The 144,179-nt window shown below is 44.4% G+C and overlaps 5 protein-coding genes across 13 annotated transcripts; 3 read left to right on the top strand and 2 right to left on the bottom strand.

Annotated features, from left to right (window-relative positions):
* Positions 1 to 14,194: 14,194 nt before the first annotated feature.
* KCNE1 (potassium voltage-gated channel subfamily E regulatory subunit 1) lies at positions 14,195 to 21,037 on the top strand. Of its 3 annotated transcripts, none has more exons than XM_057697545.1 (2): positions 14,195 to 14,366; positions 20,422 to 21,037. In XM_057697545.1, exon 2 carries the CDS (start codon positions 20,473 to 20,475, stop codon positions 20,860 to 20,862), a length of 390 nt encoding a protein of 129 aa, XP_057553528.1. In that variant the 5' UTR covers positions 14,195 to 14,366; positions 20,422 to 20,472; the 3' UTR covers positions 20,863 to 21,037. The 3 variants fall into 3 exon arrangements, with proteins under 3 accessions (XP_057553528.1, XP_057553529.1, XP_057553530.1); XM_057697546.1 differs by having other exon boundaries at positions 20,404 to 21,037; XM_057697547.1 differs by lacking the exon at positions 14,195 to 14,366 and adding an exon at positions 15,195 to 15,256 and having other exon boundaries at positions 20,404 to 21,037.
* Positions 21,038 to 42,955: 21,918 nt separating this feature from the next.
* On the top strand, positions 42,956 to 46,768 carry SMIM34 (small integral membrane protein 34). Its single transcript, XM_057696154.1, has 2 exons — positions 42,956 to 43,087; positions 46,292 to 46,768. Exons 1-2 carry the CDS (start codon positions 43,081 to 43,083, stop codon positions 46,690 to 46,692), a joined length of 408 nt encoding a protein of 135 aa, XP_057552137.1. The 5' UTR covers positions 42,956 to 43,080; the 3' UTR covers positions 46,693 to 46,768.
* A 13,550-nt stretch (positions 46,769 to 60,318) lies between these two features.
* Positions 60,319 to 61,080, top strand: C10H21orf140 (chromosome 10 C21orf140 homolog). The gene has a single exon (XM_057696442.1). It carries the CDS (start codon positions 60,319 to 60,321, stop codon positions 61,078 to 61,080), a length of 762 nt encoding a protein of 253 aa, XP_057552425.1.
* A 7,211-nt stretch (positions 61,081 to 68,291) lies between these two features.
* On the bottom strand, positions 68,292 to 79,565 carry SMIM11 (small integral membrane protein 11). Of its 7 annotated transcripts, none has more exons than XM_057697795.1 (5): positions 79,502 to 79,554; positions 76,514 to 76,595; positions 75,854 to 75,948; positions 70,505 to 70,682; positions 68,292 to 68,445 (listed from the first exon to the last, which is right to left on the bottom strand). In XM_057697795.1, the coding sequence occupies exons 3-4, from the start codon at positions 75,863 to 75,865 to the stop codon at positions 70,518 to 70,520; spliced, it is 177 nt and encodes a 58-aa protein (XP_057553778.1). In that variant the 5' UTR covers positions 75,866 to 75,948; positions 76,514 to 76,595; positions 79,502 to 79,554; the 3' UTR covers positions 68,292 to 68,445; positions 70,505 to 70,517. The 7 variants fall into 7 exon arrangements, with proteins under 7 accessions (XP_057553778.1, XP_057553781.1, XP_057553780.1 ...); XM_057697798.1 differs by having other exon boundaries at positions 75,854 to 75,943; positions 79,502 to 79,549; XM_057697797.1 differs by lacking the exon at positions 79,502 to 79,554 and adding an exon at positions 79,257 to 79,494.
* A 5,093-nt stretch (positions 79,566 to 84,658) lies between these two features.
* Positions 84,659 to 85,327, bottom strand: KCNE2 (potassium voltage-gated channel subfamily E regulatory subunit 2). Its single transcript, XM_057697792.1, has one exon. It carries the CDS (start codon positions 85,319 to 85,321, stop codon positions 84,950 to 84,952), a length of 372 nt encoding a protein of 123 aa, XP_057553775.1. The 5' UTR covers positions 85,322 to 85,327; the 3' UTR covers positions 84,659 to 84,949.
* Positions 85,328 to 144,179: the final 58,852 nt, after the last annotated feature.

The following is a 144,179-nucleotide window of genomic DNA, read 5'->3' as shown; positions in this document are numbered from 1 at the left end:
TGACAGAGCAAAAAAACTGTGTTGTACTAATTGGTGTATTCCAGATAGTTCATATTTACAAAACATTACAAAGACCCTCTACACTGCCCCCCCACCCCGATTCTATTTCCCTTCTTCTCTCTGCACAGGCAACTGCTATCATGAGTTTGCTATTTATAATCTCACATGTGTTTTTACACTTAGACTAAATTTTATGTCTGTAAATAAGATATAGTTTGTTTTACTGATGGTATATTTTTTAAATTGGTATATTTTAGATATTATCTGGCAAATTACTTTTATAATTCAACATTGTTTTTTAGGTTTACCTCTGTGGAAGCATATTCTGAGTCATTCTTCATGTATCCTTGGTTTTTTCACCATCATTGAAGTTCATTGAATTGCACAGAAAAGTAGGCAAATAATGAGCATCAGCTCAATCACTTTTCATAAAGTGAACATATCTATGTGACCACAAACTGGACTAAGAAACAGAATGCTACGTATATATGGAATCTTCTAGAAAAATGGTATTGATGAACCCAGTGGCAGGACAGGAATAAAGACACAGATGTAAAGAATGGACCTGAGGACGGGGCGCGGGGGGGGGGGGGGGGGCATGGCCTGAGGCTGGGACGTAGTGAGAGAGTAGCACATTAACATATATATACCACCAAATGTAAAATAGATAGCTAGTGGGAAGCTGCTGCCTAGCACAGGGAGATCAGCTCCGTGCTTTGTGACAGCCTAGAGGGGTGGGACAGGGACAGTGGGAGGGAGGCTCAAGAGGGAGGGGATATGGGGATATATGTATACACACAGCCGATTCACTTTGTTGTACAGCAGAAACTAACACAACATTGTAAAGTAGTTATACTCCAATAAAGATGTATTAAAAAAATAGAAAAAAATAAAGTAAGTAAAAATTGTATGTATTCATTAAAAAATAAAATAAATTTAAAAAAGGAAATAGAACATTAATTACACCCCAAAAGTCCTCACACGGCATCGTCTGGCCATCATCTGCTCCACTTCCCCAGAGAAAACATTTTCCTAACTTCTCACGCGATAGTTGCCAGTTTAAGAACTCTGTATGGAAGGAATTAGAGTTTGCAGACTGGAGTCTGACTTTTTTTGGTCAACTTTATATTTGAGAGACTCATCTATGTTTTCTGCATCGCAGTAGTTTTGTTCATTTAAAATTTTCCCTTTAATAGTCTTTATTTTTAGAACCATTGTAGACTGTCAGCAAAATTGGGAAGATAGTACAGAGAGTTCCCATATACCTCATCCACTTTCCCCTATTACTACCTCTTACTTTAGCGTGGTACATTTAATGATCCAGCATCCATACTTTATTAACAAAAGTTCATAATTCATTTCGATTTTCTTAGTCTTTACGTAAAGTTTTTTTTTTTTTTTCTGTTCCTAGATCCCACATGACATTGAGTTGTCAGTTCTCTTTAGGCTCCTGGTGGTTATAGCAGCTTCTCAGACATTCCCTCTTTTGATACCCTTGAGAGTTTCTCTGAGGACTGGTCAGGTATTTTGTAGGGTGCCTCACTATTGGGATTTGCCTGGTGTTTTTCTCATGATAAGACAGGTTTAGGCGGGTGGGAAGCAGACCATAAAGGTTAAGTGCTATTTTCATGACACCATAGCAAGCGTATATACTGCCAACATGATTGATACCTGTTGATGGTAGCCTTAGTCACCTGCCTGAGGTAGTATCTGTCAGGTTTATCCCCTGTGAAGTGACTCCTTTTCTTTCCCTTTCTATGTTGTACAGTTTGGGAGGAGGTCATTCTGCACGGCCCTCACTTACAGAGTGAGGAGTCTTACTCCCTCTCCTTGGAGGCAGAGTATCTATTCAGTACATACATAAATGAGTATGTCCTTTGACGTACTCATCAATGTTTTGTTTTGTTTTGTTTTGTTTTGTTTGTTTTGAGCTCTTCCTCACTTTTAGGGACTACCAGGTTACCCAGGCTCATTTTGTATATTTCCCGCCCTAGTCTTAGAATCAACCATTTCTCCAAGGAGCCCTGGTTCATCTTATTGGAGAATGGTGTTAGAACCCAAAATCTGGGTACTAAGCCATGCTTGTTGATACTCGGGTGTCATTTCTTGGAAGACTTCTCAGATAACAGAGCAAAAAAAAATGTGTTGTACTAAGTGGTGTATATATACTGTAACTACAAACACCGTGTACGTAACCATCTGTATCTATATTAAGCAAAGCATGAGTTCATATTGATACCTTAAATCCATTACTCCATGGATGCCGCCCTTGTTTATCCATAAAAACTCCCATTCTAATAATGAGAAACCTGGCTCCAGCATCTGCCGTACATCAGTGTAATTGTTCCATTCAAGTATACCTACATGGCAGTATCAGAATTGTCAACTAATACCCCGAGGGAAACAACTTTATCAACTAGGCTACAGATCTCATATGCAGTTCCTTTTGCCTTTAGTCTTAGAGATCTCACTCATGTCCAAAGACATGTAGGTCAACATCTTCCCCCGCACCGCCTACCCATCCCCTTCAGTGAGGTTGTTTCATGTTTGGAATAGTTAACATGAGGAGTGAACTTCTCTTGTCACAGTCTGCATTCCTTCCTGAGATCCCCCAACTTCTTAAATGATTTTTTTAAAATTTGCAGTCATCAAATTTCACTCTTTGTTCTATAGATTTTGACAAATGCTTAGTATCTTGTACCCACTGTTACAGTACTTTTACTGCTCTAAAAACTTACAACAATATTATTGCCCTAAAAATCCCCTGTGTTATTCATCCCTCACCTCTTCCTCCTGAACCCTGGAAACCACTGATCACTTTACTGTGTCTACAGTTTTACATTTTCCAGAGTGTCCTATAACTGGAATCATACTATATGTACTCTTTTCATGCAGATTTCCTTTACTTAGCAGTATGCATTTAAGATTCCTTCATGTCTTTTTGTGGTTTGATACTCATTCTTTTTATTGCTGAATAATATTCCATTGTACGGAGATACCACATTGGTTTATCTGTTTGTTTAATCAGTTCCTGAAAGAAGTGTGTTAAAATTCCACCCTGTTCATAGATTTGTCTTTTTCTTCTCTCTTTTTTACGCTCTTTATTGGAATATAATTGCTTTACACTGTTGTGCCAGTTTTTGAGGTATACCAAAGTGAATCAGCTGTATTTATGCATATATCCCCATATCCCCTCCCTCCCCAGACTCCCTCTCACCCTCCCTATCCCAGCCCTCTAAGTTATCACCCATCATCAAGTTGATCTCCCTGTGTTATACAGCAGCTTCCCACTAGCTATCTATTTTACATTTGGTAGTGTATATCAGTACTACTCTCACTTCATCCCAACTTTGCCTTCACCCCTCATCCCGTGTTCTCAAGTCCGTTCTCTACACCTGCATCTTTGTTCTTGCCCTGTCACTGGGTTCATCGGTACCTTTTTTTAGATTCTATATATACAAGTTAGCATACGGTATTTGTTTTTCTCTTTCTGGCTTACTTTGCTCTGTATGACAGTCTCTAGGTCCATCCACCTCACCACAAATAACTCAATTTCATTACCTTTTATGGCTGAGTAATATTCCATTGTATATATGTGCCACATCTTCTTAATCCATTCATCTGTTGATGGGCATTTAGGTTGCTTCCATATCCTGGCTATTGTAAATAATGCTGCAATGAACATTGTGGTACATGTTTGTTTTTGGATTATGGTTTTCTCTGGGTATATGCCCAAGAGTGGGATTGCTGGGTCATATGGTAGTCCTATTTTTAGTTTTTTAAGGAATCTCCATACTGTTTTCCATAGTGGCTTTTTTCTTCTTTTTTTTTCTACAACTTTTGCTTTATAAACTGATGATATATTAGTACATATAAATATAGAATTTTTATATCTCTCTGATGAATTGAGTCTTAATATGAAATGCTCCTTCTTATCTCTAATGTGCTTCTTAGTCTATTTTGTCAGGCATTAGCATGCTTAGCCAACTTTATTTTGTTTAGTGTTTGCATGCCATATTGTTTTCTGTTCTTTTACTTTCAGCATTTCTGTACCCTTATATTTAAAAGGTGCCTCTTATAAAGCATATATAGCAGTCTTTATGTTTTTATCCTGCCTTATCCTGCCAATTAAAAGACAAGATAATCCTTGTCTTTTAATTGGAGTATTTTGTCTTTTACATATAACACAATTACTGATGTGTTTGGGTTTAAATCTACCATATAAATAATTATTTTCTGTTAGTTTCGCTTGTCTATGTTCCTTTTTTCTTTCCTTTTTTGTATTTATGAAGTTTTAAATTTCATATTTCCCCACTGTTAATCTATTATCTATGCATTCTTTCATTATTATTTTAGTGACAACACCAGAGATTACAACATGCTCTTTGAAGTATTAAAATCTTTATCTTGCCATCAATTTAAAAAGATATTTTCATTGGGCATAGAATTCTAGGTTGGCAATTATTTTCTTTCAGCACTTTTAAAATGTCATTCCTTTTTTTTTGGAGGGGGAGATTCTTGTATCTTTGTATGTATCTTTTTCTTCCCTCTGTCTCATTTTAAGATGTTCTCTTTGTTTTTTGTTTGCTACATTTGTATTATGATTTGCCAACATGTGACTTTCTTTGAAGTAATTCTGCCTGATGTTTTTAATATTTCTTTAAAGTGTGGCTTGATTTTTTGAAATAGGTTTTGGGAAGTTCTCAATCTCTATCTCTCTAAATAATTCTTCTGCTCCATTCACCTTCTTCCTTACTTCTGGGACTCCAACTGCACTTATGTTAGTCCTTTTTCCTGTATTTCTTATACTCCTTTTTTGTACTGTCCATTTTTTAAAAATTAATTTATTTATTGGCTGCATTAGGTCTTCATTGCTGCATGCAGCTTCCTCTAGCTGTGGAGAGCAGGGGCTACTCTTCGTTGCAGTGTGTGGCCTTCTCATTGCAGTGGCTTCTCTTGTTGCAGAGTGCAGGCTCTAGGCACTCGGGCTTCAGTAGTTGTAGTATGTGGGCTCAGTAGTTGTGGTGTACAAGCTTAGTTGCTCCTTGGCATGTGGGATCTTCCTGGACTAGGGGTTGAACCCGTGTCCCCTGCATTGGCAGGCAGATTCTTAACCACTGTGCCACCAGGAAATAATGAAGTCTCTCCATTATTTTTTCCCCTTGTGCTTCACTCTAGATATTTTTAACCTACCTCTTCTAATTCATGAACTCTTTCTTTAGCTGTGTCTAATCTGCTACTAAATCTATTTACTGAATTCATATCTTTTTTATAGATTCTGGCTTCCTGCTGAAATTGTATTTATTTATGAATTGACTTTGAAAATTTACTTTTTTCTGGAGAATTATTTCATCTAAATATTCAAATTATGTTTCTTGAGTGGCTTTTCATTTAGTTGATCCTTTCTATTTTTCTTTGTTCTCTTTTTTTGTTAATTTCCATTCTTGATTTAAGATTTAATTTATTCTGCTTTCTTTATTTATCTCATAGGTTTTTTGTTTATTTGTTTTTTGCCATGCCATGTAGCATGGATCTTAGTTCCCTGACCAGGGATCAAACCTGTGCCCCCAAGTACTGGGAGCATGAAGTCTTAACCACTGGACTGCCAGGGAAGTCCCTCTTCTTTTGCTTTTTGAGTTGTTTCATTTATTCATATTATTTTTCTTTTTAAAAATTTATTTAATGCTATAAATTTACCTCTAAGAACCACCTTATGAACCCAGAGGTTTTCATACATAGCAATCTCTATGTCATTTAATATCTTATTATTTCGACTATGTTTAGTTCTTCAACCAATGAGGTAAGTAGACATGTATTGTTTTTCTGGTTCTCAGATATAAGAAGGTTTGTTAACTATGTATTTATTATTGATGCATAACTTTAAAAAAAAAACAAAACAGGATTTATTTTTCTATCAAATCTCTAATCCATGTTCCAGCCAATATATGAAGGGTTAATCAAGCCCCATATAGATTCTTGGTAAAAACAATTGTAACTTTCTACAGGAAAAAACAATACAGCATTTTTTTCTTTTAAATAGTATTCTAAACCTGATCTAACCCAAAGCCCAAAGTGCTCTTTTTCATGTCTATTTTCAGATAACTTTACCCAATATTAATCTTTGCCCATGGCCATTTATGTACCATTCATTTAGACCCTTGACTGGACCCTAATGTACCTATATTTTACTCTACTTGGATTATTTTTGTACAATCTTTGTTAATCCAAAAGTATTTCAAGCTCTGTGAAAAGAGGGAATGTGTTACAATCTTAGAGTCTCCCACAGTCCCTGCACAGTGCTGTGTGTGTGTGTGTTATAAAAAGCTGGATGAGTAGAAAAAATAAAACTAAATCAAACTGAAAAAAAATAAAGAATATTCTAGATGTTTTTGTGCAGATGATAAAGTTCACATATTGCATGAGTCTATGCTCTCTTCTTTTATGTATTCAAATGTTCCCTTCCTGCTGTCACTTCTGCACAGATGAGGCACCAGTAATAGTTCTGCAGCTGCACTCACAGTCCTATCTGCATGTCACTCCATAGTGTGGTAGCCTGAAACCATGGTATGATTTCAATTTATGATGCCCCAAGAACAACTGAAAAGTTATGAATTAAATTTTTCAAACCTTTTTTGAGTGCTTACTCTTAGACACTGGGTAGTGATTCTGCTGGTTCTGAGAAACGTAAATGGTGCTGGGAGAGGAGTTTTCCTCTGAAGTGGCGGGAGGATGTTTTCTGGGAGTCAAGGGAACCAATTTCTCCTCTGCTTAGACTGCCTTTGGTAGGTGTGGGTCTAAGGCCCTGGGAATGGATGGTGTGCTCTCTTCTGATGGGAGCTGCCATAGAAGAACCAAGAGCAGAAGAACCGGGAAGAGTTGACATCCCAGTTTGAAGGCTATTGGGCAGTAAGTATTCTCACTTACTCTTACTTATGGGAGAGTCAGTCTTTTGTTCTATTAGGGTCTTCAACTGATTAGGTAAAACCCACCCCCCTTGGGGAAGAACAATCTGCTTTTTTCAGTCTAAAGATGTAAATATTAATCTCATCCCAAAACACCCTCAAAGAAACACCCAGGATAGTGTTTGAACAAATATCTGTGCACCATGTGGCCCAGGCGAGTTGACACATAAAATTAACCATTACATCATAATATTAATACTAACATGTCAATTATACCCACTGATTTTCTTTTATTTATTTATTTATTTATTCATTTATTTATTTATTTTATTGGCTGTGTTGGGTCTTCATTGCTGCACACGGGCTTTCTCTAGTTGCAGCAAGCGGGGGCTACTCTTTGTTGTGGTGCGCGGGCTTCTCCTTGCGGTGGCCTTTTTTGTTGCAGAGCACAGGCTCTAGGTGCATGGGCTTCAGTAGTTGTGGCACATGGGCTCAATAGTTGTGGCTCACAGGCTCTAGAGCACAGGCTCAATAGTTGTGGTGCACGGGCTTAGTTGCTCCGCAGCATGCGGGATCTTCCTGGAGCAGGGATCAAACCCATGTCCCCTGCATTGGCAGGCAGATTCTTACCCACTGTGCTACCTAGGAAGTCCTCCACTGATTTTCTTATATTATCCTGCATTAAACCAACCTGGCATTCCTGCATAAAACTACCTCTATTGTGATATAGTGCTTATTTTAGAACTGCTGGATTCAGTTTGCTAATGTACCTAGCATCTATTTTCAGAAGTGATATTGGCTTACTATTTTCCTTTTTTGTCAGATCCTCATGTGGTTTAGTATTAGAGTGTTCTAGCTCATAAAATGAACTGAGGATCTTTTTTAAATAAATTTATTTATTTATTGGCTGTGTTGGGTGTTCATTGCTGTGCACAGGCTTTCTCTAGTTGCAGCGAGCAGGGGCTACTCTTTGTTGCAGTGTGTGAGCTTTTCATTGTGGTGGCTTCTCTTGTTGCAGAGCATGGACTCTAGGTGCACAGGCTTCAGTTGTTGTGGCACATGGGCTCAGTAGTTGCGGCTCTCAGACTTTAGAGTGCAGGCTCAGTAGCTGTGGTGCATGGGCTTATTTGCTCCGTGGCATGTGGGATCTTCCTGGACCAGGGTTTGAACCTGTGTCCTCCTGCATTGGCAGACAGAGTCTTAAGCACTGCACCACCAGGGAAGTCTGAGTCGAGGATTTTTGATTGTTCTTCATATTATAGTCCTTCACATGTTTTTGAGTTTTCATTTTTAGACTCATTTTGAGTGGGTTTTTGTTTTTATTCATTTTTCTCTTCACCTACCTCCACCCCACCCAACAAGCCTTTCCCTGATGATCATTTTGTGATAGCTTTCACCTGGACTCTGGGATGTCATCCTGGACCAGATTTCATAAGGGCGTTTTGGGGTTTCTGTCCCATAGAGATTGTGGGGACACCCATGCCATTATGAGATGAGCATGTGACTCGGTTCAGTTTGCGGCTTGAGCTTGGGTCTCCAGCCTGACATTTCTGGACCATCATTCTTCTAAAATCTTGGGCTCCAGGCAATGGAAAACTATGATTTCTTTCTTTCAGGGCTCCTACCCCAGTTCCTGACTTAAGCAATGTACTTAGTTCTTGCCTGCCATCTTGGGTGTTTGTGTCTTGGGTTTGTCCCTTAGATGTCAAATTCCCTGCTGATTTTAGGCAAAGAGCCCCATGGGCCAGAGGCTTCCAGCAGTTTTCTTTTGCCTCTGTTGAGCCAGACATCTCTTTTTAGCTTTCTATTTTTATACCTTATCTGTCACAGCTTTGTGTTCAGAGCTAAAGGATGGATCAAAGCAAAAACTCATTGAGCTGCCTTGTTCAAAACACTCTTCTTTATCTTTCTTATTTTCAGTTTACTGCCTTGTCACACAAGGCAGTAAGGGATTTAAAGAAGGTATTTTACTTCGTGATGCTGATGCAATGAGTCAAACAGAGCAGGTATTCCTATCACCCTGAATGACAAATGAGCAAAACAAGAAACAGAGAGTTCAAGTGCTTTACTTCAAGTCTAGTGAATGCTGGTTACCTGCAAAGCCGGTTCCCCCGGAGCTTATCCCATTTTACTTTTGACTCACTCTTGCCGCCAAGAGAAATAGAACATGGAATGATGAGGGCACTCATTAAAGACAATTCCCTTGACCAATTTTTCAACGCTTTTGATACCTTGAGTAGTTTGTGATTTCAAGAATAGTATTGGAGGAGAAAATGTCTGATCTGCTGTCATGGCACTGGATTTTAATATAAATACCGTCATGACCACTTATTCCTCCCATTTACCTTTCTAGTCCAAAACTCCATGCTCCAAAATTCCATTCAATTCAATTCAATTCAGCAAATGTTCACTGAGGCTCTGATATGTTCAGACACCACTGGATGATATGGTCTGGTCTGTGACTGGTCCAGTAATGGGTGTCTCCCAAATCATAGATAGATAAGCAACCAGTTATCTACTCAGGAAATATCTAGGAATCCCTTTCCATGTGCCAAGTTCCTTGCTGGTCATAGTAGAGGACTAAAAGGCAAGTCCCTTGGGGCAGCCTGTCCTTTGGGAGCTTGCTGCTGGTGAAGAGCCAACATGGTCATTGATTACTGACATGGGAGGCAGAATATGAAAAGTGGTGAAGTGGACCAGGCAGGGACAGATGAAGAGGGTCAGACTGGGCCAGGAGATCAGCCCTGATGGTAAATCTCACAGAAAATCTTGTGAGTTTCCTGCTAAAATCCAACACAGGCTGGCCTTAGCTAGGGGCTTTGGAAATGAAAAGAGAAGAAGAGTCCTGAGAGCATAAGGGGGTGGAGGACTGTGGTCAGAGGTGACACCCTGGTGCTTTTGGAACCTGCACAGTTGTCCCCAGCAGGGAGAGATGATCACTTCTGCCAGAAAGTCTTTGTGTGTGTTGGTGGGGATGTGGGGGAGGTTAACAAGAGAAAGGATATTTTAGCTCTAATCTGCAAGGTGGGCAAATTTGAACATACAGTTGATTGGGTGCCTTACAAACTACCCATAGAAGAACTCAGTAAATACTGAATTGAACCGACTAGTCATCCACGGAAAAGATTTATTTACTGGGAAAAATTGTAAGGAAAGGGATCCCAGTTTAAACTAGGGCACTACTTAGAATAAGGATTCAGTTTGAAGATCAAGGTTGTGATCAACAAACAAGGACCTACTTTATAGCATTACAAAATACTCAATATTTTGTAATAACCTATAAGGGGAAAAGAATCTGAAAAAGAGTGTATAAATATAACTGAATCACTGTGCTGTACACCAGAAACTAACATGATATTATAAATCAACTATACTTCAATTAAATTTTTTTAAATAAAATAAAATAAACAAAAATTGAAACAAACAAACAAAGGTTGTTATCAAAATCTTTTCACTGTTTACAAATTTTGCACTTACAGGTATTTTGGAATTTGCTTTTCTAAAGATTTCCTTTGTATGTTTTTCCTCTCATTCTCCTTTGAGTCATGCCAGACACCACCCCCGATTTCTTCACTTATTCCTTCAACCCCTTCGGAGGACCTTCTGAAACCCACGTGAATCCGGACTTCCAGGCTGAGATCCTGGCTGAAATAACACAGAAACCATGACAATGACTATGGACAGTCCGTTTCTAAAAAAAGTGACCTTCACACACATTCCCAGAAAGGCTGCCTGCACTGGTTCTAAATTCAGGCTTGCCAATGCCCTTCCATTTCAGGCACTTTGGCCACAAGAGTGCTTCTGTGTTATCAGGAATTGGAGGTACACCGAAATAATCTCAGACATGCAAAGAACTGAAGAGATGCTAATCTCACTCCTGCACCTCCTTGTTCTTTGGCTGAGTAAAACTACCAGCATGTTGTTACCTTCGCAATTTTCAAATCCACAGCATTTAAAAGAATTAGACATATGTCTGTGTAAACTGGACAGATACAGTTTTCTTAAGAAAACATAAGGACAATGTTTGTATTCAAATGTCAAACACTATATGTGTAGATGTAGTGTTCTCTCTAACCATAAATAACATTCCAGGCTGTAATTAATTTACCCATGTTCCTATCAGCACAGCATTATTCTAGGACATAAAGGGGTGGAGAGAGGTGGGGGGGGGATTGTAAATCAACACTGTTATTTCTTTTGGAAAAGCTTTCTTAATTGGATTTGTGCTCTTTTCATAACAAGGTGAAGGTTGTGGTTATTTGTCAAATACCAGGGCAGCTGTGATGCCTGAATCAACGCGTCTGTAACCAGCTGTATCATCTTCTTTGGATGACTCCAGGGTGACAAAAATTGGTGCAGGTATCCCTGAGACCTGGGCATAGGCAGCTTAAATGGCTTTTTTTTTTTTTTTTTGACTGCATTGGGTCTTCATTGCTGCACATGGGCTTTCTCTAGTTGTGGCGAGCAGGGGCTACTCTTCGTTGTCATGCACTGGCTTCTCAGTGTGGTGGCTTCTCTTATTGCGGAGCATGGGCTCTAAGTGCATAGGCTACAGTAGTTGCGGCTCATGGGCTCAGTAGTTGTGGCTCTTGGGCTTATTTGCTCCACGGCATGTGGTATCTTCCCGGACCAGGGCTCTAACCCGTGTCCCCTGCATTGGCAGATGGATTATTAACCACTGCGCCACCAGGGAAGTCCCTAAATGACTATTTCAATGGACAATCTTGCCATCCACCTATCAGGCAACACTCAGTGGCACGATGCACAGTAGAGCCCCATAGAATTAATGCTATAGAGTTGAACTTGTTTTATGGGAAAGACAGTCCTTGCCCTAAATCAACATTTCCTAACACAGCAGACAAGAATCATCTAGCACATCAGCGGTCCAGAAGTCTGCAGAATTGTAGGTAAAATATTGCACACGTGTACATTTGGGGTTCACTTGGGGAGAGCCATAGCTTTTCTCAGATTCCCAAAAGAATCCTAAAAAAATCAAGAACCATTGCTCTAAAAGGACAAAGAGAACATACACATCTAAAACAACCAAAAAGCATGTGCAACACAGCATCTGAAAATGCCAAAGCAATTCAGTGAGAAAATGAATTCCAAGGGGTGCAAAATAAAGGAGCAGCCAGAGAAAGGGCTTTGCAGAACTTTGTCCTGGAAGGGAAGGGTCTAGAACAAAAGCAAAGAAGGAAGGGGGCATAAGGGCAGGGATTGTCCCCAGGCTAACGCAGGGGCATCTGAACTCCAGTAGAATGGCAGCCAGAGGAAACAGCAAAGAGCTGTCTGCATGATCCTGGGCTCTGTATGTGCATCCTGGGTGGGTTACAGTGAAGACAGTCCTCTCGGTGACAGGGCCTTTATTTCTCCGGCAGTGTGTGGAAAGGGTTAGGAGAGTGGAGATTTGAGATCTTCCTAAGAAAGAACGAGAAGCGGCTGGAGCTCTGGCTTTGGGTGTCACCTACATTGAGGTGGGAGCTCATGGAAGATGAGGACGACCCACCGAGAGCAGCAAGGCCCACATTTGCTGTTCCCTCTCCCAAGGGATGGTCCCCAGTGAGGGGACCAAGATGAATGAAGATGGTGGAGGAGCCAGAGAGAGACAAAAGGGAAATGACCCAAGGACTCTGTGGCTCTGTTGTTATGATTATTTAAGACCAGTCACATCTGTACAATGGCAAGAGGCGAGAATGCGAGAGTAAAAGGAGAAGGAAGAGGAAGAGAAAAGAAGAAGCCATTTCAGGTTCACCAAAGGCAACAAACTACATTCTTTCTTATGCATAATTGGTTTTATCATTATAAATAAGAAGTGACAACAATGGTATTATCATAATAAAATATTTCACCACAGGTGGGATGGAGAGAAGCAGAGAGAGAAATAAGAACATCATCCCTCATTAGGACTCTGCGCTTGTTTCCACTTCAGGGGGCACGGGTTCGATCCCTGGTCAGGGAACTAAGATCCTGCATGCCATGCAGTGTGGCCAAAAAAAAAAAAAAAAAAAAAAGAAGAACATCACCACTCACAGAATACTTTTCACCTTTTTGAAGACACTTTCAAGCGCACAGTCTGCACAGTAACTGGGTAACATGTGGGCAGACATCCATTGCCCCATCCCCGGGTGGTGGGGGGGTTGTCTCTGCAGCTGGTCTGGGGACTGGGACACTCCATCTGTGCATGTTTACCTAGCCCATGGGTTATTACTGAAAGGGTAGCACATAAATGTGACAGGACAAACATTTTTGCTTCAATGATCCCTTTTTGCCTTCCTGGTGGAGTCCTTTCATGGAAAGGTGAGCAAAAAGATACTAAATACATACAGCATGACCTGGAGGGGGTAGAATCCAGGGAATTTTCAGATAAAGTTTATGTATTTTCCCCTAAATATTAAAGACTATAATTATTGCAAAAAAAGGAAAGGAAAACATAGAATGGTATAAATAAGAAAATAAATCCCATGTAAGCCCATCACTCACAGACAATATTAACATCATGGTGTGTTTTATTGTAGTCTTTTGAAATAATGCGTAGCATCCTGTATGTGCAATTTAGGGTTTTGTATTTTTTTTTAATAAATTTATTTATTTATTTATTTATTTATTTATTTAATTGGCTGTGTTGGGTCTTTTTCTGCTGTGTGCGGGCTTTCTTTAGTTGCAGTCAGTGGGGGGCTACTCTTCATTGTGGTGCGCAGGCTCCTCATTGCCGTGGCTTCTCTTGTTGTGGAGCACAGGCTCTAGGCGCGTGGGCTTCAGTAGTTGCAGCACATGGGCTCAATAGCTGTGGCTCACGGGCTCTAAAGTGCAGGCTCAATAGCTGTGGCACACGGGCTTAGTTGCTCCACGGCATGTGGGATCTTCCTGGAGCAGGGATCGAACCCATGTCCCCTGCATTGGCAGGCGGATTCTTAAGCACTGAGCCACCTAGGAAGCCCCCAGGGTTTTGTATTTTTCACTTAACATTATAAACTATTTGTAAAGATTGTCCCCCATGTTATTACAAACTATTTTTAAACATTATCTTAATAACCACATTAAACATTCCAGTATGTAGAATAATATTCTATCATACGTATCATGATGTAATCACTTTTGTATTTTGAAACCTTTAGATTCTAGTTATTTTAAGTAAAACTACAAAGAACTTTTCTATGCATAAAGCTTTTCTATCGTTCAGATCCCCTCCATAGAATAGATTTCACATAGTATAAGTACACATCAGGGCTATGGACATTTCAGGACTTTCCAGAGTGGCTGGGTTTAGACTAGCACTCACAGTGCAGGGACGTGCCAGCTCCACTTGTGCTAACTGGGCTGCGTCCTAAAATGCCACCCCCAGTGGACCCCTTCCCAGAGCCTTCAGTGGCCCCCTCCCCAAGAGAACCTCCACGTGAAGGCTCAGAGGGAAGTGACTGGCCAAGGAAGACTACGGGGCCTAGAGAAAATGTCTTCCATCTCTAGGTGAGGAATCTAATTTCTCTGTTCCCTGCTCGCAGACCGCAAGCCTGAACCTTATTCTCAGCACTTTCACGGGACTGTCATTTGGGAAGTGCTCAGTGTTATGCTCGGCCCCCCGCCCGAAGCTGGTGGGCAGCTGCTGGGAAATTTGCCTGGAGGTTACTGGGGCCATGACTTAGTTTGTTCCCGGTGGCCCGAAAGGCTGTCCCCATCTCCCCAAGAACTTTGGAGCGAGGGTACCAAGGCGTGGATGGGTCCACTGACACCTTCGCGCTGGGACCCGAGTCTGTCTGGTCCACAGCTGCACTCCCAGCTCAGGACAGGACACCTAGTCAGTAAGTGCTCAATAAACGCTTGCCGAATAGATGCATGGCCACTAACAGGGGTTCAGGATGCAGCTAAAAGGAGTCCGCTGGGGTTTTGAGCATCTTTGAAGCTATTGTTTGGAGCTGTTTGAAGGCGTGTTTGGCGAGCGCTTGGCCGAGAGTGGGGTCTCCGGGAAGGGCTTCTGTTGGCCACTGTGACTTCTTGCCGGCCAACCCCAAACTCCCCCAGGAAGATGTATCTGTTACTCAGGCTGGCTGACTGGCTGGCAGTTCTAGTACAGACTTTGCCGGCTTTGCGCCTACCCCGCGTTCCCGAGCACTCGCTGGAGACGCAGGGTGCGGAGGATTGGGGGGGTGGCCCGGGGTCGGCCTGGGGTGGCGCGGGCGCCGCGGATTCCTCCCGGACGCGCCGGGACGGGGCGGGGCGCCCTCTGGCTCCGGAGGCCCCGCCCGCCCCGCCGCGCACTTGCCCCCGGAGCGCGCCGCCTGGGGCGCAGCTGTCGGTGCCCTGCGCTCGGCCGGCGCGGACCCCGCTACGCTCCCGGCTCTCTCCGCGCCCCAGACCCGGTAAGTCAAGAGCTCCTGCCTCCGGGCTTCTGGCCCGGTGGGCGATGCCCCAGTCTGGAGACCCTAAGGGGGCTCCAGGCACCTGGTCTCAGCCCCCCCTGGGCCGCAGCGGGCGCCCCCAGGCAGAACGGGCCACGACCCCCTTAGGGGGAGACAGAATAGATGGCTCGGCCCCAAGCCTCCTTTCCCTCTGCCCTCTTCAATTCTACAACATATGCCTAGAAAATCATCTCATCACCACATATGGACAGCATCTTACCATCTTTATTAAATTACAGTCGCTCCTGTAGAAAATTGGGAAAATACTTAAAAGCATCCAAAGAAGACTTAAAACGCTCGCAAACGCACCCGGTCTCAAAGGGAATCTTTTTTTGGGGGGGGGGGCTAGAAAGTTTCTTGGGCCTTGGCATCTCCCCAGGGAAAAGGCATGAGACACGGGGAACATTACTGGTATCTGATCTTGATTGTAGTAATTGGGGAAAATGTGGAACTTTCAGAAGAAAGTTGACCCAGTAGCAGTCACGTGTTATGTGCCGAGTATATCACATGTTAATTCACCCCACCCCACCCCACCGCCCACCCTCCACCCTCAATTTTTCAGACTGATATATGTGAACTGTTTGAGTCCACTTTTAGGTTAAAAAGAAGCTTCCAGTTCCTTTAAGGCAGGGCCTTGTCAATAACCACAGCTGTCACTTATTATGGTCACGATGGTGAGGAACTTCGCTGTGATCTCACTGTAGCTTTAATTTGTGTGATGAGTGAATTGCCAGAAGGTGATGTTGACTCTGATCTATGGGTTTCTAACCAGGGGGCAAAACCCATCCACTTGCCCTGCTCTGTTTCGCGGTGCCCATCACAGAATACTCCAGTATGTCTTATTTTTGACAGGTTATTAGAAAGTGGATTGTTTTGAAAATAAAGTACCCTGTGAAGATGTCAGAGGAATTCACTCCTGTCACATTAAGTCTCTGAAGGCAGAGCTGGTGAGACAGTGTCTGTGTGGTTCAGGCTTTCTGGTAGCTGAATGAGACATTAACTCACTCACGCATTCACGCATGCATGCCTGCATCTGTGAAGATTTACTGCCCTCCTACCACATGCCAGACACTGTTCTAGTCTTTGGGATACATGGGAACGACACAGGCAAAGATTCCTGCCGTCGAAAGTTTACATTTTGATAGGGAGGACAAACAATAACCATGAACAGAATAAATAAGAAAAACTATACTAGGTGCAGGTGATAAGTACTTTGGAAAAAAGGAGAGCGAGATAAGAGTTACAGGAAGTGGAGAGGAGGGATGAAAATTATGCTGTGTTATTGACAATTGCTGATGGCCTTAAACCTTTTTAGGAATAAGGTGGGTTGCAGATATATATAGTTATTAATATAGTTATGGATAGCTATATTAATAATATAAATTTTAACATACAAAATAAATAATGCTAGTAAAATAAATATGCATAAAGTAATTTAAATTTTATTATATAATAACAGACTACATTGAAAGAGGTTTTCATTTGGTTACCCACCAAGCTCTTTTCAGAGTGTGCTCTAATTTGTTGAGTATTTGTTCCCACATTCACACTGTAGTTGTATTGAATTTAATACTTTGCATCTCCATTTAATTCAGCAAAACCCATTGACTCATTCTGGGGACTGTTGTGAGGACAAAGTGAACAAGATTGTCTCTGACCTTCCCGAGCTCCTGGAAATGCACAGACACATCTACAAATGATTACAACACAACTAGAATCTGAGCGGTGCAGACAGGGCACTATGAGGGCTCACAGCAGGGGAGGGGACATCTGGAAGAGGCTTCATAGGTTGGCATAGGAGTGCACTTTTGGAGAACCACTAGAATTTTGACAGGCAAACGTGGTGGTCATGCCTCTCTTGCAGAGAGAGCAGCAAAAGCCAGAGATAGGAAAGTTGTGGGCTTGTTCCATGCTTCCCCAAACCCCTTGGTACAGTCAGGGGAGATCCTATTTCCCCGAATTCATTTAATTTGCTGAGGGTGAAATTGTTCCTTCTATGTGACTTCAGTTCCCCTCCCAGAGTCTGGGAATCCTGCTGCCATCCATTCTCCATGCCAAAATGCTCATCCTTTTTCCAATATTGAGTTTGATTAGGTCCCTCTCATCAGCTCCCTGGTTCACATTTCTACCCTTCACACCCCAAAGCTTCTCTCTATCACCCACAGAGAAGTCTGGAAAGCTCTTGATCCTGTGACTGGACTCAAGAGCCACAAGGCACATCCAGCAGGGAAGTGGCAGAAAGCCCTTTTCAGGACTTTGAGGACAGTCAGATGCGGTGCCTCTGAACAGGTTTCATCCTGATTTTTTGAGACCTTGGCCACCTTAGTGACTCCCCTCCTAGGAGAGAAGAAGGTGAGAAGCCCAAGACAAAGCCAGCTGACAGTCTGGAAGGGTCTGGGCCCCCCGTTGGCTTCTCTGCTGCTAGGAGGTAAATATAACTCCAGGATTTGGACATAGTGTTTCGATAAAGTTGAAAACGGTTGACAGTTATTTCCAAGGAAGATTGGCTCACAGAATTCTTGATCATATTCACCCAAATTAAGCTTATCCATAATTGTTTCTACCCTAATTCTGCTTTCTGAAACAAAGAATGATGACTTCAGAACTGGATGCTCTTTCGAGGAAAGGCTTAAGGAATGCTATAAAGAATGACAGGAATGTCACCCCCATCCCACCTAGATAAGTAAGCTACTGCCCAGGGAGCTGTGTGGTGTAGCTGAGCCAGGGCTGGAACTCGGGGATCCCTGACCTTCCTCCTTCCCTGACTTGCCCCCAGAATCTGTCTCTCTCAGCAGAGAGGTTGTAGTCAGCCACAAAAGCCTTGCCCTTTCAGTAAATGAGTAAGAAAGAATGAGAGGTGCAGTACTAGGAAATCTGTTCTAAAAGCCTGTTATCACTGCTGATATGCGACAGAGCCGGGACTCCTGGGAGAAATGCAGAAGGGGCGGTGTGTGCTGGGAATAGCATGACGTCACCTACTTTCCCCTCTCTGCTGGGTGCAGTGGGGGCGCTTGCAGGATCCCCGGATGCTGGAGGCTCACTTGCTCTCCATTTGCAACTGTTCAGCGCAGCCCAGCTGCCCACAGTAGCGAATCCTGAGTGATTCTCAGTAGATCAGTAGCTCTGGGACTAAAGCTTTGACGCTTTGACACACACACACACACACACACACACACACACACACACACGAAATCGCACTAACCTTGATTGGGGGCAGGGTTTATGCCTTAATAAGAGTCTCAAACCCAGGCAGAAGCAAAAACTTCTAGACCCCCTCCTCCCCCTGCCTCCTTCTTTCTGGGCCCAATAAGCCCAGTTTGAGAATGTTTAGCCCAGGCTGAGCATCAAAGTCGTTGTGTTTGGAATTGGACCTCCCCAGTTCCTGCTGCTTTTCCTCCTCCAGAGCCCTATTCCCCGTGCGAGCTACAAAAAGCTGTGGTTCTCCTCGGTCGGAGAAAGGGGTCCTATGACGACATATTTAGGTCAGAAGCGAGTTCCCAGTTAGGTAGACTCAGTTTTACCTGATACAATAGCCAGCTCCTTGGTTCCTTTGAGCTTAAATAGAGATCCACCTTCTCTCTGCAAGGTCCTGAGAATTCCCTTTTCTGTGCTAATAAAATGCAAGTCCATGGCTAAAAGATTAAAGTGTAGATGTATTTTTCATAGGAGACATGACCTTGGGCAAGTCAGCCCCCTCTATGGAGCCCAGTTTTCTATAAAGTTAAGACTGTTGGATCAGCTGGTCTCCAAATCCGTTTGAGTCCAGCAGTCTTAACTGTGGCCACTAGGCAGTGCTTCGACGTTATAATGGATGTGAACTTGGAGAACGGGACATAAACCCCCAGCTGTTGTGCAGATGGGGTTCTGTGTCGTTTACACCATGCTGGTTGTTAGAGGACCTTGCCAAACTCACTTTGTGACTCATTACACAAAAACACCATGTGACCCAGCATGCAGGGCTTGGGGGCACAGAAGGCATGTGGCAAAAGCAATACAATAAATTAAGTGTAAAGTCAGAAAGAGATTCTTCTTTAAAAATGCAGAATTGTTATTTGAGAGGCAGTTGATTAACTTAGCTTTTCTGGTCCAGCATAAAGTTCCAACAGGCTCATCGTAATTTGAGGTGCTGGCGTGAGTTAGGACGGGCAGAGCTGAGGTCATGGTGATGACTTGAGAATTTCTCTCTGCAACTCCTGTTCAGATTATATCAGGGACACACAAGACTGAAAAAGAAAATCTGAAAAACAAACAAGATTGGAAAATTATGCTGTGAAATTATCATTTCTCTTATAAAATTCTCCCGGGTACTCTGCAGCACAAAAAACTGATTGTTGGGGTGGGATGAATTGGGAGATTGGGATTGCCATATATACATTACTAATAAGAAAAAACATATCAAATTGTACACTTTAAATATATGCAGTTTATCATATGTCAATTGTACCGCAATAAAAATTCTTAAAGAAAAAAAAATCATACATGTAAACATGTCACACAATGTCTGGCACATAGTAGCTACTCAATAAATATTAGAGATTGTCAAAAAAAAAAAAAACAGACTGGTCAATTTCCTAAGGGCCCACATCATAGGCCAGTGGTTCTCAATCTTGGCTACCAAGTAGGATCATCTGGGAAACTTTGAAAAGTCCCAATGCCAGACAGGAACCCAGACCGGGGTCTCTCTTTCTCTTCTGATAAAGCCACTGTCCTATCAGATTATGACCTTACCTTTATGACCTCATCTAACCTTAATTACCTCCAAAAGACCCTACCTCCAGGTTCAACCACATTAGGGGTTAAGGTTTGAACTTTTGAACTGGGGACACACAATTTGGTCCATAGCACATAAACTAAAAGGCACACATACAACACAATGTGTGTATTAAAGGAACTTGTTCTGGTGATCACGTATGGAGGTAGGGGCTGGGAGTGGTGAATAGAAATAAAAATGAATCAGTTTATCATTTGATCAATCAAGAGAGGGCACCGTGTAGGTCTCAGGTGGCACGCACCATGATGGAGAAGTATGGTAGGACACCCCTATCACTGAGATTTTAAAAAACTGTGTGTGTGTGTGTTTTGTGCCAATACATATCTTTTGATTTCAGGTTGCACTTTTCTTTTAGAAGGTTTCCCTGGGACATTCACTCTCCAGCAGTGAAGCCTTGACACTCAGGATGAACCTGTCTAACGCCACAGTCGTGATGCCCTTGCTGACCAAGCTGTGGCAGGGGACGGTTCAACCCGGCAGCAATGCGTCCAGCTTGGCCCGCAGGTCCCTGGGCCATGATGACGGCAAGCTGGCGGCACTCTACATCCTCATGGTGCTCGGCTTCTTCGGCTTCTTCACCCTGGGCATCATGCTGAGTTACATCCGCTCCAAGAAACTGGAGCACTCCCATGACCCGTACAATGTGTACATCGAGTCTGACACTTGGCAGGATCAGGACAAGGCGTACTTCCAGGCCCGGATTCTGGAGAGCTGCAGGGCGTGTTATGTCATTGAAAACCAGCTGGCTGTAGAACGACCCAGTGCATACCTTCCCGAGATGAAGCTGTCATCCTGACCCCAAGACTGGTCACAATTGGACAAAGCCTCCCTGATGATCTGATTTTTCTAGTCACATGTTCCTTATATTCTTCATTGTATGAGTATAATTGGGTTTTTTTCTATCATTAGGGGTGAAAGGTGGATTAATAACACTATATTTCTAAAATCACATTCCTTCTGTAATAGACTGTCAGCCGTTCTCCAGTATCTGTGTCTGCCTTGTTAATTTCAGCAAAATCACTGAGGTCATGGCTTCTGAGAATAAGAGCTGTATTTCCCTGACTCCCTTGCAGCTAGCAAGGTCATGTGTACAAAATTCTGGTCAGTAGAAGTGGGAGTGATGAGTGCAATTTTCCAGTGAGCCTTGAAAAGGAAAGTGTCCTCCACTCCCCTTCCCCCCTTCCCCATGGCTGGGTCATGAATGAGGTGGTGACCCAGCTTTGACTCTGGAAAAGGACAATGTATTCACAGATGGCAGAGCAATAAGAGTCTGCGTCCCTGGGCAATGGCACGGGGCAGGGTCTGCTCAATCATCAGCTCAGACTTCAGAGGAAAGGAAAACTAACTCCGGTCTTCCTTAGGCCAATGTTATTTTGGTTTGATAAAGTAATAGAATCAATATCCTAACAAATACACCTTCCTCATGGGACTGAGACCAAAGGCACAATGTTTCCATATTTGTCATAAGCACGCGTCCCCACTTGTTACAGGACAAGGCTTACTCTGCCCTTTTCACTTGTAACCTCACTACAGTGGCTCTATCCTCCCCGTGCCCTCCTGCTTCTTATGCCCCTATGCCCACCCTTCACACATCCCCCCCAAACACACACAGACACACGCTTACACCCACAGGCACACACACGCACAAAGAAACACATACACATACACAAGGACACGCACACACACTTCCTGCTCACATAACCCAATCTCAGTCCTGCAGGATGAAAAAAAAAATCCTGCTTCAGAATGTGCACCAAGGGGAAGATTCTCAGTTTTCATGGGAGGAGGGAGGGTTGCACCCACCAGCTCAAGAGCCCAGGGGAAGTCACAGGTGTGGACAGGGGGCAACACATGGGACTGAGGTGGCAGGGCCTTTTGAGGTGATATGCCCATCATGATTGAACTGTGTCTCCCCAAGAGATACCTTCAAGTCCTAACCTGTGAACGTGACCTTATCTGGAAATAAGGTCTTTGCAGATGTGAACAAGGAAGGTCAGGTCATTGGGGTGGGCCCTAATCCAATGTGACTGACATCCTTATAAGAAGAGGGAAGTTTGGGCAGAGATGGGGTGATGCAGCTGCAAACCAAGGACCACCAAGGATCTAGGGCCACCACCGGAAGCTGGGAAATACAGGAGGGTTTCTGCCTGTCAGCTTTCAGAGGAAGCATGGCCCCAAGACACGGAGATTTCAGACTTCTGGCCTCCAGAACTGTAAGATGAGGCGTTTCTAGTGATTGAAGCCACTCAGGCTGATCTAGTTTGTTGCAGCGGCCATGTGAAGCTCACGCAGTGCCTCTCCCCCAACCACCCCTCCCCCCAACCACCCCCACCAGAGACAGCACTTTCCTCTTGGCCCTTCTTACAAGACAGAGATTCCCGTAGAACCTTCCTTCCCAACTGAGAGGTGGGAAAGGGATTCAGGGGTGGAGGCCGATGGTACCAGGGACTTGCTCACGGCAGTGGAAGGAGACTCATGAGCGTGGCTTGTCCTGAGGGACTTGGAGGACACGCACTTGTTGGTCTCAGCCTTCTTCCCTGGCTGCCCTCGGTCACCTGCGCCGTCCTGAACGCTCTCTTGCCTGGGCTTTCCTAAAGAGGGTGGAATACTTAAATAAAACATACTTGTTAGAAACCTGCACGTAATATAAATTAGAAGCAGCACGAAGCATTGCTGGCCATCCTCCAATAGACACATGGGGCCCAGTGCTTGCTTCCTGTCATAGACAGTGATTCCTTCGTGGGCTTGGAGGTGGGGCTCCTGATGGGACATGTCTGGGGCAGAAGCCTGGCAGGGTTCCTACAGTCCTCGAGAACAGGGGTTATTTGCGTCAGAGTCCTTGAAAATCCACTGAAAGCTATGACCCCCTCACTGCCCCCGCCCCGCCGAATCGCACCCAGACACATTTTACCCACCATCTCAGGGGCTCATGGGCCCCTGGAAGCCCACCTATGATGGCTGGCATCTCCTGGCCGCGTGTGACCTCCCTGCTGTGACAGACGCAGATGGCCGCTGGGGAAGGAAAGCAGGCTGGGCGCGTGGTTTGGAGAGGGACCCAGAGCGCACATGGTCCACAATGTGATTCACAGCGGCAGGCGGACTCGGGTATTCCAGGCACACAGACCAGTTCTTTATCACTGGTTCACTTTCCCCCACTGAGATTCCTGCCCCTTTTAAGGCAGAGGGAGATCCCATGAGCTCTAGTCCTGCCTGTCCTTGAAGGACCAAGCGTGTTCAAATGCTTGTTACCATATTTAAAATGTTGGTTTAGCGAGCATAGAGTGCCTGCTACGCGCCAGGCACTGTTCTTTAAAACCACAATTTCAGTGTCTTGTATGCAGTATTTTATGTGTTCATTGGATAGGACAACATGTCTTTTGAGGTATTAACAACATCTTTTAAAAAAATTAGTCTTTTATCATGATCCGTGGTGCATGTTCTGTTAATATCACTACGATACTCTCAGAAAGTGGATGTGGATTCTTGAGGGACTCTGATGAGGCAGCCCCCGGGGCTCCAGAATCAGGAAGTATGATTCCTTGTGGATGAACGGTCATTGGCGCCCCCTGATGCTACAGGGAGCAAGGGAGCAAAGCCCCAGGGGGAGCCCCCACCTCCTTCTAAGGGAGGGCTGAGGCTGCCGCTGAGTCCCAGGAGTCCCCAGCTGGGAATTTGGGCAGAGTCTTTTTTTTTAATGGAAGCATAGTTGATTTACAATGTTGTGTTAATTTGTATTGCAAATCAAAGTGATTCAGTTTGTATAGATATATATATATATACACATACATATATATACACATTCTTTTTCATATTCTTTTCATATTCTTTTGCATTATGGTTTATCACAAGATATTGAGTATATTTCCCTGTGCTCTAGAGTAGGACCTTGTTGTTTGTTCATTCTATATGTAATAGTTTGCATCTGCTAACCCCAAACTCCCAGTCCATCCCTCTCCCGACCCTCTTGGCAACCACAAGTCTGTTCTCTATGTCTGTGAGTCTGTTTCTGTTTGCAGATGAGTTCATTTGTTTTATATTTTAGTTTACATATATGTCATATCGCACGGTATTTGTCTTTCTGACTTTACTTACACTTAGTGTAATAATCTCTAGGTCCATCCATGTTGGTACAAATGGCGTTATTTCATTCTTTTTCGTGGCTGAGTAGTATTCCATTATATATATGTACCAAACCTTTATCCATTCATCTGATGATGGACATTTAGATTGTTTCCATGTCTTGGCTATTGTGAATAGTGCTACTGTGAACATAGAGGTGAATGAATCTTTCTGAATTACAGTTTTGTTGGGATATATGAATTTGGGTAGAGTCTTGGTGGACTTGTGGTTTTTAAAGAAGTTGGAAATCTGGATATTGGTTTGAAATCTGATTTTTAAATGTTGGCAACTAATTCAAAAATCTTTTTTAAATGTGTGGGCCAAACACATTACAACCTTGAAGTGAATTCTGCTCAAAGACCACTGATTTACAGCTTCTGCTTTAAGGAGAAAGAATAGCTCTGGGCCAGCCCCAGGCCACACTTGCTAGAAAGCTGAGTTAGGGAGAGGGCTGCCCGCCATGGTGGCAGAGGCAGGTGGAATCACTGGCAGCAACCCCCGTGGTGTGGTCCTGGCCCCCTGCTGGGACGCTGCATCAGGCTGCGGGTACCTGGCAGCTCCCATTCAGGTGCCAGGCGCCTCGTTCTTTGTCAATGTAGAAGAAGGCATTACAACTCCAATGTTGCTCCACAGACTCTTGGAACCAGCTGGGGAGTCCTCCCTGGAGAGGTGGACCCACTCTATGCGCAGACAAATCAGGCTTGTGAGCCTCCTGCAAGACTGAGGGCTGACCATGGACTGGGCTACACTAGCCAACACGGAGAATGACACTGCACCTCACCTCTCCTGGGGGTACCCAGCCTGGCTGGGCAAATGGCTCCAGATTAGTTATGCCACGTGCAATTCACTGGACAGTAGCCTTGGACAGCAAGTGCCCTGAGGGTCAGCTAGACCAGGGGTCCCCAACTCCTGGGATCTAATGCCTGAGGATCTAAGTTGGAGCTGATGTAATAATAATAGAAATAAAGTGCACAATAAGTGTAATACTTTTGAATCATTCCCAAACCACCCCACCCCTCAGTCCGTGGAAAAATTTTCTTCCATGAAACTGGTCCCTGGTGCCAAAAAGGTTGGGGACTGCTGAGCTAGACCATGGCTGTCACTTAACTGTTGAGGAAACGGAGGCTCAGCGAGGTTCAAGGACACACCCAAGGTTGCCTGAAGGAGGAAGCCAGGAGGAGGTGTGCTTCCCCAACTCTCGCCCTTGCTGACAAGTCAAGGGCTCCCGGGGGCCTGTGAGGTGGGGAAAGAAAGACAGGGCTCTGATTTTATTCTTTTGCACACACTAACTCAATTTGATCATTTTTTTTTTTTACAGGATATCATTTAGTAATATCAGACAATTTACTCTCAGAAAGGATCCTGTATACCTAGAGGTCTATTTAGAGAGACAGAAGGTAGTCCAGCATCTGAGCTGCTCCATTAAAAAAAAAAAAGGCAAACTAAGCCAAAAAGAAGCCAATTGCAAATTCTGAGAATACGGCTCGAAACATTGTCTTTGCCCTGGCTCTGAACTTCAGTGTCCCCTCAGGATACTATAGTAATTCGATGGTACCCATAACAAGAATTAGAAATAAGCTGACAGGCAGAGAAAGCAATTATGGATTCCACAATCTTTGCATCTCCAGGCAAGGCTGAGTGGAGGGCAGGTTAACACATGTGACTCTCTCCGCAGGATGCCCGGTCTTAAATCCACATCAGTAGATGGCTTCTCTGTGGGTAACGTAAATACTAAGAAAAAAAAGAGAGAGAGACATAAATACTAAATCAGATTAAGGGAGATAACCCACTGGCTATGAGGGCTTGAGGACAAAAGAAATGTATAGAAAGCTGAGGATGGGTTGAGAAGGGGTGATACATTCTCTGATTCACTGGATACAGAAACAAATCTAAATACAAACACATAAAGGAGTCAGGCACTTAGAGCACTTGGCCCCTCAGTTTCCTTGGTGTGTCTGCTTGAGGTCAGTAAAGCCAGGTATCGCAAGTATTTCCAGAAATACTGGGTTTTGCCTGCTAGTCTCATCTGTGGAGGAAGGTGCTCTGGGTGTGGCACCCCCTGGTGGTCATGTTGAGAATTTCTCCATTCACAGGGAGCCCTGAGCACCTGAAGGCAGGTGGCCTGCTTGGGGCTGGTGAGGTTTTCCGGGTGGGCTTCAGACACTCTTGGGAGGCGAAACTTCTACTCACTCATCACGTTCAGCAGGACAGAGCCCACCGTGGTCATTATTATGAAACAGGAGGGAGAGAGAGAAGCAGGGCTCTGGAAGGGCCTTGGGAGGTACCTCCACAGAGCAGGGGCCCTGGGGGCTCGGAATTTTCGGGAAGTTTCTAGGACGCTTCTCTTTTCCTTTGTGCTGGAACCTGCTAACCCCCCACCCTCTTTCTAGGAATCTCTTCATCATTCTTTCCAGACCTGGGGAAACCATCTCTCACCCAGACCTAAGCCCCTTTCTGTTCCAGGCCTGATGCTCTCACGGAAGAGGTTCAGTAAATATGGATAACAGTAGCCTAAGTGACCCCATTCAGATACTGTCACAGGGAGGAGGAAAGGGGAAAGTGGCTGCTTGTCTAGGGCCCCCCACTTCTTCTCACCCACCCCTCTCCCCCCACTGGGCATTGTCCCTCTCACACCAGACAGTCCCCAGAAGCAGGATCCTCTCAGAGTACAAAGATCCAGTGCAGTGGGAGGGAACGTGAGGAGGGGCGCTGGGGGCTGGACTCACCCCGGGGGCAGGAGGGCTTCCCCCAGGATGAAGAGGGGGCCCTGGGGTAACTTGGCAATGAAAGACCTTAAGGTAGCGTGAGGAATGGGGAATGTGGCTTCTTTGGGGAAAACCTGGGAGATGCACAGAAAAGAACCCAGATTTCTCAACTGCTTTTTTTAAAAAATGTATTTATTTTTATTTATTTTTATTTTTATTTTTTTTATAAATTTATTTATTTTATTTATTTATTGGCTGCATTGGGTCTTCATTGCTGCACACGGGCTTTCTCTAGTTGCTGAGAGCAGGGGCTACTCTTCATTGTGGTGCGCAGGCTCCTCATTGTAGTGGCTTCTCTTGCTGTGGAGCATGGGCCCTAGGTGTGTGGGCTTCAGTAGTTGTGGCACATGGGCTCAGTAGTTGTGGCTCACGGGCTCTAGAGCACAGGCTCAATAGTTGTAGCACTCGGGCTTAGTTGCTCTGTGGCATGTGGGATCTTCCCAGGGCAGGGCTCGAACCTGTGTCCCCTGCATTGGCAGGCAGATTCTTTACCACTGCGCCACCTAGGAAGTCCTATTTATTTTTAAATTTAAAAAATTTTTAATTTTTTGGCATGCGGGATCTTAGTTCCCCTACCAGGAATTAAACCTGAGCCCCCTGCAGTGGAAACACAGAGTTTTAACCACCAGACCACCAGGGATGTCCCTGTAACTGCCTTTTTTTTTTTTTTTTGCTTATAAATAATAGAAATTTATTTCTCACAGTTCCGGAGGCTGGGAACTCCAAAATGAAGTTGCTGGCAGATTTGGTGTCTCATGAGAGCTCACTTTCTGGTTCATACGTGGCCATCTTCTTGCTGTGTCCTCACGTGGTGGAAAGGGTGAGGGAGCTCTCTGTGGTCTCTTTTATAAGGACACTAATCTCATTCATGAGGGCTCTACCCTCATGACCTAATCACCTCCCAAGGGCCCCACCTCCTAATACCATCACATTGGGGCATAACTGCTTTTTTTTTTTTTTTTTGGGGGGGGTACACCAAGTTCAACCATCTGTTTTTATACACATATCCCCGTATTCCCACCCTCCCTCGAGTCCCCCCCACCCTCCCCGTCCCAGTCCTCTAAGGCATCTTCCATCCTTGAGTTGAACTCCCTTTGTTATACAACAACTTCCCACTGGCTATCTATTTTACAGTTGGTACTATATATATGTCTGTGCTACTTTTTAAACATAGCTTTTCTGTGAGAAATCAGTGAGCGATCATATTAATTTCCAGTGGTTGCCGTAAATGATGACCACAACATCGGCGGCTTGAAACTACCGAAATTTATCCTCCCACGGTTCTAGAGGCCAGAGTCCAAAGCCTGGGTGTCGGCAGGGCCCTGCTCCCTCTGGGGCTCTGGGGAGGACCCTTCCTGCCTCCTGCAGCATCTGGTGCCTCCTTGGCTTGTGGTCACATCACTCCAACCGCTGTCTCTGTCTCACTTGGCCTTCTGCTCTATGTGTGTATATGTCTTCTCTTCTTATAAGGCCATCAGTCATTGGATTTAGAATACCACCCTAATCCAGGATGATCTCATTTAGATCTTTACCTTAATTACATCTGCAATAACCCTATTTCCAAATAAGGACGTGAGATTCGGGATGGATACAGATTTTATTCAACCCACTGCAGTGGCTCTAGGCTGTGGGTGTAGACAGTGCCTGGCGCATAATAAACACTCAACACCTGTCAGTATTACCTGTTTTCACCACCTGAACGTTGCTACTATAAATGCGGTTGTGATTTTTCCCAAGTGATATTTTCACTGCATATTCTCATCCTTCAACCACGGGCTTTTCACTTATTTTGAGGCTGATCAGTCAGGGTGCAATCAGGAAAAGAGAAACCTCACTGTTTGTATTGGCAGAGAAACTAATAGGAAGAATTGGTTAAGCAGGTGTTAAAGAACTGAAAAGGCGAAAATGGGAAAAGAAGCAGAGAGAGAAAACAAGGAGGTCCTAACAGCAGCCAGCAAACAGGACAGGAAAATGTTGAGTCTCTTCTTTGAAGCCCATCGCCCTGTAAATCCTCACACAGGCTACCTGAAGCAGGGAACTGGAGGGAAGACTGCTTATTTGGGGCTAAATGTAAACTAACCCTTGGGGGCAACTCTCGGACGTCAGAGGCTGCCTTCCAAGGCTCCACACTGGACACATACTAGATCGAAGTGTCCTGCCTGTTTTACTTTAAAGGGTGGGCTTTCTGATATTTGTGGCAAAAGAAAAAAAAGAAAGAAAAACTCCAAAGTTTCAGCTATTAAGTCCTCGAGAGCTGGCAGGATTGAACCCCTCCTGGTCAGGGGTGTGTGAATTCAGGGAGCAGCTGAAGCCATGGACACACGGGCTGATGCTGCAGCAACAGAGGAAAAGAAAGGGAGAAAGAAAAACATCACTGCTTAGTCAAGTCAAGGGGAAGGAGGGAGGCCCACGTGATGCCATGGAGGACACGAGGTGGAAGGTGCCTTTTCCCTGTGCCCGCATGTTTCCAGGGTCTTTAGGAGAAATTGAAGCAGGTGTGGAAATTTTGTCTTTTGATCCAGGCAGAGGATGAGAAAATCGGATGACTGCATCGTTTAAGCTGATTTCTCGGAACAAAGACTTCTGGGACCTGTAGAGCACTGAGGCATTCAGGGTGTCACTTCTGCCCACCCCCCCGAGGTCACAAAGGTCACAAGATGTCAGGACATACTGAACTTGGGACAGACTCAAAGTGGACGTGCTGACAAGGGCAAACTGCAGCCTTTGACTCTGTGCATGTCCCACTGCTGGACTGCGTTCAGCTCCATGGGACAGCAGGCCACGAAACTCACACTGCCAACAAGGTACAGTATCATTGGGTTTTGGAGACAGAGATGAACATTCAAGGCTAGAGTTTGGCCAACTATGGCCCACAGGCCAATTCTGGCCTGCTACCTGTTTTTGTTTCAGGGTTTTTTTGTTTTGTTTTGTTTTGTTTGTTTTTGTTTTGGCCACACTGCAGGGCTTGTGGGATCTTAGTTCCCCAACCAGGTATTGAACCCAGGCCACTGCAGTGAAAGCCCTGAGTCCTAACCACTGGACCACCAAGGTATTCCCCTGTTTTTGTAAATCAAGTTTTATTGTAACACAACCACACATTTATTTACACACCGTTTAAGGCAGGGTTGTGTTCGTGTGACAGAGATCATACTGAATGACAAATCCAAAAATACTGACTGCCTGGCCCTTTACAGAAAACAAGGATGCTGACCCTGTTCTGGAATCATCCTGAACATTTTGATGACTTGGCCACACTTGGTAACGTGTGTGCATCCCCACAGGGCCCAGGAGATGCACGTTCTGGAGCATGCAAGAGCAGGAGCCACAGGTGAGAGTCAAACCTGGGGTCAAACTGAGGCAGGCCCAGGCTGAACATCCTTCACAGTTCTTCGAAGGAGTTTTCTCTGTTAAGCGTGGAACACCAGAATTTGGATTTAAAAAAAAAAATCAATGACTATTGAATTATGCACTTTACAATTGTTTTTTGAGTGCTTTCGAATGCGTTGTGTAAAATCCACATATCTAACCATTATTCTAAGAAAGCAGGAGCACGTCCCGCAGTAAACATGGCTGTTTCATCAGCTCCCTCTGTTGAAAACCCTTGGGCTGGTCACCCAGGGAATCCGACTGGGGCTCCCTGGGTGTGGCCTGGTTGTTATAGCAGCCTCTCGCCACAGGGTGGCAGAGCATCCATGGGTACCACGGAGCCCTGCCCGGCAAGAATCCCGGAGTCCAGAGTCCTCGGGGCCTCCTGGAACACCCTTGGAGAGAGGAGGTGGTGGTAACATCAGGACAGCCTACACTGAACGACTGAATCAGTAATTACTGGTGGCACTGAATCAGAAGGAGAATGAATTCCTGCAAAGGGCTTTTGTAATAAAATCAGGGCAACCTGCACCTATATAGATTTCACTCCTCTTGTGATTCTCTTGTGAGGCAGGCTATTTCCCTTACACAAGGGAACATTTCTGCAAGAAGATGCGAATCAGGGGCAGAGATGGACGTCTAGGGGCTTGGATTTAAAATGTCTGAAAGCAAGACTTTCAAACATTCTAACATAGAAATGGCTGAGCGCCTCTAAAGAGTTTTGTTCATTGCAAACTCTCCACTTTTAAAAAAATAGATTTGCCTTTTCAATAGGTAACAGACACATAGTAAAAACCAAACAAACAAACAAATCATTGAAAAGAAAACTGCCCAGAGGACAATGAAAGGATTCTTAGGTCTCTTTTCAGAAATATTCTTTGCATATACGAGAATATCCAGCCTTTACATACAAATGGTGGACAATACACACCAATCTACTTCAAGCTTATTTTTTTCCTCCTTATCAAGATTTTGAAGATTGTTCCTTTTCAGTACACAGACACCTGCCGCCTTGCTTTTAGTGTTTGAATAGGATCCCATTGTGTGGATTTCTGTGCTGTGTTTACCAGTCCTCTCTTGATGGACATTTAGATCGTTTCCAGTCTCTTGCTTGCAATAATCAGACCTGTACGTATGTCCTGGCAATATGCTTACACCACACCTATGTCCCCAAAGTTCCCAGAAGATGACTGAGTGGTCAGAAGGTGTGTGTGTTATAAAATCTTAATAAAGCCAATTATCCTCAGTAATGATGATAATAACTGACTTCTACGAGCTGTCACTGTGTGTCAGACACCGTTCAGACTGCTTTGTATACTGTGGCAAAAGCACTGTTGATAGACCCACTTTACAAATGATCTTTACTTGTCTACTATTAGTAAATGAGATCTCTTTATAATTTTGATTTAAATCTATATTATGAGCGAGAATGAGTATACTTTTTCTGTTTAAAAGACATTTGTACTTTTTCTTTTCTTTTTTAAATCTTTTTGTTTCCTATACTTCTTTTTCTGTGACTAGCTGTCTATGTCCTTTGACCATCTTTCTGTTGAATGGTTGACCTGTTTTTTTAATGTTAAAAACCTTTTAAATATTAAGAAATTTGACACTTTACCATATGTGTTGCTAATGTTTCCCCCATGTTTATCACTTATTTTTCTCTTGACTCCGTTGATAGTATTTTGTTTTTGCCACTAAGACATTTTTAATTCTTATGTACTTGGATTTGTCAGTCTTATCTTCTGTGACTTCTGACTGTTGTGTCATGCTTGGAAAGGTTGCCACAATCTGGAATTATAAAAATAAATCTCCCATGTTTGTTCTAGTTCTTTTATAGCTTTATTTTTAAAAATTATAATTTAGCTCCATCTGGAATTTATTTTGGTATAGTAAAGTAGAGATCTAATTTTACTCCTTCCCAGATGTTTACCCAGTTGTCCCATGCATTTGAGAGAACAAATCTTTTCTCCACTGATTTGAAACATTCTCTTTATTTTATACAATTTTCCTGAATGTTTTTGAATCTATTTCTGAAATTTATTCTGTTCCACTGGTCTGTCTCATCATTGTCCTCTATTAAAAACCCTTGGGTGGGTTTTTATATGCCAGAATCAAGCACTTTTAATTTCTGTGGCTTTACAATGTGTTTTAACATCTTGCAGGGATATTTCATTACTTTTCCCCCCTAGAATTTTCTTGGCTATTTTTGCATATTCAATTTTCCATGTAAATTTTAGGCTCAACTTGTCTGTGTGAATTTGAATGAAGCAAGGTTCTCAAAGCCTTTGTCTAAACAAGAAATTTAGCGAATGTATTTACCTCATGCTTCTGGAGAAAGAAGAGAGAAGCCAAACGAAGAAAGTTAACAAATGCATATACATTTGAGGAAACAGTTATCAATTTATATCTCTGCCAGGGTCAACATAATTAAGTCAAATGACCAGTTCAAATGATAGCTTTCGGGGAAGTCAAGTTTGCTTTTCTCAGAGGCAACCTTGAAAATCCAGGTGAGTCGCCTATTCCTTTGTTGGAATAATCCCTGCAAGGATGTGTGCTGATGATAAAGGATGCTGTCTGCTATTCTCTGCAGCTGCAGGAGAAGGACCATTTTCTCCTTTTGATTTTGCTGAGATTTTGCTGTGATTTTTCGAGGCTGAAAGCTGGAATTCTATTCATTAAAATTGAAAGAAAGATGGGCCCCAAAACACGAAATATATCATTAGAAACGAAAAGACAAGAAAAAGATCATTAACAAATGGAGTAAGGGCTCTGATAACCTGGCATTCAGTATAGCTTGGAAAACAAAACAAAATGAGAACAACAAAAAACCAAAAACCTCTGTCGATCTTTTGTTGGGATTGTACTAAATCTATAGACGAATTTGGAAAGAATTTTCATCTTTACGCAAGTGACTCTAAGAATGTGAAATATTTGCATTTAGTCAAATCTTCCTTCTTGTCCTTCTTGTTAAAGATGTTCTCTGTGTGAATCTTGTGCATTTATTGTACTCATGGGTGTTTTATCTTCTTTGGTTCCAATTGTAATTAGAATCTTGTCTTCAATTATATATGCAAAGTTATTGCTGTTAATATAGATTCTTGGATATTGATTTTTTAAGTATTTATCTTGTAACCACTCAGCTTACTGAATTATCCTACTGTTGTTAATAGTTTGCAATTGATTCTCTTTATTTTTTCCAATCATACAGTCAATGATAATTTTTGCCTTCTCTTTTCCAGTTTTAATACCTCTTGTCTAATTGAATCGAATAATTCCTCCAATACAATATTAAATGACAGCAGTGATAATGGGTTATTGTGTCTTTTCTTTCTTTTTCTTCCTTTCAGTTTTATTTAGATATAACTGACATATAGTACTATATAAGTTCAAGGTGTACAGCATAATTAATGATTTGCCTTACATATATCATGAAATGATTACCACGGTAAGATTAGGAAACACCCCTCATCTTATATAGATACAAAAGAAAAGAATAAAATATTTTTTCCTCATGATGAGAACTCAGAATTTACTCTCTTAACTCTTATATATAACATACACTCAAGTTAATTGCATTTATCATGTTGTACATTACATCCCTACTATTTATTTATCTTATAACTGGAAATTTGTACCTTTTGACTGCCTCCCCCTCACCTCTAGTAATCACAAATCTGATCTCTTTTTCTATGTGTTTGTTTGTTGTTGAAGTATAATTGACTGACAACTATGTTAGTTCCTGGTCCACAACATGGTGATTCGATATCTCTATATGTTCCAAAATGATCACCAGGATAAGTCTAGTTACAATCCATCACCATACAAAGATGGTACGTATTATTGCCTGTATTCCCCTCACTGCATACTTCATACCCGTGACTCATTTCCTTTGTAACTGGAATTTTGGACCTTTCAATCTTCATTGCCTATTTCTCTCACCCCCTCTCTCTCCTCCCCTCTGGCAACCGCTCGTTTGTTCTCTGTATCGGTGACTCTGGTTCTGCTTTGTTCTGTTTTTTCATTTGCTGTTTCTTTTTTAGGTTCCACATGTAAATGAAATCATATAGTATTTTACTTTCTCTGACTTATTTTACTTAGTGTAATACCCTCTAGGTCCATCCACGTTGTCACAAATGGAAAGATTTCATCCTTTTTTATGGCGCAGTAATAATCCAGTGTGTGTGTGTGTGTGTGTGTGTGTGTGTGTGTGTGTGTGTGTGTGTGTGTGACATCTTCTTTATCCATTCATCAATGGGCATTTAGGTTGCTTCCTTATCTTGGCTACTGTAAACAATGCTACAATGAACACAGAAGTGCGTATATCTTTTCAAATTAGTGTTTTCATTTTCTTTGGATAAATAGCCAGGAGTAGAATTGCTGGACGGTGTGTAGTTCTATTTTTAATTTTTTGAGGAACCTCCGTACTGTTTTCCATAGTGGCTGCACCAGTTTCATTCCCATCAGCAGTGCAAGAGGGTTTCCTTTTCTCCATGCCCTTGCCAACGTTTACCTGTTGTCTTTCTGTTAGCCATTCTGACAGGTATGAGGTGATTGTGCTTGAGTCTTATTCCTGACTGTATTGAAGTCCTAGTGTTTCACCACTAAGCATAACTCCAGTTTCTGACTTTAGGTATAACTAATTTAGCATAAGGGAGAAGTATCTATCTTCTTATTTATCAAGATTTTAAAAATCAGGATCGAATTGAAATTGAACAAATACCTATCTATCATATATTAAGATGAACACATTTTATCTGACGTATTCTTGTGGTAAATCACATTAATGGATTCCTAATACTAAACAATTATTTTGTAATTGGCATGAACTGCATTTTTTGTGGTGTGTTATTTTTTCAGTGTACTATTGAGATCTATTGACTAATCTTTTATTTAGAATACTTACATCTTTATCCATAAGTGAAGCTGATCTGTGGTTACCTTTTACCATGGTGGTTTTATCAAGCTAGGTTATCACTGATGTAGTAGCTTCATCAGAAAAAATGGGAAGCTTTCTCCTTTCTCCTTGCTCTAGAGCAGATTAAAAACAGCCTTCTTTATCAATAAAGTCTTAGTAGGGCTCACATGTGAATCAGCTAAACCAGATGCTTCCTTGGGTGGATGACTCTTTCGTAAGTTTTTCTTCTATAGTAACTGATATTTGCTCGTTTTTAAAATCTCTTTTGGGGTCAGTTTGGGCCATTTATATTTTCCTAGAAAATCACTTGTTTGGTCAGGGTTTTCAAGTTTATTTGCACTGAATTGAGCAGAGGGATTGAAGAATCTTTTCTTTGATTTTGTCTATATCTATTGTTATTCCATTCACAATTCTTATTTTGTATATTTGTTCTTTTTGCTTTATTTCTTTATTAGGATAGCCAATGGTATATCCACTTCCTTCCTTCATTTCTTCCCCCCTCCCTCCCTCCTTTTTTCCTTCCTCCCTCTCTCTCCTCTCTTTCCTCCCTTCCCCTTCCTTCCTTCCTTCCTTCCTTCCTTCCTTTCTTCCTTCCTTCCTTCCTTTCTTTCTTTTTCTCTTTCTTTCTTTCTTTCTTTCTTTCTTTCTTTCTTTCTTTCTCTCTCTCTCTCTCTCTTTCTTTCTCTCTCTCTCTCTCCCTTCCTTCCTTCCTTCCTTCCTTCCTTCCTTCCTTCCTTTCTTTCTTTCTTTCTTTCTTTCTTTCTTTCTTTCTTTCTTTCTTTCTTTCTTTCTTTCTTTCTTTTCTTCTTCAGGGAACCAGGTCTTAGATGTATTATTAGCATTATTGACTTTCTCATTTCTAAATTCTGTTCTTATTCTTTTTAATAATCCACCACCACCCACTTTCTTTAGAATTATTTTGTTTTCCTTTTTAACATCATCTGAAATTAGATGTTTAATTTAAAATTTTAAAACAGCCTTATTGAGATATAATTTACCTACCATAAAATCTACCCATTGTAAGGGTACAGTTTGGTGATGTTTAGCAAATTTATACAATCATGAACCATTACCAAAATCCAGTTTCAGAACATTTCCATCAGCCTAAAAAGTTCCCTTGTTCCTGTTTGAATTAATTCCTACTCCTCCTACTCCCACCTCTGGCCCCAGATAACCACGAATCTGCTTTCTGTCTCTGTAATTTTGCCTTTTCTAGAAATTTCATGTAGATGGAATCATACAATGTTGGTCTTTTATGTCTCGTTTCTTTCACTCAGATGAGTACTTTTGAGGTTTATGCATGCTTGTTGCTAACCAGTGTTCCTTCATAAACGTATCTCACATTTTGGTTTTCCACTCACCTGATGATGGACATTTGGACTATTTCCAATTTGGGGCTATTATGAATGTATGTTTAGGCATAAATATTTATGAATATTTACTCTTTGTGTGGACATACATTTTTGTTTGTCTTGCATAGACACCTAGGAGTGAAATTGCTAAGTCATGTAGTAGGTATATATTTAATTTTTAAAGAAATTGCCAAACTGTTTTTCAGAGTAGCTGTACCATTTAGCATCCCCACAAGCAATGTAGGAGACTTTCTGTTTCTTCACATTCTTACCAACATCCAGCATTGTCCACTTTTTAAATTATAGCCATTTTAGTGGGTGTGTAGTGATACATCATTGTGGTTCTGATTATCTTTTCCTTAATGACTAATGGAAGCATCTTTTCATGTGCTTATCATCCATTTGTGTATCTTCTTTGGTGAAGTGTCAGTTCGAATCTCTTTCTGACTTTTTATTGAGTTGTTCGTCCTCTTATTATTAAATTCTAAGACTTTCTCATATATTCTGTATGCAAGTCCTTTATCAGACACGTGACTTGCAAATACTGCCTACCAGTCTCTGTGGCTTGTCTTTTGATTTCCTTAATAGTGTTTTTTGAAGATGAAAAGCTTTGCATTTTGGAATCTCTGTGGTGGTCCAGTGGGTAAGACTCCACACTCCCAATGCAGAGGGCCTGGGTTCAATCCCTGGTCAGGGAACAAGATCCCACATGTGTGCTGCAACTAAAAGTCCGAAAACCACAACTAAGAAGTCTACATGCTGCAACAAAGATCCTGTGTGCCGCAACTAAGACCTAGCACAGTCTAAATAAATAAATAAATAAATAAATAAATAAATAAATAAAATTTTAAAAATAAAAAATAATTTAAAATATTTTTAAATATTTAAATAAATAAATATTTTTTGCATTTTGATGAAGTCCATTTTATCAGTTTTTTCTTTTATGAATTGTGCTTTTAATATTTTTTAAAGAATTTTTATTGAGATACAGTTGACATACAATAAACTGCATATATTTAAAGTGTACAATTTGATATTTTTTTCTTATTAGTAATGTATATATGGCAATCCCAATCTCCCAGTTCATTCCCCCCCAACCATCCCTGCTTTCCCCACTAGGTGTCCATATGTTTGCTCTTTATATCTGTGTCTCTATTTCTGCCTTGCAAACCGGTTGATTTGTACGATTTTTCTATATTCCACATATATGTGTTAATGTATGATATTTGTTTTTCTCTTTCTGACTCACTTCACTCTGTATGACAGTCTCTAGGTCCATCCACGTGCTTTTTTAAAAAATATTTTATTTATTCATTTATTTGGTTGCGCTGGGTCTTAGTTGCGGCATGTGGGATCTAGTTCCCTGATCAGGGATTGAACCTGGGCCCCCTGCATTGGGAGCTCAGAGTCTCAACCACTGCACCACCAGGGAAGTCCCCATCCATGTGCTTTTAATATTATATTTAAGAAATATTTGCTTAATTTAACATCACAATGATTTTCTTCTATGTGTTTGTCTAGAAGTTTTATAGTTTTAGCTCTTACATTAAGGTTAAGCTAAACGATCCATCCTAAATTAATGTTTATGTATGGTGTGAGGTAAGGGTCTCAGTTCACTTTTAAAATATGACTATGTGATTGTTCCACTGCCATTTGTTGAAAAGACTGGCCTTTCCCCATCTTTCGGTAAATCTATTTTTATTTTTTCTTATTTTCTAATGTTAGATGTATTGTGTAGATTCAGATATGAGCTGGTTTTTAATTTATTTTCTAGATATCATTTTACTTTTAGTCTTGATTTTCTTTTTACCCAATAATTTTCTAAGCCTTAATTTCCAGTAGCAAAACTTATATTTTTCAACTTTTGAAATTAATTTCTGTTCTTAATAATTGTTAGTAGAGAATATTTCTACTTTAAAAAAATGTTCTTAGGTGTCCTTCACAGCCAAATATATGATCTTTTGTGTGTGTGAAAATTTAATGGTTCTTGAAAAAAAAAAAGTGTATTCTGTATTTTCAGGACATAGAGTTCAATATATATATGTCAAATTAGTTCTGCCTTATTAAATGTATCAATTATGTATTTTGATTTCTATACCTTTACTTAAAATATATTGTTTATTTTTTTCTATTATGGACCGAGAGATAAATTTAAATTGCTTGCTTGCAGTTAATAAGTGATAAAGGCCCAACTAGAAACTGGGGCCTCCAATTCCAAAGGCTCTGAGCTTTCCTCTGCACCTCCCTGGAGACAGCACTGACATTTAATGTCCCTAAATGCTAGAAGACAACAATGAAGGTGAAAGGAAAGGCAGGAGTGACATATGAATTAAAGACTTCTTAAATGTGCTACACATATTTTAAAAGTCTTCTGGGAGGCTGTACCCCCAGCAAAGGCAGAAACATCTGGAATCTGTGTTCTTGGCCATAAGACTCTTGGACATCAGCTTTAATGTCCTTTTGCAGTGCAGGGTGTCAGACTTGATTGGTGGGGGTCTTCCTCCCGCCCCCAGAAAATACTCCTTAGAAAGAAGGCCAAGTGTGGGTAGGGGCATTTATTTACTGACATTTTTTAAAAGCCGGTTCTGGCTTTCTGAAATGCAAAAGCATTTGTTTTCTTTTCTTTTCTTTTCTTTTCTTTTCTTTTCTTTTCTTTTCTTTTCTTTTCTTTTCTTTTTTTCTTTTCTTTTCTTTTCTTTTCTTTTCTTTTCTTTTTGTCTTGGAGTGTCAAATCCACATCACTGCCACCTTGGCTCCCAGTTTAGCCATCCTCTAAGCTGACTGGCTCTTCAGTGATGAAAAAAGCCATGGCCCCCCTGGGAGAGTTCAGGTTCTAATGTCAAAGGAGCTAGAGGGTATTGGGGTCCGTCCTCCCAGAACTGTAGCTCAGACAAATATTTACTGGGTGAGTGGCTTTGCTTGATTGCCTTGAGGTCGGTATTTGTCTAGACTGAACCAGAAGGCCAGAGGAGACATACACAAGTGGGAAGGAAATTCTTGGCTCACGTGGTGGTACATTTCGCTGTTATGTAAGCATTCGGGAATGACAAATAGTTGGCGTCACCCACACTGCATAAGAAGGCAGGCAGCTGTCCAGCCCCTGTGACCATGATCTTGACCACCCCCTGCCCCACGGCACAGGGCACTTTTCCTTAGATAGTATCAGGTGGCCAGTCATGAGCAAGTATAGAACCCTTTTTAAAAACAGCATTAGTATCTTTCTAGATAAACCTTCAACTTTATTTTCCCATCACCTATCAGGGCTTTCTGTGTTAAACAGCAAGGTGAGGTTTGCAACGAAGTATAACACACATGCAGAAAAGGGAACACAATTCTAGGAAGTGCCCCCAAATTGAACAAATCGCTGAAACAGGACATGACCAGCACCCTAGAGCCCCCTTCCTGCCCCTTCTAGTCACCCTCAGCTGTAAGATACCCATTACCTTGACTTTTTAACATCATAGTTTAGTTTCGGCCCACAGGGAGGGTTTCAAGGTCACGGATATGTCTCAGTGGTGACCGTCTACAAGTCAACCCATAGGGCCAGCAGTCAGGAGAATTCATGGGATTCTGGGTCCAGCTTGATGGTGACATTCAGGGAGCGGAAGGAGAATGCTTTTGGTGCCAGACATCCCACCTCTGGCACCTACGAGCTGTGTGACATCAGGCAAGTCTCTTCTCTGAGCCTGAAAGAGTGTTCCCCTGTTTGGTGGTTGTTGTTATTTGTTTGTTTGTTTTGGGTTTTTTTTTTGGCCGCGCTGTGCGTTATGTGGGAACTTAGTTCCCCGACCAGGGATCGACCCCGCACCCCCCCTGCAGTGGAAGCGCAGAGTCTTAACCACTGGACGGCCAGGAAAGTCCCAAGAGAGCGCCCCTCTTTAAGTGGGAATGATATTCCTGTCTCGCAGGGATTCTATGAGGCAGAAACCAGGAGGAAAGCACCTGGCACAGAGCTATTTCCGAACGTCAGTGTCCTGTTGGTGGTGCGGAGGAGACCAAAGGCCACCTTCCCTTACATCTCCCCTATTTTTCTGGAGCTTATTCCTCCCCACATCCCACACTGACATCCTGTTGAACTGAATGCGGAAATATTCTAACTTCACAGATGACACACTTCAAAGCCTCCACTTCTTGGGCACCAGGTGCCCGGGTGTGTCCTCCCTCTCCCGAGGTGGTCAGTGCTGGCAGCCTTCCTGTTCAGACACCTCCATGAGGAGCAGCTCTTCCCTATGCCCCAGGCTTCCTTCCTGTCTCCCTGGGACCAGAGGGTATCTGATCCTGCTGCTCCTCCACCTTGCAGGTGAGGAATCTGCAGGAGGGCTGGGGACTTGCCCAGGGTTACACAACAAGGGCACATCGGGGACTAGAGCCCTGACTCTCAGCCCTCCTCACTGCTATTTGCCCTTTATCATGAAGGATCTCCAATCTGCCCCTTCTCACCTCTCACTGTTGATGTTGGAAATCCCTGTCTCTGTGGCAGAGCTGGAGGTGCCAGGGTCCAGCCATCCCACAGCAGGAGACAGCAAGAGCCTAGACAGAACTTTGACAAAGGTTTACATTCAATAAATGGATGATGAAATTAACATGGTTAAACTTCTTCATACTCATGAAGAATACACAGTGAGCATTCTTCCTCCCACATCCTGCCCTTGAGCTACCCAGTTCTTGCCTCCCCAAGTTCCTCTTGTTCTTATTTTTTCAGGCATCCTTCAAGGGGCTCTTCAATGCCTATATGAGCAAAATCAGATCTGAACAATTTTTCCCTCTACATTTTTCACACAGATGGTAACATACTCTCTTCTTTGCTGTTTCCATTTAAGAAAACATCTTGGAGATCTTTACACATCAGTACACAAATAGCTTCCTCATTTTTTCACAGCTGGGTAGTATTCTATTGTGTACCTACATTATATTATTGAGATACAGTCCACATCCCATGAATGAGACATTCATTTTTACCTTGTGGATGCTAGAGCTGTAGAGTTCACTGTTGTACACAGTCTGTTTTCTATTTGTTAAGAAAACGACAGCATCATTGCATAATTCTTGATGGTAATAAACTTGAGTAATCAGATTTCTTACAAAAAATTCACCCACTAAAAGTCTATGATTCAATGGATTTTAGTATGTTCACAGATAGTCACAAATATCACCACAATCAATTGTAGAACACTTTTGGTACATCCCCCAAAGTATCCCTCAGTGATCACCCCTCAGTCCCCAACCCCAACCCTAGGCGACCACTAATCTGCTTTCTGCCTTTATAGATTTGTCTATGCTTGACTTTTCATATACATGGAATCATACAACATGTTGTCCTTTGGCTTCTTTCACTTAGCATAATGCTTCCAGGGGTCATCTATGTTGTGTATCGGTACTTCATGCCTTTTTATTGCCAAATAATATTCCATTACATGGATAGACCACATTTCACTTACCTGTTCATCAGTTGGTGGGCATTTGGACAGTTTCCACTATTAGGAATCATGTTGCTGCATACGTTCATATCCCATATCCAAGCTTTTGTCTGGCTGTACATTTCCAATTCTCCTGGCTATGCACCTAGGAGTGGAATTACTGGATCCTATGGCTTATTTTTAATTTACTTATCTAGTCCCTCATTAATGGAAATTTGATCAAATTACATCTTAAAAGGCAGCGAGCCTCATGAGTTAGGCAGGTCAGGGCCACATTAGTGAGGATTCAGAGAACAATGGCTGCATCACAGAAACCTGCCCAAGTCTTCTGACCTTTCCTCCTGGGGCTCCCTTTTCCCCCAGATTCTCCTTCTTCCCCTTTCCAGTTAAATCTACTTTGCCTCTGATGTGGTCTGTGACTCAGGGGTGTGGGAAAGAGAAGCCCCGTTCCTCACAGGCTGACCCATAAGTCGATCATCACCCACTGATCCCTGAGGGGGACCCAGGTCTCTCAGCTGTGTCCTCCTGCACAGACTCCTTCCTGTCTGGGTTTCCTCATCCAGGACAGTCCAAGAGGAAGCTGGTGACTCTTGACCATGGAGTTTCCTGGCCCTATGAATCTCTGCCACACCTGACCATCAGCCACACCTGCAACAGGTGCAGAGATTTTCAGAAACCATCCAGGCTATAAGCCAGCCTCAGAGAGCTTCCTGCCTCCACCGTCCTGGATAGGACCTGTGAGAGCTGGCGACTTCTCCGTACCAGCATGTTTTTAAACAATTCTTGTGCTTTGGATCTTCTCAACAAGCCAAAGCCGGGAATTGCTTTTCATTCAGAGCCAACAGAAGACAGATCGACTTCGATCCTCTGGTTACTTGAATGAGAGAGAGTCCAATTTCTCTCTGCTAAGTTTGTATTTGGTGCTGCTCTAAGATTCTTTGGGTGTCACGTTACTCTCTGCTCTTGAACCTCAGGGCAGCCTGACTTCAGTAGGACTGTAATCATTTGCAAAAAGAAGTTGTTCTTTCAGTGGCAGCTGCTTAAACTTGCCTCCTTAAGAGTCAAGGAAAAGACCACCTCATGGAATGTGAGTATTCTGCTCCGACGGGAGGATGAGCAGTTCTAAAATTTCTTATATATTTCACATTATTAATTTATAGGTGCGAAACAGCACAGATGAAAAGGTTTGTCTCTTCTGCAGGATATAGAAGATACCATCTAACTTACTCTTATATATTTAAAAAGAAAGGTAAAGAACAATGTATTGCAATAATTAAAGTAGTGAGTTTCATGTGGAAAATGTACTGGTTTTCAAATAATTTAATGTTCTGTAGTTCTTAGTTGGGTGTATTTTAGAGTATTTGAACATAGCTCATCGTTCTATCACAATTCACAGAAAGGTCTATGAGTTTATACGTGTTCCAAGTTTAAACAAGTTCTCTTGCCCTAATTAAAGTTTATGATGTTCTTGTTGGGTTGATTTGTTTTTTAATAATTGTGGGAACGTTTTCCCCTTTCTTATTTAAGTTCTCAAACCATTCCATCAACAGCGGTAAAAAATTCCTGATCACTGTACTGTTTCTTATGAGTGACCGATTTTATATAATGAATCTGTTCATTTGGGCTTTGTCACATGTGGTTCGCACTGTTATTTTTAAGTGGTTTCTCCCTTAATCTCAAAGTAATAAGATTATTCATTAATTCAACAATTAACTATAATAAAAAATACTGGTTGCTCTGAGTCTTGCAATAGCAAAATGGATTAATAGCAAGCAAATATCAAACAGAAAGTATTTATTGATCACCTTTGGTCTACCCAGCAGGCAATGGGATTTATCCTTTGACATGTCTGGATATGTCTCTGTTCACTTAGAGCAAGAAATAAGAATTTGAACCTATAAAACTCAGCTGGAAAATGTCTCACAGGATTAGGCACTGCTGCTCTGACTTTTATCATTTCATTTTCACCAGCTCTCTTAGTAGAGAAAACAGTTTTGAGTTAAACAGCAATTAAGATCTTAATCTTCTGGTCTTGGAAGGGCACACAGTGCCTTTACCCAGGGGCACTTCACCAAGGGGACCAGAAAAGTGCCCACTTGTACTCTTCCGTTTTTAGATTAATTTCTTTTTGAAAATAAATACACCTGGTACAAAATGTACAAAAGGGCATCAGTGAAAAGTGACCCCCTTCCCCCAGTTCTCTACACCATGGGCAACCACAGGTACCAATTTCTGTATATTCTCCCAGAGGTGTTTTACACATGTATAAGCATCAAGCAAATAACATAGCCCCTTTTATGCGTAGGATTGTATCAACTATACCACTATACACTTTTTCATTTGTTAAGATTTAGTACCAAGAAAACCTCTTTGTTACTTTTTATGGCTGCATAGTATTCCACTGCATGGAGGTTCCAAAATGGATGAAACCATCTCCCAATTGACACTGTTTAGGCTGTTCTTAAGCATTAGTCATCACAAGCGATGCTGCAATGACTCATCTGAAAACATGCACTGTTTTAGACATGTTCCAGCATATTTTTAGGATAGATTCTTACCGGTAGAATTGCTGGGTCAAAAGTCAATGCGTTTGTAATGTCAATAGATCTTGTCAATGTGCCCTCCGTATTGGTTGTATAAATTTACACTCTCACCGGCAATTAAACAAAGGCCTGACAACCCTGCAGACATATCCAGACTGTATTCTGAGACATCATGAGTTTGAAAACCTGATAGATAACAAAATGCTATCTTGCTGCAGTTTTAATTTGCATTTCTCCTATTACCAGTGATGCTCAGACGCTTTCCTTATGTTCAAGGTCCATTTTTTTTCCTGACCTCACTGACTGTATCCTTTGCATGTTTTTCTATTGGGGTTTTGGACTTTTTCTTATAGAACTGAAGCTTATTAAGAAGTTTAGTGGCATAAATTGCCATTTTTCTCTTGTTTGTCATTTGTCTTTTAGTTTTATAGTATGCAATCACTTTAAAATTTTCTATGTAGTTGAATTTAACGTTTTTTCCTTTCTTCTTTTCTTTCCATCTCTGAATTCCTGTGTTATGCTTGGAAAGGGACATCCCACTCTGAGATGATAAGGGGGGGAAATCTACCATGCTATTTTCTATTACTTTAGGTTGTTTCTTTTTTAGTGTTAAAATCTTTGATTCATCTGGACTATTTTGGGGCATGAGGTGAGAGATGTGGATTCATTGCTATCTTGTTCTAATGCTACTTACTGACTAATCCATCTTTTCCCACCTGATCGGAAACACCCTTTATTATCTACCAAAGTCCAATTCCTACTCTACTGGTATTGTTACTACGTTCCCTTGGTCTTCACGCTCTTTAAGCTATCATAGTTTTTTTTAAATTAATTTATTTATTCTTGGCTGTGTTGTGTCTTCATTGCTGCATGCAGGCTTTCTCTAGTTGCGGGGAGCAGGGGCTACTCTTCATTGCAGTGTGTGGGCTTATTGCTATGGCTTCTCTTGTGGAGCGTGGACTCTAGGTACACAGGTTCAGTAGTTGTGGCGCACGGGCTTAGTCTCTCTGAGGCATGTGGGATCTTCCCGGACCAGGGCTTGAACCCGTGTCCCCTGCATTGGCAGATGGATTCTTAACCACTGCGCCACCAAGGAAGTCCTGCTATTGTAGTTTTATAGGGAGACTTTTAAGAGAAAGTCGTACTTGGTTCTGAAGAGGCCCTCATGCCCTTTGCAAAGTCCAGTAAGCCCCAGCTGGGCTGTGGGCAAATAAAGCACCCATTTATTCAAAAATTAGTAAAAATATTTTTCTGGCTGGCTAGTTTTAAATTTCTGGCTAGACTAATTTTCACTCATCATTCTTTCAGAGTTTTCCTAATTAGTCTTGACAGTTGCCTTTTCAGTTTGCATAGTTTGTCTATTGCGCAAAGAAATCCTACTGATATTTTAATTGCAATTGTGTTCGTTGTATAGATTATCTTAGGAACAATTGACATCTTTATGATGCATTTCCTATCCAAGAACTTGGTGTTTTGAATGCTCTTGATTGTTAAAAATATATTGTTGTGGGAGTTACTCAGTTTTCCTGGGTCTCTCCCATGTATACAAGTTATTAAACTTTTGTCTGATTTTCCCCTGTTAAAAAAAATATAGTGACATGTGTGTTGGTAGGCTTCTGCCCATCGAACAGAGAAAGCCTCTTTCAGCTGTCCCATTTTCCCAGTGACGTAAAGACACTGTTATTGGCTTGGCCAGGCAGACTTCAGCCCAGAATGCTGGATCTCATCTAGACCTCTCTATTTCTCAGGGGATCAGGGAGCCCCCAATGAGACCCAGGCCAGCCCTGTCCTGGGGCACCTGCTGAGGGACCACTTGGAGGGGAGGAACAGCACCAACTCCACCAGGGCCCTGAAGCTTCCAGATGGGACCAGCGCTGCCTGGTACATCCTCACCATCATTGGCATCTACGGAGTGATTTTCGTCTTCCGATTGGCCAGCAACATCCTCAGAAAGAACGATAAGTCCTTGGAAGATATTTATTACTCAAATTTAACCTCTGAACTTAAAAAGAAAGGGCTCCAGAATAAGGTAGCCAAATGCTCATCACTGACTATTAGCAACACAGCTGTCCTGCAGCCCAACCAAGCCAGCCTGGGGACAATGTGTGGAAACAGCAGTCCCCACACCAAAATCCAAGGGATCCCTTGAAAGTCAAGGCAAGCAGAAGAGGCACAAACTTCTTGCTTGGGGAGCAGCTTTGGGTTTACCTGGAACCTGGAGAGAGGAGTCGAGCCCTTGAATGGGGCTGGAAGAGCATCACTGAGCCACTGGTTGATGGAGGTGTGACCAAAAGCTAGCATCCTGTTTCCTTCTCAGGCTTTCTGGTGCTTTGAGATGAGCAGGGGTAGTGGCTTCCAGCCCTACTCTAACTTCACTGGAAAAGCTTGTGCTCCAGGAAAGGGCATGGGACATTCAGTGTTCTCAGAGGAATCTGGGAGACTCCTGAGGTGTATGTGAAGGTGGCCCCTTGTCCTGGCAAGAAGGCTGAATTTGGAGTCAAATGCCTTGGATGAAAATTCAACTTCTAGAGGGTCACATGGACTTTGAGTGGCTAGTGGCTCACCTGGAACAGGTGAGGGTTGGAATATATGGTCCCAGAGGGCCATTCATTCTAAAGATTCTGACTGCAATATCCAATCAAAGTTGTCAATATCCATGTCTTCCTTTTCAGCAGTTCTTCATTTTCACTGAGAGGGTGGGCTCTATTGAAAAATATCATTAGCTTTGGAGTCAGAAGAATCAGACCCTACTCTGAGTTTGACTACTGACCATTTTGTTGTCCTTGCACACACCACTCCACCTCTCTGGACCTTAGTTTCCTTACATATAAAGTGAGGATAATGATGCCAGTTTCCTGCCAATCTTACAAAGGAGATAAAAACTAATGAGATCATGCATATGAATGTATTTTGGAAAGTGAAAGAAATATGCAATTATAAGCCCTGCTGTGGTGGTGGTGATAATGGTTGATGATGGTAGTGGTGTTGGTGGTGATTGATGCTGATGGTGGTGATGGTAGTACTGGTGGTGGTTGACGGTTGGTATTGATGATGGTGGTGGTGGTGGCTGATAATGTTGATGGCGTGGGTGGTGGTTGATGGTTCAGGTTGATGGTGGTGGTGGTGATGCTACTGTGGATCAGGAAATGACTAGTCTACCAGTAATAGCTGTAATTAATGGCTGTATTAACTTATTCTACAGGAGAACCCATCTGCATGACAGCTGGTGGCCTGTGCTCTGAATCAGGTCCATGAGATTCAAGTTGTACATGTAGACAAAACAGTCACTTTTAGTTTTTGTTACCTTAGACATCACATGATTCATACAAAAGTTTTACAAATATCTGTTCCTTTTAATCTTGTCTCTGCTTCAAAAAGAAATAAGATCTTGACTACATGACTAATTAATTTAGAGAGATTGTGATTAGCTAAATTTCTACAAGTGGCTTTCAGTAGGCAAAGAGAAAAAAATATATTTTGTACCAACTTCTGTGAAGTTTATCTAATATGGCTTTTGGAAGGGTCCCCTGGACTACAAATAAAAATTTTTTCCCTGTCTTTAGACAGTGGTCTACAACCAGCCCCATGTTTTCATAAAGGTTAGAATTAAATGCCAAGATTTTATTTTGAGAGGATGAGCTAGACTTCCAACTATTTTTCTGTTTTTCATATTTTCCACATCATCATCTCACAAGCTCTCCAGCAAAAGTGTTGGTTTGTTTATATAGCTAGGGCTGGGCTTCATCCATATGCTTGAGATGCTTACAGGGCAGAATGAGACAGTACACACAAAGACAAAAATGTAATCCACAGTGAATAGGAATGCAGAATGCACTAAAACGGGAGCAAAAGGTCAGAACTTAAGTGAATTTGAAGATAAAATACATACTGTTATGTTGGTTACTTTCTCGTTATGCATTTTTCTCTTCCTTAGTCCAACACCTCCTCATTTGCACTTGGGAATCCATACAGCCCTAAGAAAGCTGAAACTGCTCCCAGTTCAAGGGCTGAAATAAGAGGCCTAGGTTAATCCAATCAGTGCATCTCATATCCAGCTTCACTGATTGGGGCCAAGCTGGACCCATGACCTAAGGAAGCCCACCCCATCAGAATGACAGGAAGGACTTCCACAGGGAATTCGAGAACACAGGAGCACTCTCTTGGCTGGATGGTGTTAAACACAGATCTGAGTCTGGAACTGCTCTAGCCACTTTGTCTCTGTGAGAAATGCTAATTTGAGGGCAAAAGCCAACATAAAGAACAGAACTGAGGAAATTACAGAGGCTAGAGTCCTGATCACACTGTGTCCAAAGCCTTCATTTGCCACTGGACTGTTTTAGCTTATGAGCCAATAAATTTCCTTTATTAAGTCCTTTGGAGGTAGACTTTCTGTCCTCCTCAACCAAAAATATCCTCACTGATACCGCTGGAGAAATAATTTCCTGAAGGAAGGGGGCCTTGGAGTAGAATTTGATAAAAGTAATGTGATGTGGTAAGGTTGGGATCATTTCTTTCACCAAGATTTTTTTATTTATAGGATTTTGTGTTTATAGGGAAAACATAGACTTGGTATGCTTCTATCAGCTCAAGGGTCACTTGCAAGATTTCTCATAGAGGATTTTGTTCCACTGAATTCCCAACCCCTGACCCTTGTCGTGGAAACCCCTAAGAGGGCCTGTCATGTAGACATGAGCTCAGGACTGGCTGCAAAGGTATTTCCTAAGGAGCAAAAGCCATGGTCTTCCCATTGGCACCCAGACATGGTTAGTTACATGGGGTCCAAGACATTTTCCCTGGCCACCTAACTGCTGCTTGGTCCAACTTCATCCACCTTCCGGGTAGCTGGGCCCAGAGTTTGCCAGGGAGACATGTTCTTGGATGGGAATTAGATCCGTGTAGCCTCCATTTTAAGCTAGACTGGTGGGAAAGAACTTCAGGTGTTAAGGATCTTTTGTGCAAACTCCCTTAAAACTAAAATGTTCAGGCTCACAGTAATTAATCACTGCCTGGGCAAAGCCTATGTAGTTGGACTAGGAGGGAGAGGTACCAGCATCCCAACGTGTGTTCAAGTCAGCAAGTGGGGAAGCGATTTGCACGCTTCTCCAACCCTGGAGGAGACAGAAACAGAGTAAACAGAGTCCCAACATTTTCAGATACTTAGTCTTTCTTTGTTCTATAGTAAGGTTTCCCCAAGATAAGCAGATCAGCTCAGATGAAGGCCTCCCTCTGGAATGGAAATTATTTAAAATCAACATAGAATGGATCTGGTTTGCTGTCTCCAGGAATGGCTTCCTCTGGGATTTGTGCCTGATGGTACCAGGGTTTATATTAGATCAAGTCAAGGTGACCAGAGCTTTCCTGGGTGATCAGAACACATCCCTTCTAAATAAAAGTCTAACCAGCTCCACTGCGTTATGATTTGTCTGGTATGATATAATTATCACAAGATATTTTTTAAAGGATTTTAAAAAATTTAGAAGCGAAACATTTTTTAATATTTACCCAGCTCTTCAGAGTGGCAGGTGGCTCTGATTCTCAGAACTGATTCTGATTGTCTAGACTTCCACCAGAGCAGAAGAATGTCAACTCACCCTTCAATTAAGGTTAGAGTCCTTTTCCTGGCAAAATCGAAACCAACTCTAGCTAACTCATGAAAAAAAGAGGGGTGGTGGTGGTGATCTGTGAGAAGGTAACTGAGCTAGCTCACAGAATCAAAAGCGCAGCAGCTTATCCAGGCCTCAGGAAGGACAAAGGTCAGTCTACCGAGGCCCTCACCAGTGCCCATGACTGGAGAACCTTCTCTCTAGGGTCCTGCTAGAAGACGGTTCAGCTCCCAGGCTGTCTCTTTTTGCCTCTGCTCATGTTTCAAATGTCATAGGAGAGCATTGGATCAGGTACAGCAGGTGCCCAACCCTTGGACCAATCACTGAGGGTGGGCCCAGGGCGTGGAGAGCTGTGATTGGCTGAGGCTGGGTCATGTGCTCCCTCATGTGACCTGAGGGCACTAAGTCTATGAAGAAAATGCCAATAAAAAGAACTGTCCCTCAGATATTACCCTCTGTGAAACTTTCTTGACCCCTAAGACAGACTTGTTTGCTCCTTCAGGGCTGCCGTAGCACTTGGTAAACACTTGGATGGGTCAAAGAGAAAGTTTTATTTAACAGAATTTCTCCAAGGATGGGAACTGCATTTGTTTACCAAGTATTTGGTACAGGAAGTGAGACCTCGGAGGCTCCTGAATATGGGTAGAACTATTCTTCAAGAGACCAGGAGAAGAATTTGCTTCTCAAGAGAGGTGGGGGAGAAAAAGAGAGAGGAATGATTTAGGGATCTAGCTGGATGGCAGAGCACAGTGAGAAATGTCTCCAATGATTCGCCCACCACCCTCCCATCAGCTCTGGTCTACAGCATTAGGAAACTCATGAAACAAACTCTTGCAGTGAGTGGTCTGGGAGACCTTGAAGGGACTCGGTGAGGTGTCCAGTCTGAGGCAGGTGGAGTTGAAGCAGCAGGCAGACCTGGGATGCTGGGGATAGAAACGCTTTAGTTCCAGTTTGTTTTAGCTATACTATGAAGAAGCAACAAAAGTCATGGGGAGGCTGGTACCAAGTTTAACCAAATCCCCGTAGAGTGGGTGCAGGGAAAAGGGAGGGTGGGGTGAGTGCTTGCCACAGGCACCTGAAAACTTGGTCCATCTATTAGAGCACTTATCATATAAGACTACAAATAATGGTCTGCAGTCTGAGCCCCCACTGACACATGAGAATATGATTTTAAGTATAAGGATAACATCTAATTAATTTTGACATCACCCACTCCTTGCAAAACACACAATAAATATTTGCTGAATGTGTGAATGATCACACACAAGTGTGTAACTTAGTTATTTACAATGGGGGCTATTCCATTTGGGACAGTACAATTTTCTCTAGGCACTTCCTTCTGGTGGAAATGTCCAGTCCTCAGACAAAATATAATGAACATGGAATTTGCACAAGGTGACTGGTTGTCTTTAAGGTCTGCTTCTAGCAAGCAAAGAGAGTTGGATTATTGCTGTTTATAATCTCTCTCTATGTTTACAAAGTACACTTATCTTTCTATCTCATTTCAGTCCTTATAACAGTCATGCAAGGTGGGACAGCTCCTGGTCTTGGCCCTGATGGCTCCTTTTCCACCCATAGGCCTGATTCTTTGGTCTGTCTTCAAACAAGTTCAGACATCCTCTCCTCCAGAAAGCCTTCTGCCCTTGCCCAGTATCCCACAGATGTGCTAAAAAAAATTAGCAATACTCATTTAAAAATAATAACAGCTAAATAAAAGGACTCATTGTGTACCAGGCACTAGTGATCTCCACATATTATCTCATTTGCCTGTTACCAATTCTCCACATCCCCAGCTCCTATGCTGCCTCTATGCTGACATCCACCAACGAAGCTGGAGATAAACCACACAGTCATTTGAACAGAGGAAGTTTCGTATAAAGAATTATTAAATGACGATAGGGAAGAGACTATGAAGATGTAATGAGAACTCTAAACCATATCCTAGGGCTGAGGAAGAGTGCCCAGGGAAGGACAAGCATGGAAGGGGTTCTTCTCCCTAAGGTTGGGGTGCAGACCTTGTTGGAGAAGATGTGGCTGCAACCACTGGGTGGTGGAGAGGTTCACAGGGTTGCCTGGGCCACAGTCTCTGGGCAACAGTTAACAATTTCCCTGGCCCAGGAGAGCCAAGGCTGATGGATGGGTACATAGGGAGGATTGGGGTGTACTCATGGGCAGGGTGGCACATAGACTGATGTGTACTGTGCACATGATGGGAAGGCTGCAGGAAACCATTGTCCAAGACAGAGGCTGGCAGAGGCTAGTGGACAGCCAGTAGGGGAGTCAGGCTTTTGGTAGTGTGCTATGGACTAAAATTTTGTGGGCCATCCCTGCCCCACCATGGCCAACAAACTTCATATGTTGCAGCCCTAATACTCAATGTAATGGTATAAGGAAGTAGGGCCTTTGGGAGGTGATTAGGTTTAGATGAGGTCATGAGGATGGGGCCCCTACCACAAGATTAGTGTCCTTAGAAGAAGAAAGACACAGGCTATGTGCTCTTTGTAAGAGGCATGTATCAACTGTCAGTGATTTGGAACAATGTGTTACAATAGAACTGAAAAATTGATCAATACACCTCAGGTCAGAGCAGGAAGAGAAATTTATGTTATCCACCATCAGCATTAGCAGTATAATTGGACACACTGGAAAATTTAATGAAGTGAAACCAGCAGGATTATGTTGATGAGCCTCCAATAAAAGTTGCAAATGTCAAATTAAACCACATCATTTCCATGACATGGATTTCTGCATTACTCTCATGTGCATGCAAGTCCTGAAGTTCTTTGGAGAGTATTATTATTGTAATTATTATTTGCAGGGAGATGCTGAGCTGTCTGCCTGAGTCATGTTCCTTCTGGGTTGTTTGAAACCCTGATTGTCTCATGCCTTCTGCCCTAAGCTGCCACCAAAGCCCAGACAGGCACTTTCACACATGTGTCTCTTTATTAGCAGGAAGCACAGAGTGGAGCCTCTCTAGGCCAGGCAGAGCCCTTCATCCCACACCCCCTGCCTTGCAAACCCACTTAGCATGAGTTATATTAGGAAGTTTAATTAGCAGAAAATAAATAAGTGGGGGTCTCAGCTGGAGCCCAGGCCGTATCCCCTGCCTGGGTCGGATGTGTCTGAACAAGTGTTGGCGAGGATCTTTGCACAAAGGACAGACAACAGATTTCCTTCTGGGGAAAGAGAGATGCAGGGAAGTAACTTTGGGCCCCTCTTGGGTCCTGAGGGCCCAGAAGTCCTAGCAAGAACCCTGAGATTTATTGGGGGCTGCTTATGTCACAAGCAAACCCTGAAGCGCTTGATGGCTGGGGGACTGGGATGTGCTGATGGGCTGAAGTCTGGAGCAGGAGTTGACATGCTTCCTTCAAAAGAACCTGAGCTTCGTGGGAGACAGGTGAACATTGGAACCGAACTCAGGGCACTGTCAGGAAGTGTGGGTGGATGTGTCAGGAAAATGGAAGCACGAGGCAACCATGTGTCCATTAAAGGTGCCAAAGGAAGAGAAGAAAACTAACATTTAATGAATGCTAGCAAACGCTAGGCAATTTGATGTACACCAGCCTGGGTGATCCTTTTATTAACGCCATGAGGTGGGTGCTATTTGGGAACTGAGGCTCAGAGAGGCTAAGAAACCTATATATTGTCAAACAGTGGGCAAGAAGTTCAAAGCTATGTCCATGTGATGTTTCTATGAATTATTTGTCCAAAATATACTTTCATTTTCATCCAAAGTGAGGAGTGGGAAGGCTACTGGTTTGGGCTAGGTTCATTTCTCTCTCATGTCCCCTGTACATGGCGGGTCAGCTGGGGCTCTGCCCTGTGTCATTACTGTCCTCACGCTGAGACCCAGGTTTCTGGAACAGCCACTGTCTGAAACATCTCTGGTCTTGGTGATGAAGGGAAGCGTTCTGGAGAGTCTCACCTTGATGGTTAAATGCTCCAGCTTGGAGGAGATGCACATGACATCCGCCCACCACTCACTGCCTAAAGTAGCCCATGGTCCTCCAGACCACAAGGGGTGGGGAAGTGCCCTCTTAACATGTGCCGGGAAGGCCAGAGCCAATCAGGGAACAGTACTAATGGCTACCACAGAGTTCAGCCAGATCCCAGGTTCTCAAACCGTGTGCTAAGGACTGAATGTCTGTGTCCCCCACAAAGTTCATGTACTGAAATCCTAACCTCTAAAGTGATGGTATTAGGAGGTAGGGCCTTTGGGAGGTAATGAGATCAGGAGGGTGGAGCCCCTGTGATGGGATTAGTGCCCTTAGGAGAAGCTTGCCTCCTCCAACTCCACCCTCCCCCTGTGAGGAAATCCTGAGTAGACCACTGTCTGAAAGCCAGGGGCTGGGCCCTCACCAGACACTGCATCTACTGGATCTACGGGCACCTTGATCTTGGACTTCCCAGCCCCCAGAGCTGTGAGAGATAAATGTCTGTTATTTAAGCCTTGTCTGTGGTAACTTGTTACAGCAGCACAAAGGGACTAAGATGCCTTGTTCCACCAGGTTCCTTAGGTCTTCGTAGGAGCGAGGAGAAGCCAGTCCCATTCCCTACTTTCTCTCCTTTTCATTTACATGAAACTCAAACCTTTCTACATTAAAAAGTCTATAAGTTTATGTGAAGAAAAAAAACATTCTGTTCCTGGGGTCCCTGCCAGCTCTGCACCCATAGGTCCCCACCCTCATCAGGCCTTGTTCTCAGGATAGCGGGTTTCAACTTGGCCTCCCCTTAGAGGCACATGGAAAGTCTGTAAAAGTCCTGATGATGCCCAGGCCTCACCCCAGACCAATTCCATCAGAACCTCTGGGCCTGGGGCCCAGACATAAGCAAAGCTCCTCCAAGGGTTCCTTGATGCTGCCCCAGGCAGTGTCAGGAGGCAGCTGAAGCCCCAGGGCTGGCTCCTGTCTCCCAGGTGAAGGCGGGAGGAGAAGCGGGGGATGGGAGACTTGCCTCCGCCAAACGAGGCCAGAAGTGAGCTGAGGAAGGTTGACGAGAATTTGGTGATTACTCTGACTAATGGTTCCAGCTCCTTCCCAGCTGCAGGGAGCTGGGGATGACTTGGGCCGTGGGAGGAGTGCCCGGCGGGGGTGCTGTCACGCTGGGCCAGGCCTGAGGAAGGCGGCCTCTGTGAGCGCTGCTGCGGCTGCTGAGAAAACAGGAAGAGCGCCTGGAGCTGGATGTCCTCCCACAGGTCCAGGTGTTCAAAATTCACACACACAACACGGTCCGCACACTCACATGCAGACACACACATTCACACACACATTTGCACACAACACACACACACAACATCCCATGCACATATACACAAACACAGACTCACGAATGTGCACACACATATAAACTTACATGTGTAAGTCCACCCCACAGATACACACACACACACTCCATGTGTAAGTCCACCCCATAGATACACACATACACACTCACATGTGTAAGTCTACCCCATAGATACACACACACACACACTCACACGTGTAAGTCCACCCCATAGATACAGACACACACACTCACATGTGTAAATCCACCCCACATAGACATACTCACATGTATAAATACTTCCCCACACATGTACGTACTCTACACACACTCTTATATCCATACTCACATGCATCTTTTTTGTTCCACAAGAAAGAGAAAGATCACATTTTGGAATGAATGAGCCCCTCGCCTTGCCTGGTCCAATTCTCTCATCCGATGTGTGAGGAAAAGCAGCTCCGAGGAGGGTCAAGACACGTGAGAAGCCCACTTGGTTCCGGTCAACTCTCTTTAGCTCTAGAAAGTACAGTAGGATATTTTTTTTGAATTTTTTTTTTTGTGGAAAAAGAGGTGACTGGGGGTTCTTCACCTTGGTTGGCAAGGAGAGGAGAAGGGGCATTTTTGTCCTCTCTTCCCAAGCGATTTGTCTCCCAAACAGGGTGATAATCGTTCCAACTCCGTGGGTCACAGTGAAGATAAACCCAGATGCTTCATGACGAGGGACCAGGGCCATTCCCAGCACTACGTGCTCAAACACACTGTCATCCCCCTAGTCGCCGACAGAGCAGGGGCTTCGTGACCTCGTATGACAGACATGTTTCATTGGGGGTGACACCCCAACAGCAGGTTGGGGGAGGATGAAAAGTCTGACACACATGTACACACACACACAAACACACACACACAAACATGGTGGTGGATCAGCTGCTGAGCAGTGAATTTGGGTTTCTTCCCAGCAGTTTCTCCTTCCTGCTCTGCCCTTTGTAGGGGTGCGGGGCTCTGGGCCCATTGCCCCGGAGGAGATTCAGGATGCCAGGCCGAAAGCCTGAGGGCAGGCCCTCCTCCTGTGTAGCTGAGGTTTGATACTTGCCCTGCATAGGGTAGGGGAGGACAGGGCCACCTAGAGGAGAGAATGGGGGCAGAGTTGTCCCCAAGCCTGAGGCTGGACAGAACCTCTTTTGTTGGGGGAACCAGGGGGTCCTTGGCTCTCTCACTCTTGGTCCCCCTGGAGGTGGCTTGGCCTCCTGGGCTGTGGCCTTGGGGCGCACACCTCAGTGGACCGGATCCTGGCCTTGATCTTAGCCCCAGCAGGACTCCAGTGCCCGGGTGCCAGGACCACAGGGTTGGAGGTGGGCACGTCCGCAGGTGCCCACAGGGAGCAGGGGGGAGGGGTAGCCTCAGCATCCAGCCACGCTCTGGCCTTGGGGGTGGCGTAAGGAGCCCCAACAACGCCTGAGTCCAGTGTGATTGATTTAAATCAATGAGCCTAATGTTTCCTGTGCAACCAAGTTTGTGGAATAAGACTCACAGCAGCACGTGTAAACACACAGCTGTGCGTATGTGTGGCAACTGTTTTAGTTTGTGGGATTTGGTGCAAGGGGGGCGGGGAGGGTTACAGTTGGTGAAACCAATTTCCAAATATTCCCCTTTTCTGGTGACAAGCACAGCTTGTGCTAGGAGTGCCCACAGAACCACACCAATACCACGCACTAAGTTAAGATTTCTGTTACTTTCCATCTTTGCACTGAACAAGCTTGATCTCCCAATTATACATTGATTTCGATGCATTAAACATGTGACAGTGTTCTATCTTAAAATATCCATTACCTAGGCAGTGGAGAAGAAAGTACAGAAGTGTTTTCTAGAAAAGCAGATAGCAGTGGCTCTTAGGGCCAAGGAAGAAGGTTCTGATTGGGAAGAGGTGTGGGGTGTGAGGTTTCCGGAAAAGCAAGGTTCTATCTCAAGTCCTGGGAGGTACTTACATGCCCAAGTACCTTGGAGACATACATGTACTGCCCCCTGGTGGTCCATCTGCCACCCTGCAAAATCACCAAAGTGGGAAGTGACCCTGTTCTAGCTTTGCTCTTCCTCCCACATCCTCCGTATCCCCCAACAGGTATGGAAACGGAGTCAAGAATGGGAAGTCCACAAGGATACGGAGTCAAGAAGGGGAAGTCCACAAGGCATAGCATCAGAGGTAGGAGCAAAGGGAAGTGTTCTCTGCATTTCTCTGGTGTCCATGGTGCAATGCTTTGCTTGAGTCCAGGTACCACTTTGTTGCCAGGCTGGCTACTTCTTGGTCCTGCCGGATGCAGTCTTGACCCCTTCCTGGGTCAGGGAGGGTGGATCCTGGTGGTCTTTGTTGGCTTCTTTGTTGTCAGGCTGGACAAGATGTCCCACTCTCATCTTGTACATTTCCTTTCCCAGACTTAGAATCAAAGGACCTCTGATTCCTTCAGTAGGAAATACTATTTAGAGACCACAATCTGGAGGGTAGGAGTATACATTGCTCCTGGGTTTGCTTGTTTTTGTTACTGACATGATAAGCAGTTAGGCTCATTAGTTTCAGTTTTACTTGTGTATTTTAAAGATTGTGTTTTAGTTTTCTTTTTTTACTTTTGTTTTTAAAAAAATGTAAAATGTTTACATTTTCTACTCAAAACTATAAAACAAGATACATTCAGAAAAGAGTTCTTTTTTTCCTCCCTCCTGTTCTATCCCGTCCCCTATAGGAAAGCATTTTTTAAAAATAAGTAAATACATTTATTTATTTATTTATTTATTGGCTGCATTGGGTCCTCGTTGCTGCACATGGGCTTTCTCTAGTTGCGATGAGTGGGGTCTACTCTTCATTGTGGTGCACAGGCTCCTCATTGCGGTGGCTTCTCTTGTTGCAGAGCACGGGCTTTAGGCACACGCGCGTGTGTGGGCTTTAGTAGTTGCAGCACATAGGCTCAATAGTTGTGGCACATGGGCTTGGTTGCTTCATGGCATGTGGGATCTTCCTGGAGCAGGGATCAAACCCGTGTCCCCTGCATTGGCAGGCGGATTCTTAACTACTGCGTCACCTAGGAAGTCCCTAGGAAAGCATTTTAAATTAATGTTAGGTTTATTCTTCTTTTGTTTATATTTGAAAATTCTAGCAAATGTTCATACTCTTTACCATTTACACACACACACACACACACACACGTATTTACACACAGGTAACATTATACATTCTTTTCTATACATCTGGGTATTTTTCTCATATACATACATAACTGAAGATTAGATGAGAGAGAAGCAAAGAAATGTTGTCTTGGAATTGACTTCATTATATATAATGTTTTCACATGGCTCCAGCCAGAGGGTCCTGTGGGGCAGGAGGTAGAAGGGGTGTCTGAACAGGGGGGCTCTGGGTCCACCATTACACTTCAACCAAGCAGCCACACTTCTACATATTTAGCATCCATATCAAATTTGGTCTGAAAATGGTTCCTGCTCGTAAAAGAAAAATTCTAAGAGAAAATGGCCACAATTATCAACCCAAACCCACTGATTCCAGCCTCTGAGAGAGGTGTTTGGGAAGCACAAGCTTCATGTTAACTTGACTGTCCTGGGCTGGTCCTACTGTCTGGTGTTGCCTATACTGGAGTCCCAAGAAAACCTTTGTGGGAAGAAAATCCTCATTCATTCAACAGTCAAGTAAGGACCCAATAAATCATTTCAGCCACATCTTCATTTGAGGAAATCAATTATGCACATTTACGAAATGTCTTTCATGCTGAGGCAAGAAAATACAAACAAAGGAAATGAGAGAGCCTTCTAGAGTTCAAAGCAAACTGTCATTTTGCCTTGAGCATATAAAATGAAAGTCTTTTGCAAACGAGGTATTGAGTTAGCTCAGGAATTGGCAGCCCCTGTGAAAGATAGGTATGCAGGCTGACTTTCTTCTGCTGTTTGCCATACCCTCTTCTCTTCCACCTGCTTGTGAAAGTGGGCACACAGCGGGCACTAAGTCCATGTGTACACAGACATAAGTCACACACATGCCCAGGCCTCACCAGACATGTCGTGACTGTACCCCCGGGGCCTGGCACAATGCCTCGTGCATAGTAAGTGCTCAGAATGGATGAACGAATAAGTATAACATGACTCTCCATCCTCACGACCCACAAGGAAATGAGTCAGAATTCACTCATCGTGGTTAGAAGGTTGCTTTAGGGGCTGAATTGTGTCTCCCCCAAATCACAGGTTGAAGCCCTGACCCCCAGGATCTTGGAATGTCACATATTTGAAGACAGGGTCTTTAAAGAGTTGATTAAGGTAAAATGAGGTCATATGGACACAGCGAGAAGGTGGCCATCTACAAGTCAAGTAGAAAGGTCTCAGGTGAAACCAGACCTGCCAGCACCTTGATCATGGGCTTCTAGCCTCCGGAACTGTGAAAAAATAAATTTCTGCTCTTTAGGTCAACCAGCCTGTGGTATTTTGTTATGGCAGCCTTAGAAAACTAATACAATTGCCAATACATCTCCAGAACTACTGCAGATGCAATGTCAAAGTAACATTTTGGGGAATCCCCTGGGAGTCCAGTGGTTAGGAATCAGTGCTTTCACTGCGGAGGGGCGCGGGTTTGATCCCTGGTTGGGGAACTAAGATCCTGCAAGCCGTACATGGGGCCAGGGAGAAAAAGAAAAGAAAAGAAACAAAGAAACATCTTGTATGGATAGCAGTTCCCATTCCCATGTCATATAAGCCAGAAAGGAATTGTTCTAAGTGTGTGTTCCACGTGGCTTTGAAATCCAAAGTGTATCTATGGGACCAGCTCAGCTGTAAGAAAGCCCTTTATGAGGTCATCACCCCGCTCTTACCAGATCTCTGCAGATGGAGACACGCAAGCTTTGAAAAATCCTTGAAGAGCTACCATGCCTCACTTTGCATACCCTCTTTTAAGAAACATCATTATCAGAAATCTATTTGATAGCATCAAGAGGAAGCAATGTCTCCAATATTTGAAAACCCTGAGAACACTTCAATACGATGGGTTTACAACTGTATATTTTGGGGAAACCGATATCCCTGAGAGTCTTGTAACCGGGGAAGATTTTAGTGATGGCTATTTCATGCCAACTCCAACCTGGTGTATTGTGCACGCCGGGGGTAGTCAAGGGTGGGTGCCTTGGAAATATCGGATGTTCCTAAGGGATGAGTTGTGCGTCAAACAAGAAGACAGCCTCTTCTTTGAGTTCTGTGATGTGGTGAAGAAGACCTACGGGAAGTGCGCCATTGTGGTCAAAGAGAGAAGGCTGCAGGATGAAATGAGGCCAAAGGAAGACAAAGAATCTGAGGCCCAGGCCCATATCCCAGCAGTCATTAACTTAATGAGCATCACATGTTGTCCTGAGGTGGCCATGTCCTATGGCCATAAACTACTCTCTCTGCCTTCCCCTTACAATCACCTGAATCCTCTGGACTCAGCCTGGTCTTCTCTGAAATGGTTTATCATCAATAACAGAAGGGAGTTTTGTTTGCAGTCGGTTGATGGTGCCTATTCTTACCAATGTGTACTCTTCAGTGATTTAATTAGCAAAGGAATTGAAAGGATAAACCCAAGCAAATGGAGAACACTAACTAACAAAGTACGAAGATGGGAAAACTACTATCTTGGTAAATTTTCTTTAGGGTGATTCCTCTGTGCTGTAGGGCTGTGCTGTGGGCATGATCTTTACCAATTCTTTTGGGTTTGATTCTGGACCATTGCTGCCAAAGATACTGCAACAATGATCTCACAGGGATGCTGTGAGGACTGGTTCTTTAGGGCATTAGCAAACTGCTTATGGTTTGCTGAAGGTGTCATTAAATCTTGTTGGTAAATTAGTGATCTTTTTAAAAAATTTATTTATTTATTTGGTTATGCCGGGTCTTAGTTGCGGTAGGGCAGATGTGCTCCTTAGTTGTAGCATGCATGTGGGATCTAGTTCTCTGATCAGGGATCGAACCTGGGCCCCCTGAATTGGGACCACAGAGTCTTAACCACTGTGACACCAGGGAAGTCTCAGGTAAATTAGTGATTTGTTTTTAAGAACTTTTATTGAGATATAATTGACATACAATAAACTCCATATATTTAAAGTGTACAATTTGATATATTTTTCTTATTTAAATTAGTGATCTTGGGGCTTGCTAGGTGGCGCAGTGGTTAAGAATCCGCCTGCCAATGCAGAGGACACGGGTTCGATCCCTGCTCCAGGAAGATCCCACATGCCGCGGAGCAACTAAGCCCGTGTGCCAAAAAAAAAAAAAAAAAATGGCCTAAATTAGTGATCTTGACTCTCATTTTGTTAAGGCCACTCTGAGGGCTATTATGTCAGTGGGAGGATTAGGGCTAACCCAGCCCAAAGGAGCTTGGAAGTGAGCAGAGGTAAACAGAGCTAAAGGTTATGTGGTCAAAATTTAGGTCTGACATGCAGGTGGCTAAAAACACATGAAAAGATGCTCAACATCACTGATCATTAGAGGAATGCAAGTCAAAGCCACAACGAGGTATCACCTCACACCAGTCAGAATCTCCATCATCAAAAAATCTAGAAACAATAAATGCTGGAGAGGGTGTGGAGAAAAGGGAACCCTCCTGCCCTGTTGGTGGGAATGTAAGTTGGTACAGCCACTATGGAAAACAGTTTGGAGGTTCCTTAAAAAAACTAAAAATGGAACTACCATATGACCCAGCAATCCCACTACTGGGCGTATACCCTAAGAAAACCATAATCCAAAAAGAAACATGTACCATAATGTTCATTGCAGCACTATTTACAATAGCCAGGACATGGAAACAACCTAAATACCCATCAACAGATGAATGGATAAAGAAGATGTGGCACATATATATAATGGAATATTACTCAGCCATAAAAAGGAATGAAATTGAGTTATTTGTGGTGAGGTGGATGGACCTAGAGTCTGTCATACAGAGTGAAGTAAGCCAGAAAGAGAAAAACAAATACCGTATGGTAACTCACATATACGGAATCTTAAAAAATGGTACTGATGAACCCAGTGACAGGGCAAGAATAAAGATGCAGATGTAGAGAATGGAATGGAGGACATGGGGTGGGGGGGTGGGTCAAAGGGGTAGCTGGGACGAAGTGAGAGTAGCATGACATATATACACTACCAAATGTAAAATAGATAGCTAGTGGAAAGTTGCTGTATAACACAGGGAGATCAACTCGACCATGGGTGATGCCTTAGAGGGCTGGGATAGGGAGGGTGAGAGAGAGTCATGGGAGGGAGGGGATATGGGGATATGTGTATAAATACAGCTGATTCACTTTGGTGTACAGAAAAAAACTGGCACAACAGTGTAAAGCAATTATATTCCAATAAGGAGTTTTAAAAAAAAGTGACCAGTCATATATATTTTATAATCTATATCTTTGATATCTAAGAATCAAAGTAAATAGATAATTACAAAAATTGATACAAGTTAGACATATATATCCTGGACTGTAATATAATCTGGAAGGAAAGGTATATTGAAAGTTTGTTGAGGCATGTATTCTTGGGGACCCTCAGCATTGTGTTAATTAAATTGGATTTGAACTTAAAAAAAATTTAAGTCTGAGGGAGAAAAAACAAGAGAGGGAACCAAGTGTGTGGTCACAAAAAGTTAAAATTAAGTAGTGCCTGCTGGTTTCAGTCCACCAAAATAATCCACAGGGAGCCAGCTTACCATCAACAGATGTGGCCCAGATGGGAAATATGCAAATGGAGCTGAATGCCCACTGGCTCTGGCCTTGATCACTCGAGGAAAGTCCAGGCTCAACTGAATTGATGGAGCTGCACCTGGCCAATCAGAGGGCCGAGTTGTCCCCCACGCCCCACCCCCAGGTGGTACACACCCCGTCCATTTGTGATCGTTTTGTGTGTACAGAACATTTTTACATACTTGACCTCATTCAGTTTAGACAAGCACCCTGCACATAGGCAGGGCAGTGATGGTTAAGCTCATTTTACAAATGAAGACAAGGCTGGGTGGTAACTGACTCACCTGGAGGGATGAACATCTATAGTGACAGGAGGATCAGGACTAGAATCCACGTCTTCCCATCAGGAAGCCCTCACACCCCTCTCTAGCTGACTCTATGGGTCAGTTAGGATTAGGTCGGGCTATGAGTAGTGGAGACCTAATCACAGAAGTTTAAACAAAATAGAAGGTACCCTCCCCCCCCGCAACACACACACCAAAATAAGAAGTGCTGAGGTGGCAGGTCGGGGCTAATGTGATAGATCCATGATCATAAAGAACCCAGGGTCTTATCCTTTTCCTCTACTGTCCTAGACTTGGTTCCATCCTCATCCTCAACTTTACCTGATGGTCCAAAGTGGCTGCTCAACAAGCCACTGCATTAGCATTCCAGGTAGCAGAGAAGGAGAAAAGGACGAAGAAGGGCTCCTCCCTTTTCTTTTAAGTGGCTTTCCAGGAAGCCTCACACAACACTTCCACTTAAATCTCATTGGCCAGACTTAGTCGCAAGGGAAGCTGGGAAAGGTAGTCTATATTTTGGGTGGCGATGTGCCCAGCTGCAAATCCCTGCTCCCCTTCCTTTGGGTGTTACCACTCATCCACCCACCAAACATTCGAGCACCTTCTATGTGTGCCCTGTCATGTGTGTCCCGGGCAGGGGGCCAAAGAAAGCAGGCTCGGGCCGTGGAGGCAGTCAGGCTGGTGGTGGGGAGTACATCTCGGTCAGCGAGATGTTGGAGGTGTGGAGAGTGAGGGCTCAGAGACCAGGGCCTGGTGCTGGGGAGTCGTGGGCAGAGCAGCAGGAAGAGGTGAAACTTCAGCTGAGGCCAGAGGAAGAGCTGGGGCTTCATCAAGGGGGGCTTGGGAGGAGACGGCCAGCCCAGGCAGAAGGTCAAGTGTGCCCAGGCTACCCGCTACCCAGGGCGCGGGTGTGTGTGTGTGTGTGGAGACTGGGGAACAGTGTGAGCAGAATGAAAGGAAGAATGCAAGTGTGGAAGGGACGGGATGCAAAAACAAAGCCATGTGTTGTATGAGAAGGAGTTTGGGCTATTCTAGAAGGAAAGGAAAGACACTGAACAGTGCTGAGCAGGAAATGGGGTAGGGTTGTCAGGTTAGGGTGGGGAAGCATAACCTTTCCCACGAAGGCGTCCAGCTCCTGGTTAAAAACCCATGTGTGGTTTTCCAGGTCCAGCCGCAGGCAGTTATAAAGGTGTCACCCGGCAGGGCTCACGGGGCCAAAAGCTGCACTCCCCACAGCAGACTTGGTGACAGCCAGGGTCCTGCAGTCTCTGAAGCGAGCTGTAGTCCACGACTCAGGCCCCTCACCTGCTGGGAGAGCGGCGAGGGCACTGCAAACCCCGGGCCAGGGCTCCGCCGACCGCACCCAGCACCCCTCCCACACTCAGAGCAGAAGGCCTTGTCTCAAGCCAAAAGGGAAACCAAGGACGCCAGCACAGCTTCCCTGGGTATCCCCTCACCCTGAATTTACCGGGGCCTCCAGTAACCATAGACAGAGAGATTAACCTCTCTGTGCCTCGGCTTCCTTATTGTGAGATGGGGGTGATGACAGCTGTTGGAGGTCACAGATGTAAAACAGGTGGAAGAGGAACGGCTGAACAAGGATTCGCAGGGATGTTCTCACTCCGGCTCCTCACCCTACCGCTCCGGATGCTCTTTCCCAGCCTGGTTTCGGGCTCATCTCCCTCCCATCACTGAAGCCCATCATTTAAAGCTCCAAAGGAGGCTCAAGGACCACCTCATCGGAATCCCGTGGGGGTGTTCAAATTTGTACACAGATTCCTGGTCTCTCCCGCACTGGTTCTGATGCTGTGGATCTGCAGCTCAGCCCAGGAATCTGCGTCTCGTGTGAGCTCACGTTTGAGAACCCAGCCTCAATCCGCTTTTCCCTCCAGACTCTCCATCACCCCTGGCTTCCCTCTGACATGGATGAGACCTGCGGGATCTCAGCGCAGCCAGCGTCCTCCTGGCTGGAGAGACGCAGTACTGCGCATGCGCAGGTCCGGCCCTGCAGGCGGTTGGGAAGCCTGCGTCCAGGCAGGTGTGTTCCCTGAGATGAGAATTTGGAGACAGACGCGCGAGATGTGACCTTTTTGCAAGCACCCCAGATTTTTTGTCAGAAATATTCCGTTCCTGAAATATATTAGGTTCGTCTCTGCCTCGTTAAGCAAAGTATATAAAGACAGTTTCACCTTCTCTTAAGGACCAGAATCATCGTTGTGGACAGGTCGTGATGGCTGGCGCTCCGGGTGTGGGCCTGGCGATCGCACTAGGCGAGTTCCCAGGCCTGATCTGTTGCTCAAAGGCCAGCTCTCTTACTCTGAGTTATTTCTGCTACCAACAGCCTTTCTTCATTTCTGCCTCTAGTAAGCTTGAAAACCAAAAAACGTGTTAGGAACCCTTCTAATAAGATTAACTATGATCTGTAAGAAAGATCCTGGGGCTCTCTTGTGTGTGGAGGACACAGATTCCAGTTTACGCTCTTTGAAACATCTTTCAGCTGCCCACAGACGGTCCTATGGATTCCTTCTCAGTTATGGTCCAGAGAGGGGCTGGGTAGGTGCAGTCAGTGGGGTCCTGGGTGTGGGCCTTCCCAAACACTGCATCCACCCACATCCACCCACGTGTTCATGCGTCCAACCACCTATTTAAAGTCAAACTACAAATCTACTGACATCATGTATACCTATTGGAATAGTATCAATAACTCCAGCTACAGTAAGTCCCCTACATACGAGCCTTCAAGTTTCGAACTTTCAAAGATGTGAACGTGCGCCTAGTTCCAACGAGGAACCAGAACCTGCGCCATCCACGTCAGGCTGAGTGAACCTGCAGCTGGCCCTCCGTCTCCTGTTGCTGACGATCCTTCAGCTCTACCCTCTCCCACCTCCTCTCCCTCCTCCAGGCAGTAACTCTTCTTGCCTGTTCTCTCCATGCCAGCCCCTGGGTGCCAGCTGTTGTACTGCACTACTGTACTTTTCAAGGTACTATTCTGTAAGAGTAAAAATGTTTTCTTTAGTTTTGTGTGTTTGTTTTTTATGTATTATTTGTGCGAAAAGTACTAGAAACCTATTAGAGTACCATACTATATAGCCAATTGTGTTAGTTTGGTACCTAGGGTAACTCTGTTGGACTTATGAACGCAATTGAACTTAACGAATGTGCTCTCAGAACGGAACTCGTTTGTTCCTACGGGACTTACTATAGTGATTAATTACCTCCCCCTAGTGGTAGAAGAGAGTATCAGAAAGGTTAACTTAAACCCCAGAACACTGTTTACAGAAAACCTGTGGGCGTGGTTAATGGTTTATTCTTCTCCTTAGATGATCCACTACCAAATTTTCCAAGAAGATGGCCAGATGGTCCACCAATTCCAAAACTGAATTTTAAATCCCAAGGCCTGGTAAAAAACCTATGTTTAAAGTAAACCCAAACATCTACTAGGCAGCATAGATTCTCCATGATGAGCCAAGACCACCCCTCATCCCCTGCCCTTGGATTTCTGAGGCCCGTGGGTGGAAGTACAAGTGAGGAAAGGATGCCCAGAAGTAGTGGGTGTGGTGCCAGGTGTGCTGGGAAACCAGGATCCCCTCCTTCTGCAGAGAGGCGAGGAAGCAGAGGCTGAGGCCCTACAGCAGGAGCCTAGAGCAGGGTGGGTGGGTCACCTGCCAGGCTGCAGAGGCTGCCCCAACAAAGGCAGGAGGGAAGGCCATGGCCCAGGGTCAGTTCTGGACCCTCCCTGAGCAAGTCAGGGACGCGGGGGTGCCAGGCAGCAGAGACCCCAGGGCATCACACCTCTGTTCTGGTCATCTGTTCACGACATGAGACCCAGGCCACAGCGAGGCTCCTGGCAAAGGCCAGAGCGGCATCCTGCAGGGAGTGGGGTGCGGGCATGAGCGAAAGTCCTCTTCTGACTATTTTGAGATCTGTAGCTTGTAGAGTCAAAGTCTCCTGTACTTACAACTGTGATTCTATGTAAATTCTGTTTTCTAAATTGTGATTAGGAGCATCCAGCAATCACAGTAAAAGTTAAGAAAAATGTAACTCTATTCCTCATGCTTAAAATTCCAAGTGCCGCCAATCTGGGCCAGGGTGGCGTGCTGGGGCAGGGGGTGGTGAGAGGACATCTAATACGCACTTGTGCCAATTTTCCACGTGGCCTCTGGCAATGAGACCAAACATTCCACCGTATTTATGGCTGGAAAAAACAAGGCCCTTTTTAACAGAGACCTCAATCTGTCAGGGACTGAGTCAAAATACTCCTCAACCCCACTTCCCTCAAATCTGAACATCCCACCCTTCATCTCACATCAGCAAATCCCAACAACCAAACCGGTGGGGAGAGAACAAAGCATATCTGGGCTCTTCTTTCTTCTTCACAACAGGACTCAACAGAGTGAGTTCCTCCTAGACTTGGTACTCATCATGGCAGGTGGGTCTCATCCTATACATCTCCCTGCAAGGACCTCGCAGGTCAGCAGAGGCGCCAATCCTCCTGGAGGAGCGAACAGCCTCCCTCCACCCCGACAATGAAAACACAAGAAAGAGCTGCAGTGCTTATAGGAGAGAAAGAGGAGAAAAGGAGTGTAGGCACTCGGGCAGCAGGTTAGAGGGATGGAGGGGTGGGTGAGGGAGAGTAGGCCGATGCCACATCTACGGCCCAGGCCGCTGGGAGGTGCATCTATGATCTGGTACCCACAGCTAGTTAATGCTGGAAACGCAAAACTCCCTCCTCACTACATAGAGGGGGGTGTGTGTGGTGTGGTGGGAGGGGGAGAAGGGAAGGAGAGACGCACACACTTACTCTGGCTTATTCCAAAGACCAGAGACACCCTTTTTTTAACAAAGGTTTTTTATTTTAGTAAACAAAATACTGGTTCTTTAAAAGCATATAAAAATTCACATCATTTTAAGTTAGGCTGGGAGTTTATCTTCTGACATATCATTCAATAATTAAGTCTTTCTTCTCAGCTGGAGTCCACTCAAGCTGACATTTAAATTACAAAATCTAGAAAGGAAGACCAAAGGGAGAAGTATGAAATGTCTGACAAAATAACAGTGAATGTTTTACTTAGCATTAACCTTTACGTTCAGTCATTTAGACTTACACAGAAACTACTGACGCTTATCTATTAACGACTGTATTTTTAGCATCACAATTTCCTTTCATCTAAAAATCCCTTTTGTTTAGAACAAGGCTCCAGGCCAAGCTTTGATAAGCTGCCAGCCGTGGAGGGCAAACGCATTCCCCCAGGTCAGTTCCAGGCTCAGCTGGGCAAGCCACCCTTCCCAAGCCACCCATCGCTACGGACGGGCCCCTCTGGAGGTTTGTGGGAGGAAAGAAGCGTTTATGATCTCACACCTAATCTCTTCTTCCTCTGCAAGGTTAACATACAAAATGATGACTCCGTGTGGATTAGAAATCCAATCCAAGTTTCCATGGAAACCGCCATCCCTCTTTCCCACTCTAGTGCCTACTCCTGAATTTCAGTCAGTAAAACATCTTTTTTTTTTTAAATGATAAGGCTTCATAACAACAATTTCTTTTGCCTGGCAATGCGTACAGCTAGCTCACTGAGGACCAGTGAGAGGACAGGCCCCTCCCCGGGGGCGAGGAGTGGGAGCTGAGTGCTTCCCGCAGCTCCCTCCCTGCGTTCAGGAGGCAGTGCGGCAGGGGGTGAGCCCCTATGAACGTTCAGCCCGGCTTCAGTTCTGGTTCTGCTCTTTGCAAGGTACAGTGTGGGTCATCTTTTAATCTGAATGGACCACAAAGGGCTGGCAGGAGGGGTCAATAACATTGCTGCATGTGATGCTTAGCAAAATGCTAGCACAGAACAATCATTCGATATGTATTACAATTACTACTAACAAGTATGATCTTCAGCCTCAACAGGTCTACAAGTACGGTAAGGGACTTCACCTCTGGAGAAGCCTACCTCAGGGTGGACAGTGGTTTTGGAGGGCACCAACCCAGTGCTTCCTACGGTGACCTGCTGCTGAGAAGACAGAATAAGAATCACCTGTTCTTTTCAAAAGAAGAGATGCCCAGACCCAAGCACAGGCATGAGGGAATCTCTGTGAGGCTGGAGCCTGGGAACCTGCATTTTAAGCAGCACCCCAGCCAAATCCTCACCAGTCGCCCAGTTTGGAAACCACTGATCTAGAGTTCCTGGCCACCATATTTGAATCCTCTCATTTTTAGAGAGAAGCATAGAACTCAACCTGAGACGTGATGAAACTGGATGAGCACACCAGAATTTAGGAAGCGGCTAATTGTCCTAAGTTCAATCTGTAAGGGGTTTTAACAACTTCGTGCTGCCTTAACTCAACAAACACATCCTGGGCACCCCCTGTGCCCTGGGACAGGCACGGGGCTAGGACAACGAGGAAGACTTTGTGCCTGGTGAGGTGGCCATCAGGAGGGCTCTCTAGGCCAGGGGACCGATAGGCAAAGGCCGAGGGGCACAGAAGCCTATCGTGGTCAGGGAATGGCCTGCAGGAGCGTAGGGAGTGGCAGCAGAGGGGGCAAACCTGACCTGGGTGAGGACACACTGGGAAGGGATTTATACGCTGTAACTAGCAGGCAGTATGCTCACTTTATACTGAGGTTAGCAGGGTTTCCTAATCTTAGGTACAGGCAGGGGTCTTAAATGAGTTGTGACCCCACTTCTTCCCCATCCCTGTCTGCGATTTTATGTACAATTTAGGTGTTTCTAGTATGTGAGCCTCTCCAGGGCAAAGGTCCACAACTTTCATGAAACTCTCAAGAGTCCTGACCCAAATCCTCTTAAGCACCACCGCTCCCAACGAGGGAGAAGCACTGCAGGCTCCGAGCAGAGGCGTGGACCAACCACACGGGCCCCATGGTTCCCGAGCAGACAGGGCTCAAGAGTCAGGACCTGCACACTGCACCTTACACAGAGCTGTTCCACCTCCCACCACAGGTGGGGCCCCACGCCCTCCCACAGCCTTCAGACCCGAGGGAGCAGGAATTCTCTGAACTATCACATCCAGTGACAGGCCCGCCCCAACCCACTGTGTAGGTCGCATTGGCAAAGCCCCAGTACCTTTGGTTTCCCTTTAGTTATCCTTCTTCTCTGACTGCTTCTTCTTTTCAGCTTCCAGTTTTTGCTGTTTTGCTTCCAATCTTTTCCTTTGGTATACTTTGGCTCCGGCAAATGCCAAGCAGAGAATTAAGGTTTTCGCTGCCAAGATATACAGCAGCAGGGGCACGTGTTCAAGAACCTTAAAGAAGAAAGAAACTATTCTAGATGTTCTATAATTGATAAGGAATGTTTTTTTCATGTTCCTTCATTCAACACACATTTCCTGTGCACCTATCATGCACCGGGCACTACACGAGATGCTAGAGCTTTACTGGAGTAGGACAGACAAGGTCCTTGGCCCCATGTCACCGACCGTCTAGTTTTAGGTGCCCTTCATCACTCCCTTGCTGCTGGCTTCAGAGAGAGGACCACCAGTGGACTACCGACGTCGTAACTCTGCCCCCTCACAACCTGCCCGTGCACTCTGCCCATCCCCCGGGCCCCCGCGCCTGGGGCAGCGGCCCAGTTCAGTGCAAGGAGCTGGAGCCAGGGGACCGCTCACAGCTCCGCTCTGCCACTGACTGACCCACGGACAGACTGTGAGACCTGGGTCAGTCACCTGACCTTCCTGAGCTTCTGCCTCTTCACCTGCGTAGGGAGGCTGTACCTAATCTTCCTTCTGAACTCGCCACCCTTATAGGATGCCATGGGTTTCTCCTGGTTCCAGCTACTCATTAGTGCTGGTAATAGAAGGTAAAATAAATATTCAAATAAAATACAATAAAACAAAACATTAAAACTTGGCTACTTACATTTATTATTCCTATAATTTCCTGTTGGAGGGAAGTTTTAACCCATTGGCTAGAATGAAGCCTGGGGAATAACGAGGGACTGTTATTCTTATTTATGAAATTCTATACACCACAAGTATCTCAAGGCAAATACTATACTAGTTTTGTAAACATGATTAGTATGACCTGAATGATAATTATAAGCTTCTTGTGTGATTAAAAATTCCTTCCAAATCAAGTGAAAAGGTATGCTGTCACTGAGAGATCATTATTCTAGAGGACTAGGTAGGATTCAGTCCAATGAAATCATTAGATTAAATGCCAAACATCACTTATTATATGTAGCACTGGTATAATGAGACTCTTCAATGGAGAGTACATTTGTCCCACCCTCTAATGGTTTCACTAAAGCTGATCTGAACTAGTCAGTGAAAACCTTAGCTGAGAACAGTATGGTCACAGAGGTGAAGGGCTAGAAAGGATTTTATTTTATTTATTTTTTTAAGCTCTTTATTGGAATATAATTGCTTTACAGTCTTGTACCAGCTTTTGAGGTACACCAAAGTGAATCAGCTGTATTTATACATATATCCCCATATCCCCTCCCCGCCGCGTCTCCCTCCCGCTCTCCCTGTCCTGGCCCTCTAAGGCATCACCCATCATCAAGTTGATCTCCCTTTGTTATACAGCAACTTCCCACTAGCTATCTATTTCACAGTTCGTGGTATATATATGTCAGTGCTACTCTCTCACTTTGTCCCAGCTTCCCCTCCGCCCCCCTCCCCCAACCCCGTGTCCTCCAGTCCATTCTCTGCATCTGCATCTGCCTCTTTATTCTTGCCCTGTCACTGGGTTCATCAGTACCATTTTTTTAGATTCCATATGAGCTAGCATACGGTATTTGTTTTTCTCTTAGCAAGGATTTTAAAGATTGGTCTACACCTTGTTGTACAAACGAGGAAAGTAAAGCTCATGGCGGTTGAGGGGCCCATCTGTGTCACACGGCTAATTCACCAGGAGGCCAGAGTTGGAACACAGCATTCCAACCCCTATGCCAGCCGTCCTTCTGCTGATTCCTGATTTCAATGAAGTGGAATTAATGAAATAAACAAATTATGTCCCAAGAACACTCAGTAACTAAAGAATAGTCTTCAACCACAAAATCATTTTAACAGTAAAGAATAAGCACAACATATTCACTTCAGAAAGACCACTCTGGCAACAGTATAAAAGTATAAAAGACTAGAAAAGTTACAAAAGTGAAACCTTTTATCCTGACAAATGTGAGCAGCTTAGAACACTGATTTGGTGACCAGGTCCTTCCTGCCTCAGACCTATACCTAATCTCCCCAACCTCCCCCCAGTAACCCTCTAATTCATCTCCTTCCTTGAAGGTTCATATTTTAGAGATGACCCTTGGCTCTATATTTATAAGCCAGCTAAGAAAGAAAAGATTGCTAAATTTTACCTCCTTAGAGGCAAAAATCACTGGTTTAGAGATATAAACTTCACGTCCACTAGGACTTTCCAGGCTAACCGAGCCTGGCTTACACTGGCAAAAGTTACTTTCTTCCAATTCTCTCAGTCTCTACAGATGAGCCTCCGGAGTCCTGTTATAACTGAGCCCCCATCACAGCCCATGGTTCCTGTGATCTAAACCCAAAACTTAGCTGTAGCAGTTACAGGAATGTACGTGACAACCGGAAGTTAGAAACCCATTGAAATGGAAACACATCAACAAACGGACCCAGGTAAGTGGTTTTGGTATTTACTTTCTTTCTAAAGGTTGTGGAGAAACGGTGGCAAGAGGCAGAAGTTTCGGGACTGAGGGGGGCAGAGCAGTGGCAGTGGAGGTCAAGGACACTTTAAGGGCCCTTGCAGGGCCCCTGTTTCCACAACTCTCCTGGGAAGTTCTGCTAAATCTTCAGTTGTGTTAAATCTCGTCCTGTGATTTCCTTCTAACAAACCCCTCATTTTTTTTTCATTTTTAAATTAATTTATCTTAAACTATTTTATTTATTTTTAAAAAATTTTTTATTGGAGTATAATTCTTTATGTTGTGTTAGTTTCTGTTGTACAGTAAAGTGAATCAGCTATACAATATACATATATCCCCTCTTTTCTTTTTTCTTAAGCTCTTTATTGGAATATAATTGCTTTACACTGTTGTGCCAGTTTTTTCTGTACAACAAAGTGAATCAGCTGTATTTATATTTACATCTCCATATCCCTTCCCTCCTGCGACTCCTTCCCACCTTCCCTATCCCAGCCCTCTAAGTCATCACCCATCATCGAGTTGATCTCCCTGTGTTATGCAGCAGCTTCCCACTAGCTATCTATTTTACATTTGGTATCGTATATGTGTCAATGCTACTCTCTCACTTAGTCCCGGCCTGCCCTTCACCACCGCCCCACCACTACCCTCCCCCAGCCCCCAAGTCCGTTCTCTACATCTGCATCTTTATTCTTGCCCTGTCACTGGGTTCATCTGTACCTTTTGTTTTCTGACATTCCATATATATGAGTTAGAATATGTAAACCCCTCATATTAACTCCCCAAACCTGCAAATCTGCAAGAAGATAAATGAATAAAATATAGTTGGGTGGACTAGATCTATATCAATTTTTTAAACAAACCCCCAATACCTGTGTAATGAGAATACACTCTGTCGCTCAGGTACTAGTGCACAGGTAGTGCTGACGGTCGCTGGTGGCCACAGGCTGACTGAGCCAGGAAGGGAAGCACAGGATGCCCGGGGGCCTCCGTAATCCTTCGACCTCCTGGGGGAGGGGGGTGCACTGCAGTCAGGGCAGAAGGAGAGGCCATTCCTTTCTGACACTACATGGAAGGGCCCCCCCTTTAAACACGAAGCTGCTCCCTGGTAGCCCTGGAGCTGCATGTCTGCCTGAAGGTTGAGAAGGTACAGGCGGTTTTGTTCCTGACACAGGAAAGGGCTCCTTTTGTGACAAGCAGGGGTGGCCCGGGTGGTCAAGTGGGTTGATGTCACTCCACAATTAAAAAGAAAACTTCCTCTGTAATGCCTCACCGGTATACACCAGCATCGCCTGGGAATTCGTTAACCCCAGGCCTGTGCAATCAGCCACTCTGGGGGTGGTGCCACAATCCCTATTTTCACGAGTCCTCAAGGTGGTTCTGATACACGCTGGGGCCTCGGAGCGCCAAGCTCACGCTCTGACCCTCGCTGACGGGGCCTCTGTAACCAGCCACTGCCTGTCATCGCTACTCACATCAGGCTCTGCGGAGGCTAAGAATCCTTCCCTACATCTCCCCCCACACTGCTCTCCGCCTCCCCCACCCCACATCCTCTCACGGCCTCCTCTTTCCTTCCCAGCTTTCCACTGGCAGCTCTGGAACCCCAACACATATGAAACAATCGCTCCCACATCCCCAAGCCCTACGCAGAGTCCTCCCTCTGCCTCCTGAACCTCAACCAGGCCCTTCCTGGAGAACAGCCCCCAGAGCCCTCCTGCAGGGCGCCCCCCAAGCCCCACGGGGCTGGGGAAGGAGTGGGGCTGTACTCTCCTGCCTCCCTAATCCTGCTTCCAGACCTTTCCACTTCTTGCGATGAAAGCCAGTGACTGTTCTGAATAAGGACATGCTTATGATAGTTGAAAAAAGACACACAATGAACTCCTAAGTGTGAAAATACACACATTACACATATATGTGGAAAAAACAGGGGAAGAAAATCCACGCAAATTGTTAATAGTAGCCTTCGCTAGATAGTGAGATTATGCATGATTTTGATTTGATTTGATACTTTTCAAGGCATCTATTTTTTGTGACTCCTCTCTTAGCCCACCCACCTCCACCCCACCCTACTCCATCTCCTCCAGGGAGGTAACGTGACAATCCCTTCCCTCTGTAAGACCTGCTGACTGTGGCCCACAGCCCTCTGAAAGCGTGTGGCTGACAGGAAACTCTTTGGTTGCCCTTGAACTTCTGCTCCCACCAGCTGCATCTAAGGATTTACAGGGGTCAACTGTGTTTATTCTACAGTCAGTATATTTAAGTAGCACTTGATGTTACGATAGATAACTTATTTAAACACGACACTCATGAAACACGACTATAGAAACGGAAGCCTGTTTCCATGAAAACTAAGGTGAATGCTTTGAAAGACTCAATTTGAATTAGAAAAAAAAATAATACTGTTGGCAACACAAATGTGAAAGATCAAGGAAGAAGAGCATAAAAATCGGGAAAGATTTTGTATGCAAGTTGCGTCATAAGATCTTATTCATCCACTTTAAAGAAACCAAAATGTGAAATTACAGGTGAAACTTCAAAGGCGTGGTTTTTGCGAGAAAAGCGATGCGGATCTGAGGGCAGTCGGTGTCCTCTCAAAGAAAAGGCCTAGCCTTCCTCCAAAAGTCTAGCGGATAAATGTACACATATGTTTTCATTTAAAATAAAATATTAAACATTATTATGATTCCTGCTTTAATCTACTTTTTTCCTTCTTAATCAACCCATCTCTACAGAACTATTATTCTGAATGTTTACAATCAGGAGAAAGAAAAACCTCAAGCTGTAAATGTTTAATAGTATTCTTACCTTCCAGTTCATGTTGGACCAACAGGGAGTTCACTCCTGGTCAGCGCGGGCCACTCAGATGAGGAGAGGGAGCTGGAGGGGCAGGTCTCACTGTTCTGGCGATGAAGAGAAAAAACAGGTCAGTTTGGGTTTTCTAGAGCAGAACACCTTAGGAAGACAGAGGGCCCGTGAGCAAAGACAGCCAGCTCTGCGGAGAGGAGAGTTAAGCGTCTCCGACAAGGTGACCAACAGCCTGGTGGAGAGCAGAAGGCCTGGGTGAGGGCTGAGCATAGCCAAGCAGGGGGGCGGCGCTGCTCCTACGGGGACGTGTGCTCCCACTCCATTCATCTGTGGACCAAAGAGCCCAGGTCCAGGACCTGTTCCTCCCCCGACCTCCTGCCCTGAACAAGAGCTGGTCTGTGGATGGGTGTCATTTTATTTCTCAGGTCCTCTGAGTGTTAATTAAGATAACTTTGGTTTTTTAAAATATCTAGAGGGAAGGGAGTAAGTGATAGGGGAAAAAAATCTCCTAAGAAAGCCATTCAAATCTAGAATTCCCTCTAAAACATGAGGAAGACCTAGGGGAAGATGAGGGAGGAAGCGACAAGGCAGGGACACAGCTGGAGCACAGGATTTGCCTGGAGGCCTCCTACGTCACTATTTTTAGAAGATGACACATACCCCAAGAGTCAGACAACTTGAGCTCTGGATGAAGAACCTACACACTCTGGTAAGTGACTTCCCTCTGGGGCCTCCGTCCCATCTGTAAATGAAGATGGGGGTGTCAACTAGAGGGGTTCTGGGGCCCCTATTTTTTCTGCAATTCGGTGACCTTCAGCATGATAGTCACAGCTTTACTTTACTGTGCCCAGCTGGGCTAAAGTGCATTGCGTGCATTAACTCAGCTAGGCTTCACACCAGCCCCATGAGGTGCAGTTTACCGTCTACACTGGAGACGAGGAAACAAAAGTTTACGTGACACGTCCAGAGTCATGGTGGGGACTGGGAATTCGAACTCATCCAGTCCGGCTCCAGAGTCTTATCCTAATGCAGAGACCTCAGCATTATGAAAATCATAGGGATGCTTCTCTTTAAAGGTACTTGCAATGAGAATTAAGAAAAGCAGCAGAAAATTTCACAGGCCTCTAGAATGGGGATAATCAGGGAAGATTTTTTTTTTTTTAAACTTTCACCTACTAAAGCATCTAAATAGAAAAAGTTCAGACCTCATTTATTCAAGGTCATAGTATCTTGAAAACAAGCTGGCAGTTGGCACGAGAGAGCCAAGTTTTCCCCATGACTTTTTCAAAGTCAGATAAGCTAATGACAGGAATTTACACCACAAACCTGTTTAAATGCGATGACCGTGACTGCAGGTGCCTGTTACCTTCACGTATAAATGGCCTATTTGTCTTTAAGGGGCAGCAGATTCTGACCTGCACTGGAGAAATATGTTCCTAACAGGTTATAAACTGCTGCTGGAATCTTCACTTGGAATACCCTTGAGTCATCTCAGGAATTAGCCATGTTGTAAATTAAAATGTTGAAGGTTGTGCAAATTTTATTTTTACAACTCCTGCTTTTGTTGAGTTGTCTACAAATGTAAGTAGGCAAGTCTGGCTGTTCCCCATACATTTTCTGAGACCAAATTACATACTTAGGGAAGTGAAGCAGGTAAGACATTAATTCCCAAGGTTAAGGACCATAAATAGGTCCAAAAAGCTTACAAGGGGGAAATAAAAAGAAAGCCCGGTGGTCTGCCCCTCCTGGCAAACACGTACTACTACGTTTACTAGTGGTGTGACCTTGGATGAATCACTGGGCCTCTCTAAGCCTCAGCTCCCTTGTCTGTAGAATTCTCCTTCAAAGACTGGATTATAAACACTAAGCACCATGTTCAGCACATGAAAAGCACTAACCAAATATCAACCATAACTCTTATGATAAATATCTCTTTCCACTAATGGACATATCAAGCTGCAGAACATAAGCAAGTGGCATCCAGGGCAAAATGGGACAGCAGGGTATGGTGTAAAGAACCGCCACTGGATGACCAGGAGAACTGGAGATCTGGACTCTACTCTTGGTGGCACCAACGGCAGGGCACGTGACCTGGGGCAAGCCATTAGCGTCTCTAAATCAAAGTGTTACCATTAAAAAAATCAGAATCCAAAGAACAGAGCTGCAACTCTAAAATTCCTAAATCACCATTCTCTTTGATATCACAAAATCTGACTGTAAAAATATACTGGCAGCTGCCTCAATGTCATACCTAGAGTGATAAAATTCAATCCCTTATGAGAAAAAAATATCAAATTCTCACTTTAAATATATGCAGTTTATTGTGTCAATTATATCTCAATAAAAGTCCTTAAAAAATTCAATCTCTTTAGGAAAGAAACGTATTTAAAGTCCTTCTGCAAAGCAGTGGAAGGAGTGCACTGAGGGTGGGAGACAGCAGAGCATATTAATCAAACTCATCCCCACCCACTGCCTCCAAATAACTTTCCCCTCATCTCCCTTAAATTACAGACTCCAACTAAGCCATTTTTGTAGCGCCCTGCAGGACTTCAGCAAATGAGAACCACCGAGAAAGCTAAAAATAATCAGCAGGCTATTTGCTCTGCTGTCATAAGTACACCTGATGCAATATTAGAACCAGGAGGCAGCTGATATCTGAGGGCTGAACTGCGAAAGCCAACAAGACGGGGACAATGTCGAGAGGCATAAAATCTACGAAGTGCAGGAAGTTTTAAACTTCTCCTGGAACTATCCACAGTCTTAGCTTAAAACGAAAAAATAACAATGGCATAGAAACAGTTCTATTTCCTTTACTGCAAAAATATCCTGATTTTTCCTTTGCCAGATTTCTCCTAAAAAATAGAAATGCTATTGGCTTACTTTGATTAGGCCAATTATAGCAATATGGACAATGTACAGTCCACAATTTGCCTCTTGGCACACCTAACAAACCCAAGGGTCCGTCTATCTCTTGGTGTCTCATGCCAACCGCTAATTAGGCTGTGTCCTTAGTTTGAACTTTCCGAGGCTGTTCTCATCCCATTCTCTACTCTTCTTACCCTAACCCTTCACCCAATCATCTGAAGCAGCGGTAGGTGCGGGGAGGAGGGGGTTGCAGATGAACCTTGGTATCACTTGGTCGACCTCTGAGCCCCTCGCCCGGGGTCGGCCGGGGTCCCCGGGGCGAGGGGCTGAGCCTCAGCTCCTCCGTAGCCGGAGGGCCGGGCCAGGGTCCTCTACAGCCGCGACCCTTGGGAGCAACGCCCGCCCGGCTCAAAGCCGAGGATGAGGGCCAACGGCGACCACTGCTTCCCCGACCATTCTACAAAACATTCCAGGGCATTCGCTCGCCCCCAAATCTCTCTGGTGGGAACCAACTCTGGATCCCCCTCGGCCTGCGTACCAGCCTCAACAGGCCGCCACCGGAGCCGCAACCGCGGGTGTCGCGGCGCCTGGACAAGCTAGCCAGGCAGGATGCTCCGCGGGTGGGGCCCGTGACGGCTGTCAATCCCGCGGTCCCCGGGGGCCCGCTGGAGAGCGTCTTGGAGAGAAAGCGCGAACGCGGGGCTGGCCGCCGGACTCCTCAGCGCCCCAAAAAGCTGCAGGCTTCGGGTCAGGATCCCGCCGACACGCTCGCCGACCACTTACAGCTCCAGGCCGCGGAGGATCCAGCTCCCGGCCGGCACGCAAGCCACGACTCCCACAATTCCACGGGGAAACTACATGTCCCGAAATGCACCGCTCCGCGCGCCGGCGCAGTGGGCTCCGACCTCTTCGGCGGGCGCGCCGCTCGTTGCGCACGCGCTCTGGGTCCGGGGAAAGATTTCGTGGGGTCGCAACATGGGTTGCTGGACAGAGTTGGCCCGGCCAGGGGCGAGCCTCCGGGGCGTGGCCTGGACACTTTCGTCCAGGTCCGGATCATGTTCTCTGTTTTGCACTTACGTGAGCTGGAGGTTGGCGGCCGGAGGGCGGGCGTCTCGCGGCCCCTCTCCCTCAGCTGTCTCACATCCCTGGATGCTCCTCGCTGTGTGCGACTGAGGGCACGTGGGTCCCCAGAAGTTTCCAAATTTAGCGTTCGTCTTCTCTGTCAAAAATGCATGCGTTTTCCTTTGGGATAGCGACAGGGTGCCAGATTCCTTCATTCAACAAGCGCTTAGAAAAAAATAAAATAAAATCAACCAAAAAAAAGTCTAATTAGACCATCTGTTTTTAAATGGTTAGATTGGATTTTTTTAAACTAATTTATTTATTTTATTGGCTGTGTTGGGTGTTTTTTGCTGTGCGCGGGCTTTCTTTTTAGTTGCGGTGAGTGGGGGCTACTCCTCGTTGTGGTGCGCAGGCTCCTCATTGCAGTGGCTTCTCTTGCTGTGGAGCATGGGCTCTAGGTGCGTGGGCTTCAGTAGTTGCAGCACATGGGCTCAATAGTTATGGCTCACGGGCTCTAAAGCGCAGGCTCAATAGTTGTGACGCATGGGCTTAGCTGCTCTGAGGCATGTGGCATCTTCCTGGAGCAGGGATCGAACCTGTGTCCCCTGCATTGGCAGGCGGATTCTCAACCACTGCACCACCTAGGAAGCCCTGTTAGATTGGATTTTGAAACCAATTTTGTGAACTGATGCACACTATACACCTCCCATGAATTTTATATTATTCTTCCCCTACCTCTCTCTCCCTAAAGAAGGGTATTATTTTTTCCCCCAGATACTAATTTATGGCTCTGATTATTGTAAGAACTAACTTATATGACCCTACTAGTCTGCCCCAATACAAATAACTGTTTAAGCCTTATTTCAAAAAACAAAATTAATAAAAAGTTCAGATATTGCAAAAACAAAACAAAACAAAACAATAAAACAAGCGCTTAGTAAATGAGAGAGCAGAGTTGAGTCCGCTCAGTCCCTGCTGCATGGGAGGGGGCAAACTGGACCCCCAAATTTTAACGAGAGGGAAGTTCACAGACTTCTTACTACGTGAGAAGTAGTGAGCCTGGCTCACCCTTTTTTGGTTGAGGAAACAGGCAAGAGGAGATGATGTGGCCGGCGCAAGACAACGTGTGAATCCGAGTGGCAAAATCGAGATTTGTACCCAGGCAGTCCTAACTCTGAATCCCATTGGGACATCTTGATGGGACTTGAAGAATGAAATGTTAGGGAGTGCAGAGGAAAGGACAAACTGAGGGATTGGGGAGATGGGGGTTAGTTCTGTCAACAAGCAAAGTTTTCCTGGAGAAAGTAACGAAAATAGCTTTGTTCTAAGCACTTTGCGGCTATTGTCTAACTGAAGTCTCCTAATAAGGCTGTAAAGGACATAAGGTGACGAACTATGTCACAGATGAGGAAATGGAGACACTGATTAAAGTAAATTGTCCTGGGTTTTAAAGCCAGCAAATGCCAGAGCTGGGACCTGACTCTAGGTAATCTGGATCCAGACTATCAGGGCAGCACTACCATAGGTTCCTTTTCAAATCGCTTCTTATCTGTGCTGTAAGAAGTACCTGGAGCTCAGGTTGTTTGGAGCCAGTAGACCAAGCAGAAGGAACTCAAAAAACAAACGGGGCGGAAAAGAAAACCAGCAAGTTGTTTGAACTGGAATTTTTAGTTGCCAGGTTGAAAGTGGTAAGCCTGGGTTTGGTGGAAATTGATGCTGGAGTAACAGATTGGGGCAGGTGTCAGCAACCTTGTTCCCAAAATGCTCCTAAACATTGGGCATTTCTCCCTTTCCCCAAAAGTAAAGTTGGCTGATAACCATCTATATTGGCCCCATATACTTTGTGATGATAATAAAACATACTTAATTAGGAAAACCTAGGTTTTTCCCTCTTAATTTGTTTTCCTGTGTCAAAGATAAACCCACACACCAGTGTTAAGAATAGATTTTATTAAGTGCACACCAGAGTGTTGAGAATAGACTTTATTAAGTAACTGTTGCCACAGGGAAGAGAGTCCAGCGTGAACTGAACTCAGCTTTGATTTGTGCAGAGGTAACTGGGCATTTTAAAAGGAGAAGGAGAGACTGGGGCATCAGGCACTTGAGCAGAGTTAGGGAGGTGGAAATTTACAAAAAGTAGAGGGAATAGGTCAACCTGATCTGGGTTTGTTAACCGACTCTTTATCTGGAAGAGAAACAAAATTTGATCTTTATTACTGGAGGCAGTGGTGCAAGTTAGAGCAAGGTGTCCACCGGTTGAGGAGAGTTACCTCCTAGAATGTTGACATTTCAAAGAGACAAGACAGTTCTGGGTGGTAAAAGATTTACAGCTTAAAGGGGGAGACAAAAGATTCATAATTGTAAGATTTCTAAAGTAATTGCTCTAGGAGGGACTCAGGGGGGCTGATTTGCCTATCACCAGGTTTTGGCTGGAATGAACAGTAAATCGAGTTTTCTTAGGCAGACACTTTAAAGCAGGCTGGGGTCCTGGTAGTGTTTGTTCATATGTGGGGAGGTGGATGATACCGTTTGTGCCAAGAATCTGCAGTGATTATAGGGCAAGACTGAGGTCTAGTCAAGAAGAAGGCTCAGAGGAGCCTGACCAGAGTTTGGTCAAAGAAACAGTCTTTGTCAGCTGGTAGAAACCTAGGATTCCCGTCTGGATCCAGACCCGAGGCTAAGGTTTTGTAGCCTGAGTTGCTGCTCTGGGCACCCTGGTTAAAATGTTCTGTGTGGTACAGCATTTCTGGGTTTCTGATCTAAGGAGGGAAACCACTCTTGCCATATCTGCTCTTGGAATATGAATGGCTTTCTCTAACTGTGTATTTAACGTTTCTGTGAGCATAATTGGATCTTCGTTATTAGGAAACAAACCTCGTATATATCTCACTCTAAAGAGACAAGCCTTGGCATGCAGGTAAGATGTTGAAGAAAGGCTCCTGCTTTGAATTTTGTCTTAGTGCCCTGAGACTTGAGGCTCTGTTCAAAGTTGCTGTGCCTTGGCTGAGTAGCTGGGGAGCTGAAGGAAGAGAAGAGTGTAAGGGAGGCAGCATGAAGCTTCATGAAGCTATAGCCCGTAAGTCTGTCTTGTCATTGACTTTCTTCTCTCACCTACTTTCTAGACCAGGGGTCCCCAACTCCCAGGCCATGGATCGGTACTGGTCTGTGCCCTGTTAGGAACCAGGCCTCACAGCAGGAGGTGAGTGACCGGCGAGCAAGGGAAGCTTCATCTGTATTTACAGGCACTCCCCATCGCTGGCCTGAGCTCTGCCTCCTGTCAGCATTGTGGTGAGTTGGATAATTGTTTCATTATGTACTACAATGTAATAATAATAGAAATAAAGCACACAATAAATGTAATGTGCTTGGGCTTCCCTGGTGGCACAGTGGTTAAGAATCCGCCTGCCAATGCAGGGGACACGGGTTTGAGCCCTGGTCCAGGAAGATCCCACGTGACATGGAGCAACTAAGCCCGTGCGCCACAACTACTGAGCCCACATGCTGCAACTACTGAAGCCCATGCACCTAGAGCCCCTGGTCCACAACAGGAGAAGCCACCGCAATAAGAAAGCTGCACACTGAAATGGAGAGTAGCGCCCACTCTCCGTAACTACAGAAAGCCGGCACACAGCAACGAAGACCCAACACAGCCAATAAATAAATAAATAAAGTTTAAAAAAATGTAGTGTCCTTGAATCACCCCCAATCATCCCTGTCCCCACACCCCCACCCGCAGGTCCGTGGAAAAATTGTCTTCCACAGTCCCTGGTGCCAAAAAGGTTGGGGACTGCTGCTCTAGACCTTTGTCCTGGCTCTAGCTCTGCCCACCTTGTGTTGATCTCCATTATAACCTTGTCACATTATATTGTTTTATGATGCTCACGTGTCTGGCTCCCCCTCTACTGAATGAGTTCCCCCAGCTCGGGGAGTCACGTTCGTCTCTACGCTCCTGGGGTCTAGGCCAGTGACCCAAGTAGATTGATATTAAATGACACTTGATTGAATTAATGAATGAAGTCACCTATTCTGTGGACTGGAGATTCCCATCTGTAAATGAAATGGTCTGACAAGAATACGATGATCTGCAAGATGCCTTATGGCCCTGACATTCTGCGATATTGTGATCCGCCCCCTCAAGTTTCAAAATATTAAGCAGTTACTGTCTAGCTCTTAAACAGACAGCAGCAGTTCAGCCACTCTCCATACATAAGTGAAAATAAGTTTCTTGAAACATAAGTGAAACTAACTGTAAATAAAGAAAATAAATTGAGTGAAAAGAATGAGTTGTTTATCAAGCAATGTTTTAACATTTTATTATTTTTCTATAATAAGAACTTTCATTTAAAAAAATTTTTTGGCCGCACCACACAGCATGTGGGCTCTTAGTTCCCCAAATCCACACCCCCTGCATTGGAAGCACAATGTCTTAACCACTGGACCACCAGGGAAATCCCAACAAGCACTTTTAAAAGTTAGTTTTCTGTAAAATTTTAAATGTTAATTAAAAAATACGTTTCTGTTGCACCAGGTAGTTCCTAAAGATTCTGTTTCTCTGGTGTGGACTCTTTGCCCTTGTGAAATGTGTGTTCTGTCTTCAGGCTTCCAAATAAGCTCAATATCAGGGAAACAAGACACCTAAAGGAAACCCATGGTTCTGTTCATTCATCACTTCAGACTACATTCATGAATTAATAAATAAATGCTCCTACATCAATCCAGTGAGCAAGTGACAGATTTTTGAACCTCAGCTCCTAGGTGCTACACTTGGATTATTTATAAATGGAATTAGTCACACAAAATAATGTTTCACAAGGAAGAAGACTCGAAGATTTGTTAACCTCTCCTTTCTGTCCCCACTGCCACCGCCCAGGCATGTTTCTTCATATCTGGCTTTATTTTCAATATTGATGTTGATTAAAGTGACATTGACAATGCACCGAAAGGAAAAGAGGTCTTCAGCATAAATTATTGCTCCAATAAGCAAACATAAATCACTGAGCTTGAAATGTCCTTTGTCTTAGCTGACCAACCACGTGATCTCCAGGAAACTTCTCAACAGAGAGTGGGGAACTTGGTGTCTTCTAAGCATGGCAACTTGAACTGGCTCCACAGCACTGGCTTCTCTTCATGTTTGCATATCAGATGTTGGCTGTAGGCCTCTCTCTCTGATCAAGGGGACACTGTGAGCCCTGCTGCACCAGCATTCTCGTGGATGGTGGCCCTCGACTCTTCTGGATTCAAAATTCGACTCTTGTACTTCTCTTGCCAGTCCTCCACAATGTACTGATGGTACGGGTCGTTGGAGTGTTCTCGTCTCTTGGATTTCACCGTGCTCACCAGGATGGCTACAATGATGAAAGAGAACATTCCAATCATCACCATAAGGTACAAGATGACGTAGTAGAAGTTCTCAGCATCAACTTTGGCTTGCAGGGCCTCTTGCTCAACTGTCGTGTTCCTTCGCCAGTTGTCCATATAAGTAATAAAAATCTTTTTGAAGACATATTCCAGTGTCTGTGTCAGATTGGATAGAGTTGGCATATTTCCCTCCTGCTGCAATTTAAATAATAAAGTAAATGAACAAGGTTAAGAAAATGAATTCTTTCTGCATTTGGCTACCTAAAGGGATGGAGGGAGGGGCATGCAAGGGTGGGGGGTGGTGGAAACAATATTATTTCTTCTTTACCTGGCTGGTGATTGAGTGCCTATTTTGTTATTCTTTAAATTTTGAATGTGCATTTTTTTGCATGCATGGTATCTTACAATAAAAGTTTAACGAAGCACATAAAACTATATGTATTATGATGCCAATTTACATAGTAAACAAATATACAGGCAGATGAAAATGGAAAAAAGAATGGAAATAAATAGCTCGAAGTGTTAGTAGTGGGTGGTATACTCCCACATTTTTCTCTTATATTTTTCTTATGTTCAAAATTTTCGTCAATAATCTTGCCTTCGTTACTTTGTTTCTAAATAGATCAGTGACCTCACAACAGCTAGCACAATGCCTTGTTCATAACAGATCTTCAACAGACATCAGTTGAATGGAACAATGTATGTTCTGTGCTTGTAGAGAATTATGGGGCAGAAGATTGCATGGGGCATTGACAGACTTTGCAATCTGCTCCATCTCCTAAGTCTAGGCAGTGCTTTTTCCAAGTATTCCAAAGAGATGAGTATGTGCTTCCCTATTTGAAAGAAGTACATTAGGAAAGTGATACAAACCAACAACTTGAGAGACTGTTCATTTTCTCAACTCCTGCTCTCTTCTCCATCCTCGCCCTGACTGCCTGGCCACCAGCATCTCTAACCTGGCTGATACAGTGTAATGCAACACAACCCTCCCCCAAACCACCTCCCCAGGGTCACATCTGCCCCTCTCTGCCCTATCTGCCCAGTCAATGTGCTCTTTTTAAGAGGGAAATGGGAGCATATCGTTCCCTTGTTTTGAAAACACGCAATACCTTCCTGTTGTTCGCAAAATCAAGTCCTCACTCCTTAATGGGTTTACCTGGCCCAGCTGGCCCCTGACCACCTCCTCAGTTACTCTCCCCTCACGGCAACTGGTTTCCCTGGCCTGCCTTCCTCCATGTCAGTAAACCTTCTCCTGCTTCAGGACACTTGCACATTCTATTCCCTCAACCTGGCATACTTTTCCTTTTTTCTTCCCTCTGCTACCTCCTCACCCTTTGGGCCCCAGCTTAATTTTCACTTCTGAGAAAACGTCCCTGGCCCTGCTCTCAACCAGTCCCCCCAGCCCCACCATCACGCTTCTCCAATAGCGTCTCATTACTTTTCTTCAAGCACTTTTCCCGATATGTAGTCGTTAGGCGTATAGGTCGCTCTGTGTGTGTGATGACCGGCTCATGGTCTCCCCTTTCTCACTTGACCGTCATGCCTGCGAGGGCAGGGCTTGCATCGCCTCTGTCTGCTTTGGTCTTGGCACACGGCAGGGGTACAGGGGACATTTGATAAGTGAATGAGTGTGCCAGGCACATGCTGGCATCGGAAATGCAGTGGCGAGAAGTATTAGAATTCTGCCCGTGGAACCTCAGTGCAGTGGGAGAGACGCAAACAAACGACCGTGCGAGGTGCAGAGAGTTGTAACAGGTGTGAACAGAGTGGGTCGAAAAGAAACTCAACAAATAGGTAAGATTGCCCCAAGAGAACTCACCAAGCACATTTTCCAAGCAATGTGACAGAGATATGCTTTCACCCCCTTAAAATAACACAGTTTGCGTGGAAAAGTGTAGCTAAACTGGCTTTAATCCTGACTCAACACTTCACCGCTGGCTCCTTAACCCTTGAAGAGCCCAGGTCTACTCATTGTGGGGAGCTCATGCTTGTTTCATCCATCAAAAGACAACCACGCCCACTCCCCGAGCTCTGCAGGGCTGGCCTTACAAATGTGATGGACGGGGCAGAATCACGGCACCCGCCAGCGTTCTCACCCTCTGTTTCCGCTAACGCTTTTCCGTAGTTTCATCCAGTAAAGAAAACTGTGATTTTTCCAGCTCATATATCCCCCTGCTGCACCCTCTAGAGAGAATTCAGTTTCCTTCTGTGAAGCCAAATGGAAAAATGGGTAGAACATGGAGACAGCTAAATAAAGCATCAACAAACAAAACTAAACCAAAGTCTCTGAAGAGCTAAGTTTACTAAATAAAAGGCTGGTGGGTGACAAGGGAAGTTTGGTCTGGTGGGTGACACCGAACGACAGTGGGCTAGGAGGCAACTGAGAAGGGGAAAAAGGGGACCTTTTCTGGGCAGAGAACTGGATCCCCTTCGTGTTCTTTCTGCCCAAATGGGAAATATTCTAGTTATTTCTGCTCATTGGACAGCGGTTCTCTGAAGCAACTCTAGCATGCGCTGGCCACACGAGGCCCGCCTTGGATCTGGGTTCCCCCAGGGAGGTGGTGGTGTTGCAAGCTCCTAGGTGCTCTGAGCTCCTCTGCCCACCTGCCTCCCTTTGTGGGCTGTGCCACAGTGCTTGGGATTCCAGTGACTCCCCTGAGTGGAGGCAGTAAAGTCCCGGTGCTACATGGGAAGGACAGTAGGGTTGGTCACACTCACTGCCAACTTCGTTCTGTGAATGTTTTCATCAAAGCGACTCTCTTTACCTTTTCACCACCTGTGAAAACTCAGGGCCAGTGCCTGACTCGTAAGAAGTGCTCAGTTGTTGGTCCCCTGTTCCTTCAGGGCTCCGAGAGACCAGAGCGGACACAGGAGAGGCATGTTTTGATGCTTAGCAAGGTCATCCAGGATAGGGTGCCTCAAGGGAAGACCCAGTTTTCCATGCTGGAATGTGGATGGGTGCTTTAAGTATTGAGGGGGTGGGGCAGTGGTGTGGAGGGAGAGAGGAGAGAGCACTGATCTTTTACAGGAATTTCCTGGGTTGCCCTGCAGAGGGAAAAAGAAATACAGCTCCACAGGAGAAGGGAGCTGAGTATCTCCAGACTCTCATATTTTAAAAAGGTGGAAGATGTGGTACATATATACAATGGAATAGTAGCCATAAAAAGGAATAAAATTGGATCATTTGTAGAGACATGAATGGACGTAGAGACTGTCATACAGAGTGAAGTAAGTCAGAAAGAGGAAAACAAATAACGTATATTAACACATATTTGTGGAATCTAGAAAAACGGTATAGATGATCTTATTTGTAAAGCAGAAATAGAGACAAAGAAGTAGAGAACAAATGTATGGATACCAAGGCAGGGGCAGTGGAAGGAATTGGGAGATTGGGATTGACATATATACACTATTTATACTATGTATAAAATAGGCAACTAATGAGAACATAATGTATATATAGCACAGGGAACTCTAATACACGGTGGTGACCTAAATGGAAAGGAAATCCCCCCAAAAAAGGGGATATAGGTATATGTATACCTGATTCGTTTTGCTGTACAGTATAAAATAACACTACATTGTAAAGTAACTATATGCCAATAAAAATTAATTTTTTAAAAAAAGGTTGTTTGCTCTTATAGTTTCAGAAACCTAAGTCAGTGGTCACCCTGTCCATAAGCTTTTCCCTGACTTCCCAGGCTGGGCTGGAGATCCCTTTCCTGTGCTACTTCTGCAAACTGTCGTGTATGTTTCCTTGATTGTTTTCAGTTTCCCTTTTATTGTGTGCTATTCATGGGATGCCCAAAACCACTCTACAATGTAGATAATTACTTCCATTTTACAAATGAGGAAATTGATGTTTAGAGAGTAAGTCCTTTGATTCCAAATGACATGAGCGTTGAGCTGCTGGAGGGCAGGGATTGTTTTATTCACCTTTGAATCCCAGGACCTGCACTGGGGTTGGTGGACAGCAGACCTTTATTACAGGTTTTGTGAATGCACGAACACGCCTCTCCTGTGTTCTGCAGAACTCAAATGGGAACTGCAACAGTGATTTTTAACTTATTTGCGGGGAGGGGAGGAAAGGGTCCCTAGATTCCTTGAAAAACAAAATAAAACCAATTTGACTTTATTTTTCCCCAGAAAAGTGTACACATGCACACCCAAAGATCTACATTCACTTTCAGGGGACCCCTGGGGCCCCTAACGCCCAATCAAGAATCTCTGCCACAAAATATCTTTGAAATGAAGGACTTCAGTGCAGAGTTCCCTTGGAGCTGGATTTGTTTCCAAGCGTGGGCGAGGCAACCTTCACCGGCCTGTTAGAGCTGGTACTGCTGATTGTTTGTTCAGCTCTTCTAACATGGACAAAGGCCCCCTGCTAAGCAGATCAGGAGGTGCTTTTTGAAAAGACTTAATCACAGAGCTGAAAGGGCCTATGGGGATTAAATGCCTGAGAGCTGACCCCTGGCCAAGCTGAAAAAGTCGACTCCAAGGAGGAGTCACTCTCTGGACGCTGTTGCATGACACATGGCTGGGCAGCCTGTTGTCCACAGGCAAAAACCAAATTACAGTGTGTGAAAGCTATTTCATTGATGGACACTCTGCTAAAACAAACAGATTCACTTTTCTGATACCCAGAATAACTATTTAACTAATAGACGTTGACCACATTTGGTATAAATACTTATCGCTCCTCCAAGTAGAAAACCATAATAGGCATTCATCTTAGGAATGTGAAGGCAACTCTTATTTATGTTCTGTTGAACCATTTGAAGTTGCCATTTATAGAGGCTAAAAATGGTCAAATATTGGCAATGTCATATAGTTCAAACTAACACATGTGGGTCTACATTTTCAGGCTTTTTTAAATAGATGGTTCTTGCTCAGTTAAATAACAGGATGGGCCCCTGGAGATTCTTTGGGTTGGCCTGCTCCTTTGGCAGGTGGAGTAACTACAGCCCAGTGAGCTTAAATCCCCTGTCCAGGGTCACAGTGCCGAGTCTAGAAACCCAAGTCACTCAGGCTGGTGCCCAGCCCCTGCTCTATCCTCAGGAAGTCCAATAACTCCCTGTTTTGATCGCCTGCCACGGGTCAGCTCACTGGGCAAAAGAAATGAGACCAAGAGAAGGGTTGAGCCCACACACATCAGTTAATTGTGCCTTATCTTCAGGACACATAATGACCCCTAAGTCCAGCTGTGCCTGTCACAAACGTGCACAACTCGTGACAAGGACAATCTGACACTATGAGGAAAGTAACACGCACTGGATCCCCGAATCCAAAGTTCTCTTTTCTAGAAAGATTTTGGGTCACTAGCATCATCTGGGCCTACAAAAGGCAGCAGAGTCTTTCATTGTTATGACAGGAATAGAGAAAGACGATCATCTACATTGACCATGAAACTTCCATTAAAAAAAGAAATGTTCAAAATTTTCATCCAAAGGCAACTATTGAAGAAATGCATAAGGAAAACACTACAAAAAGAAGAAAAAGGAGGAGGAAAAGAAGGAGAAGAAGGAGAGGAAGAGGAGGAGGAGGAAGAAGGGGAGGAAGAGGAAGAAGAAGAATGGGAAGAAGGAGAAGGAGAAGAAGAAGAAAGAGGAAGGAGGACTGGGAGGAGGAGGAGAAGAAAGAGCGCGCAAAAGAGGAAGGAGGGAAGGAAGGAGGGAAGGAAGAAGGGAGGGAGGATGAGGGTGAGAGGGTGGGGGACGGGGAGGGGAAGGGAAGGGAAGGAAGGAAAGGCCAGGTCTTGTACCATGAAAATCATTCCTTTTATAATTATCTGGAAAAAAAAATAGCTTTGTTACTTAATTCCTCAAAAAATAAAGAATTTGCAATGGAAACTTGCCTGTGCTGTCGCAAGCAGTAGGGAGTTCCTCGCTGCAGAGTCAGGCTGTCCTGCACCTTCTTGCTGGTGCCAGGAGCTCGCAGGGAGCTGCATAAACCTGGCCTGTGGGCAGCTTCAGCCTGCAGCCAGCTGAGCCCTCGCTCACCGCAGTCCACAGTCCGAGGCTTTTATGAACCCAAACGTTTAATCTAATCTTATGTGGAAAGTTAAATACTGACCGGCAGTTGGGAATTAACCTTGGTGCCGGAGGGGGTATATGCCTGTGTGGAGTCTGGCATTGGGCACAAGTTCCCTCTTCAGGCCTGGTGATGCCAGCTGCAGGTGGGGCAGTGCTGGGGCACAGGGAGCTACCCTCCCTGGGACAAGTCTCAGTGGACAGCACCCTTCCCTGCAGACCTCGTGGGGTGGGAAAGCACCCCAGACAGCTGGCATGAACACGGCCATGAGTGGCTGGTGTGGGTTGAGAAGACCAGTATGATTCCAGGCGAGCGTCCCTATCCTGACCACGTCCTCATAAGCTAAATTTTGTTTAAATAGCCCTATTTCCAAATGACTTATAACAACTCTGTTGTCTGGTAAAATAGAAATTGGCCACAAAAAGGTGTTATATGGAGGAGAAGGGAACAAGTCTGCAAAGTATGCGAAGAGCTGACAAACTCTACTTATGAGAAGATCCTTTTCTATCATAGTGGGAGTCCTTGGAATTGGGCAGAGTGGGACTTCATAAAAGCTAACGCTTACTGGGTATTTACCATGTGCCAGGTTCTTCTGAAATGGTTTTATTATATCAGCATCACGTGATCATTGCCACAACCCAGTGTAGAAGGCACTGTGAACTTTATAGCTGAGAAATCCAGGCATAGCGAGGTCAGAATGACACAGAAGTAGAGCCGGGAGTTGAGTCCAGTCCCTGAATGACGGCTGCAGAAGTTACTTGCCACCAAAGTCACTTGAATGTCACAGGGCTGGCCAGTACTCTGTAATGTACCCGTGTAAAGGAAGGTTAAATTTGCTTCATTTTGAATTTTCTCATTAAATGGTGCTCTGAACACGATGGTTTGCAGTACACTGGGTGGCAAGAGGAAGTAGGCTGAGATTTAAAACTACCTACAGAGTACAGTAGTTAATGTATTTGGTGTGAGCTGAAGAAATATAAGGATTTCTAAAACTCTGCACCAGCTTCTCATGACACCATTTGTCTCAAACTGCCTTCACTGAACAAGACAAGGCAAACCCAACCCGAAAGGAAAGATCTGATGGTCCAATTGGACTGAGAGTGTCTCCATAGAAACAGAAGCAGGACATTCAAATGGCTCCCTGGGAAATTCCACCGGGGTGACTATGCCACCTGCTGGTGAAACAAGGAACAGAGGCCAATCTCACTCCCAAAGCAGTCCTGGCTGGTTAACCTCACATCTTGGGTTCTCCTAAGTGCAAAGGTAAGGAGAATCAAAAGAGCGTGCTAGTCTACACTCTGGTAATTAGGGTAGGACCAGAAGGTGATGTACCCTGGAGGCTAAGAGCTTGGCTTGGAAAGAGTTCCTACCTCATTGGGTTGTCATAAGAATTACATGAGATAAAGGACCTAAAGCACTCAGTACAGAATCTGGCACATAGTCAGGGAGTAAGTGCCCTACACATATTAGCTTTTGCTATTATTTTGAAGAGAAATAAACAAGAGGACGCAGCAGTGAGAAGCAGAGCTTGACCAGCCTTATTAAGGAAAAGGACATCCTAGCACCTGGTAAAGAGTAGCTCCTTAAGGGTTTATTTTTACATCGATTTCCCCCACAGCCTGATATACAATTTGCACGACTGGAATAAGGTGGGAACCTGATGAAATGGATGCAGAAGCAGAGTGTAAATGTGACGCACGTGTCTGTTACAGGCTGGAGAAGGAAGCGGAAGGCGGACAGAGCTGTCTCCTGTGTCCCCCAATGGGGATCAACCCTCTGCACTTCTGCAGAAGGTTCTCAATAGACTCACTCCGCGTTGTCCCCAGCAATCAGATGCTATCTGCCCCGAAAGCAAGGGATGTAAAAGCAAATGTTCTTTCAAAACTAGATTGCAGCCCACATTTTTACATTCAGCTTTACTTACCTCTGCCTACACGTGGCATGTTTTTAAAATCTAGTGAGTTGAGTCTGCTTTTGGATTTAAAATGGAATATTATTCAGTCTGACATCCAGCACTAACAACACCCAAAATTCCTTCGAGAGGGAAGAGTGTGGAAGACTTTGTTTAGAATCGGATCTGCCTTTCAAGCTACCCGCGCTGTTCTTTGGCAGTCGCTATGGATACAAAAGACACTGCTTAAGTAGAACAGAACTCTGGTGACAGATAATGAGGAAGGTGGAGGGTTGGTAACTGTCTTTGGAAAGTCTCAAATCAGTTAGTGCCTCTGCCTCAATCCTGCTAGGAGAGATGCCCTGCACAGACTCTGTCTATCGCGCTCCTGTGATGGAAGGTGATTCTACATCCCTGTCCTCTTCCCTCCTCCACACCCTCCCAGTACAGTTTCATCATAATTTAGGGTTAAATCCAACCTCAGAGTTTGCATTTCTATGATGATAGAAACAGTGTTCTTTGACAACCCACATAATGAGCTGTAATTACATCTTTCCTATACAAGTTTTTGGGAGTTTTTTTTGGTGGAGGGAGTTGATAATTTATCCTCTCCCCTCCCCTCCCCTTCTTTTCTTTTCTTCTCTTTTCTTTTCCTGGCTATCCTTGAACCTCTTCCTATACCCCTCAATGGCCCAACATCATCACTCAGCAGGGAATGAACTTACAACCACAGTGAGATGCCACCACACACCTTCTACAATGGCTACATTTTAAAAAGACTGACAATACCAAGTGTTGGTGAGGATGTGGAGTAACTGGAACTTTCATCATCGCTGGTGGGAAAGTAAAATGATATATAACCACTTGGAAACAGTTTGGCAGTTTCTTAGTAAGCTACCATAAGGGCCCCAACAAACCCACTTCTAGTTTTTACCCAAGATAAATGAAAAAAGTATGTCCACATAAAGACTCATACATCAATGTTTGTAGCAGTTTTACTCATAATAGCTAAAAACTGGGAATAACCCACATATCCCTCAACAGACAAATGGGTAAGCAAATTGTGGTATGTCAAGAAAATGGAATATTGCTCAAAAATAAAAAGAGATAAACTACTGATACCTGCAACCACATGGATGAATCTCAAAAACACTATCTGAGCAAAACACATCAGACAAGAAAGAGGTTTTACTGTGTAAGTCCATTTCTAGGAATTCCAGAAAGGGCAAAAGTAATCTATAGTGATAGAAAGCTGTTCAGTTGTTCCCTGGGGCCAGGTGAGAGAAAGGTTGAATGCAAAGGATGGAGAGAGAACTTTTGGGGGTAACTGAATTGTTCTACATCCTGATTGTGGTGGTGGTTACCTGGGTGTGTACATTTGTCATGACTCGTTGAACTTACACTTGGAATGGGTACATGTAACTTGATGTAAACTATATCACAATAAAACTGATGTCTTAAAAATCTATATTTATAAATTTACATCTCCAGCCCAGTTCTCTCCTCTAGACTTCAAATGTCCAAATGCTTACTTGATATTTCCACTTACATGTTTAACAGTCATCTCAGCTTCAATGGTCCAAACAGAATGCTTGATTCTCCCACCAAATCTGTTCCTCCCACCATCACAGTAAAGGGGCCCCCACCATCCTCTCAGTTCCTTGAGACAAAAACCTAAGAATTGGCTTTGATTCCTTTCTTTTCTTTACCTTCCATATCCAATCCATTAGCAGATACGGTTGATTGATGCCCACCAAGAGAAACCTCTCCAAGTCTTGAGTGTGAATGTGTGTTTGCCCTCTGGGTGACATTGAACTCAGAATTGTAGCAACCCAGCTTAACCTCTTTGGAAACTGCATCTGGGCTTTTGTGTTGTAAACTAGTGTGATGGCCAATTGCAAAGTGTTACAATCCATCTCATGAACAAACCAGACACCTGTTCTTAGAAACTTGACCTTTTCTGTTGTACTTTTTTTTTTTATCATTGCCCTAAGCTTTGTGCTTCCTATTTCTGTACAGACAGACCTTTTGAACGTGTCCCTTTGTCTGGCAAGCAATAGATTCAGCTCCGTTTCTTACTGCTTTGGTAGTTTCATGTTTTAATCTGACACTTCAAGACACATCCCAACTCAGTGTACTTTGAACCACCTGCCTCATGGCTGGACCGTGTCATGGCTTGCTCTCTGCCTTCAGCCTTCCACTCTTTGTCCTCATTCATCCACTTCTAAGAGTGACCAGCATGACCTTTTAGAAACATAAATCAGAGCACGCTATTGCCCTGCTTAAAACTCTCCACTGGTTTCCCATCACCTTCAGAATAAAATCCAGCCTCCTAGTACAGCCCACAAGGCCATAGAGGACCCCTGGTTCCCCCTCTGATCTCATCTTCCCCCTGAAGCCTGATCCTGCTTCCCTGCTCTTCTTGTTTCCACCTTAGTGTCTGTGTTAATTTCCAATTGTTGCTGCAATACACTGTCTCAAATTTAGTGGCATAAAACAACATATACTTATTATCTTAAAGTTCTGGAGGTCAGAAGTCCCAAATGGGTCTCACTGGACTAAAATCAATGTGTCAGCAGGGCTGATTCCTTCTGGAGACTTCAGGGGAGGGGCGAGGCCCTGTTTCCTTGCCTTTCCCAGCTTCTAGAAGCTGCCCACATTCCTCGCCTCACGGTCCCTTCCTCATACAACTCTAACCTCTGCTTTCATCATCACATTTCTTGCCACCGACTCTGACCTTCTTGACTTTCTCTTATAAGGATCTTTGTGATTGCCCTCGGCCTGCCCAGGTCAACCAGAATAATCTCACCTCAAGGATTTTCATTCAATCACAACTGCAAAGTCCCTCTTACCATGGATGTTAACTTTATTCACAGGTTCCAAGGATGAGGAGGTGGACATCTCTGAGGGACCCTCATGTAGCCTGCTTCAGCATCTTTGCATCAGTTGTTTCTTCTGCCTGGAACAATATTCCTGCAGATCTTAGCACAGCTCGCTTCTTCTTCACTTCAAATGACATCTTCTCAGACAAGTTTTTTCCCTGTCCACCTGATCTGTAACACGGATGCCCACCCCAGTCACTAGTCACTCAGAGCATTTTTAATGAACTGAATTGTGCAGGGCTGCCACATACTGTTGCATTGATGGAGCAGTGCACAGCCAGGAGACACCACTCACTTAGACTAGAGTGTGAATGGAGTTTATGTACAGCCTGCACCACCCTGCATGATGGCATCTTTGAATTTTGAAGTTATCCTCTTTTATTGTTTTTTTTTTCCTGTCTCTAACTAGAACTTGAGTTCCACGACAGCATGAATCTTGTCTGTCTTGCTCACGCTGAATCTGCTTGAACAAAAATTCTCAGTGCTTTCCAGATTCATGGGAAAAGGTGGCAATTCTAGAATTCAGCTCTGATGACATCAAAACCCAGCTATTTACAAGGTACCAAGGTTATTCCTCCAATCAAAAAGATGCTTGGGAAAGAAACTCTTCACCATTTCAAAAACATTAACGGTACTTGAAGTTTCCAGATGGAGCTGATAAAATAGGAGGTTTGTGTTGACGGTCTTGGCATGAGCATAATGGTTTTGTGAAAAGCTGAAGCTGGCTGTGCTGAGAAACACTGGGAGTTTCGTGCAGCTGCACAGTGAGCTTTGGATTTCTCTGCTCAGCTTCGAAATATTAGAAGGGATGACAATGGTTCTGGAGCGGATAGCACTATTTGACTGAGAAACTACTGGAATTTTCTTCTTCTCTGTGCCACAAACAAGCTTGACCATTTCCATCAAATAGGGCTTCATCAAGGACTGATTTCCAGAACACGTGGGGCTTCTATGGTTTAGCAACAAGAGAACCAACCCTGTCGGATGTTTTGGAGATGCTGCTTTACTGATAGAGCAAACCAAGTTTTGTTAAAGTTTATCCTCGTCAGGTGGAGTCTTGACCCAAGGTCCTCTTCCAGCTTTGCTTCTGGGGTTGAGAATCTTGCCACCAAGAAGCCATGGGCCTAATTGGCAATGTAAAGCCAGAGGACTCCTCAGCTTCCTGGTGTTCTATTTTCCTTGACCTTACTCAGTGTCAGTGAGGCCCAAGTGCACCAAGGCCTAACAGCAGGGTATTGCCTTTAATTTCTGTGAACAGAAAACGAGGGTGGCATGAAGCTCATTTCCGGGAGCATTTCTTCCCCTGTGCATTAATCTGGAGTGAATGATATCTTACTGTGATACCAGGGTTATTTTACAAAGATGATTTTCAAAGAGGAAGAGAATCAAAACAAAGAAAAGAAACCTCAGCATGTGGGCCACAGGTGTGTGGGGACTGAAATTGGATGGAAAGGTGAGAAGGGAGAGCCGTGGGGGCTTCATCTCCCCTAGAAGCAGCGGGAGGCCTGTGGACCCTTGTAGGGCAAAGCAGATCAACCCAGACAGGGGAATAGAGAAGGGGGTCTCACCAGCAAACTTTGTCTTGCTTGCCAGTTTCGCCAGGAATCGGACCTGCCTTTTGGTCTCTGCTTAGAATCCAGCTTCCTGTTAATGCATCCGGTGAAACTCTTTCCAGACTTATCCTTGACAACACTGCTCCTTGTTCCTGAGCCCTTTGTTTAGGCAGATTGTTGAGTGGGTTTTCTTTGGAACTTCTGTGTCCGATTCAAAGACAGAAGCCTGGAATGGAGAGTGTTCAGGGCAGGAAGAGTCCCCCAGGCGCCCCACCAACCCCATCACTGTGGACTCCCAGCCCTTCTGCCCTCCTGATGCACTCAGATTGGACCTCAAGGATTGACATCCACCAAACCCAAGCCCCTGCTCCCTTAAGAAATCATTTCTAGGAATTCCATCTCCTTGAACATTTAGAACTAGTCCTTGCCTTGTCTGGGAGAAAACTCTCCAGGACTGCCCTGGATTCCAAGGTGTGGTAGCGTTAAGAATTTGCTTCACTTCACACCTGTTAGGATGGCTATTATTCAAAAACAACAACAACAACAACAAGACAACAAGTGTTGTGGAGGATGTGGAGAAATTAGAACCCTTGCACACTGTTGTGGGGAATGCAAAATGGCAATATTGTTATGGACAACAGTACAGAGGTCCTCAAAAAATTAAAACTGGAACTACCATGTGATCTAGTAATCCCAGTCCTGGGTATTTATCCAAAAGGGTTGAAATCAGGATCTTGAAGAGATATCTGCACTCCCATGATCATTGCGGCACTATTCACAACAGACAAGATGTGGAAAAAACCCAAGTGGATGAATGGATGAAGAATATGTGGTATACACATATAATGGAATACTATACAGCCTTTAAAAAAGAAGGAAATTCTGTGATACGTGACAACACAAATGCACCTTCAGGACATTATGCTGAAGGAAATAAGCCAGTCACAGACAAATACCGCATATTCCACTTGCATGAGACACCTCAAATAGTCAAATTCATAGAATCAGACAGTGGAATGGTGGTTGTGGGGGCTGGAGGAGGTGGAAATGGGAAATTACTAATCACCAGGCATAAACTTGCATTCAAGCAGGATGAATGAGCTCTAGAGAGCTGCTGTACATCATTGCACCTAGGGTCAACAATGATGTACTGTACACTTAAAATTTTGTTAAAAGGGTAGATCTCACGTGAAGTGTTCTTACGACAATAAAATTAAATTAAAAACAAAAGAATTTGCTTCAGATTAGCGACCTCAAGGAGACAGCACAACTTTATGAGTACCCAGAAAAGGTACCTAGAGGAACCTGCTGTCCACTTCTGGAGACTTCCTGATGACCACTTTCTAGTTCATGGTCTTCCAAGCCTGACTAGGCAGAGTATTAATAGGTTCTCCTCTGCTCAGGCTAGAGAAAAGAAAGTTTAAACCAGAGGCTGCATTGTTCAAAACGACCACACTGTGTCCCCACAGCGCTGTCAAACGTGCCTGGCTTATAAAGCATCCCGGTCCAGCCATGGTCAGTTCTGGGCATAAGATAGAGCCTCACCGTGCTCTGGGAGGTGGCTTCTCCTCCCTGCCCAATCTAACTGCCCATAGCCCTGAACAAGGTTCAGCCTTATTTATTTAAAAAATTTTTATGTTAGAGTGTGACGGATACAACCATTCTATACATGTCTTTTCAAAATTATTTTTGAAATCATTATAGACTCATGAAGTTGCAAAATTGTCGAGTCTCATGTACCCTTTACCCAGCTTCCCCCAGTGATGACATCTTACATAACTATGTATAATAAAGTATCAAAACCGGGGAATCTACACCAATACAATGTCGTTAACTAGACCACAGACCTTATTCAGAGTTCACCATTTTTACCCACATTCGTGTGTGTGTGTGTGTGTGTGTGTCTAGTTTGATGCAATTTCCTCTAATGTATAGATTCATGGAACTACCACCACAATCAAGGTACAGAACTGCCCCTTCACCTCTAAGAAATTCCCTCGTACCCCATTTACTCTTGCACCCTTCTCGCCCACCCTCTATCTTCTGGTCTCACTCTCTATAAATCTGTCATTTTGAGAATGTTCTATAAATAGGATTACACAGTAAATAACCTTTTGAGACTGGCTTTTTTTTCCACGCAGCAAAATGCCCATGAGATCCATCCAAGTGGCTGTGTGTGTCAATAACTAGTTTCTTTTTATTTCTGAGTAGTGTTCCATTGTAGGGATATTTAACCTTTCACCTGCTGAAGGACATTTGAATTGTTTTCAGTTTTTTGCTAGCGTGAACAGAGCTACTATGAACATTCATAGACAGGTTTGGGTGCGAACAAACGTTTTCATGTCTCTGGGATAAATGCTCAAGAGTACAATTGCTGGGTCATAGGGTAGATGCTTGTTTAGTTTTGTAAGAAACTGCTAAATCAGTTTCCAGAGTTGTAGATTCCAGCCAGGAATGAGTGAAAATTCCAGTTCCCTATCCTCACCAGCAAAGCTTTGTGTTTTGCATCCATGGTTATGAACCCTGGATAGAATGTTAGGACCATGTGGGGCCTTAAAGATTTTCTAGTTCCGCACATTGATTCTACACGGGGAGGAACCGAGATGCTGAGAAGGGACCTGACCACCATTTCTCCTTCCTCGAATTCTCCTCTTATTAGTACCATCTTCCCTGTTTGCCCCATTGACAATCCCAGACAGAGCTGTCTCCTCTTTCTGACGTCTCTCTGAACTTTTCAAAGGGAGGCAGGACCTAAGAGCTGTGTTCAAGCCTTGGGGAGAAGTCTTGGCTGGGAAATTCAACCTCATGTTTTGCTGCCATCGAAGAAACCAGGCTCCAGCACTTGTGGATCCTTGGCTCTAATGCACCACTGCCTTAACTTCGCTCGGGAAATTACCAACAGCACCGAAGTTCAAATACTGTCTGAAGTCGCAGCCCACAGCCAGCTTTCCCAGGTTCACCCTGCCCCCTGCCCAACAAGAATGTCAACAGCCATTGCCACCAGCTCAGCGACTCCCATTTATTGAGCCCCTGCTGTGTACCAGGCAATGTGCGAGGTGCTTCTGGTCTTTACTCCAACCTGCAAGCCCCATCTGACAGATGGGGGAAAAATGGCCACCAGAAGTCATAATCTTGCACTCAAAAGTTTTAGAATGAAAGAACCAGGTCTAGGTCATTCTTTTGCACAACTGCTTATGGTACAAAAATGCATGAAATATTGTTTTTGGTGATCTAAGTGGCCTTTCCTGTCACTTTCTGAGCAATGTGCCTCGCGCTTATTCAGGTAACCGACAGCAAGTGGCGCCAAAGCCGAGCTTTTTCATTGCATGGACGAGTTGGACTTTTCACAGAAGCCCTCCTCTGATTCTCATATCCTGGTGCCTCCCACTCAGCTATAGAATTTCTAGCACGTTAAGCTCCTTATTAAAAGAGCAGACATCCTTGCTTTCTTAAAAATCAAGTCACTAAATATTAACATCCACACATCTTTCTAAAAGGGTTACACTTTACAGCAGAAAGTAAAGAAATACAACATTGAGGTAGAAGATAGAACCTTTACACTAAACATCAATTGCTTAAAACTGCAGCTTATTTTAACTTCAACTTTTGCTTATATGAATCCTCCTGAGACACAGGTAACTGTTCCAGACACGTACAGCACTTTGAGTGATTAAAAGGCATGATTTCTCTGCAGTTCTCGGTGGAGATGAAATTAAAACTTACCTGTAGCTTTGTTTACTGTGCAGCTTGCTTGAGAATATAAGAACTGAAGCCCCCTTGTTTTACGTGTCAACACCCAGTTCCTCATAACCTACTAATGTCCCCGTTTCTTTCTATGCGGATAAATTATTTTCTGCTTCTTCGTCCTCCTAAAACATGAAAGGAGAGATACAACTGCTACCTACGTGCTGCATGTCCCGACGACCTCCCATTTTCCCCAGTTCAGATATTTCCTCTCCAGGAGCTTTTCTTCTTCCTAGTTCTCTTTTCTTTGCAGTTTGGAGTAGCGTGACCAATTCGTGCTGGTTTGCCTGGGAATTCTTTCCCATCCTGCATCCTGGGAGCCCCTGAGTTCCGGGCTGAAAGGGACAGTTTGTGACTCTAGATTTAAGTTTGAGTAAAAGTTAACTTGCAGTGAAATTAAGATTATGATTCAATTCCAACCACTGTAGCAGGCTTCATTCTCAGTCACGGACCTATTATTCATTCATTCACCCATTCCTTTACTCATTCATTCCTTTACTCATTCATTTAGCAAACATGTATGTGTTAAATAAAACTCCCTTTGCCATTCCAAATCCATCTATATAATTCCTAAAGTTCACATCTTTCACTGAAGGTTTTTGATGCCAATGGTTGGTGTTAGACATTCTAAGGTCCACAGTGAGGGTTACAGCATCTAATCCGAATAGATGCTTCATTAGTGATCATTAAATGAAGGACAAGGATGAATGTCCCTTTCCCCGTTGAGGCTACCAATTCTCCATAGCTCCAAGCATACCTTCATTCTAGAACTTTACCAGCCCCTGCTTGAAGCGGAACAAAGCTCTTAGGCAGGAGGAGCAAAGGGGACATCATGATGTCACATGGGGTCTTGGCCCTGATAGAGACAGCAGTCCAACAGTTTTTTACAGCCTGCCTCAAACTTCAGAATTTCTTGTTACCCTTCCGAGAATAAAATCTTCCCAAATTTGTTTTTCGTGAGGTCTATATTTATATTTGTGAGAAGCTAGTATTTACGAGGGACTCATAACTCAGGAGCAGCCTTAATTCCACACCAGACCTCAACATTTCAGAAGAGGAGGTAGTGGTTGCAGGAGTGGGAGAGTGGAATTTGCCTGAGAGATTGTCCTCTGTTCCCAAATAAGTTCTGTCTCTCTTTCCCAGCCAGACTCTCTATAAAAGGGAAAACTGGACAACAGGCAGTGGGAAAGGAGCACGTCCTGGCAACTTTCTGTGAAACGTGTACACCATGCTGTTTACAAATTCCTGCAGCCAGCCCCAGAGTCCAAATGTAGACAACTCTGTTTATGTAACTAAAATAGACGCTTATACCGTGTGATTAAGGTGGCTACTGGGAGTTGGGCCATGGTCGGGAGACATTTGCTACAGCTGAGACCATAGGGGAGCACAGGGGACAGGATCCCCTTGGACCTTGGGCAGGTATGAGTTTTTTAAAGATCAGTTTTCTGGTCTAGAAATCTCCCAGGGTCAGCACGTCCAAAATGCAGGGGAGAAGTCACAACCTGGCATCCTTGGTTTCCTGTCCATCACAGAGGATGGAGCTGTTCATTGTAGAGGGACCAGCCCCGCACTGCTGTCCCAGCCAGCTCCTTTCTCAACACCGTGTTTGGAATGAAGCACCCCCTCCTGCACCAAGAGGAGAAGATTTGTTCCAACCTATGGCTCCAATCAGCCACCCACTGCCTGGGTCAGTCAGGAGGCTCGAATGTTCTAGGGTAAGGAGACAGCCCAGTTAAACATTCCCTCCGAACCCTGGTCTCAAACTCACCAGGGCCTTCCTCCCTCTGGACCCCTGGCCTCATGACTGGACTGGCTTCCTCCATGAGACTGAGTCAAGTCTCATTTCCTCTCCAGACATCCTCCAACACCCACCCCCCACCCAACCTGGAAGAAGTTGTGGCTTCCTCCTTTGGATAATGAGGTCGCCCACCTCCGTGTCCATCCACCCCACTCACAGGTTGGCTCCTTGGAGTCAGGGTCTATGTCTCCTCATCTTATACCAGCCTTGGCTCCGGCATAGAGTCCAACGTGGGCAGTCACATTGGCCAATGGCTTGTCTGGCTGAGTCAGGGGAAGACAACATCCAGGGGCCGTAGGACGGGAGCAGGAGCAGCAGCACTGTGAATTCTGCTTCGATTCGCCCCTTCGACTCCCTGCATCCTGCCGGCTGCAGCTCTCCTCGTGCTGGACTTCCTCCCACTGCTCTCCTTCATGCCCCAATCTTCAGCTGTTGGAAGGAGCCATGAGCTTTGGGAGACTTTGCACACTGTTTCCTCTCTTGAGAACTGTTGTCCCACTACCCAGATCTACTTTCTGCTTCATCCAACTCACCGTTCAGCTCTCCACTTGGATGCCAAGGAAGCTAGGGACCCCTTCCTCACCACACTTCCCCTCCTTCCTACAAGTGTGCACCACTGGGTACCACACTGGGTACAGCCATAGCATCACCTACTGAGGGGTGGAGCTGGGTTTTATCCCTGCGCATCCCCACCTAGCACTGGCCACACAGTACTCGGTTAGTCCTGTAATTATCTGCTTACTCTCTAGTTTCCTGCTTCCCTCCCGGAGAGCAGGAGATCCATCTTCCTCTCCACTGTCACCCCGATGCCCAGCCCATTGCCTGGCTTGCTAGGAACAAATGAACAAATGAACGGTTGACTGGGTAAACTAATGAATCAACCAAAGGAGGCCTGAAGGTACTAAGGAGGGAGAGCCTTGAGCAACCAGAATTGAGGTCACCTTGAGGCAAGACCAAACTGGAACTCGCCCATGGCCCACCATAAAAGGTGCTTCTGGGGAACAAAGGGTGACTGTTCTCTGCCCAAATTAACGGGATCTTATAAGACAATGGGCCAGAGGGGAAAAAAGCAACAGTTTTAACCTGTATGTTGTTTTGTCTTTTCCTTTGGAAAAAATAAACACAAGCGTTCTTCACCGAGTTCTTAAGGGGAAGCGGGTGGCCATGGCCTGGAGCAGGAGGAAGAGAAGCTCTTGACCATCAACATCTCTGATCTCAGAGGCAGACACAAGGCGCAGGAGGCCCCACTGAAGTCACACTTGGATGCCGGACTCCTGGTGTGAGGGAGAGCGCCGCAGTTGCCAGGACCAGCTCGGGCACACACAAGGGCATTCACAGCCCCGTGGCCAAGCCCCTCCCGGCCGCCCTGTGCATCCCCAGCTGCAGACAGAACTCTCTGTCTCGCTTCCTGAGTCAAGCCTGCACGGAATTAACTGTAATAATTGGCAGGTGAGCCACTGGCTTCTGGGTTTCAATTCAGTAGGGGCTCATGAAAAAAAAAACTGGATGTTCTGCCGTAGCCAGTATTTAGCTTGGGCTCTGAGAAGTTTCAGCTTTCCATGACAAGAAACAAACTGTGTGGCTGCAGCTGCCCTGGGCAAACAAGAGCTCCAGAACAGCCTTGGAGAAAAGGCCTTTGCTGGCCACTGATCAGTTTGCTCCTTGGGGAAAGAGGAGGAAATAGCCCTTGACCTGCTGCCCTTCTCAGGAGCATGGATAATGGAGAAGAAAGGAGTCTTTCTGGAAGCTTTTTTCCTTGGATTGAAGGGAGTGATCATGACCTCCAAAGATTGTTCCAGGGCATGAATGCCCTGGTAACCCTTTACAAGAATACCTGTGATGGGACTTACCTGGTGGTCCAGTGGCTGACTCCATGCTCCCAATGCAGGGCCCCTGGGTTCCATCACTGATCAGAGAACGGGATCCCACACGTCACAACTAAGAATTTGCATGCCACAGCTAAAGATCCCACGTGCCGCAACGAAGACCTGGCGCAGCCAAGTAAATAAATAAATATTAAAAAAAAAAAGAATACCTATAAAAATAAGGATGGTTTTCCCAGCCCACAAGTGAGCCACCATTTAACATTTGGACAGGAACCGCAGGACGGGAACCAACCTCCACTGCTGTATTTCTGCTATTTGCCCACTGCAGACATCACTAATCGACAGTGGTTCTCTTTTCCACTGAACCTCAGACATGGACTCAGAATCCTTCTCAACAATACACTCCATGAAACCATTAGAAATGAATAGGAGTTGGCATAAGAGCTAAAAAGTACTTGCTGCTTCTATTTTAGGAACTCAGAAGAGGCCAAAGTTACAATCTCACCAAAGTTTCTGCAACGACAGGAATCCAGTGATGTCCAACTATAGGACTGTGGCTTTGATGCCAATTACTGGCCAAACAGAGAATCCTTATCACTGCTCTCCAGAGGGTGGAGAGTGTCCCACTTACTCTCCAGCGAGGGGGACACTGGACAGGATTTCACTGGAGATCCAGGCACAGCGGCCCAGGGCGGGGTCAGCCAATGCCAAGGGCACGTCTTCTCTGTTCGCTGCATTTGAAGCTTGTCCTTCAACTGGAGATTTTGCCTCCCGTCTGCTACAGCAGGGACAGAGCAGCCGCCATCCTGAGGTGCTTTCTGGGAGATAGATACCCCCATCTGCGGTGATTCCCACCTTGTGTTTCTCCCTCACTATTTCTCAGCAGGCCTGTTTGCCCCCCTTTTCATGGGAAACGAATGTGTAGTGCTGGTGTAGGATAGCTCTGGCCATCAGGGCTGGGAAACGTTACAGAAGTGGCTTCCCTTGGGGTCAGGCCCACATTCCTCCCAGAGGAGAAGGTCCTTACTTCAGGACCCAGGTAACATCAACTACCTTCCTGGATGATGCTCCTTGGCTTCAGGACATGTCTTCTTCTAGATTCCTTTTCCCATCCCTGTTTTTCACGACATCAGAGACCAAAGCTTGAAGCAATTACAATGATGCCTCCTCCTTCTCAGCCCAAGGCCAGGAGGAGCTTCCTCTGCCCTCACAAACTGGATGCCGTGTCCCGAGCGCTGACCTACTGCTCTAAGAACAAGGGAGACCCCGGCAGCCCCTCCCTCTCTCTAATCTCGCTGCATGGTGGGAGGGCTAACTGCTCGGGATCTCGGGTGGCCACTTCAGCTCTCTAAATGTGCTTCCTCACCAGCAAAACGGGAATAATGATACCGCTTCCTAGGACTGCTCTGAGGACAAAATGAGATCGACTGCATATCAATAAAATGCCCAGCGAGCAGTAAGCACCCAATGGATACCGGCTATTATGAGTTTAGGGTAGATATTTCAGCTATAACGCCACGCCGATGGATTTTTAAAAATTGTGGTAAAATATACATAACATAAAATATACTATTTTGAAGTGTATAATTCAGTGGCATTAGGTAGCTTGACAATGTTGCGCAACCATCACCATGATCTAGTCCCGGAAGTTTTTCATCACCCCAAGTGGGAGCCTTGTACCTATTAAGTGGTCCCTCTCAATTCCTCCCTCCCTGGAAACCGCTAATCTGCTTTCTGTGTCTATAGAGTTGCCTACTCTGATTATTTAAATAAATAGAATCATGCAATATGTGGTCTTTTGTGTCTGGTTTCTTTGCTAAGCATAGTCTTTTCAAGTCCCATTCATGCTGTAACATGTATGGGTATTTCATTCTTGTTATGGCTAAATAATATTCCATTGTGTAGATATACTGTATTTTGTTACTCTGCTCATCTGCTGATTGACATTCTTTCGACATTGGGGCTGTTGTGCTATGAACATTTGTAAACACGTTTTTATTTGAACACCTTTTCTCAGTTGGCAGGGGTGAGGCTGTTATATTCCTAGGAGTGGAATTGTTGGGTGGAATGTATTTCTATATTTAACTTATTGAGAAATTACCTATCTTCCACAGTGGCTGCACAATTTTGCATTTCAATCAGCAATGTGTGAGGGTTCTAATTTTTCCATATCCTCACCAACGCTTTTTATTTTCCCCTTTGTAAAAAATCTTGGCCATCCTAGTGGATTTAAAGTGATATCTCATTGTGGTTTTGATTTGCATTTCCCTGATGACTAATGACATTGAGCAATTTTTCATGTGCTTCTTGGTCATTTATATCTCTTCTTTGGAGAAATGTCTATTCAAGTCCTTTACTCATTTTTAAATTGGGTTGTTTGTCTTTTTGTGGTTTCTTCTATGAATTTAGGTCATTTTCTAACCAATGGGGTCAGGAAAAAGAATCAAAAGACATGAAAATGTGTGTGTGTGTTAGTGCATGTGTATTCAAATTCCCTGTACAACCTGAATGTGCAGGGACTAAAACTAGTTCTTTTATTTGTCTATAATTTGTCTTCCTTTTGGGTCTTTACTGCTGGCTAATAGGGAAAAGATTAATTTTTAATCCAATCTGTTTTATAATTTAGATCCCCAAATTTAAACAGTCCTTTCAGATATGCTCAGTCTTTCTAGGAAAAAAACAAAACAAACTCAAATTCTAAATCTCTGAGATTTCTCTTCCCTGGTCCCAAGATAGTCATGGCCTCTGAGAGTACAGGGTGGTGATGGTTTGGTAACCTCAAGGCAAAGGGGACATCTCAGCATCCTCGGGGTGGTGATTCCTGCTTCCGCTGGACTCCTGGGCCATGTCCCTTGTCGTCTAGTTGAGCTTCACCATGCTGGAAATGGTGGCCAAAGGCAGAGGCCATGCGGCCAGCCTTCAGCTCTTGGAGCCATCAAAAGCCACCTGCTTCTGGCGACCTGGCCTCCCCTCTGAGGTCTGGCTGTGACTCCCCCTGCTCTACCCTAGCCAGACCCTAGACTCCTCCTTAGTCTCACCTTCACCACCTTCACCTAAACTAAAAACAGACCAGGAAAGCGAAAGCCTCAGGGCCTTCCTGCCAGCCCAGCCCACACCAGTGTGTGTGTGTGCACAGATGAACTGCCCCCAGGGCAGCTGCAGCATCCTCCTGGAGCAGCGGGGAGGGGGCAGGTGGAGCGACAGCATCCTAGTGCGTCAGGGGAGGGAGAATTCAGGAGGTGGCAGCTAAGGCGGTCCTTGAGGGATACGGGAGGTATCTCAGGGTGGGAACTCTGCCCTCTGATCGTCCTTTGCTCTTCACAGCTCCTGACACCATGTTAGACAAGGAGAAGATGCTCAAGCCATTGATTGCTTGAGCTGACCGTGAGAGATAAAAGCCCTGGGAGGTTAAAGGACACAGCTCAGTGGCTATTTCTCTTTGAATCAGAGGAACATTCAAATTATTTGGCCACACCAGGCTCATCTCTACCACTGACCATGAACTCCCTTAACTTACTGTTCACAAAAATGACAAGTGTACAGGGTCTATGTTTATAACCCCCTTCAGCCAGTCTTGCAGGTCAGAAGAAGGTATATTCCCCTCCTCTTTGGAGCTAACTGTGCTCTTCCCATTCCTTCTTCTTCTTTAAAATCTAGACCTTGATCCCAGGAGCTCAAAGAGAGGATGGCCTGCTCACATCTGCAGAGAAGTGGTTGATAAGTGGGCTTATTGCTAGTCCTATAGGCAGAAACTGCTGAAACTTCCTTTGCCTTCTGGCTTTGCCACTGCTTGACAAATCCTCTTGTCCTATGAAATAAGGAGCATTTAAGGGTCTCTGTGATAGGGGGTAGAAAGACCAAGCCTTTAGCCCAAGAGGCCCCCACTGGAGGAAGACTGATGAAACAGCTTGAACAAACAACTAATGAGGGTGCTCAGAAGATACGGTTAGAGTCTGAGAAATGGACTTTCTGGAATGAAAATAAAACCATTCTTTATTTTTAAAACTTGGGAAATAAACCAAAAAGAGGATGATTGAGCAGTGAATTAGAGGTCTAGAAGATCAAGGGAAAGAAATATCTTACGATATGAAAACACAAAGGGAAGGAAACCAAGAGGGACCAGTAAGAGACTTAGAGGACCAAACAGAAGAGATGACATTCGAACAATAGAAGTTTCAGAAATTGGGGTGGGGGGAGAGGACAGATGATGAAGAAGAAGTGATAGTTAAATAACAGAAGAGATTTTCCATGATCTGACACAAGATTTAAGACTGTAGATTGAAAGCCCCAAGCTCCAGACAGGATTATTTTTTTAAAGACTCACGCCGAGATATAACTTGGTGAAACCTTGGAATTCTGAGGATAAAGAAAATTGTTTACCGAGATGAGAAAGAATGAGAGGAATGAAGGGAGAAACCACTTTTTCTGCTATATCTTTGCATTGTTTCACTAATAAAAATGAATACTTATTATTTTGAATTTGACAAAGAAAAATATTTTAATGCCTTCCCGTGATTCTCATTTGTCTATGGATCCTCTTAGCTCAGCATCTGAAGACATGCATCGCTCTGGACCCAGTTCCCACTTGTGTTAATTTTTGTGGTTTTCCCTCTCCTACTTGGGCCCTGGACAGCCTGGGCTCCTTCAGACCAGCAAGCGCTTCTTGTGCTGTTACTTTGAACCTGGAACTCTGACTTTGAAATGCAATGATGAATAAGTATGTTTCCTGTACTCAAGGGGCATAAGTCAGGAGTGAGCTGAATTTGCTGCACTTGGTTGAGCCTCTGGGCCTTTGTTCTTTGCTGATGCTTGGAGGAAGCATTGAGGTTGCAAAAGATCTTGCACATTTCTTCCGTCTGCCTACCTAGGGCCCCTGTCAAGGAGAAAGGTGACCTGACATCATATCCCTGTGGTTTCCATGACAACCCTGGGATGGCATTTCCTGTGACCCAGCTGAGGTTCTTCTGAGACAAGGTGGCTGACGTGGCCTCCCTCTACACCACCCCTCCAGCTCCCTTCCCCTCTCTTTGCACCCACCCTTCCACATAAGTCCCCCCTATCATCCCAGTCACAGTGGATGTGAGGAATCCCTTATTCTCAGGAACATGTTCTGTATTTGAATTTCGGCTCTCCTCTTGGGCTTGCTTTCCAAAGATAATGAAATCAGGCCCCAAAGACAGGCCACCTTGAAACAGTGCCACCAGGCGGGGCAAGGAACTGCTCAAGGTTAAGAACCAAAGGAAGAAGTGAAAGAGGGAACTCGCCAAATAGGAGGATTTCCCCCTTCTTCTCTGGTGTCTTTCTGGTAAGGGGAGAGAGATCAGGATATAGAAAGTTTCGAGGGAAGCCAGCAGGAGAAGTGGCAGGGAGGAATGGAGAGGTGGCCCCTACAGGAGGAACTGTGGACAGCCACCCACCCTGCAGTGCCAGGATCTGCCAGGGGGCAGCTTGTGAGCGATACTCAGTGGGACTGGAATGTCGCCACATTGGACAAAACATCACATACGGCTGCAGAGCTAATGCATTTGCGTGTCTGTGGGTACCTGCCTGGGTAAAAGGGTACCTAGGTGCTCAATGGCTCTGAGTGTTGCCAGATAAACCCTTAGCACAGGGTAATAAACACACACTCCCTGCTTCCAGGCTACCTCCCCTCCCCACCTAGCCATTCCAAAGCCCACCTCTCTGATTTCCATTCTGCTTGTCAGAATCTGGACTCTTCCTAACCCCAAAGCTTCTTCTCAATTCCAGAGGCCAAGAAACAAGACCATGGGTCACCCCTCCTTCCTCCTCCCTGAGATATGCAGTCGAGTTGGAGCCTAGACCCCAGAGGCCCAAGTGAAGAAATGTCGAGGTACCCCAGGGCAGCTCAAGGCCGTGTTGCCAACACTGGCCAAGGTCTGAGCCAAAGGACCTAAAGAAACAGACTTTCCGTGGAGAGTATCTTCAAGGATTTGCACTCCTGCCCAGCTCACAAAAGCCCCAAAGTGTTGGCCCGGGGAGGGGGGTGCCAGGTTTCTGTTTAGTCTGGCACTGTTTTAACAGGCCTGCAAGGATCAGGAAGCTTCAGAATGGATTTCAAGGCCCCTGAGTACCCGTGTTTACCTTCAGGCTCAGATCCAGGAGTTCAGCAATGTGTCCATTTCAAAATAATAATTACAACAATAGCCTGTCTTCGGTAAGATGCAGACTTTGGAATCCATGTCAAAGTACAGTAGAGTAAAACACCCTAAGAGAAGGCAACTTTGCCTAATGCCTCTGGTGCACGAAGAGTGGGATTTAGCCTAAGAATTCTCAGAATCCATGTGGGCCTCAAACACCTCAATAAGAAGAGGATGTGAAGACATTATAATTGGAAGAGATAATTGGGGAAATGGCTGGAGCACGACTGTTTTGCAAAATTGAGTGTTTCAGCTGGTTCTGGTCATCAGACAATGGAAGGACCAGCATTTGGATATTCAATTACCTCCTGAAGCTGAGGACTAGTTGAATATATTTGGTTCCGGAAATGTCCCAATGAAGGAAGAGAAAAATGGGACAAAAGGCTTTGGCAGAGGCCAAGCCATTTTCCCAGCTGCAGAAGTGAAAGACGAATCCCAGAGCACCCCATCCCACCCCCACCCCAGCCCCCATGTGGCCTTAGCAGAATGCATGAAGCAGGGCTCGACAACAGTCTGGCTTCTAGCAAGAGGTGTTCACAATTCCCCCAGGAAGATTCCTTGTGTCAGCCCACCCCACCCCTTAGAGCACACCCCCTCGCTTCGCTAAGAATTAGAAATACTGAAGCATCCTTTCTGCCTGTTGGCACCAGGCACCCAGGCACCGACCAATCGACTTCCCTACCTTCTGATAGAAAAATGCCAACTTCGCAACCACACACTGACATTCCTGGCAGAAAAAAAAAAACCTTATTATTCCACCTGAACCAATAAGAAACAAAGCCAGTCAAGAAATGTGCCTGTTGGGATTGCAAAGCTTTGAATGGCATCCGTCATGTGGAACGCGTGGAGCTGAGCTTGGCATTGTCCCCCAAGGCCTTCATGCAAACAACAAGAGGCCGCTGAGAGCTCTCAAGCCCATGTGGAGGGGAAACCGCTAATCACAAAACCAGGCGCTGGCCTCTTCCGACGGCCCTAATGAGGACCAGGTGACCACAGAGGAACGCGACCACACTGTGCTTGCATTTGTCAAATCTGAGATTGCTGCAAAGCCTGGAATGAATGAGTCTGCAGGCAAGAAAACCTATCTGTCCAGGAGCTGGAAAGAATAGGATGTGGAAAAGGGGGAGTGGGGGTGTCATCAATTACTTGTGGTTCTCGGAGAGCCAAGAGTTACGCTTGGAAGTACAACTTCTGAGCATCTGGAGAAGTCTTTGGTCAGCATCCTAAGTCTTCTGGATAATATCACAGTCATTCAGACGGTCCAAGCCAGGCCAGATGGAGGCAATATTGTGTACCGTGCAGATGTCTTGGGCCCCTCTCTGCCTTCTCCCTGCTTCTTGCCTACCTTCCTGCTGGTCCTCACCCAGCTCTCCACTGCCACCACCACCACCATCAAGAGCTTAGGGTCTTCCCTCCTTTCCCACCCAAATGTGCTCCTAGGAAAAGATCAGATGCAACCATCCTCACCCTGATCACAGGTCAGGTATTCAATATTAGTGTATTGACCTTATAACGGGAGTAAATGCCATCAGGTAAAGGGTAACCATTCTCACTGTGGAAACTGCCAAAGAGCCAGAGCAGGAGGGGGCGAGAGTCACAGTGACATATCCAACTTCACTTCACCTGGCGCCTTGTGTGCTGGCCTCCTTTGCTGACCTCAGTTTCCTCCTCTGTGTGAGGAGGGGTAGGTACGACATAGGGGACTTGGATGTGCCCGCCATGGCGACCAGCTCACAGGCAGCAGGTCTGCGGGAGGGTCTCGGGAGCCCCCGCGAAGGAGCCGGGTAGATGTAGTGACTCCTCCACGGGCAGCCTGCTTCTTAGAGCCTGAAAGCTGTTCCACCCCTCCATGGAACAGCCTGCCGCAGCCTCTAGGGAGACATATGGGGTATCTGCTGGGCCCTGGGGGAGAGGACACGAGTTGCTCTCACGGTGCCCGGTGGGGGGGGGGAGGGATGTGCCGAGCGCGGTGGGGGGGCACCATTTCGGTTCCATATTGAGGATTTGGTAGTATCCTCGCTAGGGCTTATCCTGCATCCCTAGGGAGGCCCCAGGGACAGTGACTGCCCTGCCCAGACTCCTTACGGCCCCTGCTTCAGGTCCTAACTCCTCCCGGAGGCATTCCCTGGCCCCTCAGCCCTGCTTCCCCTACCCCTACATCTCGCCTGGTGCCTGGCCCAGGTGTACCTTGGTTTTACTCCCCGGCAGGGGTGCCCCTCACACTGCAGTTGAGACAAAGAGCTGAGCCTTGCTGGGGTGAAGGGTGTACAGCCTGGGGCTGTACGGCCCTGCCTGCCACTTCAAATTCCTCCCAAGCAGTGCTGGGTGCCTGGGAGCGTTCTACTGTCCTCTGCAGCCAGTTTCCAACTGCTCAGCATCGTCACCCCCTTTACCTTCACAGCAAGAGGCTCATCTTCCTCGTCTTCATCTGTCGCTGAGCCTCGCACGGGACCGGACACCAAACGTGCCCTGTAAACACTGCCGCCTTGACCAGACTAGAAGCCAGGGCTACAAAATGACCATTCCTTCTTATTCATAAGGTTTGTGAGGTTTTTTTTTTTTTCCCCCTCTTCACATGAGAGGTATTTGGGTGTCTGGGGAAAAGTTTTGAAAATAGCTTTTATAACTAATGAAGAATTTTAAAATACCGTTTAGAACAAAAAGCCTCTTTGAAGCCCAGTCCACAGAACATCCACACAATAGGCGCCCTGTTTACTTGCTACAAATTGTTTACTTTGCTACAAATTGAATGCAGAGAGAGGGCTTTTTGTGCCTAGTATTGCATGTTGCATCGAAGTCAGCCTCCAAAAGAATTCCAGTAAGCTCAGCCCCGTTCCACACACTCCACCTCAACTATGTGCTATGGAATGATGCTGCGTTTGGGGCGACTCTCCAGCAGCCCTGACTTGGCCCCGAAACTGGGGTGGGGGGTAGCCTGGTCTCTCATTATAACTCTATTTTAGACCCTAGGGTGAAGGAAATGAACCGAGCAACTCAGTACTTTTGACCTAGAGGAAAGACGAGATTTGGGGATGGAAGGGAGGCTGGGTAGGAAGGAGGGAGAGAGAGGTGCTTTCCCCTCATAGCCTATTAGGCAAGCTTATTGTGGAATTCCTTTACTTCCCCCACCCTCCCCAACACCCCAGGGAAAATACCCCTTTCCTGCTTCTAGAGAGGGACTCTACCTAGCCTCCATGACCCTGCTAATCCCATTTTCCGCTAGTTCACTCTGCTTGCTGTCAGCTATGGGCTGAACCGCAGTCCCCTCAAATTCACGCGTTGAAGCCCTAACCCCCAGTACCTCCGAATGTGACGGTACTTGGAGGTGGGGCCCTCAAAGTAGTGGTTAAGTTAAAATGAGGTGCGCTGCCTTTAGGGTGGGCCCCAATCCTATCTAACTGGTGTCCTTAAAAGAAGAGATTAGGACACAGGCACAACAGAGGAAAGACCACAGGAGGACACAGAGAGAAGGCTGCAATCTCCAAGCCAAGAAGAGAGGCCTCGGAAGAAACCAAACCTACTGACACCTTGATCTTGCACTTCCAGCCTCCAGAGCTGGGAGAAAATAAATTTCGGATGTTTACGTCACCTGGTCTGTGGTATTTTGTATGGAGTCCTAGCAATTTAATACACTGGCAAAAGAACAGAAACCTTGGAGCTCTCTCGAAGCCCCTGCCCCTCATCTGTAAATTAGGAATATTTGTTTCTGCCTCCCGGGGCTCTTGTAAGGGTTAGGATTACAGGTGACAAGGCATCTGGAGCAGGTAGAGCAGGTGTGTGCTGATAATATTTGCGAATGTTAGAATTGTTGTTACTATTATTAGAGACCAATCAATGTGTATGTGTTGTTTATCGGTGGTCCCTATCAAATATATCTAGAATCTCTATCCATTGAATTGATGATTTAGTACCAAAGAATTTAGTGTTTTTGGCAACCCTGGAGATTTCACCCTCTCTGGTCCACCAGGCTGCCGAACTCCTGGGGGCACATTTATTCCCTAAACCAATCCCTCTTTGTAATTTTATATCCTCACCTATATCACAGAAAGTCGGTATCTCATAGTAGCCATTGACAAGACAAAGTTTTGTTGAAAGTCTGTATAAATTATATCCATAAGGCTACTCACCTTCATGTCAAATTCTAATAAATTGGCTAGGCATGATTTTGCTCTGATATAATCTGTGTTCTTTCCCCCAAAGAGATCATTTTTTTAAAAAGGATTGGAGATTCTGTCTTCTCGCATATCCGTGCAGCGTGACACACAGGAGAAGTGAGCCTGAACACTGAGCCTTTTTTTGGGCAGTAGGGTTTCCGGGGACACTGTGACCACAGGTAATGATAGGTTACATGCTTCAGCAACAGTCCTGGCCATTGATGTACATTTAGTTTGCTTGTCCTTGAAAGTACTGGACTTTGACCACCTCTGAATTTAAACCTCCAATCTGATTAATTAGAACCTCCCTAAAAGTTCTCCCTACCAGCATTGGCTCGAATCCTGGCCACACGCTACTTCTCTGCCTTGATATCTCTAAATGAAAGGATGCTCTTAGCCCGCAATTTCTTTTTTTTTTTTTAATTTAATATTTATTTATTTAATTTTTGGCTGTGTTGGGTCTTGGTTGCAGCATGCAGGATCTTTCATTGCAGCACTTGGGCTTCTCTCTAGTTGTGGCACATGGACTTCAGAACGCGTGGAATCTGCAGTTGCAGCACACAGGCTTAGTTGCCCCTCGACATGTGGGATCTTAGTTCTCTGATCAGGGATCGAGCCCGTCCCCCCTGCATTGGAAGGTGGATTCTTAACCACTGCACCACCAGGGAAGTCCCAGTCTTTAATTTCTGATTGCCCCTGCTTCTCTGCCTGCGTTTTTCCTCTTGGACATGACTTTCTAGAACCACTCAGGCCCTGCAAAGTTGGCTCACCCCAGCAGCTATCTAGATTTCTCCTCTCTATTGAAATGAGACGAGGTATTATACAACAAGCACTCGGTAAACCGTGACACCAGAGATAAATGCACAGTTTTATGTTTAATTACTATTTTCCAACTCAACATGTTCTCTCATTCCTGGCTGATAACCTGGCCCCAGGATTTTCTGGTCATGAAATGTGAGTTGTCTTCATTTACACCAACTGCTGCTCTCAGTCCTTGATAAGGACTTCCCTTCATGTCTGTGGTCTTTTCCTTCCAGCTGGCCTCAGGAGGGCAGCACGCCCCTCTCCCCGGGGCCAGCAACTCTCCGCTAGACTCTCATGCGGAGCCTGCCCCCACCTCAGGGGACCTTCCTCTCACACCTCTCTCAGCTCCTTCCACCCACAGGCTCCTTCCTGACACTACAAAACCATCTTCTCCTGAGCTCACGCTCTTCCCTAGCTGACCATCTCTCATGGCCAAGACTCTTTTTTTTTTTTTAATTAAATTAAATTTTAAGAATTGTATTGAGATATAATTGACATATAACATTGTGTAAGCCTCAAGTGTATGACATCTTGATGTGATACATTTCTGTATTACAGTATGGTGACGACAGAGGCGTTACCCCACATCCGTATCTCATCACATAATGAGCATTTCTTTCTTGTGGTGAGAACAATTAAGATCTACACGCTTAGCAACCGTGAATTTATAATACAGAATCGTTGACTACCATCTCTATGCTGTGCATTAGATCTCTAGGACTTATTTAACTACTGGTTACAAGTTTGTACCCTTAAGTAATACCTCCCCAGTCAATTCCTTGCCCCCCAGCCCATGGTAACCACCATCCTACTCTCTGTTTTTATGATTTTGGCTTTTTTAGATTCCTCGTATGAGTGAGATCGTAGATTATCTGTCTTTCTCTGTCTGACTTATCTCACTCAGCAGAAGGCCCTCAGTGTCCATCTATGTTGCCTCAAAAGGCAGAATTTCCTCCTTTTCCGTGGCTGAATAATATTCCATCATGATTATGTAGCATATCATCTTCACCAAGATTCTTCATCGAGAGATCTTCACTCATCACCACATCTCGTGACCACTTGCTCACTCCGGAACGTCTGAAGTCTGACGGCCACCCCACCTCTCCACCAAACCAAACTCTCACTCCCAAGGCCAAAGATGGAGCCCCTGGGCAAACTTCCACTCCCACTGGGAGGGAGGCAGAAGAAGCACAAGGCCACGAGCAGAAGAATGAGTGGCCAGGCCAGGCTGAGACACCTGGCCTCGTGGTGAAACTATAGAATCAAGCAGCGAATGTCCAGGCAGGCCAATGGCCCAGAGGTCAGTCACCGGCTTGCTGGAGGTGTCAATTCCTTTCCCTCTGTGATCCACAACTTCCTCCATCCCAAGTGTGCCGGCCCACCTGGCCCATCTCCTCCAAGTCTTCCCCAATTTTCCCCCAGTCTAAGCAAGCCCCTCCCCAACATCTTCCCACATCCATCAGAGACCCCCACCCCTCCAAGCAGCACTGCTCCATGGCACTTATGAGAGCCACTGAATACCCACCTTGGGCCAGGCCATCACTCAGTCATTCTGTCCTCGCAAAAACCCCACAGGTTAGGTACTATTGCCATCCTGATTCCCATTTCACAGGTGAGGAAACTGAGTCCCAGAGAGGATAAACTTTACTTTCCCAGGGCCTCCCTTATAAAAAATAGCAGAGGCAGAACTCGATGGTGAGGAATCAGGCTCCACTGAGCATATCCTGCCTCACGTCTGTATCTGCTCCTCTCTTGCTGTCTGTATTCATTCAACTATGTGGCCCTTGGGCAACACCCTCCACCCCCCGACCCACCCAGGGCAACCTTGGACCGGAGGGGCCTGTCCTCTTCCAGAGATCCCCAAGCAGTCTTGAGAAGACCTTGATGTTCACAGCTGAGGCCCCCGACCCCTCACTCTCTATCTTGGATTCTGCCTCGTCCTCATTTCCTTCCCCATCAAAGCCAGCTATGCTGTACCCACTTCTCCTGCTCAGTTGTCACCATAGGAGAGAGACCCAACTTCGTCCCCAAGAGGAAGAAGACAGGAGCAGTTTTGCCACAGTCTCCAAGTGGACTGCCCAGGTTCAATCCTGGCCCCGCCACTTATTCGCTGTGTGGTTTGGGGCAAGTTACTTAACCTCTCTGTGCCCTGAACCCCACATCTGTAAAATGGGGATGATAGTAGCACCTCCCTCCTGTGAACATGGCGACAATAAAGTAACAATGAATAAGCAGTAGTTTTTATTATTCGTACTTCTGTGGTCTAAGGAACTACCCCTTCTCTTAGAGGTAATACTTCAGTAGGAGGCTCTTAGAGGAAGACAACACTTGGAGAGCTAAAGAAATGCATCTCTAACAGTAGAATTCCAGGTGCCCTGGATAATCAAGGGTCCTTCCTTGCAACCTCCAAATTGTATCACCAAGGCAGCTGCCCACGTGTCCTGACCACGCTCGTGGCCCAAGTAACAGCCACCAAGCTGCTTGGCACAAAGTGGGCAATCGCCTCACTAACATTGGCTTAAATTTTCATTAGTCAGACGTGAGCAGGGGATGTTCCTGTGCCACCTAAACGAGCTCCGTGGAAGAGTCACCTCTGCAGTGGCGGCCACCACCCAGAAAAGTAACGAGGGAGGGGCAGGGCCCAGGCCCCAGCCGGCTTGGTAGGTGTTGTGTGAATCCTGGCCACGAGGAGGATGAGAAGCAGGGAGCTGGGTGAGAAGAGAGCTCGAATAGCTCTCGTTTCTTTTTCTTTTCTTTCTGTTTTTGCTGTGCACAGTTGGAGCTGTACCGGTCCCAATCGCGACATCTTGTTTATTGATTCCACAGGCTCCAGGCTATCACTTTTCCACACGGGCTAAAGTCACACGGCCAAAAGAGTGAGGCAATCATCCACAAAACGAAATTGTTTTTGTCTGAATGTGCCACTGGAGACTCTCTGAAAACAGGCTCTTCAGGTGATTCTAGCACTAAGCAAGGCCAGGCTCTTGCTTGAATTATCTGCACAGATGCCTTAGTTCTCCAGTTTGTCCATGCAGACAGGACCTTGCAAATCACCAGCTCGCCTAAGCGGGCACATCCGAAGTCAGGCAATGATAGTACTGATGCCAGCGTAATAAAGGAAGAGCTAGGCTCTGCGGAACACTTGGCTGCAGCAGCAGCATGGGGTTTCTTTAAAGCTTTCCTACGACCATGGGTTTCATGAATGTTTCTGGTGCTTGCTGTCCGTGATGATTTGGGAACGTAGAAGCCACACCCTGAGGATCATCCTGGTCCTTGAACCAAGCGTGTCATCTTGGATGGCTCCCTCCTGACTGGGAGATCCTTCGTCCCCTCACTGCAGGAGGTGTCCACAGCAGGCCGGTTCCTGAGGTCAGCCGTCTGGGCCTTGTTGACCAAGCTGGACACCGTCTTGCAAAGTCAGCACACTTCCCCTGAGAGCCCCTTCTGCCCCTGGCTTTGGCTAGCCAGGCAGAGTTACCCCCTCGGGCATCAGAGCATCTGAGCACATATCTGACTCTACCAAAGCCACAGATAGGACCCCAGTAAAAAACAAATGGCGCAGCAAAATGAAACCATTCACGGTGGGGGCGGGGGGATAATTACAAAGGTGTGGGCAGCTGAGCAGACCCCCAGGGGCTGGTGTAGGAATTCCAGACTAGCAGCATTGGTGCTGTCCCGGCCCCTCCATCCACCTGCTGGATGGGGAAAGGAGGGGTCCCCAGATTATGCAATGTGAGGGTTATGTGGAGTGGGCCACCTTGAGAGGAGTTGTGAGGGACAGAGCCAGCCAAGATCACTTTACAAGGAGGGGCCGGGGGGGTCAGACCATGGCGCCAACCTACTCCCTGCCCCTGGTCTCAGGTTGGGCCCCCTGCTAGCCAGACCCAACCAGAAGGCAGGCTCCACAATCCCATCCATACAGGTCAGACCCCCAAGGCAGAGATCAGGGTGGAGGAAGGTGAAGAGTGGATATAGCAGGATAAAGAGAAGGTGTTCCCCAAACAGAGCAATAAAAATTCAATTATATAAGGAACCCAATTTGGAAGTTCAGAATTGAATGTCTTTGGGTGTTGTAATCACATCTTATAACCCAAAAAGAGTCAAATGGTGTAAAACCTAGAACCTGGTGCCTTGACTAGGCTGATATGATACTTTGACTTTGGGTCTTATAAATTATCATAACCTTGGGAAGGTATAGAAATTACTATCTTGTATAGTCACTGTAATCTCAGGAATGGATAAAAGGAAACATAAGTAGAAGGATAATAAAATAAACAAATTAGGTCCATGATTCTAGTACTTTTATCATTGTTTTAAGTGTAATTGTAACAAAGTTTCATTATCATTGTGATAATATTCCATTTTTTTGAAGCACGTAAAAGAATCCAATACAGTAGACTTGTGATTTTAATTGGGTGATTAGGAAAATTTGAACAAAGAAGATTGTAATTAATGTTTAAATATCAGGGAATTTAAAAATTTGTAAGTTCCTAGGTTTTAAGCTATTGGTTGGATAAGTGTCATTTGAAGAAGAATATTTAATAGGATTATGAGATTAATAAACTGTGCATTCGATTAACCATACATAGTATTGTTCTTTATGCTCAAGGCTCTTGGATATTTGCAAAAGCATTCTCCTGTTACCATAAGCTCCAATCTAAGCCCCACCATGTCTGTGAGGCTTTCATTGATCCCTCTAGGAATTTCTCATCTGCTAATTCTTTAGCTGCTAGACGTTCTTTTTGGGTCTCTGTGGTGTAACCAAGTTCTTTCCCTCTTGCTATTTGCGGGTATATATGCCTTGACTACCCAACTATACTGTAAGCTCTCTGGGAGACAAGCACTTCTCTTGAAGCAATCTTCCTTTCTTTTTCATTCTCCATTTCTCCATGCCCAGCACTAGAAACATATTAGGTACTCAATACATGCTTGTTATTTGGGTGGTTTCAGACATGTGTGGAATGATTCTGCTACACTACAGATACCCAAATAAACGAAATCAAAGTTTTTGTCAAGGAAAGAGTTAATATAAAGGACCCAGATATGGTCTGCTTGAGTATTTACTAATGGGAGTGTTTTATCAGGACTTCCCTAACTTAACACTTTCTCAATTCTAGGATGAGCACTATACCCTTGTCTCACTTCACCGTCACCATCATGCACAAACACCCATTCAGAGCCATGAACTTTTCAGGCTCTGTGGTTCTCTAGAGGTGTAAGGCACAGCCTCTTTTTTTTCAGGAGGCTCAAACCTGGTTAACAGAATTCATCTATTGAGAAAATGTCTGATGAGTACCTACTGTGTGCCCAGCAGTGTTCTAGGTCCTGGGGACACAGCAGTGAAAGAGGCAAAGTCTCTGCCTTTTAGGGGGTCATGAACTCACAAAACAACAATACCATGTAGCAGGTGTTCAGTGAGAAGTGAGTGAGTGACAATAAGGGCTCTAGGACTTGAGAAGATCGCCATCACTGAGCGACAGAGTGGTCAGGTGAGGTTCTGTGAAAGAAGTGGAAGGGCGGCAAGGTGGACCTTAGCGAGTCAAGAGGGGTGGGTGGAGGGGTATGTGTTCTTATTCTATTGGAGTGAACAACATAAGCGAGGCAGAAATTGATTTCTATTTTGGCCAGGTAACATCACATCAGGGGTAGCTGTTGAGAGTAGAGCTATATAGCGATGATGTGAGTAGACCAGAACTAAATGAAGACAATCTCAAAAAGAATTTCAGAGTATCAAGGGTTGAGCATAGATGCATGGGCAGCACAACTATAGAGTGATGTGTTTAATAGTGTGATGTGATGTGATGTCTAGTGTTTTTAGACGTTTCTCCAAAGAAGACATACAGATGGCCAATAGGCACATGAAAATATGCTCTACATCACTAATTACTAGAGAAATGCAAATCAGCACTACAATGAGGTACCACCTCACACCAGTCAGAATGGCCATCATTAAAAAGTCTACAAATAAATGCTGGAGAGGGTGTGGAGAAAAGGGAACCCTCCTACACTGTTGGTGGGAATGTCAGTTGGTGCAGCCACGATGGAAAATAGTATGGAGTTTCCTCAAAAAACTAAAAATAGAATTACCATATGGTCCAGCAATCCCATTCCTGAGCATATATTCAGACAAAACTATAATTCAAAAAGATACATGCACTCCTATGTTCATTGCAGTATTATTCACAATTGCCAAGATATGGAAACAACCTAAACGTCCATCAACAGATGAATGGGTAAAGACAATGTAGTACATACATAGGTATACTCAGCCATAAAAAAAGACTGAAATAATGCCGTTTGCAGCAACATGGATGGAACTAGAGATTATCATACTAAGTGAAGTAAGTCAGAGAAAGACAAATACCATATGATGTCACTTATATGTGGAATCTAAAATACGACACAGATGATCCTATCTAAGAAACAGAAACAGACTCACAGACATAGAGGACAGACTTGTGGTTGCCAAGGGAGAAGGAGCTGGGGGAGGGATGGACTGGGTGTTTGGGGTTAGTGGATGCAAACTATTACATATAGAATGGATAAACAACAAGGCCCTACTGTACAGCACAGAGAATGATACTCAATATCCTGTGATAAAGCATATGGAAAATAATATTTTTTAAAATGTATATATATATATAACTGAATCACTTTGCCATAAAGCAGAAATTAACACATTGTAAATAAACTATACTTCACTTAAAAAAAAAACAGTGTTTTTAGTTCCAGACGTTCCTTTCCTGCTTACCAGCTACCTCTCATATTCTATAAATTGGGGAATTCCAAAGTTAGGAATTTTTAGTTTGATTCAGCCAAGGTGCGAGGTTGGGGTGGAGACTATATGATGGTGGGGGTGAGGCATGACATGGGAACAGGAATGAAAGAAATGTCCCAGAGGCATGGAGCATCCATGTGCAAGGCATTGTTATTTTTTAGGATTCTTCCCATGAGGATTCCTGAAAAGGGGGTGAGCCTAGGAAGGTGCTTCCGTACTAAGAATGAGTACTGGAGAAGTAAAAACAGGATGGAATGTCACTGGCAAAGGGAGCAGTCCTATGTCACAATTTCCCTGCACCCAAATTCGTTCTGAGAGTAGCTAGATGTTTCCCATGTGCCCCAGAGTAGCACAGATGTGACGGACAGAGAGCCAGCTCTGACAGGAGCTCGGGGTGGGGGTGGGGGGGCACAAGGGGGACCCAGGAGGACTCTGTGGGGACATACATTGCTGAGGACAGGGACCTGACAGGAGTGACAGAAGCCTCAGGGTGTGCCAGTGTGCATGGAAGACGATGAGTCATTGCCAGATTCCAGCCCCTCCCTGCAGAAGGAACAAGGATCCCGGGACAAGGGAAGAGCAGGGCAATGGGCAAGGATTTGCAATGACCCTGAGTCTACTGACATTTCAGTTTCCACCATCTGGCAAAACGAGATCTTGAAGCAGAAGGTAAAATCAGGTGTTTTAAAAAATTAAAAATAATGAACATTTCTGAGTTCAAGAGTTGAGATTTGTGCCAAATATTTAAAGCTAAAAGAAAAAGTAGAGGCTCCAATAGTCACAAGAAGGTAGGACAAAAAAAAAAACAAAAGAGAGGGAGATGGGTGCCACAGGAATCAGGGGAGAAAGGAGACCCACAAAGTGTGGCTGGTGGTGTGGACACCAATGCCTAAAGAACCAGGGATGAGCCACAGTTTGCATAAGGAGATTGAGCTTTCAAGGGCCAGAGGCCACACACACAGTGCTTCTCTCAACTTTACCAGCTGCCTCTGTCTATAGTGTATCCTGCATCTTGAGCTTGAGGGGATACTGTTGCATGCACTCTTCTTCAGAGAGGCCAGCGCTCTTCTTTGGAGGGAGGGCAGGGCTCTTCTTTAGGGAGACTGCTACTCTAGCTCACAGACCATTTAGCCCTTCTTTGAGCCTGCAACAAAGCTCATTGTCAACAAGTTTGACCAGACACAGAATATATATTGAAAAGCAAACATGGAGAGGATTTGGCCCTGTTTTGGGGTCCTAGAGAACTTCTAGCCATATACAATTCTTTAAAATGGAAAGGTGCAAGGAGAGGTCCGGAAAGCCTAGGATAATCATTAACTCATTGATCCAACATGGCGACCAGAATCGGTCATTGTGCTGCAATGGCCAGTGTCAGTGAGATACCCACTGATTATCTGTATATCTCTGGGCAGATCACTTACTTTTCTGGGTCTCACTTTCCTCCTCTGTAAAGGAGACATTCTGTATTCTTGGAGACGTCTTCTGCTCTCCCAACCATTTTCAGTCCTTTGTTGTTGTCTATCGGCATGTTATTGTTGAATCCAACTAGAACTGTTGCTTTGCCAAACCATAAGAAGATATTTTCCAGCTGGTGTAGATCTGATGAAATGGTCACTCCTGTTGGTGAGAATGTGATTCTAGAGGACAATTTGGCAGTACGTATCAGAAGCCTTGAAAATATCGTACCTTTGACTCAGTGATACGATTTCTAGACATTTACCCACAAAATAATCATGGACAAGTGAAAAGATATGTAAGCAAGGGAGGCTGTTCATTGCCATGTTACAGATAATAAGAGAAAACTGGGAACAACCTAAATATCAAGTAATAGGAGATGATTACATAAATTATAATTCACACAATAGAACACTATGTATAAAATTATACATAAAGTTACACTATACATGAAAATTTAGTAACATGGGAAAATGTGTACAATATTCAGGACATGTGGTTACAGTAAGATCTGATCTTTGGACATTATTGTTCCATTTATATGAATAAAAAATAAAGGAGAAGGATGTAGCCAAAATATGTACAAGCCTATTCTCTAAGTATGAGGATAGAGGCCATCTTAATTTTCTTTTTTGTGCTTCTGTGTTTTCTGCAATCACTGTGAATTGTTTGTAATCAGGTTTTTAAATACATTTTTACAGAGGGCATTTTGCACCTAGCCCCTCTTTATATTCTCATGCCAGTTAATCTCTTAGAAATATGGCAGTAAATATTTCATCACCAAATGGTCTTTTGTCTCTGCCTGGCTCTGAGTCTTTCAGAGTGTGGTTTTCATGAATGGTGGGGAAACTTAGGTGGGTTTTGTTGAAATGACTGTGGTGGTTTTGTGGGGAAAAGTGAGAGTCTGGAGATAGATGGACAGTGTGAAGAGGGGTCAGTAGTAGCTCAGTCTCTCCCTCTTTCCAGCAGTAATGCCAAAAGCCAACATCCGAGTTCAGCAGGAAAACTTCCATCTATATAAACAGGGACCAGAGAAGGTGTTTGCTCACAAGGGTTATATAATTGATGATGTCTCTGTACACAAAATTAAAAAGCATTACTTCCACATGCCAGCAGTGGAAGTAGCTCACCTCTCTAGCAGACTGTCAGCGTTCCTGGCTTCAGAAGTCACGCAGCATCTCTTCCCTGTAGTCTACTGATTACAAGCAGATGACCGAGGACAAGATTCTCTCCAGACTCAAGGCGAAAGAAATCAGACCCCATCTCTTGGTGGTGGAGTGGCAAGGCCATGTTACAGGAGAGTATGCAAGATGTGACATGTGTTGCATCTGTTTTGGTGCAAGCCCTTCTGGAAAGGAACAGCTGATGTCTGTTGAGATGTCAACATATAGACCTGGCATTACCAGATCTTCTAATTTTTCAGGAGTAGCCTGAAAAAATGTTGATTTTTTTTTCTGAAACCTCTTATTTTTTTTTAATGCTGACAACTAATTCTGAACACCACAAAGCCATTGTCCAATGTCACTTCATAGAGTGTCCTCCTATCTCCTTGTGAGAGAGCCTGTCCCTTCTCTAAGTGGTAGCATTTTTATTTACCCTGGTAAAAACAAGTTTTCAACCTTTAGTATGGAATGGGGGTAAAGGTGAGAAGTAGAATGTTACTTAAAGAGGGATAGTGCTGAGGTCAAAGGAAGTTGAAGTTGATGACTCTAGGAAGGAAACCAAAGAAGGATCAGGGTTCTAGAGAAGAGAACGGCAAAGCAGGTAAGGTCATCCTTGACTGGAAGAGAGGCCATGTCTTCTCTCCCAAAGTGAAGGGAGGGAGGAGGAAAATGAGTAAAGGAAGATTCATCCCATGTGAAACAACACTTTGCTGAGTGCTATGCATGTTCCAGGCATTGTTCGGGCACTCTGGTGGCATCAGTAAGCCCAGTCATGAGCCTTCATGGTGCTTATCTTCTCGTGGGCTGCCCTGTCTCCTCCCAGGGCCCAGGTATGCGCTGAGAATGAGATGGGAGGTGGTGAGAGGACTGCGGGCTCTGCTGAGCCCAAGGGTAGAAGCAGCCTCTGTGGGCAGAGGGCTGGGAGCTTTCTGGAGTTGATCATCAGCCTTGCAGAGATTCCCAAGACCATTTCACAAGCAGGAACCCATGAGCAGGGATCTTCTGAGGATTGGGAGAAGTGACACAGGAACACTTAACATGATCCTGAGTTGAAGATTAGGGCAGAGGAAGGCTAATGGAGTGAGGTCTGCATGGATTTTAGGCGGTGTGACTCCGGGGAGGTCAGTGGAGCCCAGGGTGGGGACAGATGCTCTGGGGCACGTCTCCTCTCAGGAGGCCAGAGGAAACAGCTATGACTGATCCCAGAGGACATGACCACCTGCAGATTCTGCTGAAGTCCAGCATTGTGCCTGCAGCCCTGGCTGGCTGAGTGATGGGTCTACCTAGTCATGAGATAATGGGGGCCTGTACCTATGGGAAGAAAATTAGCCCCTCAAGTAGTCAAATGACACTTTAAGATACAGAATTGATGATGCTGACCAACTCTTCATTTAAAAGGAGAAATAAACTATTTATGTGACCTTTGTATTTATTCCAGTTGTTAAGGACCTAAAGGAAAATTAACAGCTGCAATTTAACTGAGCAGAATGTATGCTTTGACACATTCTGCAGCCTTATAACAAGCTAGGGCTTTATTGAAATTCCTATTTTTCTAAGAGATGAGTCGTTAGAACCAGGCCATAATAAAACAGGCAAAGATTCACAGGAAAGAATATTAGAAAGCACCACTGAATGAATTTAACAAAGGACTAAACATACACTAACACTCAAAAGCAAGAGAATAATATTTCTGAGCCTACAGATAGTGGATAATCAAATCAGTTGTCTCTCAGATACCTTATGTAAGAGGATTCAGAAAGTTGCTTAGTTTCTGTGAAATGAGGCATACCTTCCCAAATTTCATTTCCAAACTTAAATTTGAACCTGGAATAAAATTTAATTCCCCACTCACCATGCTATGCATCTGTTGGGAAAAAAATGTTTTGAAACCAATTTTCTATTGTACAGCAAAATCAATGCCAATTCATCCTGATGTTTCTAATCAATGTGTCTTATTTTCTTCTCTGTTCCCATAACTTATAATTATTTGTGGTGCTCTCCAAACAAACCCTTCTGTTCTTCTGCTTAATGCCTCCTTCTGGCTTGCAATTTATATATGTGGAAGTCATTTGAGGCTGGAGATCACCAATCCATTACTAAGCAATTTTGGGGGGTCTTCAAGACCCCCCTGCCATTTAAAAATACACAGATCTGTCTCTTCGGCTCTCATAGTTCAGGCACAGTGTTTTAAAGAAAAGGTTAAATTCTTAATTAGAAGGTAAACCCAGTGCCATACAATTTCTTAATTTGGATTTTGAGAAAACAAATTATTGTTTTAGTGCCACCACTGTTCCTGCTAAAATAATTTCCACAAATGCTGGAGGACTGAAATATTTGATCCTTGCTCAGAAATCTCATCCAATAATTTGGCACTGGCACACTCCCACCTCGGCCTTCAGCACGAGGCTGCTTCTTCCCCAGCCCTGCCATTCCCCCATTCTTGGTCCCTTTGGGATTGTTTAAAATATACGGGCATATTTTCAGCTTGAAAATATTGAAAGTATCTCCAACAAGTTTTTATAATTATTAAGGTTTGAGTTTTGGAGAGCAAACTTCTTAAGTGGGCATTAGCCCACGGAACTTCTTGAGAAACCAGCCAGTCTTCAAGCACCTAAAATACTGGGGGCAGAGTTGGGCTGACACTAAAAGTTAAGTCCATGGCAAACTCAGTCCAGAACGTTCCTCCTTGCCTTCATCTTTCTCTTAATTTGAACAATACTAGTTCAAGCTTAATTTAGTCAGTTACATGGTTGAATCGGAAGGTAACACAAAGACCCAAAAAAACACTCACAGCAAATTAATCCAGTGCAAAATTGTGACTGGGCTGGAATCTCTTCCTCTGGCCATCGTGGACCCAGGTGATGCACATGGGTAATATACTTTCCCATTACATTTTTTCCTAGTGCTGAGTGGAGAAAGGTAATTTTGTGGTCTCTCAAGCCACTCAACACCACTGCTTTTTGGCAAACAGAAAAATGCTTTTCCTGCAGCATTCATGTCTCTATCCCACCAGACTGAGTTTGCACAATTAAGAGGAAAAGCCCCACAAATTCGTGAGATGCTGCACAGCCCTTAGGTTTTCATTCCGTCTTCAGTTTTTCTCCATTGCATCTCCAAAAATGTCAAGAAGTATTGTGAAATCCTCCAAACAAAACTGACTTTAATTGTCAAGAGTCAAAAATAAATAAACGTACAACAATGGGGGGGCAGGGGGGCTAGTGAGGGAAAGGTTGTGAAATAACTGTTTTCCATCCTAGGTGGTCACGACATCCCCAAATTGAGGGACAGTGTCTAGGAACTACCACCTAAAGACTTATTTACCCACGTGGGAGATGTCAGGCTTGGCAAATGGACTCACCAGTGGAAGGAGGGGCAGACGGAACCTGGCAAGGAGGAAAGGAAAGCTACATGCTGGGGTCATATCAGAAATGACTTTGAGGTAAGATGGTGGCGGGTGGAGAGCAGGGATGGGATTTTAAGAAAAGACCATTCTCCGAAGATGGAATCATTGGGGTGTAAGACTATGAGGAGGGTGTTAAAGGATGCTACATACCTTGTCTTAATTCAGACCACCCAAATACCCTTGAGAAGGTGTAGGCTTTGTCAGTCACCCCAAAATGTAGACACACTAAGCCACCCCTTCCCCATATCCTTTCTCCTTTATTTTCTTCTGCTGATGGAAGTGATTTATAAAGAGAAATTTTACAAAGAAGTATTTTAATGAATAGACTATAATTTCAGGGAGATGTAATGTGCAATAAAGCCACTTTATCAAAGAAGACAAAGACAGCACAAGTGGCTTCACTTGAGCAACACTTGCTCTATTTCACCTTCAAAAGAGCTTCTCAGAGTCTGATTGATTGGAGCTGAGAGCAGGGCAAATATCCCACCAGAACATACCTAGAAGACATATTAACCATAGTCCTTTTTGATTGGTTGAAACCAGTCTTTGAATATTTGTATTATTGCTATTGTGGCTTCACAGTCTTTTTGAGATGGTGAGGCTTGAAACAATAGAAAACAGAATGAAGAACATTTGAGTTCCAGGAAGTTGAGATGGAAGCCCTGTTCCACTACTAACAGTGGGAACTTAAGCTTCAGATTCTTTCCTTCCCCATTCCTCTTACCCACAGCCATACATAACATCTCAGGTAATGAACAGTCTCAACCAATAACCTCTCGAACTGAGTACCAACAGCCTCTCTTGTCCATTGGTCACTTTTCAAGCACTTTACAAAAAGAAACCAACTAATAAACATCAATCCAGTGGAGGACATGTCTCCAGAGGCCTTTACCTTTAAGATAAACTTTAAGTCAGCATTTAGATACCTTTGTTAGCCCACATGGGCATTGAAGTTGGCAAAGCATCGCCACTCTCATAAAATATACAATGTCATTAATAAGGAGATAATGTAACTTCCTCTTATGTCTGTTGAGGTATCAGTTCTTAACCAGGCATCCAGTTCCCCTTTATATCTTTGCCCTTCAAGTCTGATAAGGATTGCTCATGAATTATATACTTTTCCCTCCCAGGGGGGGAACTCCCTCGCCTCCAAGTCCACAGAAAAATTCACTACCTGAGATGGGCCGAGATCTTTGTGTTCTCAGCTTAGTTTCTTCCATGTTCTCAAAGAGAATTTTAAAAGTTCAATTTCATAGCCCATTTGTACTTGATGGTGATTGGCCCATGTGATGCTCTTATGTTTGTATTTCTGTAAAAAGCCCTTTAGATTTTTAGATATAAAACCTCATAGGGGCAGGATGGCTGTCTTCACATTTTTAAAGACTTTCCTGTTAAAAGAGGACTGGATTTAATCTCTGTTGCTCCAGGGGAAAAAAAAATGAAATGAAATCAAAGCACAGAGTCTTCAGGAATATAATTCTTTTTGAAAATGAGTTTTCTTTAATAGTTTAAGCTACTTAAAAATGGAACCACTTGCTTCAGGACTGTGGGGCCAGTTGCTGACCCTGGAAGAAGACACCCCTACCACAGTATTCAAGAGACTGGAGGCCATTCATGGGGAAAGTAAAACTGGGGTTCAGCACCAGAGGTCTATATGGTCCTTCCAACTCAAAAGCCAATGGGAACTCCCATCTGTGAGGAGTCCGTTGATGCTATCAGGAGTCGCCCCAGTCTCTGGAACATAGCACACTCAATGCCACTCTTTCTTTCATTTGTTCAAGTCTTCCTTTATTTTCCTTAGTAGAGTTTTATAGTTGATTATTTTATTTGTATAAATATTTTTTTGTTTGGCTTGGTTTCTGCTTTCTGAGACTTAAAAGTTGTAGTAAAAGAAAGGAATAATTTAAACTCCCATATTCCCACAATTTATAATTAACGAATGTTAACTTTTTGTCATGTCTACTTCTTGTCAATTTTTAGGAAGAAAAAAAGGAAGAAAGGAGGGGAGGAGAGAAGAAGGGGGAGTCGAGAATAAGTGTTAGCTAATGTCCCCTAAGCCACCAACCCTTCACCCACTCCTCCCCACATCCCCCTAGAGACTAAAATGGTCATGTATCATGTATCTTTCCATTTCATTAAAAAATTTTTTCTAGGTAGATGTGCATCCATTAAAACACATGTTCACACACACCGCATGGTTTTTTTTTTTAAATACACATGCAAATACAGTTATCTGTATATATCCCATCAATCTGCATCTTACTTTTTATACTCTACCTTAGGTTCTACACATTTGTTAATGTTGATGTATATCAGCTTTATTTATTATTCTTAATTGTTGTGTGGTATTTCATCATATGAAAATACCACATTTTGTTTGTTTATTCCTATATTGAGGGATAGTTCAGTCATTTCCTTTTTTTTCTGCTGTTACAAGTAATGCTGTAACAGACACCACTGCTTATAAGATGCTCATGAAACATCTCAGGAGGTTGTTTATTGTGTATCTCAAAGCATAATTTCTAAGACACAAGGCAAGCACATTTTCCCAGATGCACCAAAATTCTCTCCAAGATGTCTTTACCAGTTCACATTTCCAGCAACAATTTTACCATTTCCCCCACAATCTTGAGTTGAGACAGCCTGACTACTTAATTTTATGAATACAATGGCTGGGAAATGGTGTTTCTTTGTTCTTTTTATTTTCCTCCTCTGAGTTTGAGCATCTTTTGTTTGTTTGTTTTCTGATTTGTTGACCATTCTCATTTGCTCTTTGGATAATTCATTTTTTTCTACTTTTATTTCCCTTATTATGTTCTGTATACTAATTCCTAGTCTATTAAGCATGTATCCCAGTCTGGTTTTTAATCTTTTGCCAACAGAAGTTTACAGGTTTTTCTGTACAGAGTTTTAAAATTCAAAGCAGTTGAATATATCTATCTTTTTATTGTTTGGGTTTTATAAATTCTTTTTTTAAGGTTTTCTCTACTCTAAGATCATGTAGATGTTGTGCTTTACTTTCTTTAATAATTTTTCACATGTAGGTCTGTAATCCATCTGGGTGTGTGTAAAGTATATGGTTTGAGGTAGGGATCTAATTGCATTTATTCCACTCTTCCCCCTTGCCCCCCACCCCAAGCTCGTGAGATTTTTCTGAGATAGCTTCTGCCACTCTGGAGCTGGCCTATCCCTGTCTTCATGTAATCATCTCTGGAACACATTTTCCTGTGTGTCAGAAGGTGACAAGTTGATACAGTTCCAACTGGTTCACAGTGTGGTACACTTGAGTGTTTCAAAAGTGGAATAAAGCATGGGATTATAGACAGAGGTCTGCACATGCCACTCAAGTAGTGTGCACAGGCTTATCTACCTGTCTAGAACAGACCCTCTCCCACATGTACCCAGTGTAGATGTTATTGGCTGAAATATGTCCTTCCATCAAATCCATATGTTGAAGCACTAACCCCTAGTACCTCAGAATGTGACTAGAAATGGAGCTTTTATAATTTAATTAAGGTAAAATTTTCATTGACTTTTAATAAAATTTAAAGGTAAAGTTTAAGGCAAAATTATCTTTAAGTAATTTTAGGGTGGGCCCTAATGTAAACCAGTGTCCTCATAAGAAGAGGAAATTTGGACACAGAGACACCAGGGATGTGTGTGCACACCACAAAGACCATCTGAGGACACAGGGGGAAGGCTACCATCCGCAAGCCAAGGAGAGAGGCCTCAAGAGAAACCAAACCTGCCAACACCTTGCACTTGGACTTCCAGCCTCCAGAACTGTGAGAAAATACCTTTCTGTTGTTTAAGTCTCCCAGGCTGTGGTACTGTGTTTTGGCAGTCTTAGAAGACTAATACAGTAGGATAATCCCCAACAAAAATGAATGAAGATCCTTGTAATTAGATACAGATAGATTTAAACTTCTCAACATGGATTTTTCATTTAGCATATTGAAAAGTATGTGAACAAGTCATACCATAAGCTCACCCAAACAGAGGAACGCAGCCAAGGAAACTGTACGACAGTCCAGATGGAGCAGTAATTCATTTGTCAATAAGTCAATCTTCCTTCAAGCTAGCACACAGGATCTGACCAATCACCATAGGTGTATTGGTTTCTTACTGTGGCTGAAACAAATTGACACAAACTTAATGGCTGAGAATGAATTTATTATCTCACAGTTGAGAAATCCTAAAATCAAGGCAAGTCTTCATTTCTTTTGGAGGCTGCAGGAAAGAACGCATGTCCTTACCTTTTCCAGCTTCTAGAGGCCACCTAGATTCCTTGGCTTGTAACCAATTCCTCCATATTCAAAGTACATTACTCCAACTTTGGTTTCTGTCCTCACTTCTCCTTTTCAGACTCTGTCTCTCCTGCGTCCCTCTTACACGGACTTTTATGACTACACTAGACCCACTTGGCAAATCTAGAATAAAGTTCTCATCTCAAAATCCTTAACTTGCTCACATCTGCCCAGTCCCTCGTGCCATGTAAGGTAACACATCCACAGCTTCCAGGGATTAGGATGTGAGCGTCCTTGGGAGCCATTAGTCTGTCTACTACAGTTGTGAAAGAGTTCAGTAAAACAATTTTCAAAGAAAATAATTCCACTATGTTCAAAAGGAGATGATTTTAAAAGAATGGAAGTATTGAAAGCCTTCCTTCTTTTTAACTCAACAGAAGGGTTTTTAAACTAACTTTTTAAACTGTCTATTAGTACCAGACGTTTTTCAAAATCATTTTTAAGTCCCTGTTACACTAAAATGGTGTTGTTTCACTTGATTTTTGTTTGGTTTGAGCCCTCTGTTGAGCTATTTTCCCACATCCAGTTGGATTCTATCTGCCAATGAGCACATGGGCCTGTTTCTACTTAGAAGATCCTCTTCCATATGCAGCCTCGAGGCAGAAGTGTCCTGAACTACTGAAAATGCCTTCCTACCAACCTAGTTCTCCAGGCGGCTTACGCAACACTGAGTCAGGCTCCAAGTCAGGAGGGCAAAGCTGCGGGGCCGGAGAGAGACAAATGCTCCTCTGACCCAACATGATCCAGTTCCTTCAGGCCTCCTGCTACTGACCCTCTCAGGCAGCAGCAGGCAGCATGTTCTTGCCACCAAAGACCTCCAGCGTCACGTGAGGGACTTGAGAGTTATCCACTGACGGCGCTGAATTACAGCCTGTCTTGGGCGTTGAAGATGGGTGAGTGGGAAAGCCCCCTGCAGGCAGACAGGGATGAATACACGTGTGCATCTGCCAGAAACCTATGGGGAGTTTCAGATGCTGGCAGAGCTCACGCTACTGAGAGAGAGAGAGAGGAAGGAGGGCTGATTGTTCTGGAAGGCTGTTACACTTCCAGGGGACATGTGTTAGAACAATTCTCTCCCCAGGTGATCAAGAGAGCATATTTTTCAGCAGCTATTGCTTGTTTTCTGGAATGGCAAGCTGCCCTGATCATCTGTGTGTGTCTCTAATGGATACGACCTATGCAGGTGCATGCTGTGCAGGTGTGTGCCTCTGCACACGTCTGTCAGTCTGCCTATGTCTGTGCATTTGCTCTTGTATTTGCTAATGTGTCTCCATGTGTAGGTCCTGCTTTTTACTAAGAACCAAGAGCTGCCAGAGGTGGAATCTTCTAACTGCCCTTCTGGCCTCTCTCATCTCACTTTGATGCTCCCAGAGGTGCAGACTTTTGCCCAATACACCAGCCTTCCCAGAAACCTCCCCTGCAGCACTTGGGAAGACAGGAAATGCCCAGTGGCCTGAATTCCTTTCCTGCTCCTGGCTTCACCCCTCTGCAGGGGGGAAGTCCCAGGCCAGTGGGGGAATGTCCCCAAGCCCCGAGATGCCACGGCCCCTGTCTCCCTCCCAGGGCCTCCACTCACCCAGCCAGGCAGGGACACCCAGAGGTGCAGGCACTTCAGCCTAGACCCCGTGTGTGACTTCAGGTGGGCTGCTCTTCTCAGGAAGTAACAGCTACTCCGAAGAAGCAGCTGAGATACAAAATCATTACATTCTGCTGGCTCTTTTTTCTTTTTCTTAATTAATAAATTTATTATTTAATTTTATTTTGAGCAGTTCTGGGTTCTCCGAAAAATTGAGCAGAAAGTTTGGGGAGTCGGCATAAACCGGCTGCCCACACATACACACAGCCTCCCCCATTATCAATGTCCTCCATCAGCCTAGTGCATTTGTTACAATCAGTGAATCAAAACTGACACATCATCGTCATCCGAAGTCCACAATTTACATAAGGTTTGCTCTCAGTGTTGTATATTCCATGGGTTTGGACAAATGCATGACATATATCCACCAAAACAGTGTCACTGCCCATTATATACAGAATATTTCACTGTCCTAAAAATCCTCTGTGCTTTGATTGTTCATTCCTCTCCCCCCCCAACCCCTGGGATCCCCGAGTCTTTTTACTATCTCTGCACGTTTTCCTTTTCCACCATGTCATATAGTTGGAATCATATAGTATTGGTCTTTTCAAATTGGCTTCTTTCACTTAATAATATGCACTTAAGATTTCTCCTTGTCTTTTCATGGCTTGATAGCACATTTATTTTTATTTCCAAGTAATATTTCATTGTCTGGATGTACCAGTTTGTTTACCCAGTTCACCTACTGAAGGACATCTTGGTTTCTTCCAAGCTCTGGCAATTAATGAATAAAGCTGTTGTAAACATCCTTCTGCAGGGTTTTTGCATAGACATGTTTTTTCAACTCCTTTGGGTAAATACTATGGACTTGACTGTTGGATCACATGATGAGTGTGTTTAGTTTTGCAAGAAACTGGCAAAGTGTGCAGACTCTTTAAATTTAGCATTTCTGCCTAACTTTATTTTTCACAAAGCTATTTATTAATATGTAGTAGGCACTTGAAATCCTCATGGGATGATATTCTTGATTCTTCCAGAATTCCCCAACTCAAGAATGTGGAAAATTTGTCCAGGCTCCTGGCGTCTTCCCAAATCACATGTCCACTGGGAGCTAAGTTTCCTGCACACCCATGTACACCACAATCTAATTGCCTCTTTGACTTTTACAAAATTTCTAGCTTTTCCTTGGTGACCATTTTTTATGCACAAGAAAATTACTTTCTGTTGTTCTATAATTTCAAAAGACTTACTTTGTAGCATTAAGTCAAGGAGAAGAGACCCACACACTGCCCTGGAATGAGGATACTGGTGGCCAACTAGGCACATTCATGAAACCAAATGATTTGTTCCCAATACAAGCCTCACTGCATGGTTGGTTCATATCGGCGCGTCAGCAAAATAACAAACCGCAACTTGCTGTAGGCTTTCTGAATCACGCAGGGAAACTCAAAACTTCAAAGAATAGGTCCACAAATCCCATACAACTTCTTTTTTAAAAAGATCCTATGAAACAGATTCATATGAGTAACCTGGTCTAATCTGGGGAATATTTCATTAGTTTGTCCTCAAATTGCACAGTTAGCGTAAATGACAGAATAACATTAAGACTGCTGAGAACAATGTAAAAACCACTGATCAATGCATTTAAGAAAATGAATTGAGTCCCAGTTCTGTTGGCTTCTCCACTGAGAGACGAGAAGTGGAAATTGGAAGTAGTTACCTATCAATGTCCCTGGCAATATGATGACACCTCTCCTAAGTGGACCACTTACAATGGTGGAGGTGATATTAATTAAATAATGTTTGTAAAGCACAGCTGAACAGGCATCAGAACAAGGGGTTCCTAGGAGGTCAGAAACCTTGAGAAAACATGAAGCCAGGAAGGAGCACTAAAGTGGAGGCCATGGTGCCTGTGGCATCACAGGGCATTTCGTGGTGGCCTGACTCAGGTATCAGGGGTCATGCAGGCACCAGGGATGGGCAGTGTGATGACTGGGACACCCTCACATAAAGCCAAGACCACCAAAGGGAAACCCCCTGAAAATTGAATCAGGGTAAAGAAGGGCCTGGGAGGGGACATTCTGTCTTCACCTTTGCTCTGGGTGGAGCCAGAAAGAATTAATTGTCCCCTGAGAATTTCTAATAGTCAGCCAAAATTCATACCACATGGGAAGTTCTAAAGCCAGCAATTTATTTAAAGTGATACCAGGTTGGGAGTACTCCAAGGCACCTGACAGAAACAAATACAATACCTCATTTGAACCTAGGTCTCAAAGAATTATCACAGATAAAGTTCTAAGGAATGTGAGTTCAGCATCAAAATTCACCAAACTCATGAAAAAATAAACCACCATGAGTGCAAATCAAAAGAAATCATAAACCACAACATCAGACCTGCAAAGATCACAGATATTGAAAATATCAACACAGAATATGAAATTAGTTTACATAGAAATACTTAAGGAGCTAGATGAGGTAACTGAATATCAGATGGAGATTTAAGAGACCATCAAAATACATCAGGCAGATTTGATAAGAAATCAAAAAGTACTGTTTGAAATGAAAAGTAGATATGAATGCAGCACAGAGAAACAGAGATAGAAAGTATAAAAGTGGTTAAGAGATATGTAGAATAAAGTGAGAAGATCTAACATGTTACCAGATCAGTTTCACAAACAGATAACAGAACCGATGTGGAAGACGCAATATTTAAAAAGATAGGAACCATGAATTTTACAGAAGCAATGAAAGATATCAATCCTCAGATTCAGAAAGTGTAAAGAACACCAAACTAGATAAATGAAAAGAAATCCTCCCTTAGATACCCTGGTACTGAAACTGGGCAACAGGATTATGGCTCATGGGTCAAAGACTGCCTGCCATCCAAATAAAGTTTTATTGGAACACAGCCACACCATTTGTTTACACATTGTTTATGGCTGTTTTCATGCTACAGTGGCAGAGTTGAGTAGTTGCAACAGAGACTGGGTGGACAGCAAACCTAGAAATATTTATCATATGGCCCTTTCCTGAAAATGTTTGCCTACTCCTGTTGTAGAACATTGAAGGAAAGAGAAGATATTAAGTGATTATTCAAATTTATGGAGAATTAGCACAACTAGAATTTTATCTTGCATCTCTTGACTAAGGATTCTCAAAGTTGGTCCTAGAACAAGTACTAGCTACATCAGCATCACCTGAGAACTTGTCAAAAAATGAACTTTTCGAACACCACAAGTTGTCCAAAAGACTCCAATGCATGCTAAGTTTGAGAACCACTGCTCTTGACTGATTTACTAGACCAGAGGGTCCCAATCCTGGCTGTAGTTTAGAATCACCTGGGAGCTTATAAAAAATATCACTGCCGGACCTCACCCCCAAAGACTCCCACCTAATAGATCTGGAGTTGGGCCTGGGTATTGGCATTTTTTTGAAGCTCCCCAGATGAGTCCAATCTTCATGTAGGTGAGAACCACTGCATTACAGATTGTTACCTTTCTTGTTTTATCGCTGGTGAAGTCAACATGGAGGAAATCTGACATATTCCCAAAGGTTTGCCCGTATAGTGTGTTGTATCATTGACTATGCAGACTAAATAAGAAAGGGACACTTGGGGTGGAGAGGACTGTTTTGCTGTCTTATTTGTACCACCAATTAGCCAAAGTTAAGTCTTACCTTCGCTTCCTTTCATCCCCCTCATCTCTCTCCTGATAGAGGAACTACTAAAAAGTGAAATGGCCAAATGTCAAGGCATGTGAGTGGGTGGAGGGTCAAGATTCATGAACATTCAGTTCTGTTATAGACAATTTTAGGGTAATGAAGGGTTTTGGTATGCCCAAAGACACCAACAAGGGAAGAAGGAACTGAGATTTAATGAGTGAAGAAACCTCAGCCCAAGGAGTCTTCCATAGGTATGTGTGATGGGGCAAGTGGGAGACAGCAGTCATGCTAAAGTTCTCACAGATGTGCGGGCTAGAAGAGGGAGACTGACATCTTCCTCTCTGTTCACCCCCGACAACATTGACTTCTGCTGAAGGACACACCTCTTGGTCATGATGTCTATTGAAAGCCTGCCCCACCCACACCCACCTTCTTTATAGTGTCACAGCAAGGGTAGCCCTTCTGACAGGCAAGCCCATAACCTAAGAACTAGAGGATTTCAAATTTCTATCATCTCCTTAGCTTTTAGGTGAAAGGGGCTATTTGGATCAAGTGCTTCTTTGACAGAGGATGTTGAAACTCAGAGAGAAAGGAAAAAAGGTCTGACATTCCCAAGCTTGGCAAATTCCATTTGCATAAAAAGGAATGCTGAGAATTTATCAAAAATTTCACTTAAAATTTCAAAATAGCATAATGTTGAACTGTCATGAAAACAAGTGGTTTTTATAATAGAAAAGCCCACAAAATGGCCACAGTAATTTGCATCTTCATGGTTTATAGGCAAGAAGTCTTCAACTTGAGTTGAGGGAGAAGTAAAATAAACAGCTAGGGTTCTTTTAACCACTCACCAAGATACTTATGCACTTAAAAGGCTGATGCTGGAAACCACATTCTCATCTAATCTGAGTTTCCACCCATTCCCTTGGAGCTATATCTGGTGGACATTATCATAATGCCACTGTGAATATTTGTTTAAAGCTCACCACACATTTATGGGGAACAGATTTGGTTCCCCACGGAAACCTTGGATGAGGCAATTGAGAAAAATGATTTTCATGAGTAAGTCTTGGGCAGCAGGGGGAATGAGAGAGTTAGAAGAAAAACAGAACCAGAAGACAAGCAGACCCCCAGGGTCAAGGGAAGCAAAATTTCCACTTGGGGTCTCCACATCAGGAGTCAAACTCAAGTCTGGGAGGCCAAGGGACCTGAGTCCAGATAGCTGACCTGAAGTTGAGTGTTTTGGGTCTAAGACAGTGTTCAGGATAGTGTATGGGTCTTGCAAGATGACCACTCATGGGTCAGGGTTGGGAAATGACCAGTGTGGGGAGCAGGGTGAAGAGAGAGAGCTTGAAGGTGGTTAAGGGGCCTCCTTGCACAAGGCCTGGTCAGGCAGAATCTGGGGCTGGTCTCCAAGGATCATCGCTGCCAGGGGAGGCCAGTTGCCAGGTGACCTGTCCTTAGGAGACTAGGTACTTGCCTTGACAACTTCACCAGGAGACTCCAGGGTCCAGAGCCAGGAACCTGGAGTTCTCTTAGACTGTTTCTCAAGCACTAGTATATCCTCAAGGCATTTGATGAATACCTGATGGGGAAGAAGACAGGTGTAGGGTGAGGGTGTGTTAGACCCAGCAATGGACATCCTGGAGATGTGGCCACAGGGACTGGGAAATAATTTCCAGAAGTTCATTTCCTGGGAGGCTGGAATATAAACTGACAAGGTTCAATATTCTCACCCTGGCTGGGCATTAGAATGATACAAGGAAGTTTAAAAAATAAAACATTGCAATGCCCTGGCTCTATGTCCTGAGATTCTGACTTAATTGGTCTGGGGAGGGTCTCTGGTATTTTTGAAACATTCTCTGGGTGATTCCAAGGCTCAGTCCAGGCTGGGTTAGAGTAACGTGGGGTTGGGAAACAGAGGACCGTTTCTGCACTTGCCACCCTCTCTCTCACTTCTTTTTCTATGGAAACGCCATCCTGTGAATGCCTAGTGTTTGACAACCTTTGAATTTTTATTCATACTGTCTCTGGAAAGAATAATAACCATTGCATTTATTTATTACTTTTCCACTAGATTACTTTAAAATGGGAATTTTTAAAGAAGTCTTTCACTTATTTAACAATGACTAATCACTATGTACAAAGTACTGTTCTCCAAGGGAGAGGCACAAAGTGACAGGAGCTGACAGGAGTGGGAAAAAGAAATGTTCAGAACCCACTTGGGATGCCTGTGTTCTCACCTGCCCACAGCTGTGGGGGAGGAGCTGCACCAATCCTGCCCTCATCCACGATGTCACCCCATCTGTTGAAGGTGGATGTCTCCCCGGGGACTGAGCTGTCTGGTAATACGCCACAGGAATGGGCACCATCCTGAAATGTTGTAGCTCCAGAACTGAAATGGAATCACAAAGCAAGGAACACACACCTTTGCCCTGGGCTTGGACTCCCCAACAAGATACACATAGGAAAACCTCTAGGCTGCAGACTAGCTGGCCCTTCCAAGGCAACAACCCTCCCTTGATAAATTTCCTTTGTCCACGACCACCAAGCCCAGATGGGAAATATAGACGTGTTTCCTCCTCCACTGGATGCTTCGTGACCTTGGCAGAAGATGGCAGCATATTCCCCACAGCCTCTCCAGCTACCAAACTCGTGTCTACCACTCCCAGGGCCTTAGGCTCACCTGAGTTTTCTCTTGATTGGGGAGACCTGAGTTGACTCACAAGTCATCCAGAGTGAAATAAGTAAGGCAGAGAAAGAAAAATACTGTATGGTATCACTTACGTGTGGAATCTGAAAAGGCAGAACTTGCAGAAACAGGAAGTGTGAGGGTGAGTCAAAAATTATCCACACTCTGGTTATATTAAAACTTCTGTTGGCCGCACTGTTTTCTATCAGTGTTTTCCTGTTCAAGGCTACCGTCTCCCCAGTCACTGCTGTGCAAGTGTGAACATGTTTCATCAGTTCATTTGTAACTGGGATGCGAGCAAAAATGGATGTCAACACTCTGCAAAAACTTCATTTTGAGGTGTTAAAGCATCCTCCCTATAGTCCTGATCTTGTTCCATCAGACTTTCACCTGTTTGGTCCCCTGAAAGCAGCCCTACCAGGATGAAGTTTCACTTCTGATGAAGAAGTGAAGACAGAGGTGCTTTCATGGTTTGCAGCTCAGCCTAAAACATTTTTTAATGAGGGAATATGAAAGTTTGTTGACAGGCGGTCAAAGTGTATTGAAAAGCAAGGAGATTATGTCAAAAAAATGATGTATTTGTCTTTCCTAAAAGTTACAATAAATTCTACATCCAGGGTGCAGATAATTTTTGACTCACCTGTGTGGAATGGGGGTTACCAGGGCCTGGGGGGCAGTAATGGGGAGATGTTAGTCAGAGTACAAACTTCCACGTAGAAGATGACTAAGCTCTGGGAATCTAATGTACAGCAGGGCGATTATAGTTAATACTACTGTATTGTATACTTGAAAGTTGCTAAAAGAGTAGATCTTAAATGTTCTTACCCCAAACAAAGCAATGTTAATTATGTGACATGATGGAGTTTTTAGCTAACTACGGTGGTAACCATTTTGTATGATAATATATAAACATATAAAATCTACGTTATAAATCTTAAACACACACAATTTTATATGCCAATCATATCTCAATAAAGCTGGAAAAATAATTTTAAAATATAGATGTCTATTGAAATTGTTGGGAAATGTTCTTGAGCATCCTTCTATTCTATATCCAATGTCACTGAATCTATTAGTTGTAGTTCTGTCCCATTTGTACAAATGGCCCTTTATATTTTGTGTGCATTTTATGGTTTTTGAGTAATTTTTATATTTTGTAATTAGTGGAATTAAGATATATTAGGGTTGAAGAAATGGAATTAATTTTTTATGCTTTGTATGATCTATTAAAAATTTCCCATTTTCAACCATTGGTGAATAAGTATCCACATTCTTGTTTTGATAGCTTAGGGAAATTAAATGTCACCCAAGGTAACAAAGCTAGTCAGTGGAAGAGTTACAGTTCAACCAGAGTTAATTTGGTTATTTACATATTGAATGAATTTTTCTCCACTTTGTTCAAAAGTAAACCAAAATAAATATTTAATTGATTTGTTTTCTTTTATATTGAGGGCTGTGTTTGGTTAGTTAGTTTGACTGTTCTTTTTTTCCTTTATATAAAAAAAAGGTTTATTGGGGATGTGGAACACAGACTCCTGAATGTACCTCTTTACCCCTGTAGTTGGCAGAGTAATGGCCTCCAAAGATGTCCACATCCCAATCCTGGGAACCTATAAAAATGTTGCCTATGTGGTAAAAGGGACTTTGCAGATGTGATTACAATAAGGATCTTGAGATGGGGAGATCCTCCAGGATAATCTGGGTCAGCCCAGTATAACCACGAGGGTCTCTGTAAGAGGTTGGCAGAAGGATCAGAATGAGAGACGATGTAAGGATAGAAGCAGAGTAGAAGTAATGCGCTTTGAAGATAGAGGAAGAAGCCATGAGCCAAGGTGAGTAGATGGTCTATAGATGCTGGAAAAGGCAATGAAACAGATTCTCCCCTGGAGCCTCCAGAAGGAAGGCAGCCCTGCCAACACCTTGATTTTAGCCTAGAGAAACTGATTTCAGATTTCTGGGCTCTAAAACTGTAAGGCAATACATTTGTGTTGTTTTAAGCTACTAAGTTTGTGATAACTTGTTACAGCAGCAACAGGAAACTAGTACACTCTCCTCCCCTCCCTGGCTACACTATGATCTTTTGCTCTATGAGCTAGCCAGCTCCACATTCCACTCCAGGAAAATGTTACTTTTAGGTGTGTAGTTAGCTCACTTTTCCCCTTCATTTTTTCACAGCATCCTAGATCTTAAAAACAACAGTCTTGTTGTTTTGGGCTGGGGCCATGTACAGGGGACTTGGATATTTTCTTGGAATTCCTGGCTTTGGGTTGTACTTGGTAGATCAGGCCAAGTTGTGGGGGGTCCCAACCCTGGCGGATACTTAGGGGAGATCTCTCTTCTCCTCTTCCCCTGCTCCAAGACACACCACCCACACTGGCTGGCTGAATTGTATCTGAGTGTTTGTGCAAAGTTTGGGAATGCAGAACCGTTCCAGCCACAGAGGTGGTCAGACTCCCCAGATCCTCCCATTCCTGCTCCCCCCATTCCATACTTTCTTTTCATTCATTCATTTATTCAAATGACACTAATTAGTCGCCTCCCAGGGCCCACTGCTGTGGTAGGTACAGGGGTAAAACACTGAACAGACACAGCCTCTGTCTCTGTGCGGCAGGGTGATGGACGGTAAGGGTGCGATCAGTGTGTGCTCACAGAGATATGTGGTCCCAGAGGAGGGCGAGCCACGCTGTTGAAAGCTGGTCGGAGTTGGTCTCAAGCACAGCCTCAGGGAGGATGGGACCCTTGAGCTAGGTCTTGAGGATTGAAAGGGCTCAACAAGCAGGCAGGGAAGAATGGGGAAGGTGTTGAAGACACAAAGTAAGCACTGCAACTCTAGAGGCTGGATGCCACGGACTGGCTTGGTCCAGCTCAGCAATGCAAGTAGTTCCATGTGGCCACAGCAAAGAGTATAAAGGGAAGTGGAAAAGAAGAGGTGGGGAGGGGACCCCAGCCCCTTGGGGACTAACAAGAATGCTAAGGGCAGTGTTTGTAAAACTGAAGCCTATTTTCCTGCACATTTGAATTGCACAACCGCGACCCATTGGTTGGATGGTGGGGGAGTCTGGGAACTTCTCATCACTGGATGATGGATACTTGTTGGCTGATTTAACTAATTCAATTGTCATATGTGGGATTGTTTTAGGGTTGGTGCACAGTTAAAGAGGAAAGATGGG

Source organism: Hippopotamus amphibius, chromosome 10 (assembly GCF_030028045.1).
Source record: "Hippopotamus amphibius kiboko isolate mHipAmp2 chromosome 10, mHipAmp2.hap2, whole genome shotgun sequence".
Taxonomy (NCBI): domain Eukaryota; kingdom Metazoa; phylum Chordata; class Mammalia; order Artiodactyla; family Hippopotamidae; genus Hippopotamus; species Hippopotamus amphibius.
Note: the sequence above shows the minus strand (reverse complement) of the source record. Positions and strands in the feature narration are given on the sequence as shown.

Excerpts from the sequence above, each read along its gene's own strand:
- C10H21orf140 (XM_057696442.1), top strand. The coding sequence starts at position 60,319 with ATGCCTCACTTTGCATACCCTCTTTTAAGAAACATCATTATCAGAAAT.
- KCNE1 (XM_057697545.1), top strand. The coding sequence starts at position 20,473 with ATGAACCTGTCTAACGCCACAGTCGTGATGCCCTTGCTGACCAAGCTG.
- KCNE2 (XM_057697792.1), bottom strand. The coding sequence starts at position 85,321 with ATGCCAACTCTATCCAATCTGACACAGACACTGGAATATGTCTTCAAA.